Raw genomic sequence first — 123,804 nt, 5'->3', positions numbered from 1 at the left:
TGGCGGGTTAGGGTTGGCTAAAAGCCAACCCGCCTTCAAACAACGCTTTTCAACCCGACCTATATGGGTTGAACCCGCCACGGGCCAACCCGCAACCCGCGAGTTGGCCCGTATTACCACTCCTAGTGGTACATACATTGTTGTTGATGAGAGAACTCAAAATGCTTGATAGATAAATACTAATTTTCAAATTAAGAGTCCCAAATTGTAATTTTATATATTAAGAGTCTTTATTTGTCATTTTCTTAATAACACTTTGGAAATATGGAATCTCAATAACATGTCTAAAATGTCCTTTAACTAAATGACAAGTTAATTATAAGAAACAACAAGTTCCTTTTAGAGAATGATAATTTCAATAGACCAAATCATAATTTTACATATTGAGAGGCTTTTATTTGTCATTTTTCCTTTTATATATATATATATATTTTTTGGTATAGCTTTCTTTTATATGTATTAGAACACCGAAAGAAAATGTACACGATGATTTGAAGATTCGCCGTGTAAAAAAGAAGCCCTACGGGGGAAAAGCAAATTAGAGGAATGGAGGTGATGATGGCAATGATGCTCTGGCAGAATGATTACGCTGCATAATTCTACCACCCTTCTTCTTTAATACTCCCGTGTCCAGAATATACAAGTGGTTTTTAAAAAGAGGAGTAATTAATAATTATTTATCAATTTTATTTCTAAAAATAATACTTAAATATATTTCTTTATTTCTATTCATAAAACACTTCTAATATATTTCACACAGACAAATCTTCAAATATATTAACTGTTTATTAAAATATAAATTTTTTTTAAATTTTACTTATATTTAATATATACACCTTTTAAAGAGATAATTACCTACATTATAATAAATAAAGAATAAAATAATATATTCATACTGAAAATTTAATGAAGTAACTTATAAATATGACCACAAACTATTATATCTCTACCCCATAAATAAAACCAGGGGAGTAATCTCTTTAGATTTTTCTCTCTCTTTCGTGACCTCTTTTAATACGGGCAAAGTTGGAAAATTTTCAATTTGAAACAGTTAATGAATTAACTACCCCTTTTTGATATTAATAAATTGATTAAAATGGTTTGTATTGTGGACCAGAGGAAGTATAAAAGATTAATAACTAATTTAAGAATATTAAAAAAATTATTTAAGCTAGTTATTTATAATAAATAGATTTTTTTTAAAATATTTTGATTAATTATATATCTTCAAATTATCTGTTAATAACAACTTTTTAACATATGTAATTATTAAAAAAATTGTTTGAGGACAAAATTGATAATTATAAGAGGTAAGGTAGATCAGGATATTTTCATACGGAGGAACAGAGGAATTATCCCAAAATATTCCTTTCAATGTCGTTTACGACCTTTTTCTTTTGCCTTCGTGTTCTCTTCATTTTTTTTATTTCAATTCTCTTTTCTATTCATTTTCACACCAAAAAGACGATCACATAATTATTTAAATCCATCTGAAGGCGGAAGAGAGAGGGTATCAGTGTATCACGATTGGTTCCGTGAAAATAGCTATTAATAAAAAATCTTTTATCAATAAAGTAGTCTCCTTCAGTAATTGTCGACTTGACTTGAATCCACCATGCTTTGGGGAACCTTAAGTTTATTTTCTTTTCCATTTTAGAATATTATATTGAAAGATGTCTATTTTCATATTCAAATAAAAAAAGAATGCACTTTTTCAATAGGGATAAGATCTATTTTTACCCCATAAATATTCATTTAGGAACAGTGGCTATCCGGGAGTATCTTTCTTGGAGTAATATCGCTCCATAAGTAGCAAAATTATAGCAATGTCGTCCTAACAAAGCCAAACGGTTAACTGTTAGTTGATTAAATTATGCTGAGATTGCTCCACCATGTTAGAGATTACATCTGGTTCTATTAGGATAGCTCGGTATTGTTATAATTTTAACACTTCTGAGGTGACATTGTTTCAAAAAATATTTCTAGATAGCCACTACTTCTTCTGGGTGAATATTTTTGGGGCAAAAATGGATGTTATCCCTTTTTTGATTTACACTTTATCTCTTTTGCCCCTTTTATATCTTTTCTTTTATTTTAATTCTTTTTTCTTCTTGTCGTTTTCTACTTTTTTTAAATTTCAATTCTCTTTTTTTCTTGTCGTTTTCTACCTTTTTTTTTTTTTTGGGAAAATGATAAACGAATAAGTTAAAAAAATGTGATATTTCAAAGGGAGGATGACGCACATGTTCAAGAAGTAGACTATATTTATTTAAGATCTCACAAAATCTCAAAATTATTAATAGATCCTAAAAGATTTTAGAGTATTATATTCTAATTATAAAATAACATCACTATCCCTCAGATTTCCAACTCATGTTTTCTCTGTCATTGCAATTGACAGCCTCAGTAACGACTATTAACAACTCAATGAGAAGCCGTTGACATCCTAAGTAGTATCTGCTGACAAGTTACTTTATAGGATCACATAATATCTACATAAGAGTAAATTATAACCAAATAATATAATACAATAATTTTAACACTGAAATGCAAAATTTTTGAAGGCATTAAAAACTTTAGCTAAACTCAATAGGATTATACGAGAATTTTAATGCGGAGATCCATTGACAATCTCAACGGTGAATATTAACAACCTAAGGGGAGCTGTTGACAAACTAGACAATGTCTGTTGACAACGTACTTTATAAGATAATATAACATCTACATAAGATCAAATTATAACTAAACAATATAACATAACAATTATATAAGATCAACTTTAACACTGAAATTTAACAACTATAACTAAATTATAATTAAATAGTGTTAAATTTGTTATGTTATACTCCTTCAATCCTTAATATAAGACCCATTTAACTAACTTGATTAGATTAAGGAAGTTAGGTAAGTTAGTTAATTATAAAAAAAGTGACACATTTTTCCTAAAACACCATAATCATCTTTCTTAATACTCCTCTCCCTCTTCTATTTGATTATAATTGAAGGAGTATCCATATGGGTAATTTAGAGAAAATTGATAAATATGAGAAATGGGTCTTATATTTAGGACCAAAACCAACTCAAAAATTAGGTCATATATTAAGGACCGAAAGAGTACTATTTAGTTATAATTTGATCTTATATATGAGTTATATTATTCTATAAAGTCAGTTGTCAACAGACACTGCCTAGGTTGTCAACAGTTCCTCTTGGGTTGTTAATACTCACCGTTGAGGTTGTCAATAAATCTCCACATTAAAATTCTACTATAATCCTATTGGGTTTGCTTAAAGTATTTAATGCCTTCGAAAAGCTTCCCATTTCAGTGTTAAAGTTGTTGTATTATACTATTAGGTTATAATTTACTCTTATGTGAGGTTATGTGATCTTATAAAGTAAGCTGTCAGCATATAATTTACTCTCATTGGGTCGTTAATAGTCACCATTGAGGTTGTCAATCACAATGACAGAAAAAACATGAATTGGAAATCTGAGGGGTAGTGATGCTATTTTATAATTAGAATATAATACTCTAAGGTCTCTTGGAACCTGTTGGTAATCTTGACATTTTGTGGGACCTTGATAAATAAAGTCTACTCCTTAGGACCTGGGTATCATTTTCCCTATTTCAAACCAAACACCTAAGAGTTGAAAATGAAAGGAAAAAAAGTAGCACCTGATCTATTATTTTGTAAAAATAGTTAAATGACTAAACTGCTCTTATATTAAAAAGTTTTTTAATAAATTTTGAATTGACAATGATAAGTATTGAATAGCAAATGATAAGAAATATATTGACAATTATAAATTATTTATTGACAAATTGTGAACCAGCAATGATAAGTGTTAAATAACCAATGACAAGAAATATATTGACAGTGAAAAGTTTGATAGCTTTTTTTAACAATTAAAATATTAGTCCCTATCAGTATCATCCAACAAAAACTTGAATCATTTTACTTTTTAAGAGACCAAAACTTATAGTTTAAAACTTGATGGATCAAAACTAAAATGAGAACAAACTTGAAGAATTAAAGATTATATTAACTCTTAACAAAAATATTTTAATTAAAAAAATATAAATTTACAAAGCTAAGTAATTAAGATTTTACATTTAGTACAAAAATAAACTGGTGAACCGGTTAATGATATGGTTTGGTTTGGTTGTTGAACTAAGTATGAATTGGGTCGATATCAAGCCGATTAAATTGGGGGTAAATCGGTGAAAACCGGTATATGGGAAAGCAAACCGATTAAAAAAATCAGGATAGAGGTTATCAAGTACAAAAGTTTCACATCGGAATATGAGAAATTGAAGGCTTCTTCTGCACGTTTGCATCCATTGCGCCTCACATTTTTTCAATCACCAGGCCTAGGCATCTAATTTCCAGCACATTGCAAATAAAATTTAAATAAAATATTTAAATATTTATTATTTCGTAATTTTATGTTAAAATAGATATGGTTTTGGTAGGAGTACACATGAGTATGGCTGCACAGGACAGGCTCCCTGCCTGATACCCAGCTCGGAGTATGAGCAGGGTGCATTTTACAACGTGCTGCCCAGTCCTGTCTATAGGAGCCCTAATTATTTTGGGTTGGGCACTGCCCAGATAGTAATGATTTGCCGATATTACATGTAAAAAAACTTTCTTCCATACGTGAAAATTACATTTCATAATTTTACATTTTCACATATTGAAATTATCTAGAAATAATTCAAAAAAAGTCTTAGCAAATATCCAAATAAATAATATTCATAATCCATTTAGAACAAAACACAACTCTCATGATTGTAACTAAAACCCTGAAATTCAAACGGTCTGCATCAATCTCCAGAAAGTTGAGAAAAGAATAAAACATCTGAAAAAATTAAAGAGAGGTTGAAGCACATTGAGATATTCCATTGAGAGTCAGGGATGATGATGTAATAGAAACTTGATTATCCATTCAAGTGGCAAAAATTAAATGTTACCTAAAGGATTGCAAAAAGATATTAAAACTGAAGCAATGAACTAACAGGAATAATATAAACCATATGAAAATAGGGTGAAAATAATTATAAAAAGAAAAATAAAAAATCTTAAAATCTTATAATAATATAATATAACCACTTTTAATATGCAAACACATATTATGCGATACAATGCAGTTAGCAGTCCACACGACTAAAAGACTTTTTCCATCATATGACATTATGACTTGTTCATTAAAAATTAATACAAAATAACTAAATATAAATTAAATAAAAAATAAAACATGTAATTCAGATAATTAAACCCTAATTTTCTTTCCCTGCTTTTACCCTCGTTTTCTATCTTGTATAAATATTCAAAATTGTTGATTTATATAAATATGTAATGTATGAACTCTATTTTCTAACAAAGAAAGTTGTTAATGGCATAGAGGGAAAGACTGATTTATAAATAGCCAACATTACAACAGCAGCACACAATAGGATGTATCCAATAAAGCTCATGAAGAATAAGTTAAAAGTAAGATACTATTGCTTCTTTAGAAGAATTACATCTCCTGAAATGGAAAACTAACAGACATGTTACAATAATAAATTTAATTGCAAAGAGGAGGGAGATAACTTTTTTTTTTGGGTAAAGAAATATAATATATTAATATTATTTCATAAATTATAATATACATATATAATCCCAGCAAGGCCAAATGGGCAAGGCAGCATATTTTGCCTGATGCCCGGCCCATGAAATGCCCAGCCCAAAGATACCCATTCTTTTTCGGGCTGGGCAGGGCAATTTTTTTTGGACTCAGCGGGTATTTAGGTTTCATGCACACCTTTAGGTTTTGGGATGATATAATTAAAATAATATTAATTAACTAAAAGGATAAAGTATACTTTCAGTCCTTTAACTTTACACAATGTTTTATTTTGGTCATTTAATTTTAAAAAGTAAACTTTTAGTCATCTAACCCTAAAACTATTAACAAAAAATGATGATATTCAGCTCCTGAATACTGATAAAACATTACTAAATACCAACATATTAATTTTAATATTCAAAACAACTATAGTTGTTATAAAAAATATTATTTACGACTAACGATTTTGGGATTAAAGGACTAAAAGTATACATTTTAAAGTTAAAAAATTAAAATGAAATATTATGTAAAGTTAAAGGATTAAAAATATACTTTAGTTTTTGAATTAATTAATATTATTTTAATTATAACTGATTTAAAGTTAATTCGCCGCCTCAACGGACCCATCGTCCGGATTTTTATTTGTTGCTCAGGCGAGACTCGTTTTTTTTCCACCTACTGAGAGGTGCAAAGCTTCCATCTCACGAGATAATAATCCATATTAACGGATCCAATATAATGAAGCTTGAAGACATCTAACTAAAATCTCACCCAGTTAAATGCTTTTGCTGTCATGAAAAAGCCAGCAAAGAAAAATGCATGCAAAGCAAATTTAATCAATAGTTTACTTCTCAACTTATAATAATGACCATTTATTCTTTTTCAAAAAGTGCTTTATAAGAAAAATTGGATAGCATATCTCATAGCAAGACAGATTTAGAGGCTTGTTTGGATTAATATTGATAAAAGTGATTTTTATCCCAAATGTTTTTTGATACATTGAAGTTGAGGTAAAAATTAAATAGTGTCAAATATATAAAAAAATTAATTAGTGTCATGTTGATTTACGCATGAATAAATTTTTATAAAAAGAAAAAGAAAAATTGCAAAAAAAAACCTTAGAATTGTAAAAACGCAGATAGGGACCCTTGATAACTTCACTTTGGGTTTTGACAATAATAATATGCCATGAAGTTGTCAAAACCCAAAGTGAAGTTGTCAAGGATCCCTATCTGCGTTTTTTTAATTCTAATGTCTTTTTTTACAATTTTTCCTAAAAAAAACTCCCCCAGATTTTTTTGTGCTTCCGTATCCCTTGGCCCTTATCATCTATTTTATCCGCCCTTTTCTTTTATTATTTTCCATTTATATTTTTTTCGTTATTAATTGATTCTAAGAAAAACGCCCCTGGTTCTCTTCTCCTTAAAAGTAAATAATTTTATTTTGATGAACTATTTTATATTTATTTCCATCTCGTGTGGTACAAGACGTGATATAATAAAGAAAAAAAGAGAGGGTTAATGGACTTTTTGATCCTTGACACGCATGATATAATAGTGCGAGTGTCAAATACGATCTTTATTAATTACAATAAATTTTAATATTATATTAATTTTTATCCTTTAGGTATCCTTGTTAAATATGAGGATATATAATAAAAATATTTAATATTTGTTAAAACTATAAACGACGAAAAAATTCTTCCAATTGAAGAAAGTACTATTAACTTCAAAAGTGTTTATAAATGCCTTCACCTAGGTCGGGATATAACAACCTCCATATACCTGCCTCCTCGTATATTGTAAATTATTATTAAAAAAATGCTTTTGAAGTTTCTAATAACTATTTTAAATGAGCCTTATAACAAGTACCGAAGGTGTATTTAAATTCAATTAGTCCCTCGGGGTCTTTATTCGAAGGTATGCTCAAGACGTAATTTTTGGCCGTCTTTGTTCCAAGATAGGTTCAAGGTGTAAATTTTTCGCCCTAAATATAATCTACTCCCCTGATTTTATTTATAAGACAGAAATAAAAGACATTTTTTAATTCTATTTATAAGATACTAAGAAATTTTTTTTATATGAATATGTAATTTTACCCCTCATTTATTATTATGTTGACTTTATTTACATAAGATATAATATATATTAAATAGAAATAAATTTAAAAATTTATTAAATTTTAAATAAGGGTTAATTAGGTTTAAAATTTTTCTTAGTCTATATAAAATATTTTAGAAGTGCTTTATAAATAAAATCAGAGGAATATCAACTAACTCATTCACTGCTGCTTTCCGATTTTACCCTTGTTATTAATTAAGATTTAGGGGATGTTTGGGTAAGAACAAAATCATAGTTTTAGAAGTGCTTTTACAGTATATGAAGCAAATATATGGAGAAGTTTGTCTCGATTTAAAAAAAATGCTCCTAAAAAGTAATTATGAGGTTATCTAAAAACTCTTTTAATGTTATAAGCTCTTCCGACTATGTGTTTCTCTGTCTACACCGTTTAAGGGGGGGATAAACTTGGAAAAAAATCAATTTATGATAAATTTAATATTTAAACTATTATTTTTTCATGTGTGAGAATTGGTTGAAGTCAAGAGTAGAAACTTCTTTCCCATGCACAAGGTGCCATATTTGATTAGATTTCAATTTTATTAGACTGCTTTATTTTAAGTATTAATTTACCAACAAATATTAATATTCTAATTAATAGATATCATTACAAATTAAATTTTTAGCTATTTTTTTTAATAATAAGTGATCTCCTTGGTGGTTTTAATCCTTAAAAATATTTTTAACCTTACCTGACCCATTTTTAGGCACAAAACTGTAAGTATAAAATTAATTGATGATTGATTGATGGTAAGAGAGAGCATCATTTTGAAGATTTCATAATTAGGCTAAGTTCAGCTTCCTTGACAAATTAAAGATTTCCAACAAAGCAGGCAGCTTCATAGTACAAATTATAAGCGTGTTGGCGGGACCCTGTGAGGTGCAGGGAATCCAATGAAAGCACCACGACAAACTTCTATAAACAAGGCATTGATTCAGATCTGATTACGCCTGATATAATATCAATGAGCGTCAAATTATAAAGCAGTAGGTTGGGAAAGAAGCTGCTAAATTTTCCGACCAAAAAGGACTATGGATTTGAAAAATATGCCTTACAGTCCTCTTCTTATACTTTTAAGTTAATGTCATACATATAATATTGAAGATTGTGCGGTGGGCCAATCAATTGGATGAAGAGCATTCGTGTTCATGATCCCATTCATGTGGATACCGATTGTGTCGAGGAGCAGCATCTACGATCTAAATTATTTGATTTATTTCAAATCCAATCTGGTAAGTTATCCTTTGTCTATTTAAGACCCTTTTAGGGGGGTCTTGATGTGACTAAAAACCCAACACATAACCCTTTCAAGATTATTTTTGTTTACTATGTATTTCCACATATAGCTTAGAGTATGAAGAGACTAGTACAAATAAAGTTTAAGATAATTTACAATTGGTGGTTAGAACTTAGAAGTCAACTCAACTTCTTGCTTTGTGATTTGATGCTGATGACTATCATTGTTTCTTTTTTTGGGAGCAAGGTTACTATCATCTCATACGTATCAAGATTCAAGGATAAAAAAGTGGACTAACCCTTCCTTTTATCTTTATTATATCATTTCTTGCACCAAATCGACAGGAAGGAAATAAATAAAAATATAATTATTTTAGGGAGAGAAGAGGACAAGGGCATTTTTCTAAGATTCAATTAATAAAATTACTTTTAAAGAATTAATCCGAATATAGTACTGGCATCTTAATGTGAAAACTTCCCGTGACTCGAAGACCTTCCCAACGCTCTTGTCACACCAACCCAACCCGCAAAGCTACTTTTGTGTTGGAAAAAACAAAAAAGGATACTTTCCGATAGAGCATGACTGGGTGAGCCCTTTTTGTTTGGTGTTGTCAGCAGTGAACTACCTTCAATAACAGTGATTATAAGATTTTATTTATAATTTATAAACCAGATCTTATAAATAGAATAGGAAGTATTCCTACTTTCTTCTCCATTATAAAATAGCCTGCTGTAGTTAAATTAATAAATCTATTTAAAAAATTAATTTTATAAAATTAAATTTCTAAATTTAATGGACTCTTTTTGCCGTCCAAAATGCCAGACTTAAAAGAAACACTAAGTCAGTCAATTGTATTTTTTCTTGGGGCCAGAAGTCAGTCAATTATTATTATTATTTAGTTATAGTCCTACCGTATTATTCTCTTATGTGTTCAAGTCATGCGCGTTTTTTCGTGGAAGGGCCTCTACTTTCCCACCGAATATCTCAATTCGCCTTGTTCTTTTGTTAGAATGCTGCCTAGAAATATCTTGCTAGTTGATTCATACAGCGTAGGCCAGCCCTAGCTCCAACACTGAGATGAGGTCTATCAATATATTTCTTTGCTTGGAAAATTATTTCTAGTGGCATAAGATAGTGGGGCATCAGGGCTCCTTGTCCTATTTTTCACAATAAAAATTTTTCATTCTGAGAGAGAATGAAATTGCGCACAGATATTCATTTTTTTCAGAGTCGATTCTATTTGAAACAATGGTTACGATATTAATTGGAATAAAAAATGCATTAAATTTTTAGAACATAACAAAGCTTTTATACAAGACCAACTCTATGTGAATATATATATATATATAGTCGGAGTATTTTCTTTTTGGAAAAAAAGGAGTCAGAATATTTTCTTATTGTTTAAACATTTAATGTTAGCTCGTTTTTAATGAAAAGTCAAAATTTAGTTCACATTTTATGAATGATTGGCGATTTTGGTTAGAGCCTCTTTGGATGTTTCCATCTGGGGCTGGCTCCGTTCTCCTTGTTAATATTAAAGAAGCATTTGTCCAGTATGATCTCTTTCCTGGCATTACGACTTCTTTTGGTAGTTTCCTTTCCAATAAAATTATTTACCGCTTCGGATAGTGTAGGGCTAGGCCTATCTGAGCCTGGAAAGTAGAAATGTTCTGTTTTAATTTTTGAGTAGGCTGCCCAGTTTTGTAATACAAAATAAATTATATAGAACTTCTTCATTGTTAGGAAAAATCCAAAAAAATGATTATTGAATTTCAAAATTCTAAATCAGTATTGGTTATTATATTCATAAAAAGAATGACTACACTCAAAAAGTAAAAAGCAACCCATTTTTATAGTAATTCTTTATTTGAAATTTTAAAATTTAACAGTTATTTTTTTGGGATTTTTTCTTATTGATATGTATACTTAACGAGAGGAAATCCGTGCCAACAAAGCCCCATCAGCTCAGAGGAAATCCGTGCCATCAAAGCCATACTAGCTTATGGGAAAGGTGCCTCTAATCTCCTTCAACATTTACATAATCAAGTTAGAGCCATCTCAGCTTTTTCATTGCCTTGAATGCCTCATAATCCATCTCACATACTCTACGGGGCAACTTCAGAAAGACGTCTTTCAGAAAAATGACACATATTATTTAATCAATTGAGATTATATATATGTATACGATGCTCGGAAGAGTTATAACAGAAGACATATAAATACCTCTTACTATTAGCTCAATAAATTTGATAAAAACCCTGATCTAAATGATAAAGAGCTGTAAAACCAACAACATGGTTAGAGAAAGCAGTATGGGAAATCTTCTGACTGATGATTGGGCATAGTAATGGCAACTGTAATGTAACCGTCACCAGTAGGAAATCCTCAGAAAGTGAGTAGAGATTAGAATTAGGGTTACTCACTTTGGACTCAGTTTATTGTGTGTTATCTGTCGCCCACTATCAGGTAAATTTAATGCTTGAACTATTATTTTTCCATGTGTGAGAATTAGTTGAAGAGCATAAACTTCTCCCTCATGTGATGCACAAAATGGTATATTTGATAAGATTTAAAATTTTATTAGAATGCTTTATTTTAAGCATCAATGTACTAATGAATATTAGTAGTCTAATTGATAGATATAATTACATATTGAATTTTTAGCCTTTTTTTAATAATAAGTCACTACCTCAATAACATTAATCTTTGAAAATATTTTTAACCTTACCCGACCCATTTTTAAGCACGAAATTTTACTGCACAAAACTGATGGTAATAAGAGAGAGCATCATCTTAAAGATTTCATAATGAGGCCAAGCTCAGCTTCTCAGACAAGCTATTGTGTACCATTCTCCGACATCACAGCTATGTTGCGTTTGCTTGGAACCCATGTCAATGTGGGTTGGCATCTACGACGGAGTGGCCAGCTTTGTGGTACAAACCGTAAGCCTGAATGAGAAACAAGTCAGTGTCTTTTATGCAGCGTGTTGGCCCAGGACTCTGTGAGGTGCAGGGAATCCCATGAAAGCACCAGGACAAACTTCATTAAACATGGCATTCATTCAGATCTGATTTGATCCTTGATACGCCTGGTATAATAGTAATGAGCGTCAAATTATAAAGAAGGAAGTTGGGAAAGAAGCTGCTAAATTTTCCGACCAAAAAGGACTTTTGATTTGAAAAATATGCCTTACCAGTCCTCTTCTTATATTTTTAAGTAAATGTCAATAATGTAAAACACAAATTTTATAATAAATTATAGGTAAAATTCTACATAATCCTTTTGAACTTCACGTTATGTTATGTATGGATAATATTTCCAGGAGCCTATGTAAAACTGTAAAATGAAATCCTTGAACTCTCACATTTATACATATATTGTTGAAGATTGTGCATTGGGCCAATCAATTGGATGAAGAGCATTCGTGTTCACGATCCCATTCATGTGGATACCGACTGTGTCGAGGAGCAGCGTCTGCGATCTAAATTATCTCAAGTTCAATTCGGTGAATTACCCTTTCTCTATTTAAGACCCTCTTAGGGGGTCTTGGTATGCCTAGAAACCCAACATATATAACCCTTTTAAGATTGTTTTTGTTTACTATGTATTTCCACATTTAGCTTAAAGTATAAAAATAAAAAATAGGTAAAATAAAACAAAATAAAATAAGATCGAAACTCTTCTTTCATTAGAAAACTTTAAATTATTATTATTAATTTGTTTCCTAAACTAATTTGTCTCTCTATTTTAATTTAAAACTATTATATATATGATGAAAATCCCTAAATTAATGCTCAAAATTTATCTAATTATCTCATATAAATCATTTAAAATTGCAATCATAACTCTCCGAGCATACTCAAAGTGTTCTTTAAATATGCTAAGAATGGAGAGCTTTCACTATGTATTCACTTGAAATGTTGCTAATAACCATTGCTTAGCAATTAATAAGATTACTCATTCAAGTCATTCACAACTTTGCTTAACTATTCATTACATTTCATTTAACAATTAACCAAGCTACTCTTTTATTTTATTTGATAACTTTTGCTCACCTATTCCCTATATTTTACCAAAAGCAGTACTGAGGCGGAATCCCATCCATAAAGGGCCAAGGTCTTGTAGTTCCAGAGATGGGCTAACACACTCAATAAATTCTTGGGTCATCCTCAGCTACTAAGCTTTTTATTTTACATGAGAAATATAGGATATTAGGATTCCTGTCTGCTTGTTCAACCTGGTCCAGTTGGAGAAGCTATTCTGTTTTGTTTTGTTTTGTTTTTCTCTCCCCCTTATCCGTGATATGCTGCTTCATTTTCTTTCTTGTTTAATTGAATTATTTGACTTCTCTGAATCTCAGGTGAAGGATATTTCTCACTGGAAAACATGTGCTTTTTTTTTTTTGGTGATAAAAGGGGTAATCCCAAAATTACATTCTAATGGCACGTGGAGTCCCACGTCCTCCCCTGTCATCGCGAAGAATCTCCCTGATGCCGTTAGGAGGTTGCTCCCAAAGTCCATAGCTTCGCTTGAGATGCAAGCTCATATGTGCTAGCCGATCTGCGCAGCGATTACCTTCTCTGTATATCTGCTGAAATTCCACCCTCCAATCTCTGTTCACCCACTCCATTACTTTCCTCTGAAGGTGTGAGTACCCCACAATAGTGGTTTGCGTTCGCAGTGCTTCTACTATCTGTTTCACATCGCATTCTACTTTGATGAATTTTAAATCCATGCTCCAGCATAGCTGTAGTCCCTCTAGTATCCCAACCGGTTCTGCTTCCACTATATCCATTTCTCCCAGTTTCTTTGAAAATCCTCTTAACCATTCTCCACAATCGCCCCTTATCACTCCTCCGCATCCAGCGACACCCTCGCCTGAGACCGTCCCATCCGTGTTAAGTTTACACCAATTTCTTGGTGGCGGGGCCCAGGAAACCAATGTGATCTCCTCTCTGTTGTCTTGTAGTGCATCGTTCTTTCTTCCAAACTGGTAGTTCTTCAAGACCCTTCAAATTTCTCTAACTCCATTATTCGGTGGTTCATGGTCTGGGTCATGAATTGATGCGTTTCTCTGTCTCCAAATAAACCAGCACGTAACTGCGAAAATATCAGGCCATCTCCGATGTTCGTAGCTTTTCTTCCTGCTAGTCATGTTCATATACAGCCAAGAGTTCCAATCAGCACCGAAAAACTTAACTCGATAGTTAAAAGGCAGGATTTTCCTCCAGATTGCCATTGCATGAGGACAATCTCTTAGCGCATGGAGTATTGACTTGGGTTTATTTTGGAAAATTATGCACGTTCCACTGCTTCCATCCCATCGTTTGGTTACTTCTTTTGTGGCTAGTCTCTTATGCATAACTAACCACATGAAAATTCTAGTGCGTTCTGGTACTCTCAGTTGCTAGACATAATTCCACTGTCTCTGCAGCTGACTTGCTGTTCCCCTCAACCAGTTATACGCCGAGGCTATTGTGAATTCCCCGTCTTTCTCCAGTTTCCATCTTACCTTCTGTCCATCTTCGGATGATTGTTGTTGCACTTGCTCTATGTTCGAGTGGCATCTATCCCACAGTCTGGCCATCCCCTTCCAGAGTCTTGAGTCACTTTTCTTCTCAATTAATCTTCCCTGCTGTGTGTCTCTGTCGCCATATTTTCCTTTCAAGGCTTGAGCCCATAGGTCATTCAGGCTCTTACTGCGCCAAATTAGTTTGCAAAGAAACGCCTCATTCGTAGTCTGGAGAGCTTTTAATCCCAATCCTCTTGAATGCTTTGGATTACACATTTTATCCCATGATATAGCGTGCCATCCTCTTTTACTGTCTTTATCTCCCCATATAAATCGACGCTCCTTCTTCTCCAATTCCTCAAGGATTCCTTTCAGGACATTGAAACATGTGCCTTTTAAAATCTAGTGAAGTCTGTTGCTTTTTTTTTTAATAGATTTATTTCATAGAAAAATTTAATTTTTGATGAGAACAGATAAAAAAATATTAGCTTGAAAGAGCTTTCCAATTCTTTGTAAATTCGATACTCCTCTAAAGAAACTTTTTCTGAACAGTCTGACAGTTTTAGTTTACAAGAAAGCATTAAATTGGAGAACAAAGAACTAGTTTTAAATTGCAAAAACCAAAATCAAAATGAATTAAAGATTATATTAATGTTTTTTTTTAAAACATCACATAATGATGTATATTGGTGTTAAAAACCAAATTAATTATTGAATCAATTGAGATAATGATTCAAGAGTCATTAGGTCAGATCGAGATTAATTCAGATAAGACCAGTAATAATTAAAATAATTTAATTTAATTAAAATATATAGAAATATGCATATATTAATTATGAAAAATATAATACTTAATCTTTGAATGCATACCCAAGTTACAAAGTGTTTATATATGTGCGTTTTTTTTTTTTTTTGGGTCCAAGAGCTTGTAACTTAATTGGCACTGATGCCTCCTCTCACAGAGGAGGTCATGCGTTTTACAAGTGAAGAGTGGAGTTCAGCAATGTTGGATCAAACAAATAGCCATTTCTCAATTGCCAAAGCACCCAACTGCACACCGCAAATATCTGACTCCTTTCATTCCATCTGCCCTTTGACTTAGACAGATTCTGCAGAAACCATTCACAAAGATCAGCTCAAAAAAGTCTCCCCATTCCTGTCTTCCAAGCAACTCATTCCATACTTGCCTTGCTACCACATAATCACGCAACACATGATGAGTGTCTTCGACCTCTGCCCCGTAAACTAGACACCCTGGAGATCTCTTTAAGATTTTACATCTTTTAGCAGAAGTAAGCAAGCCACATTTGCAGCCAACCACAAAAAAACCTGTATACGCCTAGGACCCCTCCATTCCCAGGTCGATTTCACAATTTATCACCCCTCAACCCAATAAAACCTTTCAAAAGTTTATCCATTTTGGCAACAGAGAATTTACCATTCGAACTATTTATCCACTTTACCTCATCACAGCTATCATCTGTGGTTGGTGGCACTATAGCTTGAATTCTCTCCAGAGTCTCGTCTGGCAGTAGGTCCTTCAACATATCCAAGTTCCACTCTCCCCATTCATTCATAAAATCCCTTACTAACATTTCTCCCATCTCATCCCTCCATGCAGTCCTACATTTGTCCTTCGAGACCTTCTTATTCCCAGCCCATCTATCTTCCCAAAACCTGACTCTCTTTCCATTTCTAACTTCCCAACCAACATTTGCCACCATTCTGTCTCATAGTTTTCCCAGCCTCTTCCACACAACTGAATCACTCTGCTTGACACTACAAGACCTTGTTAATTTCGCTTTCCTCCCATACTTAGCATTCAACACTTTTGACACAAGCTTCTCTGGTTTCTCTATCATTTCCCATCCCACTTTGCACAACAATGCATCATTCATCACTGTCAAATCCCTTAGTCCACGTCCACCAACTTCCTTCAGCAAACACAATCTCTTCCAAGCCATCAGATGGATCTTCCGTCTACCATTCCCCCCCCCCCCAAAAAAAAAAAAAATTCCCTCTGCAATTTCTCTATTTGCCGACACACCCTCTACGTATATTTTCATGCAACATGTGGTACACCTGAATTTGGTGTGTGACCGATTGCACTAAGGTTAACCTACCAACCAAAGATAAACAATTTCTTTTCCAACCACTCAACTTCTTCTGCACTTTATCAATCAGAAAACTAAATTTCTGTTTTGAGTTCCTCCCTTCCACTACATTGGCTACCAAAATACCTCCCTATATTCCTAGTTTTTGGCGACCCACAGAAATTAATCAACTAAATAAGCTAGAATTTAGGCTTATAGGCTAGCCCTTATGAAAATAGGTGTCTTATTTATTTAAATAGAACTTGCTATAGACATGAACCCGACCCTATTCTATTTACCAAATAAGTTAGGTTAGACTCAAGTAGATCATGCCGTAGGCTTTTGATGAGAACTTAATCTACTTTCATTCCTATTTATTAGCCATGAGTCAGTGTTTTAAGTTCAACGAGTTAATATTTTTATTACTAAAGTTAACTTTTCAAGTTTAAGAAACTGAAATTGTAATTTTTAAATTTAAAGAATTAAACTGAAACTTGATATAAATTTAAATGATTAAATATATAATTATCCTATAAGCATCGTTGATGAAGAGACTTGAAAAACTTGATTAACAGAAGATACTCTTTTACCACACAGCTTGAAGTTCATAGAACTTACACACCAAGGAACTCATCATTCTGCCCACTTCTTTTTCTTTTTTCTTTTTTTTTTAATTAACAAAAAGACACCTTAACTGATAATCATGTACCTAGGGGGCCAACTAAACAGTCTTCCCTCAGAATGTTAATAAGCTCCACCAGCGGATCAAAGACCACATGAAAACCAGGCAGTGCTTTAAGACCCTTCTTACCAAGGAAGTCAGCGGCCTCATTATTGCAGCTACTATCAATATAGTTAATGTGAACATCCCATTCCTGCTCTAACAGAGACTTCACTTCCCCAATCACGCCACAATCTGCATGCTTATCCTCCTGGCAGCAAGTAATAATAAGCTCAATTACATGCGTCGAGTCCGACTCTATAGGATTAACTCGCCTATAACTTTCATCACAGGCAACCTTAACTGCGTAGGCAAGGCCAAATTTCAGCTGAGAAAGTGTCACCGTCGTTGATATGGTGGATGAAGCCTTTTATGAACTCCGCTTCAGGGTTCCGGATCAAGGCCCCACAAGCATTATTCTATCTGCCCGCTTCTTATCCCATTTTAAGCAGAACATGGTACAAGAAGTCCAAAAGTCTATCCTAGGCTTTGTTCATGAAAGCCAATTCTAGAAGACCACCCTTTTTATTACACAAATAATGGAAAGTCTCATGCACGATAATAATATTGTCTTGATTATGACTCATCACAAAGGTTCCCTGTTGTTCAGAAATGCAACTATCTAGCCGCGCTTTAGACTTATTCACCATAACTTTTGAAGCGATTTTATAAGAAAAATGCTTATGGGTCAAAACTCATTGACCGTGACTGGACTTTTTACTTTTGGAATTGGCACCACATCGATGAGTGTCATTAATTGAATTGAGCTTAAAACCATTTGAAAAGAAATTTTGAACCGACAGGTATGCCTGATCCCCTATTATCACCCAGCTATTTTCGTAGAAGCTCCCCATGAAGCCATCTGATCCAGGCGCTTTTGTTCCTCCCACTTCATAAACATTCATTGATGATTTCTGGAGTTATAGCTTCATCCACCCCCTCCAAAACTTCAGAAAAATCTGTGTGACTTGATGAGTAGAAAAGTCTTCCATAAAAATCTTCAAAAGCCCTTGCAATTTCCTCTTCTACTGTCTCCAACCATCATCAGTCCTCAACTTCACAATCTTATTTCTGATCTTCTCTGAATTGTCGCATATTTGGGGGCGGGGGTGCGTTTTCTGTCCGATAAAGTTCTTCCTACTGCCAAAGCTAATTGATTTTATTTTTCAGATCTGCCTCTTCCCTTGCGATGTTATCATTCCAAGCACCATTGATTAAGTCTTGCAACTTCCTCGTCAATTTACTAATCCATCAAAGCTGATGAATTACCGAATTCCTTTCTATGACAATTAAATCGTGCTCGCATGATATTACATGAGCAGAGACGTCATACAACAGAGAAAAATTCACTAGCTAGGAGGATGATATGATGGGTAGTGAGGCATTCACTTCAAATTTTTATTTTTATATTTTTTGTCTGAGTATACTAGGTCACTTGGACTTTGAGAATAATCCCTATCGGGTCAAAAATATTAAAGTTAAAAACCTCTTAACAAGTGTGTTTTTCAGAATTTCAACTTGTGTTCTCCTCTTTATAAGAATGAGACCACTTAACATCTCAACTAACAGCTTGTTGGTAATTTTTTGTTTACATTGCTGAAGGATATTAAGATACTTTCATTAATTTACATAAACTCATGCTACGATCCACATTTACATTTGAGCATACGGGACAAATAGAACAGCAGTACTTTAATTATACCCATGGCTGCCTTTGTGATCCATCAGAAACTGAAGCAGAGAGCAAACCCAATACATATCTATCCACCTATCTTTGTGATCCTTTCATGTATGGACCATTCCTAGGTCTAGTATTTTTTTAACACTATCCTTTTCAGTGTTCTGTGTAAATTTTTGCAGAACAAATATTGAAACAAAGTCAACATGTCGGAGGAGTAAAGTGAGATAAAAGGGAAATTTGAATGGAAACTAAACCATGGTTTCAAAAGTACCTTTATGGTTTACAAAGGGGGTGTTTGGCAATCTGAGTAAAAGCACTTCTGAGGCCCAAACCATGGTTTGGGTAAACTGATTGCCAAACACCCTGGTTTTTTGTAAAACCATGGGTTTAGGCAAAACCTTGGTTTTGCAAAGCCAAACCATGGTTTCACGGTAAGCTACCATTTTTTGCTTCTGAAGATAAAAAAATAATCGTTGCAGCAATAATGAGTGCTGTCAGAGGCTCCCAACGGTGAAGGAAAACATTTTTTTTCTTGTCATGTTCTCCCATTCTGCCTATTCTCAGCTTGCATCCACCGTCCCATATTCTGAAATTCAACTGAGCATTTGTGCCACCGGTGAGTTACGTTGCCCTTTCTGAAATTCGACCAAACTTGTTGCCACTAGTGAGTTGTCGTCGTCCCTTCCTAGATTCGACTGAAGTTGTTGCCACTAGTGCGTTGCCGTCAGCCCCTCTGAAACTCGAGTCAACTTGTTGCCACCGGTGAGTTGCGTTGCCCCTTCTAAAATTCCACCGCACTTGTTGCCACTGATGAGTTGTTGTCGTCCCTTCCAAGATTCAACCAAGGTTGTTGCCACCGGTGCGTTGCCATCGCCCCTTCTAAAACTCGAGTCGACTTGCTGCCATCGGTGAGGTCGTTGAGGTCATGAATTTCGACATTGGTAAGGAGTTGGCTTGCCAAAACAAGATCGCGCATTGGGTTGCCCGATCCATCCATCCATTTCCTTCTTCTTCGGTGTTCAGTTCGTTCGGTCATCGTTTGCTGAGGTCGCCGTGTCTAGTTTTGTCGATCAGATCCAGCGTTTTAGCTAAGCTCTCTCCTCTTCTTCGGTGTTCGCTTGCTTAGTTGACGCCGATTGAGTTGGTTTTTGTTGGCTTGATTTTGTTTCATGGTAATCGTGTGTGTGTATGTGTAGGAGTATGGGAAAAATCTTGGTTGTGACTGGTTGTGGCTTCGTGTGTGTGTGTGAGAGAGAGAGAGACAGAGCATTCGTGCGTGTTGATCAAATCCGAGTTTTGGACACAGCGCATTGGTTTTTGGTTGTGAATGCTTGTGCTGTTGAAGTCGTTCTTATTTTTTGATCTTATTTTCCTTTTGGTGGATTTGATTTCGAAGACAGAACACTTGAATTTTTCTCTTTTGTGCTTGATGGTTGCTTTTTCAATGTTCTAGTGGTTAACCAAAATATGTTTGGGATTTTGATTGTTGGTTGTAGTCAAATTTGGTCCATTAACCAAAAAGAATTCCCCTAAATGCTGGAAAAAAAAAGTCATTATTAATTTTGGGATTTCGATTATTAATGAGACCTGGTTTTTGTGAAAAAAAGAAAGTCATTATTTGTGGTTTATTGGAGACAGAGGATATGTTATTTTGACCTGAATGTTGTACTTCAATTAACTTGACATGAATGGTATAGAACATGTGGCTATACTTGTTAAATACCATACCTATTATATCATATCTCCGAACTGAATGGCATGCTTTATAGGTTGAACTTGTGATAACTGAAGTGTTGTAATTGGTCTATCTCATAATGAGTAAACAAAATAGAAAAGCTTCGTGGGATACAAGAACCACATAGGTCTTTATTGACCTATGCATTGAAGAAGTTGAAAAAGGAGGAAGAAAAGGAACTAGCTTGACAAAGCCTGCTTGGGCAAGTCTTGGGGACAACTTCACTGCAAAGACTGGGAGAATCTATATGAAAATCCAATTTAAGAACAAATTTGACTCTCTACAAAAGGAGTGGCAATTATGGGATAGGCTGCTCTGTGAGACAGGTCTGGGGTGGGATGCTAAAAGGAATACTGTTAGTGCCCCTGATAATTGGTGGGAGAAGAAAATAGTGATAATCATTTAACTTTATTTGGGCTTGCATTTTCTCTGATGTTAAAGTTTTTTGTATAATGTATAATATTTTTGGTGTTGAATGCGCAGGAAGTTCCAGGCTACGAGAAATTTAGAGAAAGAGGGCTTCAATTTCGAGCTAAATTGACTCAACTCTTTGGGTCTGTAGCTGCAATTGGACCACAGTCATAGGCACCTTCTTCCATGACACTTTCAAGCAAAGAAGTTCCTGAAAATGATATGGAAGAAGGGTCTGGAGATAGTGATGAAATTTTGGGGGCACCAACTAGCATAAGCAGGGAGTTTAATTTGGTCACATTCAATGACAATAGTGGAGGAAGTGGAGGCAACACTGGGATGAGATAGGAAACCATTCGTGGGGGTAGAAGCACAGGTGGCGGTCGACCTAGTAACTCATTAGAGGTTAGAAAAAAGGGTGAATCCATGAAGAAGAAACCCACAACTACTATGAAAATAGCGGATGCACTAAGCAGGATAGCTCAAGCAAATGAAAATGATTCTTAGCGTGAACATGAAGAGATTTCAGAAGCACTTGCTAGGAAGCTAGAAGAAGAAGCACATGCTTATGAGACATCAATTGCAGGAGTCATGGAGCACCTTAATGAAGTTGATGAAGTTGTTGATGATCCTGATCTGTTTGGCCGGTGCACAACACTCCTTATAGACAAGCCAGCTACAAGGGAGATGTATGTGGCTCTGAAGAACAAGAGGGAAAAACTCCTGATCTTCTTGAAGCATGCAACTAAGGATTGAGACTTCATTTGTGCTGCTTATTATAGTATTTGACTACTTTTTGTGTTGCTTAGAAGATGATTGTGATAATTTGTATATATTTTTAGGAATGATGTAACCAGCACTATTGTATTATGTGACTACTAAATTTCTGTAGGAATTAAACAACTTATTTTCTTGTTAAGTGTTTAGTAATTTCATATCAGGGTTTCTGAATTTTATGTCTATGTGCACAGGACAAGACAAAAAATGGCTAATGAAATTAAAATTGTGGAAAAAAGTATCATAAATGACGAAATAAACATGTTAATCAAGTTGCAGTAGCAGTTGGTGGATACACTTCTCTTCATTTGTGTAAAGAGCCCCAGCATAGAAGTATTTATACAAGCAAGGCATGGGTAAGGGATGTTTTACAAGGACATTCTATCCGTTGTTATAACATGTTTAGGATGGAAAGGGAAGTGTTCTTTAGTCTTTGCACAGAATTGCAACAACACGGTCTAAGGAAAACTAGAGATGTTGGGATACATGAAATGGTTGCAATGTTTGTAAATACCATTGGCCATGCGCTAAATAGTAGGATGCAACAAGAAAGATTTCAGCATTCAGGGAGACAATTAGTAGACATTTCCATAATGTCTTATTAGCATGCTATAGACTTGCTATGTCCAATATCAAACCAAAAGATCCAACATTTTAGCATTTGCATACAAAAATACGGCCCGGTGGTCGATACTGGCCCTTTTTCAAATATGCTATTGGAGCAATTGATGGAACACATATTTCATGCATTGTTGATGTAATTGAGCAAACAAAATTTATTAACCGAAAAGGAAGAGTGATGCAAAATGTAATGGTGGTTTGCGATTGGGACATGTGCTTCACTTTTGTATTGGTCGGATGGGAAGGTAGTGCGCATAATGCTCGTATATTTGACCATGCCCTCACAACTCCTTCTATGAACTTTCCCCATCCGCCTTAAGGTGTATTTTAAATTGCTACAATTTATTTATGCTTAACTGTTAGAAAACACAGTTTATTGACACCAATCATATATTTCATGTAGGCAAATGTTATTTGGTGGATGCTGGCTATCCGACACCCATGGGATACCTTGGTCCCTACAGACGTGAACGCTACCATCTCCCTGATTTGCGAAGGTTATCTGTACTTGAAAATGAGAATGAGGCGTTCAATTATTTGCACTTAAGTCTACGGAGCACTATTGAAAAAACTTTTGGAGTTTGGAAGAGTAAGTTTGCAATTTTAGGAAACATGCCGAGCTATGACTTTCCAACGTAGGTTCAAATTGTTTGTGCAACGATGGCCATACATAACTTCATTAGATCAACATCCATTTCTGATCCTGGTTTCATTCAGTTTGAACAAGAAGGTTCTTATGCAGAAGAAAATAATACTCCCTACGTTCCTTATTATAAGAGACATTTGATGCTTATGGCATGTTCCTATATATAAGAGACACTTAAAAGTTGTCTCTACTTTTTTGTATTGATTTTCTATTTTACTCATATTGATTGTCTCCAATTCACACTCTCTCTCCCTCCCACTTCTCTTTCTTTCAATAATTTAATTGTTCTCTCTCATGCTCTCTCTCCTTATTAATGAGGGCATTTTTGGAAAAAAGATTATATTTTTTACACATTGATTGTTCTTAACTAATTTTAACTACTTTTTTGATCAACGTAATTCGGTTATTCGTCTCTTATAATAAGGAACGGAGGGAGTAATGATGATGGAGTTGGATCTTCACATATAACTTCATCAATAGAATCTTCATCTCACATGGATCGGCTTCGTGACTCCACAAGAGATCAAATTGTTCACTATATACAAGAATAGTCATGTCCTTTTTATTTTCTTTTTTCTTTTCTGATAATGTAATGTGTTGTTAAAAAAAAAACTACTTGGACAAATATATTTCGTTGCAACCTCTATTATTAAGACAATTAATATGAAATTTTTTTGTGGTTATTTAATTTTGTGAAAAAAAATTATGGGATTTCATCTTTAAAATTTTTAAGAAATAATAATATTTCTTTTTGGAAAAATAAATCATTTTCCTAAAAACATATTTAATTATTTTATTAATATATATACACATTAATTTTTTATTATTTATATTATTTATGTCTTATTTATTATGTTGCCAAAATATATATTATTAACAAATTTATTACTTCAAATAAACATATATTATGAAATATATCTTACATGTAATTATCACTTAAACTTATGTCTTTTTTAGTAATTTCTACATATCAAAAGGTACTTCTGATAACAATTATCCAAACACTCTTATTTTATCAGAATAACTTTTTCAAAAAATCTATTCTTTTAAAATCTATTTTTTCCAGAATCTATTCTCTAAACTATGGTTTTGCCTTATCCAAACACCTCTGAAATAAATATATAGAGGAATTTGTCTCGTTTTGCAAAAAAGCACTTCTGAGAAGCATTTTTAAGGATTGCTAAACACGCCTAAGAACACGTTGAGGAAGTTATCTGATGCAGGAGTTATCTTGGAGGACCACAATGGAATTTTACTTACTGTTTGATTATAATCTTCAAAGATAAATTTAGGTTCCTTTTTTCACAACTAAATAAGGACACCTGCATCATTCGTTTACCGTCTTGACAGGGCCCCCACCATGTGCAGCCACCTCTTTCCTTCATCCATCAAACCTTCAACAGTGATTTTTGTACGACCTTATCAACCGGCATCACTAGGTGGAAATAATTTTTGTAAGCAGAAATTCCATAGTTGAATTTGTTATCTCCACAATTTAGTTTCTTTATATTCTTGTTGAATTTCAGAGATGACCATGTTCTGAGTTATGATTGAGTAAGGGAATTATTTGTCAATTTTCCTGACAGCAATCAAAATTCCTTGCATCTTAATGGATGCATTGCACGAGATCCTTAGTCCACACACAGTACATGCAGATTACAGAATCAATCTGACTGTTATTTATGATTGTTATTCTAGGAGGCTGTTTCACAAATGAGCATAAAAAGCCACATTTGCATTTAAACTGAAAATTATTTGGAACTTTGCTGCAAGGTCAAGGTTTCTTATTCTACTCTGTTCTGTGAAAAACCTGCTTTGAAGATGATAAGTCTTGTTCAGAAACATGTTTCTTGAGTTTTATGGCTTATCACTTGCAGTTTTAGGAAGCTGACCTTTCTTAAAGAATTACTCTTTTTTTATTTTCCATGTTTATGGTGAAACAAAGACTTCAAATTGGTTTCACTCAAAATTAAAGAATCTGGACTCCCAACATTTACATTGTAATTAATTAAGGAAAATGATCCTCAGATAACATCGTTGGAATGGAAAGCTTTTCATTGGGGAAAATTTTTTTTTTTAAAACAACAATAATCTTTTGATAGTCCAGCTCACCCAACCAAGACTCTTCGTACCAAACTGTCGGACACCCTCCATTGTCCAACATTAATGACAGATTTTAAAAGGCAAAATGAGAGTTAGGGTCAGGTTTTGCACAATAATGACAGATAATAACCCTAGAGCTTGAAAATGCCAATTAATTACCAAGGTTTAGGAAAATTCTATGAACCAAAAAGCTCTAGTTGACCTGTAAAAAGCTGGTTTTAAGTCTCTAGCAATTGGCAGCTTTAAATTTTACGTTCTCAAGTATCATTATCTTGTTTAAGAAGGTCGTAATTGTCATTTTTCCTATCTAAAAGTTGCCGCTACATCAGAAGTACTGAGGCCATATTACAAACCGAAATAAGTTCTGCTACAATTATTTCAATAACTTGTCACATAGAACCATCATAAATCAAGTATGCTACAATCTTCTTCACAGGGAATTGAGGCCCAATACTTAAAATAAGCTCCACTTGATCACCAGGTTGAATACTTGAAATGATACTTTGCCATTTCGCATCTTCATGGAAAGTTGCCGAGTCTCCCTTACATTGTTTAACATAAGCCTTCGTGTAGTTAATTATCAAAACATTTATGAAAAATTGAGGCCTTGTGTTATCCATAGAAGAAGAATACGCAACATTCAGAAGCATCGCTTTCAAGTGACACCCTATGACTTGAGGTGCCTTAAAAATTACTGAGCGTCCTTCGCCCTTGTAGATGAACCAGTCCGGATACTGATCACCAGGGAGGTTAGAATCATCCCACCCGCCGCAACTCGATCCCTATAGATGTGGCCCAGAAAAGGGAAAATAAAATACGACTCCCTTCTTATAACATGCTCATTAGACTTGTGGGAAGTAATATTGCATTCGTAAGGTAAGTACTGTTCGTTAATGAAACTATAGATTTCTCATGCATGCAATATTGATATGAGTTGGGTACTCCAGAAAACCAACATTTCCAAACATGATGGTGGTAGAAAAGAAAACAAAGACAAACCTGTAGTATTTTGTCTCTCAGCAAGTCTACCTTGTAGCTCTCTGCCATTTGAATTAAAAGAGAAGGGAGGAAATCTGCCGATGTTGCATTGTGAACTTGATCATGACCGTCAAATGATGTAGAAGCTTCCCCGGATCTGCTTGGTGCGGATTCCAAGTCCATGAAGTTTGTCCCATACAAGGCATCCATAAGTCTTGCCATTTCTCCATTGAATCGAGACTGTGATCGGCATTCCTCCCACATACCTTGAAGCTTGGCAAGATCGCCCAGAAATGGAGATAGGCCAAGAAATCTGCCATTCTGTATAACAGAAAAAACTAGAGATGACATGCTCAGCAAAAATTCTTCACTGCTGGACTGGGGAATATTGGTGGGTGACATCCAAGACCATATGAGAGAAGGAAATACATCTTGTGCTCTTCCTTCGCGGCCTGGGAAAGATACATATCCATGCTTAAGCGCTTCCAATCTTGCTAAGGCCTTGGGTATTACTGTTATGGCAGTATGATCCGCCTTTAGTACTGTCATCGATTCCATCTGCTCAATATCTTCTTCTAAATGGTCAATCAATGAACAACCAGAAAGAACGAGAGTTCTTAATGATTTCAACTTGTAGATGCTTCTAGGAAGAACCCTCAGGCATTTGCAGTCTTTTAGATTTACCAAAATAATTTTTTTCAAATCTCCAATGCTTTGGTGAATTAACACTAAGCTCGGACAATCTTTCAGCACTAGCTTTTCAAGGTTTGGTAGGTTTGTAAAATCAGGAGTTTGTCTCAAGTGAGGTGAATGGCTGAGAATAAGAATTGTCAAATATGGCAACAACTGCAAAAAATGAAGTTCAATGTGATAAATTAATCCAAATTATAATATTGATGGCTTAAAACATTTGAAAAGGGAGGAAAGACAAATTCATACTTGGGGCTTCTTCCAAACTAGCCTGAGGTTGCTGTATTTAAAGTCAACAACAACTAAGCTTTTCTGGTGCAAGCTGTCAGGTATGGATTTTAAAGGAAATCCATGCCAACAAAGCCACCTTAGCTTATTGGAAAGATGCCTATAATCTCCTTCAAGATTTACATATTCTAGTTGGAGCAATCTGAGTTTTCTCATTGCCTTGAATGCTTTAGAATCAATCTCACACACTTCATGGGGCTTCTTTAGGGATATGCCCTCAATAACTTTTGTTGCCTGTTAAAACATATGTAAAAATGTTACAGAAAGAAGTCCCTTTACCATAAAAATTTTAAGAAAAGGGGTATGAAACCTGCAAGTTGGAGCAGTAAAAAAGAAAAAAAGAAAAAAAGAAACTACCTAACTTTGCGAAAAAAACATATGTATATTCTTTGACATCAAAGCCTGCAAAAGAAAATAGGACATGAAAGAAATTCTTACCGTATTTTGCATTAACACTTCAGTTACGTCCTCTTGAAACCACAATCTACTACGATCCTCAGGGTCCTTTCGAGGGCTTCCGCAAATGATTTCTCTTCCCATATTACGTAATAAGTCATGCATTTCAAGCCTATTGTTGTTCCTATTAACATTTATCAGGCTTCGCTCAATCAGGGTTGTTATTCCTATTTTTGCATTAAATCCACATCCATTTAATATATGCATTCCATAGTTTCTATCCTTATTGATAAAAAAGCAACAAATATCAAGAAATATATTCTTCTCCATATCATCCTTTAAACCATCAAAACTTATTTTTAACTTTGCTTGTATCTTATCATTCGGAATCCTTTCTAATTTGAGCAACACATCCTCCCATTCTTCAATTTCTCTGTCAACCAAGTAAGAACCAAGCACTTCAAGAGCTAGAGGAAGTCCACCACAGTAAGCAACTACATTTTCAGAAAGTTCTATGAAGTTTTCAAGGGGAGCTTCTTGCTTAAAGGCATACCAACTGAAAAGCTCGAGCGACTCAATTTCATTCATTGTTCTCATTCTATACTTGTGGTCAGCTTTAATGACACTAAGTAGATGTAGATCTCTAGTTGTTATGACTATTATACTCCTTGGACAAAACCATTCAAGACTTCCACATAATGCATTCAGCTGATTGACACTATCCACATCATCAAATACAACAAATGCTTTTATGTTGGGAAATCGTTCCTGAATTATTCTTTTCCCTCTATCAATATTAGGTACTTTGAAAACTTCTGTATTAATGATATCAAAAATGAGTTGCTTTTGCAAATTAACTTGGCCATTAGCATGTTCTGAATTTTCTCTTATATTTGCAAGAAAACTTCTTGCTTTTCCAAACTCACGACCAATTATGTTGTAAAAGGCTTTGGCAACAGTAGTTTTACCAACGCCTCCCATCCCCCAGAGGCCGATGATAAGAGCTTTTCTAAATCTCTTTGTTGACAATTTACTAGCCAGTTGCTGAACTCGAGACTCTATTCCCACTGGATGCTTAGCAACAAACAATTGTCCAGCATCTACTTTCTCTAAAACATACTTCACAATGGTATCAACCAGCTGAACGTCAGACCTGTCAATAATAAATGTCCGTTAAACAATATAATCAGCCACATAAATAGCATCATTATCAGAAATAAAACCGACAAGACTTGCTTTTAAACAGGAAGAATTTTAGTGGGCCATTAAGAATAAGAGATAGACCAATCTAGCCATTAAATATGTATATGCATCGCAGGAAAACTTTCAAATGTTGGACCCGAACAGGAGAAGGCTTCAAAAGAAGGCCAATGGCACAAGGAGGCTATTGAGCTCCGTTAACACTCTTTTTTGACCAGCGAGCTCTGTTTACACTCAGTTTTTAAGTCTACATCTACTTTTAATCGAACCCTCGTCTGCTCATATTTAGCACAGAATTACAGGGTTATATTAGGATTAAATATTTCTCCGTGGCCTCAAGAGCAGAACAGAAAACACAAGTATAATAATTTCCCCAACATTTTCAACTGTGCGATGAATTTACAGCTATAACTTTTAAAACTCACATAAATTTACCCTAAAAATAAAAATAAATTTCACAAACTGCGTTTGATTTTTTTTTTTTTTAAATGCACAAATTTTACTTTTATTTTCTAGACATATATAGCCTATGTTTAACATATATAAAAAAATTATAAACGATTTCGAATTTTTACTAAATTATATAATTTTTTCCATTGAATTCCATTTTAATTTTAAAAATAAAATTATGCAGGCATTTTGAGTTTGACCCATCGTTATTTGACTCATGTCCTCCCTTTTTTTCGGCCTTAATCAGAGCGGGTTTGGAATACATTACCGATCTGCTGTGGAATCAAACCCAGAAAGATTGCTGATTTCCGTGAGTGCCTGCCTCCAGCGCAACACCCGGCGATCACCTTCCCCTCCCAACCTCTGCTCGTGTCGTTCCATCGCTTCACCATATGTGCCTCTCTGATGACGAACATCAGACGGATTTATGTTATAGAATATGGGAACAACCACCTGAGCTGCAGATCTTCGACACTCCATTATGTTCACCAGTTCATCCAGACACCATCTGGAAGATGCATAATCTGGAGACAAAATTACCAACGCAATTCGTGATCTTTCAATTGCTTGCAATAATGAGGGAGAGATCTCTTCTCCCCTTTCAAGCTCTTCATCGTCCCTGAAAACATGAATTCCTGACTGTTTTAGAGCGCTATAAAGATGACCAGTCAAATTGCGACGAGTGTCTTGGCCTCTAAAACTCAAGAACACGTCGTAAGTCTGGGAAGAACTAGAAGAAGAAGAAGCCATGGCTTATTGAGGGAATCAGAGAAGAGGGCAGCAAACGCTTCAACGGATTGATCACAATTCGTCACGAGATATAGAATATCGATATGGCATCCACGGCAGTGAGACACCAAGTCTGAATAAAAACAAGTCAGTCAATCATAATTTTTTTTTTTTTGGGTCGCCAAAAGTCGGTCATTTATAATTGGGTTAAGTTTTTGTTTAGGCTTTCTTTGGAAATCAAGCTACCGAAAACACTATTGTAATCAGCTATAGTTTTATGCTTTGTCGTCGAGGGATCCAAAGTTAACCACAATTACTTAATACTCCTCCGGTCCTAATTATAAGACCTAATTGACTTATTTGAGGAGATTAAGGAAGTAAGTTAAGTTGGTTATTTATAATAAATAAGTGTTGTCATTCCTAAAATATCCTTGCTAATTAAGTATATTGGCTAAAACTATCATTATTAGAAGGATTATCTTGAAAAAAATGCATAAATATAAGAGACAAAATGGATTGGGGTCTTATAATTAGGACCAAATAAAATGTCAAATGGGGTCTTATAATAAGGACCGGAAGAGTACTTCAATTCAATTAAATATATCATATTGTAGTGATCTCATAGTTAGGCTAGCTGTACAAATTATTTTATGCTATCCACTGGCATCGCAGTTGTGTTGCGCCAGCTCGGAGTCCACGTGCATGTGGGGCCTCTCACTCTCTCAATCAGCGACATGTTTATTTTCATTTTAACTTTCTTTTCATTATTTTAGGTTGTGAGAAAATACTTTGCTCAATATATTGATTTTAAAATAAAATACAAAAAATAATTTCATTTTGATTTTACTTTAATCCTTGATTTGATGGTGTCATTTTTTTAATATTGGAGTTCAATTTTTTATGAAATTAGTTTAAAAATTGACTAAAAATCAAATAAGATTGTCTTTGTAAATGTTATACATTTTCTCTCTCCTATCTTTTCAGCCCCACTATCTAAACACAATGAGGGATGATATTATCTATCTGCTTTCTAGTTTCTCCTCCCCAAATTTTCTCTCCGTCCGCCTAAACAAACTTAGTATTATTTTCTTGACATGGCTCCCAACATATGAAGCCACCTCATTCCTTCAATAACCTGCCACGCTTAGAATCATCATAAATCAAGTATTATCTTCTCCACAAGAAATTGAGGCCCAATATTAAAATAAGCTCCACTGATAGCCCACAGCAAATTGTAATTCTTCTTTCTTTTTTCAAGCAAAAAAAATAGAAAATTATATTGAAACACAAGTCCAGAGCATAAAGCAGTAATAGAAGTCAAAAGACAAACAAAAAAAAACACTAAATAAAACAGTACTAACAAAACAATCATACATTATCACAAACTCCTGCTCGATCTGAATTCTGAATCCAATAAAGTTCGAAAAAGGGATTTATCTAATATGAAGATTGTCTCATTTATTGATTCATTAATAGTAGAATCCAGAGCTGTACCCATAGTCAAACATTCATCATCAAAGCAGACTGACAGAGGAATTGAACCGCATATTTTATTAGCACATCTCTTCTTGCTTCAGATAGGAATTTCTTTTGCCATCCTTAATCCCCCCCCCCCCCAAAAAGAAGAACAAAAAAAAAAACAAAAACCTTATCAACAACAAAGTCCAAAGCTTGAGGCCATATAGCTTCCCAGAGCATCCACCAAATCTATCTGAAAGTTCTGTCCAATTTCTTCTTTTAACCCACAGGCATGCCTGATTTCTTATCATTTTTCAGCTGCTTTGGAAGAAGTTCCCTGTGAAGCCATAAGGTCCAGGCCCTTGAGTTCCTCCCATTTAATGAACAGAAGCCTTAACTTCATCAATAGACGCTCTATCCTCAACAATTCATTGATTTCTGGTCTGAAAAATCTCTGCTACGTGATGAGGTGTAAAGGCCTTCCATTAAAATCTTCAAAAACCATTGCAATTCCCCGTTCTGTCTCCAACCAGTTATCATCATCAGCCTTCATCAACTGCACAATATTATTTCTGCATCTTCTCCTAATTGTACTCATATGGGGGGAAAAAGAAAAAAAAAGAAGAAGGTATTTTCAGCCCAATGAAGTTCTTCCTGCTGCCGACGCTTATCGCTTTTATTTTTCAAATCAGCCACTTCCCTTGCAATGTTATCATTCCTAGGACCTCGTCAATTTACCAATCAAATCATGCTCGCATTACATTGCATGAGCAGAGACACCATAGAACAAAGAAAAATTTATTAAGGGGGATTATATGATGGGTAGTGAGGCATTTACTTGAAAATTTTAATTTACAATGCTGAAGGAGGATTATATGATGGGTAGTGAGGTATAATTAAGATACACTTTAATTAATTTATATAAACTCGTATCGTGATTCACGTTTATGCTTGAGCGGAAGGAACAGATAGAACAGCAGTGCTTTAATTATACCTATGGCCGCCTTTGTGATCCATCAGAACCTAAAACAGATAGCAAACTCTATCCATTTCTATCTATCTTTGTGATCCTTTTATGTACGGGCCATTCCAAGGTGTAATATTTGTTTTTGCATTATCCTTTCAGTGTTCTGTGTAAATTTTTGCAGAACAAATATTGAAATAAAGTCAACCTCTCAGAACAGTAAGGTGAAACAAGAAGTCGTTGAGGAGCTTATCTGATACAGGAGTTATCTTGGAGGACCAAAATGGAATTTTACTTATTGTTTGATCATAATCTTCAAATATAAATTTAGGTTCCTTTTTTCACAGCTAAATAAGGACGCCTGCATCATTCTTTTATCGTCATGATAGGGCCCCCCACATATGAAGCCACCTCTTTCTTTCATCGATCAAAGCTTCAACAGTATTTTTGTACGACCTTATCAACTGGCATCTTCAGGCAAAAATGATTTTTGTAGGCAGAAATGAAATAGTTGAATTTCTTATCTCCAAAATTTTATTTTCGTTATATGATTGTTGAATTTCAGAGATGGTGAAAGCCAAGTTCTCAGTTATGATTGAGATAGGGAATTATTTGTCAATTTTTCTGACAGCAATCAAAATTCTTTGTATCTTAATGGGGTAGTGCATGAGATCCTTAGTCCTCACACAAGAGATACAGATTACAGGATCAATCTGACTGTTAGTTGTGATTATTATTTTAAGAAGCTGTCTCACAAATTAGCATAAAAATTACATGTGCATTTAAATTATAGCTTATTTGGAATTTGTGGTGCAGGGTCACGGTTTCTTATTCTCCCCTGTTTCCTGAAAAACCTTTTGAAGATGAGAAGTCTTGTTCAGAAACATGTTTCCTGAGTATTATGGCTTGTCACATGCAGTTTTAGGAAGCTGACTTTTCTTAAAGAATTAGTTCCTTCTTAATTTCCGTTTTTATTTTCCATGTTTATGGTGAATACAAAAACTTCAAATAGGTTTCATCGAAAATTAAAGAATCTGGACTCCCAACGTTTCAAATTGTAAAAATCTTTGTTTGGGATCTGTGGCAATTGGCAACTTTAAATTTTGGGTCCTCAAGTATCATTATCTTGCTTAAGAAGGTCGCAATTGTCATTTTCCATATCTAAAAGTTGCCGCTGCATCAGAAATACTGAGGCTATATTACAGACCGAAATCAGTTTTTGCGACAATTAGGTCAATAACCTACGACGCTTAGAACCATCATAAATCAAGTATGCTGCAATCTTCTTCACAGGGAATTGAGGCCCAATATATAAAACAAGCTCCACCAGATCACCAGGTTGAACACTTGAAATGATACTTTGCCATTCCGTGTCTTCATGGAAAGTTGCCGAGTCTCCCTTGCAGTGTTTAACATAAGCCTTCGTGTAGTTAATGATCAGAACATTGATGATGAGAAATCGAGGGCTTCTGTTATCCATGAAAGAAGAATACACAACATTGAGAAGCATCGCTTTCAAGTGACAACCTATGACTTGAGGCACCTTAAAAATTACAGAATGTCCTTCACCTTTGTAGATGAACCAATCAGGATACTGATCACCAGGTAGGTGAGAACCACCCCACCCACCATTATTCCATCCCTATATATTGCATCAACACAGGAATCAAGAGCTTGTATTTAGGTACTTATACAATGATGTGGCCCAAAAAAGGGAAAATAAAATATCGACTCCCTTCATTTTCACATACTCATTAGGCTTGTGGGAAGTAATAATGCATCTGTCCGGTAATAGTGTTCGTTAATGAAACTATAGAATTTTCATGCATGTAAGAAATATTGATGTAAGTTAGGTTCTTCAGATAACTCATATTTCCAAACATGATTGGGGGTAGAAAAGAGAACAAAGACAAACCTGTAGTATTCTGTCTTTCAATATGTCTATTTTGCTGCTCTCTCTCATTTGAATTAAAAGAGAATAGAAGGAATCCGCTGGTCTTGCATTGTTAACTTGATCACGACCGACAGATGATGCAGAAGCTCCCACGTATGAGAACTGTGATGTGCTTGGCGTGGATTCCAATTCCACGAAGTTTGTCCCATACAGGGCATCCAAAAGTCTCGTCATTTCTCCATTGGATCGAGACTGTGATCGGCATTCCTCCCACATACCTCGAAGCTTGGCAAGATAGCCTAGAAATGGAGATAGGCCATGAAAGCCGTCATTCTGTACAACAGAAAAAACTAGAGATGACATCCTCAGCAAAAATGCTTCACTGCTGGACTGGGGAATATCGGTCGGTGACATCCAAGACCATATGAGAGAAGGAAATACATCTTGTGCTCTTCCTTTAAGGCCTGGGAAAGATACATATCCATGCTTAAGCGCTTCCAATCTTACTAATGACTTGGGTACTACTGTTATGGCAGTATTATCTGCCTCTAGTACCGTCATGGATTCCATCTGCTCAATATCTTCTTCCAAATGGTCAAGCAACGAACAACCAGAAAGAATGAGAGTTTTTACTGATTTCAACTTGTAGATGCTTCTAGGAAGAACCCTTAGGCACTTGCAGTCTTCTAGATTTACCAAAATGATTTTTTTTAGATCTCCAATGCTTTGGTGAACTATCTTCAAGCTCGGACAATCTTTCAGTACTAGCTTTTCAAGATTTGGCAGGTTTGTAAAATCAGGAGTTTGTCTCAAATAAGGTGAGTGACTGAGAATGAGGATTGTCAAACACTGCAACAACTGCAAAAAAATGAAGTTTCATGTGAAAAATTAATCAAATTATAATACTAACGTCTTAAAACATTTGGCAAGTGTGGGGAAAGACAAATTCATACTTGGGGCTTCTTCCAAACTAGCCTGAGGTTGCTGTATTTAAAGTCAATAGCAACTAAGTTTTTCTGATACAAGCTGTCAGGTATAGATTTTAAAGGAAATCCAGGCCAACAAAGCCACCTTAGCTTATTGGAAAGATGCCTATAATCTCCTTCAAGATTTACATACTCTAATTGGAGCAATCTGAGTTTTCTCATTGCCTTGAATGCCTTAGCATCAATCTCACATACTTCATGGGGCTTCTTTAAGGATATGCCCTCAATAACTTTTGTTCCCTGTTAAAACATACAACAAAAATTTTACAAGAAGAAGTATTCACCATTTGCTAAGAGAAAGACAATACATAAATTATACATGATGCTTATGACAAAGGGAATATGGAACTCGTAAATTGAAGCAACAAAAAAGAAGAAAGTACATAACTCTTGTTTTCTAGTGAAAAGACAACGCATGTTCTTTGACATTAGGGCTTGCAAAAGAAAATAAGACATGAAAGAAATTCTTACCGTGTTTTGCATTAACACTTCAGTTACATCCTCCTGAAACCACAATCTACTGCGATCCTCGAGGTCCTTTCGTGGGCTTCCACAAATGATTTCTCTTCCCATATCACGTAATAAGTCATGCATTTCAAGCTTGTTATTCTTCCTATTAAAATTTACTAGGCATCGCTCAATGAGGGTTGTTATTCCGATTTTTGCGTTAAATCCACATCCATTTAATATATGCGTCGCATAGTTTCTATCCTTATTGATAAAGAAGCAACATATGTCAAGAAATATATTCTTCTCCATATCATCCTTTAATCCATCAAAACTTATTTTTAACTTTGCTTGTATCTCATCATTTGGAATCCTTTCTAGTTTGGACAGCACATCCTCCCATTCTTCAATTTCTCTATCAAACAAATAAGACCCAAGGACTTCAAGAGCTAGAGGAAGTCCTCCGCAATAAGCAACTACATTTTTAGAAAGTTCTATGAAGTTTTCAAGGGGGGCTTTTTGTTTAAAGGCATGCCAACTGAAAAGCTCGAGTGACTCAATTTCATTCATTGTTTCCATTTTATACTTGTGATCAGCTCTAATGACACTAAGCAGATGCAGATCTCTAGTTGTTATGACTATTATACTCCCAGGACAAAACCATTCAAGACTTCCACATAAAGCGTTTAGCTGATTGACACTATCCACATCATCCAATACAATAAATGCTTTTATGTGGGGAAGTCTTTCTTGAAGTATCTTTATCCCTCTATCAATGTTAGGTATCTTGAAAACTTCTGTATTAATGATATCAGAAATGAGTTGCTCTTGCAAATTAACTAGGTCATTAGAATGCTTTGAGTTTTCTCTTATCTGCGCAAGAAAACTTCTTGCTCTTCTAAATGTACGACCAATTGTATTGTAAAAGGCTTTGGCAACAGTAGTTTTGCCAACGCCTCCCATCCCCCAGAGGCCAATGATAAGAGCCTTTGTTAATGTCTTTTTTGACAATTTACTTGTCAGTTTCCGAACTTGAGACTCTATTCCTACTGGACGCTCAGCAACAAACAATTGTCCAGCATCTACTTTCTCTAAAACATCCTTCACAATGGTATCAAGCAGCTCAACTTCAGACCTGTCAATAATAAATGTCCGTGAAACAATATGATCAGCCACATAAATAGCATCATTATCAGAAATAAAACCGATAAGACTTACTTTTAAACAAAAGAATTTTAGCGGACCATTAAGAATAAGAGATGGACCAATTTAGCTATTAAATATGTATATGCATCATAGGAAGAACTTTCAAGCGTTGGATAAATCGCTGGGCATTAATTTCTGGAACCGAACAGAAGGCTTCAAAAGGAGGCCGATGGCACAAGGAGGCTATTGGAGCTTTGTTATCACTCAGTTTTTAACTCGTCATATATTTTTAATTGGACCCTCGTCTGCTCATATTTAGCACAGAATTACAGTATTATATTAGAATTAGTTATTTGTCCAAAATATTAGAATTAAATATTTGTCCGTGGCTGCAAGAGCAAAACAGGCAACGTAATTATAATAAGTAGTCCAACATTTTCAAGTGCACGATGAATTTATAGCGATAACTTTTAAAACTCACATAAATTTATTGTAAAATAAGAATAAATTATACAAACTGCGTTTATTTTTTTTAAATGCATAAATTTTACTTTTATTTTCTAGACATATATAGCCTTTGTTTAACCTATGTAAGAAAAATATAAAAGACTTCTAATTTTACTAAGTTATATAATTTTTTTCTATTGAATTCTTTTTCCTTTTAAAAAATAAAATGGTTAATACAAACTTTTCCCTTCAAGTCTACCTATATGGTTTCTTTTCATTTAAAATATTGATATTTATAATTTAATAAAAATTCGGACTATAACTAAAATGTATGATTTGAAATTTGAAGAACTAGAAAGCAAAAATTATATTAACCTTAAAATAAAATTGTGAAAGCATTCTGAGTTTGACACATCGTAATTTCCTTTTCCTTCTTTCTTTTTTTTTTTTTTCCTTTTATGAGAGCTAGTTTGGAATTCGTTACCGAAATGTTCCGGAATCAAACCCGGAAAGGTTGCTGATTTCCGTGAGAGCCTGCCTCCACCGCAGTACCCGGCAACCACCGCCCCCTCCCAACCTTAGCTCGTGTCGTTTCATCGCTTCACCATATGTACCTGTCTGTTTACGAACTTGAGACGGATCTGTGTTATAGAATATGGGAATAACCACCTAAGCTGCGGATCTTCGACACTCCATTATGTTCACCAGTTCATCCAGACACCATCTGGAAGATGCATAATCTGGAGACAAAATTACCAACGCAATTCGTGATCGTTCAATTGCTTGCAATAGTGAGGCAGAGATCTCTTCTCCCCTCTCAACTCCTTCATCGTCCATGAAAGCATGGATCCCTGACCGCCCTAGAGCGCTATAAAGCTCAGAAGTAAAACCGGCACGAGTGTCTTCGCCTCTAAAACTCAAGAACAAGTCGTAAGTCCAGGAAGAACTAGAAGAAGAAGAAGAAGCCATGGCTTATTGAGGGAATCAGGCAGGAGGCCAATCAATAAAACGCTTCAACGGATCGATCACAATTCATCACAGGAGTTTGACTTCATGATTGATTCCTTTATTAGTCACCCACGTCTGAATATTTTTCGCACAAACAAGTCAGTCAATTATTACTGTTTTCGGTCCCCAGAAGTCAGGCTTACCGTATCGTATCTTTCCTATTTCGCTTTTGGGCTTATTCTCTCCCATTGATATTTTTAAAGGGCAGGGAATACGGGACCATTGACAATGATGGTGGCTTAAGATTAGGCAATACTGGTTTTTTTTTTTTTTAAAAAAAAAAGCTGTGATAATAATGAGTTTGACAGTACAGGTGAATTATCATAATGATTGAAAACATGATATAAGTTTTTTTTTGTCAAAATTTTATATAGGATATAAAATGTAGTAATATAATTATAATAATTGATAAAATTGGAAAAAAAAGAAAAAAAGAATATCAATTACCCGCAAGGTTATGATTTTGACAGTGCTGGGGTTTCAACCTGTATTATCACATCTACCTTTTTCACAGATAAGTGGGCTTCTGAAATATAAGTTACATTTTTTCCTTACATATTATTACATTTAATCATCTTTAACCAGCTTTTTGATTTATATAATTTAATTATTTGTATCTTATAAAAAAAAGGGAGTATAAATCAGTCTTAGCCTTTGTTTGCAAATCAACCACCCAAAATTAAACAGTAGTGTAATCATCTATAATTTTATGCTTGGTCGAGGTATCTAAACCACAAATGCTCAGAATTCGCTTGTCTATGACTGTACGTAGCTAGTCTGTTGCTTATCATAATCATTAGTCAATCACTCAGTAGTCCTGTTCGATATTTTATTTTTGGCCGCAGTGAAAGTTGAGAAATTCTTAGTTATATTATCACCAATTCATCTTAATTTAATCGTAATTCTCACCCTCTCTGAGCGGATCAGAGCAGTTTGTACTGAAAAAACTAATGTTAAAAAACATTTATTTTAAGTTAATCTAAGAGCTTGTTTGGGAATTATTGGGATAGTTCCGGACAGCCTCAAAAGCCACTTGGGATTAAAAAAGAAAAAAGGGTAGTCGAATCAAAAAATACTGTTTGATATGGAATTGAAGGCTGCTGATTTTTTTTGGTCAAAAGTCACTTTAAAAGTTAAAAATTTTTGAAAAAATTAATCTTTTATTCATTTAACTTTTAACTCGGTGGCTTAATCTTTTAATTACGACTCAGTATAACTTGATCTCTAAATTTTTAACTGGGTTAAAACTCATTCTTTAATTTCTATCTTGCTTAATACAGTACTCGTTCTTACACATGACTCATCCTACATGGCAGAAGGGGTTGTTGCTGACATTATGAAAAATATACTCACGTCGCTTCCAAGTAAGCTCATCATGGCTGGAATATGGTCCTCATTGTTCTGATTGGGACAAAATGGTCGGCGATGCCAACATTGATTGAAAATCAATGAAGTAGAAAATAAAATGGAATATGAAGAAATCCACCCACCTGCAATGAAAATTCAATATTGGTGGGGACGGCGTTTGAACTTTTGAAATGGAAGACGTGAGTGGAAAACTTTTTATGATGCGCAGATTTCCACATTCTCACGTTTTTTTTCTCCTCCATAAATTCTCCTTTGCCCTAGTCTTATCCTCTGTCTAGGGCTGCTTATGAGATAGATTGGGATTAGGACAAGTTCATCCCGATTTTTTCCTGATGAACAGTGACAGGATAGAAAAATTGTCATGTGTCCCATCCAATCCTGCTATTGTCCCGATTCTGGTCGGGACGGGACTGAGACACCGATATGATTTTGTTTTAATGTTTTTTGAGTTGTTAGACCTATTGCAATAAAATCTGATTTTCTTTTATTGTAATTTTTTGGGCTTAGCCCTCGTAGAAATATCTTTTTTTTTTAATTTTCTTTGGGCACCTTTGCACAAAAACCCAAAATATTGCATATAATAGTCATTAAAAACTCTAAATAAAAGCTTGGGTCAAGGTGCAAAAATACCCATAAATTTATACCAAAAGTGCAACCATCACCATAACTTTTTTTAAGTACAAAAATACCCATAAACTTATAAAATTAGAGCAAAAATGACATCACCGTTAAATTTGACTAATATTATCAAAGTACCAAAATCCCCCTAGATAAAAGGAAGAAAAAAAAGACGAGGTGCAAAAATATCTATAAATTTTTAGTCAAAGTACACTAAATACCATATGCTTTTTCACAAATGTAAAAGTACCAATGATAGTGAAAATAAATTAATTCTTTCAGTTTTAGCAACAAAAAAAAAAACTCTATTAAATTTTATCATACTATTATAATACTAATAATTTTATTGTTAACTTATACGTTTAGTTCTCTAAGTTTATCAAGTTTTAACTTAGTTTCTTAAATATATAAAGTATATTTTGAGTTACTAAATGTTAACACCATTACTCTCATTAATAGAAAATACTAACACAATGAATTTAAATGGTAACTTTGTTGAAGTACCCATGAACGTGTAAAAATTGATTATTTCATTTTTTGAAAAAAGTATTATACTATTATACTTTTGAACCTCTAAATTTGCATCAAGTTTTATTTTAACCTCTTAAAATTATAAATTTTATTTTTAGTCCATTAATATTTGTATATATTGAAAGATGGTTGTTGATGTTAAAAATCAGACTACATCTTTATTAGATTTTATTTTAAATATTTTTCAACTTACAAATTTTAAACTAAAGATTAATATTTCAATATTTAATTACAAAGTTACCATTTAAATTTGCTAGATCAACCTTGACTGTTAATGAAACCAACGGTGTTAGCACCAAAGGAATTAAAAATACACTTTATAAATTTAAGGAGCTAAATTAAAACTTGATGTGAATTGAAAAGACCAAAGATGTATATTAACCATAAAATTATTAGTATTACAATAATATAATAAAATTTAGTAGATTTTTTTTGGCTAAAACTAAAAGAATTAATTTATTTGCATGGTCATTGGTACTTTTATACCTGTGAAAAAATATATGGTATTTGGCGCATTTTTACTAAAAGTGTACAAGTATTTATGCACCTTCGTCCTTTTTTGTTTTCCTGTGGCAAGGGCATTTTGGTACTTTCATAACATTAGCATGGCCCCACTACAAAAAGTAATGGTCGTTTGCCAAATTTAACCCTAGTGCTATTTTTGCTTTGATTTCACAAGTTTATAAGTGCTTTTACACGTTTAAAAAAGTCATGATGGTGGGTGCACTTTTGGTATGAGGTTATAGGTATTTTTGTATCTTGACCCTAAAAGCTTTTAACACTATAAAAACTTGCTGAAAATTCTAATCATCAATAGTTTTAAATCATTAGCAAATATAAAAGTTCTAAATAAATGGATCTATTGTTCTATACAATAGCTTCAAATCTTTAAAAAATATTAAAAAAATGATAAAATGTATTATATAAATATGATTAAAAAATGAAAAAAAAATAAAAGGACCAAGATGGGACAATCCATCTCATGTCCTGTCCCGTCCTAGTAAAGCTTGGATTAGAACGGGCTAGGCTTGAACATCCCTACCACTATCATGGTAATCCAGAAGGGAGGTGCAGGACTCTTCTTTATTTGGGTGTTCGTACACTTCTTTGCCTTTTCTATTGACCATCGAGCCACTTCCCATCTTCCTCGCTAATGCCATAAAGAGCAATATCTCCTATTTTTAATATAATAATTAAAATAAGTAATAAATGTATTTTTATTTTTCTAAACTACTTTTATAATCATATGTATTAGAACTATTCTTTGATTAAGAACCCGTTGGTATATATAACTAATAGGCTTGGCTAAAACAAATGTAGTTCACAAACAGGTTAATACAATTTTTGGTTCATTAAATTTGTTCTCATTTTGGTTTTGGTCTCTTAAGTTTCAAATCATAGGTTTTGGTGCTCAAGCGTTTTTTATTTAAAATATTGGTTTCTATAATCCAATAAAAACTTGAATCATTTTGCTTTTTGAGGGATCAAAACCTATGATTTGAAACTTGAGAGGCCAAAATTAAAATAAGGATCAACTTAAAGGATCAAAGATTATACTGACTCTTAACAAAAATACTCTAGCTAAAAAAAATATAAATTTACAAAGCAAAGTAATTAAGATTTTACGTTTAAGACAAAAACAAACCGGTGAATCAGTTTAATCCGGTTTGATTTGGTTTGGTTGTTGAATTGGGCAAGAATTGAATCGGTATCAAACCGGTTAAACTAGGGTGCACCATTGAAAACTGGTATGAATCGATGATGAACCGATTTGGATGATTATGTTACTATTGATTCTTTTTTTTTAAAATCTCATTTAGCTCCTAATATCTCAGTCACTATTAATTTGAATAAATTTTAGTGATGATTTTCCTATTAATGATTATTAATTTTAGTTATAAATGAATAATAAAGATCAAAATTATCAATGTTGTCGATTTTGTTATTGTTAAAATCAAACAATTATGTATTTTCTTGTATTTTATTATTAGTAATTATTAATGCTGTTATATTTTGTTATTTTTAATTAAATTATATTATTTTAATATGACATGTTTGATCTCTAATTGATCCTGGTTTGACCAACTAACTTTTGAATTATTATCTCAATTGGTTTAGTTCTCAGTCCAGTTTTTTTTTTCTTTTTTTCTTTTTTTGGCTACAAGTTATCTCAACTTCTTCCTTTATAATTTGACACTGTTTATATTATATCATTCATATCAAGGATTAAAAAGCTGATTAACCCTTCCTTTTATCTTAATTATATATCATTCCTTGTATCAGGCAGGATGGAAATAAATATAAAATAGTTCAACAAATTAGAATAATTTTAGGGAGAAGAGGACTACGATCTAGGGACATTTTACTAAGAATCAATTAATAACAAAAAAAAAATAGAAAGGAAAAGGGGAGAAAAAGATGATGAGAGGTGTGGAGGCATAAAAAATCTGGGGAATTGGAGTGCCTGGGCCAGCCAGTGTTAAGTATTAGATCTGTATTGCTAAAATATAAGCGTTCGTTCCGCTAATCATTCCATTTTTTTTCTTTTATAGAAAAAATAAATGTTCACATGAAAGGCAAATCATTCGTGCATGGAACAATTTCTGGTGCAGGATTATTGTAATAAACACTCCCTCCATCTCTATCTATGAGCTTTAAATTTAGGAAGTAGTGTTATAAGCTTTAGTTTAGATTTGTCCCAATATTTAATATATGTTTTCTATTTTTATCCTTAATTATTGTTTTCTCTTTTTTGTCACATTCTTTTATTACATTTTCTCAACCATCATATATTCTCTTTTATTATTTTTCTCATTTATTACTTATAACTATTTTTAACTCAGAAAGATATCTTAAAAAGATATTTAAATGACCCAAATTCTTATTTGGGTTGTTGCATTTGTTAAAGCCTTAATGAAGTCACACGACCTAAAAAGAAATTTTAAAATTTTATGAAACGACTCTAATATCTCTTTTATTAGAAGCTTAGAGAGATCAGAATTTTTTTATCATTTTCATATTGCGTAAGTGCTCTTATTGAGTAAAACTTGGCATCTATATTGCAAAGTCGGAAAATCAATCAAGGAGGCAACGGTGGGTTAGTTTTTATATTTAATATTCCTACCTTAATCTTGTAAATGTGTTATAGAAACAGAAAATTATTAATTTAAAATTGAGATGTGTTAACTATGAAATAGAATAATCTAATTTTGAAGGTTTATGATAAAATTTTATTCAGAGACTTAATGTAAGTGTGTTATAGAGATATAAAATTGTTAATTTAAAATTGAAACATTTTAATTGTGAAATGGAACATGTTAATTGTCAAGGCTATATTGTGATCAAGTTTTATTCAAAGACTTATTGTAAGTGTTGCAGACAGAAAGTTGTTAATTTAAAATTGAGATGTGTTAACTACAAAATGGAACATCTTAATTTTAAAAGTTATATTGTGATCAAATTTTATTCAAAGGCTTATTACAGGTGTATTATATGGAGACATAACGTTATTAAGTTATAATTAAAGGTTCAGCTGTGTCCAGCACCCTAAAATATTTTGTTAGGTGTGTGCAGTAACTTGAAGTATTTTGTGACGTACTTAACATCCTGAAATATTTTTTTAGACGCGTCCAACACTCTAAAAATATTTTAAAAAATACTTTATACTTTATAGTGCTTGATATATATTTATTTAACGGACCTTCTGAGGAGTTAATGATGAAATTAAAACTCTTCATGAAACAGTACTTTAACAACACAACTTCATTTCTGAAAAAAATTAATACTTTAAGAATAAAATTATACCACAAAATATTTTCGGATATTAGATGTACCTGAAAAAAAAATACTTCAAAGTGCTGAGCGCACCACAAAATACTTTAGGATGTTGGGCACACCTGACAAAATACTTTAGGGTGCTGAACTTACCTTAATCCTGGAATTAAAACGTGTGAACTATAAAATGGAATATGTTAACTGAGAATTCTCTTTTGGTTTCTAATAAAAAAAGACATAATTATTATTTCCTAAAATTTTAAAATCCCTCTTTGAATTATGTGACTTAATTAGAAATTTGGTAAATTTAATGACCCAAAGTGTTTTTTTAGAAAATTTTAGTTATTTCAAGTTTATAATAAAAATAGTAAGGAGTACTAGTTTTACCGATCATACGGGCTACTGATAAGAAAAGTCAGTTTTAGATTTTGTAGCAGTACGTTTTATCCTCCTTTTTAAATACTTTCTTAGTTGATTGACACTGTCTTCTTTGTCCAGAAGTGAAGGGAATGCAAGTAATATAAGACCCTGCATACAAGTAACCATATGGAGCATGTGCTTTATTTCACAGGCTAATCCTCATAATGCATTAATAAAAATAATAAAACCAATAAACAAATACTACTAGCTTGAAAGAGCTTTCCAATTCTTCAAAAAATCCATAAGGGATACTCCTCTAATAAAAACTTTTTGCTGAACGGTCTGATAGGGTTTTAGTTTATATTACCCTTAAAAAGGAGAGTTGACGTTAGTCATGGGATTGTAAGTGTCATGTGCGGGAAAATTAGGATGGAGGAAGTCTAATATGGAAAGAAGAAACCGATATTTTGGAGAATAAAGAATCGTTCGACTGTGCCGCATTAGCATGCATGGCCTAATTGGTATTCTTTATGTAGCTTATGGCTATGGCTGCCTTTATGATCCATCAGAAACTAAAACAGAGCAAACCCTACACATAGCTATCCATCTTTGTGATCCTTGAATGCATGGGCCATTCTTGAGTGTAATATCTGTTATAACATTATCCTTCCAATGTTCTGGATAGTTTTTGCAGAATAAATATTGAAATAAAGCCAACCTATCGGATTGGTAAAGTGAACCACGAAGTCGTTCAAGAAGTTGTTTGATACAGGAGTATCTTGGAGAACCTAATGGAATTTGAGTTATTGCTTGACTGTGAACTTTAAATATAAATTCTTTTATAGCTCTAATCTTCAAATATAAATTCTTTTATAACTAAATGATGAAGCCTGCATCATTCTTTTATATTCTTGACAGGGCCCCCAAGATATGAAGCCACCTCAAATGGCATCTTTTAGGCAGAAATGGTTTTTTTTTGTAAGCAGAAATAATTCAGTAGTTGAATTTATTATCACCTCAATTTTATTTTCGTTATATGCTTGTTGAATTTCAAAGATAGTGAAAGCCATGTTCTCAGTTATGATTCAGCTAGGGAATTATTTGTCCTTTTTTATTTTCACAGCAATCAATATTTTTCTTTGGATCTTAATGGATGTAGTGCGTGAGATTCTTAGTCCTAACACAGTACGCACAGATTACTGAACCAATCTGATTGTCATTTGTGATTGTTATTCAAGGAAGTTGTTTCACAGAGTATTATAAAAAATTACAATTGCATTTAAATTGAAACTTATTTGGAATTTGTGTCTTGTGGTGCAAGTCAAGGTTTCTTATTCTACTCTGTTTTGTGAATTTGAAGATGGTATGTCTTGTCACATGCAGATTTGGGAAGCTGACTTTTCTTAAAGAATTACTTCTTTTTTTTTTTTTAATCTCTGTTTTTTCCTGAGGTAAAAATTCTTAATCTCTGCTTTTATTGTTCTTGCTTTTGGTGAAAAGAGACTTCAAATTGGTTTCTCCGAAGATTGAAAAATCTGGACTTCAACATCCACATTGTATTAAGAGAGTTGATCTCCAGATATCATTGTTGGAATGGAAAGCTTATATCAGTCAATCCGAAGATATCTTAGAAACAACAATAAACTTTTGAATGTCCACTTCACCCATGCATCCAAGACTACTCAGAGACAAGCACCCATGCATCCAACATATGCGACAAATTTTAAAAGGGAAAATGACGAGATCAATTTTAGCAGGATAATGACAGTTAATGACCCTAAAATTTGAAAATACCAACGAAACACCAAGGTCATGTACAGATTAGGAAAATTTTATGAATCAAAATGTTCTAGCTGGCTAGCAAAATTCTTGGTTGGCATCTGTGCCAATCGGCAGTTTTAAATTTTCTGGTCTTGAAGTATTCATTATCTTTAATGAAAAGTTCCATGATTGTTCTCTCGCCTTTCTAAAGGTGACAGTCAGTTCTTTTGACAATGATTTCAATAATCTGAGATAGTTAGAACTGTCATAAATCAGGTATGCCGCAATCTTCGTCATAGGTAATTGAGACCCAATACTTAAAACAAGCTCAACCACATCACCAGGTTGGACACTTGAAATAATGCTCTTCCTTTCTTCATCTTCATGGAAAGTTGCCGGGTCTCCCTTAAGCTATTTAACAGTAGCCTTCATGTGGTTAATGATCATAACATTTATGAGAAATGCATTGTGCTATCGTGGAAGGAGAATACACAACATTGACAAGCATCGCCTTCCAGTGACAACCTACGACTACAGGCACCTTAAAGATTACTGAGCATCCTTCACCCTTGTAGATGAACCAATCGGGATACTAATCACCAGGTAGGTGAGAATCATCCCACCCACCATTATTTCATCCCTATATATTGCATCAACACAGGAATCAAAAGCTTGTATTTAAGTACTTATATACAACGATATGGCCGAAGAAAGGGAAAATAAAATATCGATTCCCTTCATTTTCACATACTCATTAGACTTGTGGGAAGTAATAGTGCATCTATGAGGTAATACTATTTGTTAATGAAACTATAGATTTTTCATGCATGTAAGAAATATTGATGTGAGATAGGTTCTTCAGATAACTCATATTTCCAAACATGATGGGGCCAGAAAAGAGAACAGAGACAAACATGTAGTATTTTGTCTTTCAATATGTCCACTTTGCTGCTCTCTCCCATTTGAATTAAAAGAGAATTGAAGGAATCTGCTGGTCTTGCATTGTTAACTGGATCATGACCGACAGATGATGCCGAAGCTTCCACGTATGAGAATTGTGATGTGCTTGGCGTGGATTCCAATTTCATGAAGTTTGTCCCATACAAGGCATCCGAAAGTCTTGCCATTTCTCCATTGAATTGAGACTGTGATCGGCATTCCTCCCACATACCTCGAAGCTTAGCAAGATCGCCGAGAAATGGAGATAGGCCATGAAAGCTGCCATTCTGTACAACAGATAAAACTAGGGAAGAAAGAAAGTACGTAACTTTTGTTTTTTGGCCTAAAAGCCAATGCATATTCCTTGACATCAAAGCCTCCAAAAGAAAATAGGACATGAAAGAAATTCTTACCATATTTTGCATTAACACTTCAGCTACATCCTTCTGAAACCACAATCTATTGCGATCCTTAGGGTCTTTTTGTGGGCTTCCCCAAATTATTTCTCTTCCTATATCACGTAATAAGTCATGCATTTCAAGCTTGTTATTTTTCCTATTAGCATTTATCAGGCTTCGCTCAATGAGAGTTGTTATTCCGATTTTTGCATTAAATCCACATCCATTCAATATATGTGCCGTATAGTTTCTATCCTTGTCGATAAAGAAGCAATATATGTCAAGAAATATATTCTTCTTCATATCATCTTTTAAACCATCAAAACTTATTTTTAACTTTGCTTGTATCTCATCATTCAGAATCCCTTGTAGTTTGGACAACCCATCCTCCCATTCTTCAATTTTTCCAATAAGAACCAAGCACTTTAAGAGCTAGAGGAAGTCCACCACAGTAAGCAACTACATTTTTAGTAAGTTCTATGAAGCAGCTTTCAAGGGGAGCTTCTTGCTTAAAGGCATGCCAACTGAAAAGCGCAAGAAACTCAATTTCATTCACTGTTCTCATTCTACACTTGTGATCAGCTTTAATGGCACTAAGCAGATACAGATCTCTAATTGTTATGACTATTATACTCCCAAGACAAAACCATTCAAAACTTCTACATAAATCGTTCAACTAATTAATGCTATCCACATCATCCAATACGACAAATGCATTTATGTTGGGAAATCTTTCATGAATTATTCTTTTCCCTTTGTCAATGTTAGATATCTTGAAAACTTCTATTTTAACAATATCATAAATGAGTTGCTTTTGCAAATTAATTAGGTTATTAGAATGTTTTGAATTTTCTCTTATACTTGCAAGAAAACTTCTTGCTTTCCTAAACTTATGACCAATTGTATTTGTAAAAGGCTTTGACAACCGTAATTTTGCCAACGCCTCCCATCACCCAAAGGCTTATGATTAGAGCTTTTTGGAATCTCTTTTTGGCTGATTTAGGATGTGTTTGGGATCACATTTTGTAGCTTAAACATACGTTTCCACTGACAAAAACTACCTTTTGGATTTTGAAATTGTTTGGATTGACTTTTTTTTGTGATGGACTTCTTGGGTTTGATAAGCTTTTGAGCAGAAGCTTGTTTTTTGGGTTTTTGGGGCGAGGCACGGTGGGGTATGTAGGAGAAAAGGAGCGAAGAAAAAGAAGACATCAGACATGACATCGTACATGAATAGTTTTGTTTTTTAGACATTCACACGTTGTAAAAGTTGAACAATAAATAGAGGATAATATTTTTTAGTAAATACTGAACATAAATTATAGAAAAAAGTAAATACTGAACGTAAAATTGGAAAAAAAAAAGCACCATGCCATTTTTTCATTTATTTACTTAATGTTTAGATTTTCTTTTTGTTAATAAAAGATATCTTTTTGTTTTTATTTTACCGCTTGGAACTTACTATATAATTATATAATATTATTTAGCTAACATTTTATTTTTAATATTTTTTTATGATTGTCACATTATAATATTACTTAATAAAATTTATGTGCTTTCAGTCATTTTGTGTCTAAACTTACTTTTCTATTATTCATTCAAACAAGTTTTAGCTTTTCAAACTGATTTTTTTGCAAAAGTTAATACAAACATAAATGGCATCACCCTACCTGACTTTTAGCCAATCTGATTTTTGCAAAAATCATATTGAAAAAAAGTAACTTCTCCTACTGTTTATCCAAACACACCCTTATTTGCCAGTTTCTGAACTCGAGACTTTATTCCCACTGGATGCTCAGTAACAAACAATGGTCCAATGTCTACTTTCTCTAAAACATCCTTTACAGTGGTATCAACCAGCTCACCTTCAGACATGTCAATAATAAATGTCCGTGAAACAATATAATCAGCCACATAAATAGCATTATTATCATAAATAAAACCAACAAGACTTAATTTTAAACAAAAGAATTTTAGTGCACCATTAAGAATAAGAGATGGACCAATTTAGCTATTAAATATGTATATGCATCACAGGAAAACTTTCGAGTGTTGGATAAATGAGTGGGCATTAATTGCTGGAACGGGACAGGAGAAGGCTTCAAAAGAAGGCCTATGGCACAAGAGAGCTATTGGAGCTCTGTTAACACTCAGTTTTTAGCTCTACATATATTTTTAATTGGACCATCGTCTGCTCATATTTAGCACATACTTACAGAATTACATTAGAATTAGTTATTTGTCCAAAAATTGTTTCCACCTTCTCAAAAAAAAAAGGTTATTTGTCCGTGGCTGCAAGAGCAAAACAGGCAACGCAATTGTAATAATTACTCCAACATTTTCAAGTGCGCGATGAATTTATAGCGATAAAGAATGATGAGAACATTATGGCGTGAATGCGGGAAAGGTGACTGGGTGAGTGTGAGAAAATAATGGCAGATCTTGACCTACATGATTTTAAGCATGGTATTTGGGTGAATAATTTTTACTTTATAAGACTTGGGTATGCTGGTCAACAACAACAACAAAAAAGACTTGGGTAGTTTTTTTTTTTTTTACTGTTTTTAGTGTACAGGTAGATTTGCCTACTTGGACTCTTATACATGAGTCGTACTCCCTTCACCATCATAGAGCAGCCGGCTATAGTTAAATTAATAAATTTATTTAAAAAAATAAATTAAATTTCTAAATTTTTGCAAATTAAAAAAAAATTATATCACATTAATAATAAAAAAAGGCTTACAATGTAAAACGTACAGCATTAGAATACAAATGAGAACATAAAGTAGCAAAATATTTGTAAGTGATTATGCCGGTAGTGAAAGAAAGCTAGTAGACTAATACTACCTCCCGTCTTAATTATAAAAATTAGTTGACTAATTTGAGAAAATTAAGAAAATAAGTTAAGTTAGTTATTTGTAATAAATAGGTATTGTCTTTTTTAAAATATCCTTGTTAATCAAGTGTGTTAACTAAAATTACAATTATTAGAAGGACTATCTTAGAAAAAATTACATAAATATGAGAGACAAAGTGAATTGAGGTCCTATATTTAGGACTAAAATAAAAGTCAAACGAGGTCTTATATTAAAGATCAGAGGTAGTATCCTGTTGTCTCTTGAGGGAAAGTCTTTTCTTTCCAGCTATTGAAAGGTGCAAATATTTAATTTCAGGGGATAAGAATCCATATTAATAGATCCAATATAATAAAGCTCGAAGACATCCAAGTGAAAAATCTCATCCTGTTAAATCGTAGAGACATATATATGCCAAACAAATTTAATTAATAGTTTACTTGCTGATCACTTATGAAAAATAGGATGCAGGAAAGTCTGATATGGGAATAAGAAATTATGTTGGAGAATAAAGAACCATTTGACTTTGCCGCATTAGTATGTATGGCGTTATATTGGTATTCTTTATGTAGCTTACTAATTTGCAGGGGACTCTGACCACACTTATGTTTAAACAAACAGTACAGCAGTACTTTAATTATGCCTATGGCTGCCTTAGTGATCCATCAGAAAACTAATTAAAACAGAGCAAACTATCCATATCTATCTTTGTGATCCTTTTATACATGGGCCATTCCTAGGTGTAATATTTTTTTTAACATTATCCTTTCAATATCCTGTGTAAATTTTTGCAGAACAAAGGTTGAAAAACAGTCAACCTGCTGGAGTGGTAAAACAAAACAAGAAGTCATTGATGAAGTTATTTGATACAGGAGTTATCTCGAAGGACCAAAATGGAATTTTACTTGTTGTTTGATTACGATATTCAAATATAAATTCAGGTTCCCTTGTTATAACATAATAACAAAATAAAAACGCCTGCATTATTCTTTTATCTTCTTGACAGGGCCCCCAACATGTGAAGCCACCTCATTACATTTGCATTTAAACTGCAACTTATTTGAAATTTGTTGTGCAAGGTCAAGTTTTCTGATTCTACTGTGCTTTTCTTTTAAAAAAACTGTTTAAAGGACGACAAATGCTGTTCAGAAATATGTTTCTTGAAATTTATGGATTGATCTCTGATTTTATATTCCATGTTTTTGGTAGACTTCAAATTGGTTACTCTGAAAATTTAAAAATCTGAGCTTCCAACATTCATATTGTATTAAGAGAGATGATCTTCAAATCGCGATGTTGGAATGGAAAGCTTCTATCAGTCAATAGATAACTTAAAAACAACAATAATCTTTTCAAAGTCCAATTCACCCATCTGAGTCTTCACACACAAGCAGTCAAACACACTACATTGTCGAACATATCACGACGGATTTTAAAAGGGAAAATGACAGTTAGGGTCAGCTTTAGCAGGATAACGACAGTTAATGACCCTAAAACTTGAAAATTCCAATTGAAGATCAAGGTCATTTACTGATTAGGAAAATTCTAAGAACCAAAGCGCTCTAGCTGACCTGTAAAACTCTTGGCTGAAATCTGTAGCAATTGGCAGTTTCAAATTTTGGGCTCCTCAGTTGTCATTATCTTGCTTAAAAAGGCCCGTAATCGTTATTTTCCCTTTCTAAAAATTACAGCCTGCAACAGAAGTACCGAGGCTATATTACAAACCGGGATCAATTTGTGCGACAATTATTTCAATAACCTGCGACGCTTAGAACCGTCATAAATCAGGTATGCTGCAATCTTCTTCACATGAAATTGAGGCCCAATACTTATAATAAGCTGCACGATATCACCAAGTTGAAAACTTGAAATGATACTCTGCCATTCTGCATCTTCAGGGAAAGTTGCTGGGTCCCCCTTCAGTAGTTTAATCGTATCCTTTGTGTGGTTAATGATGAGAACATTTATGAGAAATTGAGGCCTCGTGTCATCCATACAAGAAGAATACCCAACATTGAGAAGCACCGCTTTCAGCTGACAACCTATGACTTGTGGCACCTTCAAAATTACTGAGCACCCTTCACCCTTAAAGATGAACCAATCAGAATCCTGATCACCAGGTAGGTGAGAATCATCCCACCCACCATACTTCCATCCCTATATTGCATCAACACAGTAACCAAATAATAATGTGCCCAAAAACGAAGAGAAAGGAGCAGAAATATTTATTAGAGCATGAGGGAAGTAATTGTTCACGTTTCTGTTTATTAAACGAAATTGAAGCCTTTTCATCCTTCTATCAACACATAAAACACACACATGCTAAGTATAGCTGAAAAAAGAAAAAGAAAAAGAAAAAGAGACAAACCTGCGAAATTTTCTCTTTTAGCAACTCTGCTTTGTCGCACACTCCCAGTTGAAGTAAAGGAGAATTGACGGAATCTGCTGACCTTGCACTGTGAACTTGGTCATCATGGCCCTTAGATGACGCAGAAGCTTCCATTATTAAGATCTCGGGTGTATCTTGAGTTGATTTAAATTCCATAAAATTTTTCTCATACAATGCATCGAAAAGTTTTGCCATTCTCTTATTAAATCGAAACTGTGATCGACATTGCTCCCACGTACATGGAAGCTTCACAAGATCGCCCAGAAATTGACATAGACCACGCAAGCCACTATTCCATCCAATTGAGGCAACCATAGATGATACGCCTTGCACAGATTCTTCAATACGGGATTGAGGAAAATCACGAGGTGACATCCACGACCATATGAGAGAAGGAAATATATCTTGCCCTTTTCCTTCATGACCAGCGAAAGATACATATCCATACTTAAGCCCTTTCAATCTTGCTAATGACTTGGGTAGTTGTGTTATGGAAATGTTATCTGCCATAAGAGTCGTCAAGGACTCCATTTGCTCAATATCTTCTTCTAAATGGTCAATCAATGAACACCCAGAAATAATGAAAGTCTTCAATGATTTCAACTTGTAGATGCTTCTAGGAAGATCTTTGAGGCTCTTGCAACCTTTTAGATTAAGATGAAGGAGAGTTTTTAGATCCCCAATGCTCTCGTGAATTAAAATCAAGCTCTCACAATCTTTCATCATAAGCTTTTCAAGGTTTGGTAGATATGTAATCAGGAGTTTGTCTCAAGGAAGTTGAATGACTGAGATTGAGTGTCTTCAACATTGGCAACTTCTACAAAACATGCATGTGAAGAATTAGAAACTTTAGACAAGAAGAATTATATTGTGAGTGCTGTTGATTATCTTCATAGATCGTAACAACAAACATATATACCTTGGACTCTTTCCAAACTACTTTGAGCTTGCTATATTTGAAGTCAATAGCAACTAGTTTTTCTTGGTAAAAGTTGTTTGGAGTGTATTTTGATGGAAATCCATGCCAACGAACCCACCTCAGCTTTTTGGAAAGATGTTTATAATCTCCTTTAAGATTCACATAGTCTAGTTGGAGTAATCTGAGTTTCTTCATCTTCTTAAATGCCTTAGAATCGATGGGATCTCTATGCTTTTTTGGTACCTTTAGAGATATACCCTCAACAGCTTTGGTTCCCTGTAAATACATAGGAGAAAAAAATGTTGTAAGCAAGGAAAAACATATGATAAATGTTGAGAGAAAGCCATCAATAGCCAACATATATAGATATATATCTGTTGATCTTGCTTCTTATGTACAAGATTGCTATGATAAAGGCTATGAAACACATATAATGTAGCAATGAAAAACGAAGGTGATAATTGTATTTTAGAAAAAGATAATGCATCCCTTGACATCAAAACTTGGAAAATAAATCAGTATATTAAGAAAATTCTTACTGCATGATCTGTTAACACATTGCTCCCCTTTTTTTTAAATTATTTTTTTAATTAAATTTTTTTCTTTTTTTTTTCCTTTAATTTTCATTTTTATTTTTAAATCTTCTAAAAACCTGCAAACAAAATTTAAGGATAAGGTAGCATTAATTGTCCTCAAAAATCAATTAGTCACAATTAAACCAAAATATGACAATTTTACCCCTATAAAATAATAATTCAAAATAAAATAAAATAAATCAAAGAACAATCAATTAAGGCAAAAAGGGACCAATTAAGTTGACAAAACCCATATAAAAGATACCAAAATATATAAAAATAATTGAGTTTGTCACACATCAAGCACATCTTCTTGAGACCATAGTCTGCTACGTTTCTGAGGATCTTTAGGTGGGCTTCCACAGATGATTTCCTTTCCCATTTTTTGCAATAAATCATGCATTTCAAGCTTATTATTTCTACCTACTTTCACCAGGCTCCGCTCTATGAGGATTTGTAATCCATTTTCTGCATGAAGTTCACAACCATCTAATATCTGTGTAACATAGTTCCTGTCCTTGTTGATAAAGAAGCAACATATGTCAAGGAAAATATCCTTCTCTGTATCATCATCCAATCCATCATAGCTTATTTTTAACTTTTCGTGTATACTTTTAGTAAGAATCCTCTGTAATTTGGACAACACATCCTCCCATTGTTTTATTGTTCTCCCACGCAAATAGGAGCCAAGGATTTCAAGAGCCAGTGGAAGTCCATCACAATATGCAACTACCATTTTAGACAATTCTTTGAAGTCTTCATTGGGATCTGCTTGCTTAAAGGCATGCCAACTAAAAAGCATAAGAGACTCCCTTCGATTCATTTTTTCTATTTCATATTTATGGTCAGCATTAATGGCATCAAGTAAATGGCTATTTCTAGTTGTTATGACCACTATACTTCCAGGACAAAACCATTCAAGACTACCACAAAATGTGCTCAGTTGATTGACACTATCCAAATCATCCAATACAATAAATGATTTTATGTTGGGAAATCTTTCTTCAATTATTTTTTTGCCTCTATCAATGTTAGGTATCTTGGAAACTTTTTCTTTAAGTATATCAAAAATGAGTTGCTTTTGCAAATTGACTTGGCCATTAACATGCTTTGAAGTTTCTCTCATATTTAGAAGAAAACTTCTTGCTCTTCTAAACTGACGGCCAATTGTATTGTAGATAGCTTTGGCAACAGTTGTTTTGCCAATGCCTCCCATTCCCCAGAGGCCTATGATAAGAGGTTTTTGGATTTCTTTATTTGACCATTCAATTGTCAATTCATCAACTTGAGACTCTATTCCCACTGGATGCTCAGCTACAACCAATTGTCCAGTGTCTACTCTTTTTGAAACAGACGCAATAATAGTTTGAATCATATCACTTTCATTCCTGTAAATATTAATTATTAGTGAAAAACTATAATCAGCCACATAAACAGCATCATTATCAGAAATAAAACCAACAAAACTTATTTTTAAACAGAAGACTTTGACATTACCGATGTAGTGATGAAGCAAAGCCGGAAAGGTTGCTGATTTCTGTGAGTGCCTGCCTCCACCGCAACACCCGGCGATCACCGCCCCCTCCCAACCTTAGCTCGTGTCGTTTCATCGCTTCACCATATGTACCTGTCTGTTTACGAACATGAGACGGATCTGTGTTATAGAATATGGGAATAACCACCTGAGCTGCAGATCTTCGACACTCTACTATGTTCACCAGTTCATCCAGACACCATCTAGAAGATGCATAATCTGGAGACAAAATTACCAGCGCAATTCGGGACCTTTCAATTGCTTGCAATAAGGAGACGGAGATCTCTTCTCCCCTTTCAAGCCTTGTATCGTCCATGAAAGCATGGATTCCTGACTGCCTTAGAGCTTTATAAAGATGAGAAGTGAAACCGCGACGAGTGTCCTCGCCTCTGAAACTCAAGAAGACGTCATAATTCAACCATTTATCAACTTTTGGTTTATGAACTAGTGATTGTATTCTCATTGGATGGTCAGCAGTAGACGGTAATTCTCTTGAAACTTGCTCAACAATTTTCTCAACCAGCTCACTTTCAGCACTGTCAACATTAAATTAAACATACGTGAAACAATAATCAGCATCATTATTAGAAATAAACCAGCAGGACTTATTTTTAAGCAGAAGGATTTTATTAGACCATTAAGAGTGAGAGATGGAATAATTTACGTACTAAATATGTATATTATTTTTTGACTAAGGGGCAAGCATTAATAAGCCTAATATTATAAGCGAGATCAAATTGTCTAGGAAAGCATTTCATGCGTGAGCTACAACACGCTAGGCTACTAAGTAATTATGTACATCTATCAAAGGAAAACTGAAATAGAATAGGAGAAGGATTCAAAAAGTCAAGGGCAAACTGCGTTTGAATTTTTTTTCTTAAATGCATAAATTTTACTTTTATTTTCTGGACATATATAGTCAGCGTTGAACATATATAAAAAAATTATAAAAGATATCAAATTTTTACTAAATTATATAATTTTTCTATTACATTCTGTTTTAATTTTAAAAATAAAATTATGAAGGCATTTTGAGTTTGACCCATCGGCATTTGACTCCCCCTCCCCCCAAGAAAAAAACAAAAATGAGAGTTAGTTTGGAATTCATTACTGAAATTGTCTGGAATCAAACCCGGAAAGGTTCCTGATTTCCGTGAGTGCCTGCCTCCACCGCAACACCCAGCGATCACCGCCCCCTCCCAACCTTAGCTCGTGTCGTTTCATCGCTTCACCATATGTACCTATCTGTTTACGAACATGAGACGGATCTGTGTTATAGAATATGGGAATAACCACCTGAGCTGCAGATCTTCGACACTCCATTATGTTCACCAGTTCATCCAGACACCATCTGGAAGATGCATAATCTGGAGACAAAATTACCAACGCAATTCGTGATCGTTCAATTGCTTGCAATAGTGAGGCAGAGATCTCTTCTCCCCTCTCAACGTTTTCATAGGCCATGAAAGCATGGATCCCTGACCGCCCTAGAGCGCTATAAAGCTCAGAAGTAAAACCGTCACGAGTGTCTTCGCCTCTAAAACTCAAGAACAAGTCGTAAGTCCAGGAAGAACTAGAAGAAGAAGAAGCCATGCCTTATTGAGGGAATCAGGCAGGAGGCCAATCAATAAAACGCTTCAATGGATCGATCACAACTCATCACAGGATAGAGAATATCGATATGGCATCCACAGAAGGGTGACTTTATAATTGATTCCTTTATTAGTCACCCAAGTCTGAATACTAATTACAACTGTTTTTGGTCCCCGGAGGTCAGGTTTACTGTATCGTATCTTTCCTATTTCGCTTTTGGGCTTATTCTCTCCCATTGATCTTTTTAAAGGGTTCGGAATACGGGACCATTGACAATGATGGTGGCTTAGGATGAGGCAATACTGGTTAAAAAAAAAAACTGTGATAATAATGAGTGTGACAGTACAGGTTAATTATCACAATGAGTTTCCTTCAAATAATTGATTGAAAACATGATATAAGTCTTTTCAAAATTTTATATAGGATATAAAATGTAGTAATATAATTATGATAATTGATAAAATTAAAAAAAATAAATGCCAATTACCCACAAGGTTGTGAGTTTGACACTACAGGTTGAAAAGACTTATTTACTAGTAGTTTCAATATATATTGCCACCTCTACCTTTTTCACAGATAAATGTGCTTTTGAAAATTAAGTTACATTTTTTTAACATATTATTGCATATAATCATTTTTAACTGATTTTTTAATTTACATAATTTAATTATTTGTATCTTATAAAAAAGAACAGAGAGAGTATAAATCAGTCTTTGTTTAGCCTTTCTTTGCAAATCAACTACCCAAAAGTAAACTGTAGTGTAATCATCTATAATTTTATGCTTGGTGAAGATATCTAAACCACAAATACTCAGAATTCGCTTGTCTATGACTGTACGTAGCTAGTCTCTTGCTTATTATAATCATTAGTCAATCACTCAGTAGCCCTGTTGGATATTTTATTTTGGCCGCCGTGAAAGTTGAGAAATTCTTAATTGTATTATCACCATCACTGCGCACCAATTCATCTTAATTTAATTGTAATTCTCACCCTGTCTGCGCGGATCAGAGCAGTTTGTACTGCAAAAAATGTTAAAAAAACATTTATTTTAAGTAAGCTCATCATGGCTAGAATATGGTCCTCATAGTTCTGATTGGGACAACATGGCAGGCGATGCCAACATTTCTGGGATTGGAGACGCAAAAGCTGATGTTAGAGTGAAAGGGACCGTGCAGCAATGTCAACCAAAAATTGATTGGAAATCAATGAAGTAGAAAATAAAATGGAATATGAATAAATCCACCCACCTGCAATGAAAATTCAATATTGGTGGGGACAGTGTTTGAACTTCTGAAATTGAAGACGTGAATGGAAAAAATTTTATAATGCGCTAATTTCCGCATTCTCACGTTTTTTATCTCCTCCACAAATTCTCCTTTCTCCTAGTCTTATCCTCTGTCATAGTAATCCAGAAGGGAGCGTGCAAGACTCTTCTTTATTTAGGTATTCGTACACTTCTTTGCTTTTTTTTTTTAATTAATAATATCTCCTGTTTTTGATGTAATAATTAAAATAAGTAATTTATGAATATTAAAAAATTAATTAAGAAAATTCTTTGTAATAAATGTGCTTTTGATTTTTCTAAACTGCTTTGATAATCATATATATATATATATATTAGAACTACTCTTTGATTAGGAGCCTGTTAGTATACATAACTAATAGGTTTGGCTAACCAAAATGTAGTTCATAGACAGGTTAATACAGTTTTTGGTTCATTAAATTTGTCCTCACAATTCATATTTGAAACTTGAAGGACCAAAATTAAAATGAGGATCAACTTGAAGGATCAAAGACTCTTAATAGAAATACTTTACCTAAAAAAATATAAATTTACAAAGCAAAGTAATTAAGATTTTACGTTGAGAACAAAAATAAACTGATGAATCTATCAATGGTCTGGTTTGGTTGTCGAACCGATATGAAATTGGTTAAACTAGGGTGCACTGGTGAAAACCGATATGAACCAGTGATGAACCGACTTAGATGATTATGTTGCTATTGGTTCTTGTTTTTTATCTCATTCAGTGCCTAATATCTCAGTCACTACTAATTTGAATCAATTTTAATGATGGTTTTTCTATCAATGATTATTAATTTTAGTTGTAGATGAATAATAACGATCAAAATTATTAATGTCGTTGTACTTTGTTATTGTTACAGTCAAACAATTATTATACTCCTCTTTGGTCTTATTTATAGGGTAGAGAGAAAAGATATTTTTTTGATCCTATCTATAGGGTACTGAGAGAAATTTTTTATATAGATGTATAATTTTACCCTTCATTTATTATTGTGTTGACTTTATTTATATAAGATATAATATATATTAAATAGGGATAAAGTTGGAAAGTTATTGAATTTTAAATGAGAGTTAATGAAGTTTAAAGTTTTTCTTGGTCTATGTAAAACATTTCGGAAGTGACTTATAAATAGGACTAAAGGAGTATTTCCTTATAAATAGGAAGCGAAAGCAACTGTAGAGTGCTGGCAGAAATTCTTAAAGACTATTGTATGGCCTTTAGACAGCAAGCAAACTTGTCAAAATCTGGTATTTTCTTCTCCAAGAATAGACCTGAGAACATCAGAGGAAGGGTGTGTGCTACCTTGGGTGTTAATGATCTGGTGGAACCAAAGAAATATTTAGGGAAAACAAAGCGTCAAGCTTTGGCTAATATCAGAGAGAGGGTGGGGAAGAAAGTGCAAGGTTGGAGTGGAAAATTGCTTACTCATGCTAGTAGAGAGGTCATGATCAAGGCTATTGTTAGTGCTATACTAGTTTTCCCTATGAATGTGTTTAAATTCCCAAGGAAGACTTGTAAAGAATTGGATAGCATTGTATCAAAATTCTAGTGGAATGGGGGCGGTGGGGAAAGGAAGGTACACTGGAAGGCTTGGAATGTTTTGACTAAGTCTAAAAGTGTAGGAGGTATGGGATTCAGGGACTTTGAAGTCATGAATGATGCTTTGTTGGCTAAGACTGCTTGGAGAGTACTGAACTGTCCTGATAGTCTTTGGGTACAGGTTTTGAAGGGAGTTTATTTTCCTAACTCCACCTTCTCAGAAGCAAAAAGAGGAAGCAGAGCCTCTTGGGCCTGGAGCAGTATTTTAGAAGGAAGGGAGTGCTTGAAGAAACATTTATGGTGGAAAGTTGGAAATGGTGCTGATATTAACATTTGGAATGACAGATGGGTGGAAGGTTTAGAGAGTAGCTTGGCTCAAGTTAGCAGTGTTCCAGAGGAGATGAAAAATTTTCAGGTAGCTAATTTGATTTCAAATGGTTATTGGATTGTTGAAAAATTGAGAGGAATCCTTCCTGATGAAATTTTAAGGTTAGTTGAACAAACACCTCTGAATGATTGTAACAGGAAAGATGAGGTGGTGTGGGAGGCAGCAAAAAATGGAGTATATACAGTGAAGAAGAGCTATCATTGCACTAAGAGTGAGAGGAATGTAGTGAGCAATAAGGCGAGCTCTTCACGTTTTATACCTGAAGAGATGTGGAAAAAGGTTTGGAGACTAAAGACACTGCCAAAAATTCATCATTTTGTTTGGAGGTGCATTGTTCAAGCTATTCCTGTTTCTGCTTCTTTATATAAAAGGAAGTGTAGTAAAACTGATTTATGTTCAGTGTGTGGTAAAGAGCCAAAAACTGTAGAACATACGCTGTTTTTCTGCTCTTAGACTAGATATGTGTGGTTTGGGTGTAATCTAGCCTTTAAAGTTGATGAGAGCAATATTCGCAGAATTGAAGATTGGTGGGCTGAGATTTTGATTGGTGATAGAAGGCTGGATGATTATCAATTAGCTTATAATGCTTGGTTAACCTGGTTAATATGTAAAGAAAGGAACAAATTTATTTTTGAGCAGAAGGAACTAGAACCTCTAATGGTTATAAATGAAGCAGGTAAGACTGTGAATGAATTCTGGTTGGCTAGAAGATAGGGCGAAAAGAAGGAGGCTAGAGTAGAAAACTTTAAAGGATGGTCCCCTCCGAGTTCTGGTTCTGTGAAAATTAACTGTGATGGTGCCTTCAATGGTACTGATACCGCATTGGGTATTGTTTGTAGAAATGAAGTTGGGGAATTTCTGTGGGGCTTTTGTGATAACATTAAACCTGTTATTGCTGAAGTCTCTGAGATCCTAGCTGTAAAAAAAAAAAAAGCAATCTCCTTAATTAAGGAGCTTGGTATCCTAAAAGCTCAGATTGAGATTGATTGCAGTAACTTGTTCTGGTGCTGTAAGAACAATTCTGCAGATAGCTCAGATTGGAGAGGTAAATGGGACCTCTCGAAAATGTTAGTGACTCTATCATATATGAAGGGTGTTAAAATTTCCCTGGTTCCTAGAAAGGGGAATATGACAGCTGATTGGTTAGTTGTGTCATGTTGCAAGGGTGTGTGTCCTATTGGATGGGTGTTTTCACCATCACTCCCTTTATTGAGCATTCTAAAGGAAGATGCTCGAGCTGGTACTAAAAGATCTGAGTCTGGCTTTAAGAATCTGGCAGCTGAAAAAGATAGGAGCGGTGTCGGTTGACTAGCTGGTAGTTTTAGCTTGTTCTTTTATTGTTTTTGATTGGTGGCTGTATTTTTTTGTTTTGGTGAGGTTTGTTTTTAGGTTGTATGTTTAGGTTGTTTCGAGTGTTCTTTTCCTTTTTGGGCTTCGGCTATTAGTGTGTGTATCTCTATTTATTTGGTTATTATTAAATGGGCTCTCTTTTTGGTCAAAAAAAAAAAAAAAGCTTGACCAATAAGCATTTCTTTTTTTTCTTTTTTCTTTTTAATGAGACTTGGTTAATTACAGTATTATTGATATTCTGAAGAACTAAAGCCAGAAATATTGGCAGCTGCTATGAGTGCCTTCCTCCACTGCATCACCCCATTATTCTCCCTTCCCAACCTTTCTTCATGTCGTTCCATTGCTTCACCATATGTGCCTGTCTGACGACCAATAACAGACGGATCTACTTCATAGAATATGGGGATAGCCACCTGAACTAGACTTCTTTGACACTCCATTATCTTCACCAGTTCATCCAGACACCACCTGGAAGCAGCATACTTTGGAGAAAATATTACCAACGCAATTTGTGATCTTTCAATTGCTTGCATTAATGAGGCAGAGACCTCTTCTCCCCTTTCAAGCCCTGAATCGTCCATGAAAGCGTGGATTCTTGACTGTCTTAAAGCTCCATAAAGATAAGAAGTGAAACTGTGACGAGTACCAACTCTAAAACTCAAGAACACATCATAATTGAACCATTCATCAACTTTTGGTTCATGAACTTGTGACTCTATTCTCATTGGATACTCCTCGACCAACGATAAATTTCTTAAAACTTGCTCAACAATTTGCTCAAGCAGCTCGCTTTCAGACCAGCTGTCATCATTAAACTAAACATCCGGGAAACCATAATTAGCACCCATCATCATTACTAGATTGGACCATTAAATATAAATATCGGATCAAGACTCAAATTATTATTTGACCTATATTATTATATACAATTTTTTTTATTATTTTAAATCCTAACTAGTTCAAAATTTTTCAGTGCCCGCACCCTTGCCCTGGTTGTACACTGCTAATTGCAAACAAAAATTAAAAAAAAAAGTAATTGGATCGGATGGGCTCCTGTTTTAATATAATAAATAGCTTTCAGTGAAAATTAAATGTCAACTCGTAAATTTCATCCCAGAACAGTGTAGTAGAATATATATGCCATGGTATTCTTGTGGGGAGAACGTCCAAATGCAAATTTTCAAAATCTTAAACTTGTCCCTTTTGTCTGTTCTTTTAAAAAATAAATTTCATATAAAGATGCTGGGTTTTTTTTTCCAATAATTCTTATGCATACTAAGTAATGCGTGTCTATTTACTTTAACTGCACAAATTTTCACCTAAAATTATTATAAATCTTCGAAAACCTGTGGGATTTTGGAATTTCAAAAGTGGCTGGTTAGTGATATAAAAGCTAAGGAAAATTTAAAGATACCCAAGCATAAGCATGAAGGACGGAAGCTGAATTAAGATGAACCCAAAGAAGACCGCATGTCCCGAGAAACATGTCTCTAAAGAGTTACAAAAATGAAGAATTTACGCGAAGTAAACATGTCCCAAGTAGTTCCAAAAAGTACAGAATTATTTATGAAATAGAAAGGGGTGAATCCAACAACCTGTCGTATCCGTGATACCAGCCGGGAAGGTTGGCAATGCGCAGCAGTGCTTCCCTCCACCGCAAAACCTGATCACTCCCGCTTCCAAACCTTTGCTTGTGTGCTTCCATTGCTTCCCCATATTTGCCCTTCTGATGAAAAACATCTGATGGATGTACTTGATAGAATATGGGCATAACCACCTGACCTTGACTTCTTTGACACTCCATTATTTTCACCAGTTCATCCAGACAATGTCGCCAACAAGCATAATCTGGAGAAAAAATTACTAAAACAATTTGTGATGCTTCAATTGATTGCACTAATGATTCCTCGGAGATATCATCTCCCTTCTGAATCTCTATTTCGTCCAGGAAAACATGGATTCCTCTCTGTTTCAGAGCCTTATCAAGATGAGAAATGAAACCGCGACGCATATCTGCACCTCCAAAGCTCAAGTACACATGGTAAGTCCGGGAAGAACTAGAAGAAGAAGCAGAAGCAGCCATGGCTTATTGACGGAACCAGACAGCAGCGCAATAACACGCTTCAACGGATCACAATTTTCACATTATATATGGATGCCAGTAAGAGAAAGCGACTTCATATAATACTTTAATTCAAAAGGCCACACTTTTTTCTTTTTGCAGTCCAAAAAGCCAGACTTAAAAGAAACATTAAGTCAGTCAATTTTTTTTTTTTGGGGCCGGAAGTCAGTCAATTATTATTATTTACCGGTGGAGAAGTCAGTTTGGTGGCCTTTGATCCCAAACACACCCTTAGTCAAAGTCCTACCATATTATTCTCTTGTGCCTTCAAGTCATACGCGTTTTTCCGTGGAAGGGCCTCAGCAACCCGTTCAAATATCTCAATTCGCCTTATTCTTTTGTTTGAATACTGCCTAGAAAAATCTTGCTCGTTGATTTATATACCGTACGCTGGAGAGGCTAGCCCTAACTCCAACATTGAGATGAGGTCTATCAATATATTTCTTTGCTTGGAAAATTATTTCTAGTGGATAAGATAGTGGGGCATTAGAGCCCCTTGCCCTATTTTCACAATAAAAAATTTTCATTCTGAGATAATGAAATTGTGCACAGATATTTCTTTTTTCAGAGTCAATTCTATTTGAAACAATGGTCAAGATATTAATTGGAATAAAATAAAAAATGCCATTAAATTTTTACAGCAAATAAAGTTTTCATATAAGACCAATTCTATGTGAAAAACAAAAGTTATATATATATGGAGTCGGAGTATTTTCTTGTGGGGGGAAAAAAAAGGAGTTAGAGTATTTTCTTATTGGTTAAACATTTAATGTTAGCACGTTTTTCAATGAAAATTCAAAACTTAATTCACATCTTATAAATGATTAAACATTACAGCGTGTATGCAGGAAAGTTGACTGGGTGAGCCCTCTTTGTTTGTTGTAGTCAGTAGTGTGGCTCTTGGACTCTTATAAATGGGTCCTACTTCCTTCTCCATTATAGAGTAGCCGGCTGTAGTTAAATTAATAAATTTATTTAAAAAATTAAATTTAATTCCTAAGTGTAACGGACCCTTATAAAATTAAATTACTTTTAAAAAATTAAATTAAATTTCTAAATTTAATGGACTCTTATAAAATTAATAAATTTATTTAAAAAATAAATTAAATTTCTTAATTTAGTGGACTCTTTTTGCCGTCCAAATGCCAGACTTAAAAGAAACACTAAGTCAGTCACGTGGTTTTTTTGGTCAGAAGTCAGTCAATTATTATTGGGAAAACTTTGTTTAAGGACTGCAGTACACAATTAATTTCAAATAGCCTCCAAAACTTTCTAAAACCTCACTGCAGGACCAAGGGGCTAGTTTGATATTAATTCCACAAATGAAATGACGTTGTTGCTCCTCATAATACTTCCCTTGAAATTTGAAAATAAGGGCAAAAAAACGATGGTCAGAAAGTCCTACCTCTCTCTCTCTCTATGCGAACGTGATCCCACTGTGTGAAAACTCTTCCCTCTCCTGCACTGTGAATGTGCAACCACTCTGGGAAAACTGTTGCCTCTCTTGGTCTGCCAACATGCTACCACTCTGCGAAAAATCTGCCGTATCCCGCTTGCGAACGTGCTACCACTATGGGAAGATTCTTGTCTCTCGCAATCTGCGAAAAGTGTTCGACGTGCCCCCCAAAAATTCCATTACCTTTATTCTGCGAGTTCATGGTAGTCACTACAACCAAAAGGAGAACAAGATGAGGCCGACAAACAAGGAAACTTGCAAGGCTATCAACAAAGAAGGAAGAAGCAGGACGAGAAGAAGTCACTGATTTCCTTTGGTAAGCTTCGCAGTCCACATTAAATGCAGTAGATTTGTTCGATTCTGTTTTCATGGTAGGTTAAGGAAGAATGACCCACTGAAAGGTGGGTGTGTTTGGTAATGACGTTTGGGTTCTAACTGAGGAATGGTTACCAATGTGTCACATAGTGTTCGGCCGTCACCCCTTTTGCCCTTTAGCAAATCCTCCTAATTGAGTGAGAGAAGGCTTGTGAGTGTAGCTGATGTGTAACGGTTTCATGTTTGTTGAAATTTGTCAAGTTAGGCAATTTACATGAAGAATCAGTAAATTACCCACTATGTTTGTGGGAATCTAGTCTGTAGTGGCCTCACAGGGAAAATTAGACAATTGACACGAGCGATTAGTTGAATTTCCACTTAGCTTCTATGTGGCTTGTGATGTGTCTTGGACTCTAAAAGTTAGGAAATTTATATGAAGAGTCAGTAAATTAACCACTTGTATTACAAAATTTCATGTTTGTGGGAGTCTGGTCTACAGTGGCCTTATAGGAAAAATTAGGCAATTGACAAGAGCAATTAGCTAAATTTCCACTTAGCTTCTGTGTAACTGTTTAATGTGTCTTGGACTTTGAAAGTTAGGAAATTTACATAAAGAATCACTAAATTAACCACCTCTATTGCATAATTTCATGTTTATTAGAATCTGATCTTTTGTGGCCTTAAATTTAGCCAATTTACAGGAAGAATGGTGTCATTATCCACTTAACTTGCATGTAACAATTTGATGTCTTGTCGTCTGACAAGTAAAGTTAAGGATTTAACAATAACAATTAGTGTACATACAATTTTGGGTTTGATGTAAGAAGAAATGTTGGATGGTATGAATTTTGAAGTGTTGTTTAATTTACTAATTACTGACTTTGTGATTATTAGATAAAGGGTTAAGAAGATGGGAAAAAACTATGTACAAGTTACTGGTTGGAAAGTATTCAAGGGAGAATTTTGGGAGCAAAAGAAGGAGGAGATGCATAGAATGGAAGCAATCACATATGCAGCTTTAGTAATTTGGAAGGAGATGAGTGATGCTGACAGGGAGCCGTACAGGAAGAAGGAGCTACAGCTGATAAAGGAGAAGAAGAAGGAGGAGAAATATGTGCCTCCATTTTCTACCTACTGCTCCCCTACGAAATTCAAGGAAGTGGCAAACTTTATAAATGGGAAAGAAAATTTAAAGCGTAAGGTAGAAGAAATGGGATTTGGTCATCTTCTTAGTACTACTTTGAATAAGCTGTCCAGAGATTTATGTTTAAAGTTGATTCATGCATATGATCCCCAAAGTAAATAAATCATCATAAGGGAGAAGACAAAGAAGGTAACTGCTATAGATGTTAGGAGGGTGCTTGGGTTACCAGATAAGGGCTCCAAAGTGAAGTTGGATGGCTTCAAGGATGAAGTAAATGAGCTGAAGGACTATACTCCACTAACATATTCTCAAATTGCGGAGAAGATAATGAGTGAGGAAGAAGATGGAAACTTTGAATTCTATTTTGTTCTTTTCACAGTGGGAACTCTTCTTTGTCCCACGAGAAGTGTAAGTGTGAGTGAGAATATGCTAAAGGTAATGGCCTGCACAGAAAATAACTAGCAAAATTTTGATTGGGCGTCGTTTGTGCTTCACGAACTTAGTAAAGAAATAAAATGGTACAATAGGAGCAGTAAGGAAGGACAGACAAAGGGCACCAGAGTTGTGGAGGGTGCGTCTATTTTTTATTGGTACTTGCATATTTGTTTACAAAATACTACAATGATATCGGATATGGTTTGACAATTAAACTATTGATGTATTGTGTAATTTGATTTTTGAGTAATGTTTTTTTTTGTCTGTAGCTGTACTTCCTGCAAAGGTTCCCTTTGTAGGGAGCTGAACCAAAAGACAAAGATGCCATCAAACATTGGGATGATAAGGCTGTAAAGACTAGAATTGATGTGGAAAAGGAGAGTCAACATGGCATTTTCTACAGTCCACCCTCTACTGAAGTGAATGAGTCAACACAGCTAGGGAGTAGTAGAAGTTTCCATCATCCAGTGAGTAATACCAACATGGTAATGTCTGTTGGTCACAGTTAATATCTGTTTGATGACATACATTTCTAATGTGCAGGACATTAAGGAGTTTTGGGTCAATTTCAACAACACATTGAACAATGAAATGGCCAACCTTCAAAACTTTTTTTGTGATGAATTGGTTAAGTTGGAAAACAAAATTCTTAACTGGGGAGGCAGTGAAGAAGTCAATGATGAGCAGCCAGAAGAAAGTGACAAAGATGGGCATGAGCAAGAAGGAAAAGAATACCACACTAATGAGGATAAAGATGAGCAGCCACAAGATGATAAGTTATGACTGTAGAGGGTGGGGAAATACATCAAAGTGGTGAGAAATCACATGATGATGAACAACAAGAAGAAGAAGAGGAAGATGAAGATGAGGATGACTATGTTAGAGAAAATAAAGCTGCAGAAAAGGATGCTAAAGGTAAACAGGAGGCTGAAACTGAAGAAGGGAATAAAGAAGGAAAAATGGTGGGGAACGCAGTACTACTACCCACAAGGATGGAGTTCAATTCACCATGCCTTATTATACAGCAGTAACTGTTGAATTATATGTTAACGACTTCATGCATCTGTGTGAACTTACTGAGAAAACTTATTGTTGTCCCATAGGATCAATACACATCTCTATGGTGTGAGCCGTTATGGTGGCTCGTGACTCATAAGAGAAACATCAAGTCAGATGTTGTTGCCAAACACCTTGACTAGATTAACACACAACGCAAGAGAAAGTGATGACATTGCAAATTCTGCCATTGAACATGTAGTTTTCGCTGATAAGCACTGTAATTCATATTGTGAACACTTGATGTGGAATCAAATATTGTGCATACAAAAGATGTTAGGGAAGTCTGTTTTGATGGAATTCATATTATCAGTACTTGTTTACTTTGATTAGATATACGGTTGACAACAGAAATTAAGAAATTTGTAACAAGGATACAAAAATTAACACCAAATGTTCATTTATTTCAAAGTTAATGACCTATATTAATGATTAGCTTTTTGCACGAAAGACTAGACAATTTGCAAGAGAGACAACTATGTTAACAATAACAATTAGACCATTCACAAGTGTCGTTCTTCACCTGAAAATATGTTCTCTTACATATGCAAGTGTCCTCCTTGACCTGAACAAGGTGTCCATTTGTAAGCGGGACTAGGGAATTTGCAACACCTATACATATATTCATAACTGGAATCAGTTCATATACATGTGCCCTCCTTGACCTAAATAGGGTACCTATTTGTAAAGGGGACTAGCCAATTTACAAAAGACATACCTGGATTCACATATGGAATAGTCCATTTACATGTGGACTGATTCACCTAAAGAATGTGTCAGTGAGTGAACAAGTATGGGAGGACCCATTTGCAAAGAGGACTAGCCAATTTGCAAAAGACATACCTAGATTCACATCTGGAATAAGTCCATTTACATATGGACTGATTCACCTGAAGAATGTGTTCGTGAGTGAATAAGTGTGGGAGAGCTCATTTGCAAGTAAGACTAGACCATTTGCAACATAGATACATTTATTTACAACTACAAACAGTCCATTTGTATGTGGACTGATTTACCTGAAGAATATGTCTAAGTTAAGTGTGAGAGAGCCTATTTACAAGTGGGACTAGACAATTTGCAACATAGATACATTTATTGACAACTACAAACGGTCCATTTACATGTGGATTGATTCACCTGAAGAATGTCTTTGAGTTAAGTGTAGGAGAGCCCATTTGCAAGTGGGACTAGACAATTTGCAACATAGATACATTTATTGACAACTACAAATAGTCTATTTGTATGTGACCTACTTATATTGAAGGAGGTGTTTGTGAGTGAACGAGTATGCGAGGGCCTACTTGCAAGTGGGACTCGACAATTTGTGAGACATATACAGGGATTCACAGCTATAAATAATCCATTCACATGTGCCCTCCTTGACCTGAACAACGTGTCTGTTTACAAGTGAGACAAGAGAATTTGCAAAAGACATACCTGGATTCACATAAGGAATTAGTCCATTTACATGTTGACTGGTTCACCTGAAGAATATGTCTGTGAACGAACAAGTGTGGGAGAGGACTAGACAATTTGCAACATAGATACATTTATTGATAACTACAAATAGTCTATTTGCATGTGACCTACTCGCACTGAAGGAGGTGTCCGTGAGTGAACAGGTATGCGAGGGCCCATTTGCAAGTGAGAATAGACAATTTGTGAGACATATACAGAGATTCACACCTATAAATAGTCCATTCACATGTGCCCTCCTTAACCTGAACAACGTGTCTATTTGCAAGTGGGACTAGACAATTTGCAACATACATACATATGTTCACAACTGGAATCAGTCTATTTACATGTGACGTCCTTTACCTGAAGAAGGTGTCCATGAGTGAACAGGTGTGGGAGAGCCCATTTGTAAGTGAGATTAGAAAATTTGCAATATACATACATATATTTATAACTACAAATAGTCCATTTGCATGTGGACAGATTACAGCCTAACATAACCTAGGACAGCTATAGTCACCTACTGTCATGAAATATTTCAACTATTCACAGCACTATACAAAATATATTCCAACCTACGGCAAAAAAAATCAAAATGGGTTGTGATAGCTACTTTCCCAACAACTCAAGAAATACATAGTGGGGCTCATTTATGTACAAAAGTAGCTGTGTATTGAACCAAAAAATAAAAGACTAGTTTCAGTAATAAAGTCACCCAGGGTTCGGGTTACTACAAGTCTTTCTAGTGTGACCAGCTTCAACACATCTTGAGCAATGATACAGTTCCTTCTACTAGAATTGGGAATCAATCCTCCTAACTTTGGGTCTTCTAGCACGATGAGTTCACACTGGTGGTTGTAGGAAGATAGTGGACGAGTAATCTTCATATCGAAGCGAATCTGGCGTAGGGATGTCATGGGTCTCAACTGGAATCATGAGTTTGCCATAAATTTTTTTTTGGGCTGAGAGTAAAAAGCAATCCTCGACGTATGCATATATATTACCATATACCTTCTTGATTGCAGCACATGCATATGGGCAAGGTAGTCCTGACATTTGCCAACCTTTGCAGGTGTATTCACGTAACACAAGATTTACCCGCACATCTAAGTTTTCCTATCTGACCCTGGAATTGTTTATTCTATAATCTTGCACATCCATTCTTTCTGATCTCGCCACATGATCTATTAAATTTTCCTCTATGTTAGGTCCCACACCATTAGTCTAATTCCTCATGGCCTGCTTGCTGTTATACATCTTTTTTGCAAATTTTTCCCTATGCTCATGTATCAAGATAGCTATGTTATGCTTCCTCTCACCAACAAGCCAAGCATTAAAGGATTCAGCTAGATTTGTTGTGATATTGTCCCACCTCTTATAGGGAAATTTTCTTTATGCCTAATGCTCAATGTCTCCATTTATTTGAAGCCATTGTCCCGATTCTGGAAAAAAATCCCATTAGCTTTTCCATATTATGATCAAAGTCTCTATCAAGTCTTGCGTACATAATAGAATCAAGTAATTTTAGTGCAACTTCCTTTGTCTGTCTGCTGATCTTCCTCTTTCCCCTGGTTATCTTCAAGAACTCAGCACTGTAATTCTCTTTCACATGGCGGTAGCAAAAAGCATGTCGATCTCCTCCAAACATGGCTTGTACTACACCTTTTATTGAGTTGTGCCTATCCGATACTATTGTCACTTCTAATGATCCCGTAATATCCTTTTTGTTACCAAGAAACTATGCCCACTCATCGAGTGTCTCACCTCTAACAAATGCATATGCAAGTGGGAATAATTCATTGTCCGCGTCATATGCTTGCACCACTAATAACGTACCTTTGTATGAACCACTCAAGTGGCATCTATCTACATATACTATAGGTCTACCACCTTCCAAAAACCCTTCTGCACAGCAATCATATGCAATAAATACAGCTTGAAATCTATTACCTGACGATGCAACCCACTTTGCTACTGTTTCTGAATCACTTTTCTTTAGCCTTTCACATATCCAAGGGATTAACATATAAGACTCCTCTGGACAACCATGAATTTGTGCCAATGCTTTCTCTTTCACCTTATATGCCTGTTGGTAGTTGAGGTTCAACCCATACTTTCTTTCCAAATCCCGTCTAATATCATTTGGAGATTTGTGTATGCAAGAAATCAACTCATCTACTATGACTGCTGAAGTAAGTTTGTACCTCTTTTTGCAGGGACAACTAAGTTGTCTTGTGCATAATGCAAGTGTTCACTATTAAATCTTCTCACAAATAGGAATCCATTCTTGTAATCTACACTATATGCTAAAATTTCCCAGGGACAACCATCTATACAGCACTTCACAATCATCTTATGCTTATCATTTTTAACATATCGGTATCCAAAGTTTTGTGCAAGGCTATACTTATATAATAACTCTCTAAAATGTTCAACATTAACAAAGGTTTGCCCTTTTGACATCAACAAATCTACCCACTTTGATGAATTCATCACTGTTATTGGGGTTGGCAACATTTCCATACCTAGACTTCCTATTGGTGTTGGCACACCTTGCATAGGAGATATGTTTATATTGTCTGTGTCTAGATCCAATTCAATTGGAGATATTGACCTTCCACAAGGGCCAGCCAAATCATCTAACCTGCATAAACAAATACAACTATTGAGTCTTACAATTCAATTTATCAAAATTGGGCAGATTTCTTATCCTATACACATAATCTCAATAAAACCAATTGAAAACAACTTACTCTTGTGCACTGTCCAACTGTGACACTTGTGTAAAGTCTTTCTCATTCTGACAAACATAAACATGGCCATTGCTATTGTTGTACTCAATTACTTGTCCAACACCAATATCGTCAACAAGATCCAAGAATGTGTCCCGGCCAAAGCTGACTATGTACTTTATTTTATATTCCCAAGTCCCTGGCCACACATCATGAGCTACCATGCATTGTAGTTCTTCATATGCCATCCCTTCTCTAATCAATCTTCCAGTAATGATGCCCCCTTCATAAATGAATTTTCCTTTTGAGGTCTTTACAAAGTGCTCTCTAACATGAAAGATGCAAAATAATTGTTTCCCACTATTGCTAGCCATTTATCATCTACCGCTGCACATCATTCAAGTATGACTTTCAATCAACTTTTACTAATTAAAGACAATGTATGTTTACATCAACAACTTGAAAATTGACAACAAAAATTAGTATTTTCACAACACTAAATTGCCTTTTCTGGTACACAACTAGAATTAGCAAATTTACAATCGTAATGCATATTTTCTCTATTCCTCTGCACATCTACCTGTCATATAACCCATTCCAGCCCACACACCCATTCCCCTTTCATTTCGGCCTACCTAAGTTCCTTTAGCAGCGCATTATACTCAATGTGCACCCACTTTTCAAAAATCACAAACACCACATCTTTAACAACTTAAAACAGCATGAGCATAAATTTCTTAAACCAAAAACACTGTCAGATTTGCAAGTCACTCCTAACCTGCATACCCATGCACTTAAATACTCATTTCTTCCTTATTCACCCATCACAACCCACCTGTGCTCACCAAATCACACGAACAAAACCAAAATTTTGAAAACAAAATCTGATCTCCCAAGCCAAACTGACGCCACTTCCAGAGAAGACGCAACACCGTATGGCAGACTTGCGATTTCTCTTTCTTGGACCAACTCTAGCTACGACTTCGACAGATGGCGGAGGGATGGACCTCAAAAGTGAAGCTCCACCACTGCGTTTTCTCATCTCATGGTTGTCAGCTATCTCCCTTCATCATTGGTGCGCTGCATGGGAGAGGTAGGAAATGGCGCCAACTCCTCCCTTTCAATTTTTCTTCTCTCTTTTACACCACTGATAATATGTCTCATTTTTGGAGGGGAATAAGTATTTACCAGGGGCAGTAGCGTCATTTTGTTTGTGGAATTAATATCAGATTAGCTCCTTGGTCTTGCAGTGAGGTTTCAAAATGTTTTGGGAGCTGTTTAAAATAATTGTGCATTGCGGTCCTTAAACGAAATTTTCCCATTGTTATTATTATTTAGTTATAATCCTGCCATATTATTCTCTTATGCCGTTCAAGTCATACGCGCTTTTTCTTGGACGGGCCTCTATCGCCCCATTGAATATCTCAACTCCCCTTATTCTTTTGTTGGAATGCTGCCTAGAGAGATCTTGCTAGTTGATTTATACACCGTAGGCCAGCCCTAGCTCCAAAATTGAGATGAGCTCTATCAATATATTTCTTTGCTTGGAAAATTATTTCTAGGGGCATAAGATAGTGGGGTATTAGAGCTCCTTGTCCTATTTTTCACAATAAAAAATTTTCATTATGAGAGGAAGTGAAATTGGCACAGATATTCATTTTTTTCAGAGTCAATTCTATTTTAAACAATGGTGAAGATATTAATTGGAATAAAATAAAAGTTGCATTAAATTTTTAGAACATAACGAAGTTTTTATACAAGACAAATTCTATGTAAAAAAATGTTTTATATATATATATATATGTAGAGTCGGAGTATTTTTCTTGTTGGGGGGGGGGGAGGGAGTCAGAATATTTTCTTATTGATTCACGTTTTTCCATGAAAATTCAAAACTGAGCTCACATCTTATTCATGATTGGCGCTTTTGGTTACTTATACTCATTGTTAATATTAAAGAAGCATTTGTCTAGTACGATCTCTTTCCTGGCACTATGACTTCTTTTGGTAGCATCCCTTTTGCCCAGTTTTGTAATAAAAAATAAAGTATATGCCACTTCTTTATTGATATGTACACTTAACAAGAGGAAATTCGTTGCCAACAAAGCTACCTTAGCTTATGGGAAAGGTGCCTCTGATCTCCTTCAATATTTATAATAAAGTTAGAGCCATCTCAGCTTTTTCATTGCCTTGAATACCTCATAATTAATCTCACATACTCTGCGGGGCAACTTCAGGGATAGATACGCCAGCCGGAAAAACAACACATATATTATTTAATCAATTCAGATTATATATATATATATATGTTTATGTATATAATACTCAAAAGAGTTAAAACAGAAGACTTATAAATACCTTTTGTCATTGACTCAATAGATTTGATGAAGACCTTGATTTGAATGATAAAGAGCTGTAAAGCCAACAACACCATTAGAGAAAACAGTATCGGATATCTTTCAACTGGTGATTAGACATAGTAATGGCAACTATAATGTAGCCTTCACTAGTGAGAAACCCTCAGAAAGTGAGAAGACATTAGAATTAGAGTTACTCTCGCTCTGGATTTAGTTTACTGTATATTATCTATTACCCATTATCAGATAAATTTAATGCTTGAACTATTATTTTTTTATGTGTGAGAATTAGTTAAAGAGTAGAAACTTCTCCTTTGTGCAATGCACAAGGTGGTATATTTGATTAGATTTAATATTTTACTCCCTCCAGTCTTATATATAAGTTTCACTTTTAGAGAGAGGTTTGGTCCAAAATATCAATTTCATTTTTGAGTTTGTCTGAACATTTATTACTTTTTTTTTTCTATTTTGCTTTTAGTTAATTATATTTAGTACTTCCTCTCTTTCATTAATATTACTCCCATATATTCTTTCTCATCATTTTTTTTATTGCCTCTCCCATTTATTCTCTTAATAGATAAGGGCAAATTTTTTTAAAAAAAAAACATTTCTAACCTATTTATTTATTTTTAACTAATTTTAACTGTTAGTTTGTTAAATGTGATTTGATTATTTGAAGCTTATGTATAGGACCGGAGGGAGTAATATCCTAATTAATAGATATTATTACATATTGAATTTTAGGCATTTTTTTAATAATAAGTGACGATCTCAATGGCATTAATCCTTGAAAATATTAACTTTACCCTATCCATTTTTAAGCACAATATTTTAAGCCACAAAATTGTAAGTACAAAGTTAATTGATGATTGATTATGGTAAGAGAGAGCATCATTTTAAAGACTTCATAATCAGGCTAAGCTCAGCTTCTTAGACAAACTATTGTGTACAATCCTCCGACATCACAGCTATGTTGCATCAGCTTGGAGCGCATGTCAATGTGGGTTGGTATCTGCGACAAAGTGGCCAGCTTTCTGGTACAAATCGTAAGCCTGAATAAGAAACAAGTCAGTATCTCCGTTTTAATTTAATTTAATTTTGTTTGTTTGTTTCTCCATTGGAAATTTAGAATCAGACGCACCCTTTTGGGGGACTCGGAATATAGAGCTGAAAGCCTAGGAGCACCGGTTCAGTGCGGAGGATTTGCGCTTTGGCAGCAGGAGACGACAGCGTTTTGGGTGTATGAAAGCGGGAAATCCAAGATAGAGACAAGTGTTCCACGGGCTGTGAAAGAGAGGGCGAGGAGCTGTCGGGCGCTGTGCAGAGAAGAGAGGGTTGTTTGGACCCAGACGGCTAGACCCCCGCTCCTCATTCGGGCCAAGGCTTTGTTTTTAACCCTATCCGTGATATTCTGCTTCATTTTCTTTCTTGTTTAATTGAATTATTTGACTTCTCTCAATCTCCGGGGAATGATATTTCTCACTGGAAAACATGTGCCTTTTAAAATCAAGTGAGGTCTGTCGTTGTCTTTCTTTTTTTTTAAGATTCATTTCATAGCAAAAAAAATTATTTTTGATGAGAACAGATAAACAAATATTAGATTCAAAGACCTTTCCAATTCTTCGTAAATTCATAAGGGATACTCCTCTAAAGGAACTTTTGCTGAAGAGTCTGACGGAGTTTTAGTTTACAAGAAAGCATTATGTTGGAGAATGAAGAACCATTCGCATTGGCCTAATTGGTACTCTTTATGTAGCTTAGTGATTTGCAAGGGATTCTGACCACATTTATGTTTGACCGGAAGAAACAAATCGAACAGCAGTACTTTAATTATGCCTATGGCTCCCTTTGTGATCCATCAGAAAACTAAAACAGAGAGCAAATCCTGTACCTACCTCTATCTTTTGTGATCCTTTTATGCATGGGCCATTCCTAAGTGTAATATTTGTTTTAACATTATCCTTTCAGTGTTTTGGGTGAGTTTTTGCAGAACAAATAAATTCATGTTGTGTTAGAGAATTGATCTTCTTTTAAAAAAACAAAATAGAGAGAGTTGGTCCTTAGGTCACATTGTTGGAAAGGACAGCTTTTATCATTCAAATGATATCTGAAAAACGATAATAATCTTATGAAAGTCCTATTAAAGACCAAGGAGATTTATTGATTAGGAAAATTCTATGAACCAACAGAATGCTCTAGCTGACTTGTAATAATCTAAAATTGAAATGTCTATCAATTGGCAGTTTTAAATTTTGGGATCCTTAACTATCATTATCTTGCTTAAAAAGGTTTTAATTATCGTTTCCCCTTTCTATAAACTGTAGCACATATCAGAAGTATAGGGGCTATATGACAAACCCAAATCAGTTTTTGCGATAATGATGATTTTAATAACCTGCAAGGCCTAGAAGGCTAGAAGCATCATAAATCAAGTATGCTGCAATCATCTTCACAGGGAATTGAAGCCCAATACTTAAAACAAGCTCCACCAGATCGCCAGGTTGAAAACTTGAAATGATACTCTGCCATTCTGCATCTTCATGGAAAGTTGTCGAGTCTCCCTTAAGATGTTTGACAGTAACCCTCGTGTGGTTAATGATCAGGACATTTATGAGAAACTGTGGCATTGTGTTATCCATGCGAGAAGAATACCCAACATTGAGAAGCACCGCTTTCAACTGAAAACCTATGACTTGAGGTACCTTAAATATTACTGAGCGTCCTTCACACCTAAACATGAACCAATCGGGATGCTGATCACCAAGTAGGTTGGAATCATCCCACCCACCATACTTCCATCCCTATATTGCATCAACAATAGGAATCAAATAAATGTGCCCGAAAAAGGAAACAAAGTCAGGATCAGAAACATTTATTATAGCTTAAAAACTGAAGCCTTTGCATCCTTGTATCAACACATAAAACACACACACACACAGAGTATAGCTCAAAAACAAGAAAAAGAGAAAAACCTGCGAAATCTTCTCTTTCAACGACTCTGCTTTGTCACACTCTCCTAGTTGAAGTAAAAGAGAATTGATGGAATCTGCTAACCTTCCACTGTGAACTTGGTCATCATGGCCCTCAAATGACGCAGAAGCTTCCATATATGAGATCTGGGGTGTATCTCCAGTTGATTCCAATCCCACAAATTCTGTCTCATACAAGGCATCCAAGAGTCTTACCATTCTTTCATTAAATCGAAACTGTGATCGACATTCCTCCCACGTTCCTTGGAGCTTCACAAGGTCGCCCAAAAATGGAGATAGGCCATGGTAGCCACTATTTCGTCTAATTGAGATATCTATAGAAAATATGCTCTGCACAAATTTTTCAATACAGGATTGGGGAATATTATTGTTAGGTGACATCCAAGACCATATGAGAGAAGGAAACATATCTTGTCCTCTTCCTTCATGACCAGGGAAAGATACATATCCATGCTTAAGTCGTTCCAACCTTGCTAATGAAAAGGGTACTTGTGTTATGGCAATATTATCTGCCATAAGAGTTGTCAAGGACTCCATTTACTCAATATCTTCTTCTAAATGGTCAATCAATGAACAACCAGACAGAATGAGAGTTTTTACATATTTCAACTTGTAGATGCTTCTAGGAAGATCTCTAAGGCTCTTGCAATCTTTTAGATTTACATGAAGAAGATTTTTTAGATCTCCAATGCTCTTGTGAATATAAATCAAGCTTGGACAATCTTTCATTAATAGCCTTTCAAGGTTTGGAAGTTTTGTAAAATCAGGAGTTTGTGTCAAATATGATGAATAACTGAGATTGAGTGTCTTCAACATCTCTAGCAGCTGCAAAAACATGCAATTTTCAAATAAAAAATTAGAAACTTCATACTAGTAGAATTACATTATCAGCAATATGGAATATCTTCATACACAGTAATAATATAAATATATATACCTGGGGCTTTTTCCAAACAACTTTGAGGTTGCTATATTTGAAGTCAATAGCAACTAATTTTTGTTGGTATAAACTTTGTGGAATGTATTTTAACGGAAATCTATGCCAACAAAGCCAGGTGAGCTCTTTGGAAATATGTTGATAATCTCCTTTAAGATTCACATAATCTAGTTGGAGCAATCTAAGTTTCTTCATCTCCTTAAATGCCTCAGAATTAATGACATATTCTCTATGTGTTTCTGGTACCTTCAAAGTAAGACCCGTAATAGCTTCGGTTCCCTGTAAATAAGTAGGAGAAAAAATGTTGAGTAAGGGAAACATTTATATATCTCTTGATCGTGCTTCTCATGTAAAAAATTGCTATAACAAAGGCTATGAAACTTGTAATGTAGCAACGCAAAAGGAAGATCATAATTGTATTTTAGAAAAAGATAATGCATCCCTTGGAAAAGTAAACAATATATCAAGAAAATCCTTACTGTATGTTTTGTTAACACATCAAATGCATCTTTGTGAAACCATAGTCTGCTACGTTCCTTAGGATCTTTAGGTGGGTTTCCGCGAATTATTTCTTTCCCCATTTCTTGTAATAAATCATGCATTTCAAGCTTATTATTCCGACCAACTTTTACTAGGCTTCGCTCTATGAGGATTTGTAGTCCACTTTCTGCATAAAGTTCACAACCATCTAATATTTGTGTAACATAGTTCCTATCCTTGTTGATGAAAAAGCAGCATATGTCAAGGAAAATATCCTTCTCTGTATGATCATCCAATCCGTCATAACTTATTTTTAACTTTTCATGTACGTCTTTATTAGGAATCCTCTGTAGTTTGGACAATACACCCTTCCATCGTTCAATTGTTCTCCCACGCAAACAAGAACCAAGGAGTTCAAGTGCCAGTGGAAGTCCATCACAGTAAGCAACTACCTCTTTAGATAATTCTATGAAGGTTTTAGGGGGATCTGCTTGGTTAAAGGCATGCCAACTGAAAAGCACAAAGGGCTCTATTCCATCCATTTCTCTCATTCTATACTTATGGTCAGCATTAATGACATCAAGTAAATGTTCATCTCTAGTTGTTATGAATATTATACTTCCAGGACAAAACCATTCAAGACTCCCACAAAATGCATTTATCTGATTGATATTATCCACATCATCCAACATAACAAATGTTTTTATGGAGGGAAATCTTTCCTGAATAATTTTTTTCCCTCTATCAATGTTAGGCATCTTGAAAACTTCCATTTTAATGATATCAGAAATGAGTTGCTTTTGCAAATTAACTAGACCATTAGCATGCTTTGAATTTTCTCTTATATTTGCAAGAAAACTTCTTGCTCTTTTGAAATTGCGACCAATTGTATTATAAATGCCCTTCGCAATAGTTGTTTTGCCGATGCCTCCCATTCCCCAGAGGCCTATGATAAGGGGTCTTTGGGATCTCTTTTCTGACCATTCAATTGTCACTTCATGAACTCTTGACTCTATTCCCACTGGATGCTTAGCAACAAACAATTGTCCAATATCTACTTTTTCTGAAACAGTCTCAACAATAGTCTCAATCAACTCACTTTCAAGCCTGTCAATATTAAATATGAGTGAAACAATATCATCAGCCATACAAATATCATAATGATCAGAAATAAAACCAACAAGACTTACTTTTAAATAGAACAACTTTTAGTGGAACATTAAGAATAAGAGATGGACCAATTTAGCTACTAAATATTTATATGCATCATAGGAGAACTTTCAAGTATTGGATAAATGAATGGGATTATTTGCTGGAACCGAATAGGAGAAGGCCAATGGCACAATAACAGTGTGACATTAATTAATATTGACCGGCGGAGAGTATAGGGAGACCTCACATGTTTATTATTTAATTTAATATTTTCTTCTTACAATTGGTGAGATCTACTTCTTTAATATGATATCAGGTAACGCTGGCCAACAAAAAATATAATATCAGATAACATTGTAACATTCATTCATGAACCTATGTATAAATCTTTAAACGTTGGATCTTGAAACATATTTACAACAATCAATCAATCAATGGATATTTATCCATTATATTATTAATTTTTTTGCCCCATTTATATTATCAACACTGCACTGGTATATCCATCCCATGAGATTATGATATGAGTAATATTATTTATAATTTATGTTTCATAAATAAACGGTATGATTGTTAGAGCTTTATATTATGTCTCCATTATTTATGCAGGCAAAACATGTCAAAGCACAGAATTATTTATGAAATAGAAAGGGGTTAATCCAATTATTTTGTAATAAGCACTTGACGCCGTATGGGAAACTACTTTGAGTCTGATCAATAATCATTTCCTTTTCTTTCTTCTTTTAAATGAGAGTTAGTCTGATTAGATTATTAAGATTATTACCGATATGCTGAAGAAGTAAAGCCGGCAAGTTTGGTAGCTGCCGTGAGTGCCCGCCTCCACCGCAGAACCTGATCACTCCCCCTTCCCAACCTTTGCTCGTGTCCTTCCATTGCTTCACCATATGTGCCTCTCTGATTACGAACATTTGATGGATCTACTTCATAGAATATGGGCATAACCACCTGAGCTAGACTTCTTTTACACTCCATTATCTTCACCAGTTCATCTAGACACCACCAGGAAGAAGCATAATCTGGAGAAAAAATTACCAACGCAATTTGTGATCTTTCAATTGCTTGCCCTAATGAGCCAGAAACCTCTTTTCCCCTTTCAATCCCTGGATTGTCCATGAAAGCATGGATTCCTCTCTGTTTTAGTGAGGTATAAAGATGAGAAGTGAAACCACGACGAGTGTCTTCACCTCTGAAACTTAAGAACACATCGTAATGGAACCACTCATCAACTTGTGACTCTATTCTCATTGGATGCTCAGCCACAAATGGTAATTCTTCAATGCCTAATTCTCTTGAAACAAACTCAACAATTTTCTCAATCAGCTCACTTTCAGACAAGCTGTCAACATTAAATTGAGACATTGGTGAAACAATAATTAGCATCATTATTTATTAGAAATAAAACAACAAGAAAAATTTTAATGGACCATTAAGAATAAGTGATGGACTAATTTGCCTACTAAATATGTACATTATTTTTTGACTAAAGGCAAGTATTAACAAACTGATGTTACAAGCCGTGCTGAATTCATGACTTGCCACTTTCAAGAAAGCATTTAATGCACTCATGAGCTACAACAAGCTTGCTACTGATTAATTATGTACATGTGCATCAAAGGAAAAAAGAAACCAAAGAAGTCTCCAAAAGGCCAAGGGCAAATGTAGGTTGTTAATATATTTTTAATTTTATATGGACCGTTGTCTGCTCATATTTTAATATTATAAACAATCGTAAGTGACAATTAAACCTGTAAAATTAAATGTCAACTCTTTCATCCCAGAATAGTGTAGTAGAATGTATGCGATAATATTCTTGTTAGAAGATCGTCCAAATGCAAATTTTCAACATATTTTTCAAAATCTTCAACTTGTCCATTTTGTCTTTTCCTTTTTAAAAATAAATTTGATATGAAGATTCCTGGTGTTTTTATTTTATTTTTGTGCATACTAATTAAGTAATGCATATCTATTAACTTCAATTTAACAGAATTTCAACCGAAGCTATGAATATCTTTGAAAACCTGTCGGATTTTGAAATTTCAAAAGTGATCTAAAAGGAAAATTTAAAGATACGCAAGCATAAGCATGACGGACGAAGCTGAATTAAGATGAAATCATATAGATCCTAATTTTTGGAAAGTCAGGCAATTCGGTTCTGCTTCATTTGAATCTAAAACTGAATGAAACGAACATAATTCATCGAAAGGAATGTACAATTTAATTTCTTCAATATCTTTAATTGAAAATAAAGCAGAAAGATCATAAAGGAGAATCAGCCAAATTAGCAACAACAACAATAACAACAACATCATCATCATCATCTAAGTGACAAATTAGTGAAGTGTAATTTTTACTTTTAATTCTTAATAAAAAAAATGTATAGATAATTTCATATTTATTAACTTCAAAAATTTGGAAGCATGCATGGAGGATAGGTTTTCATTCAATCCTCATCATCAGGGAGATGAGTACCGTGTTCCAAGTAAACATGCCTCTAAAGAGTTACGAAGAAGATGAATTATTCATGCAAGCAAACATGTCCAAATAATTCCAAAAAGTATAGAATTATTTATGAAATAGAAATGGTTTAATCCAACAACCTGCTGTCCTGAGTAAAGCTGGAAATGTTCGTTAACTCTGAGAGTGCCTGCCTCCACTGCACCACCCCATCACTCTCCCTTGTTCCCAACCTTTGTTGGTGTAGCTCCATTGCCTCACCATATGTGCCTCTCTGACCACGAACATCAGACGGATCTACGTTATAGAATATGGGCATAACCACCTTACCTCCACTTTTTTGACACTCCATTATCATCACAAGTTCTTCCAGACACCATCTGGAATAAGCATAATTTGGAGATAAAATTACTAATACAATTCGTGATTCAACAATATCTTGAAATACTTTTTCAGAGATATCTTCTCCCTTTTCAGTCTTTGCATCGTCCCTGCAAGCATGGATTCCTCTCCGGTTTAGAGCGTTATAAAGATGACAAGTGAAACTGCGACGAGTGTCTGTGCCTTTGAAACTCAAGTACACATCGTAAGTCCAGGAAGAACTGGAAGAAGAAGAAGACGAAGGAGCAGCCATGGATAATTGCGCAATACAACGCTTCAACGGATCACAATTTTCTCAAGATATATCGACGCTAGCTATCTACGAGATATTGTTGACGAGGGAAAAATATATAATTGATATATATATATATATATATATATATCAGCATCTTTGTTTAGGCTCCTATGTATGTTACATTGTACTTGGGCAAGCTAGAAGGTTGATAACTTAATGTATGTTTTTGTTTTTTAAATAACCGTAAGTTGATCAATTCAAACATGATTGGATTAGTTGAACAAATTGAAAGATAATACACACGTAATCAGAAGTAATAATAGGTCAAGTGTTCTTTTCTAATGGTATATTAACGTGTTATTAACTGGTTCTGAATAGATCAAACTTGCATTGAATTGATTAAAGTTACATGCCCTCATCTTATTACGACCTCTAATCCTTAATATAAAATTTAAAATATTAAATTTGATTTTTAATATAAGACCTCAATTTGTTTTGTCTTCCATTTTCTCCAAAATATCCCTATTAATTAATTGTAAGAGGTTCCCATTGAAAAGTATTTCAATGCACATGATTAAAAATTCAATATGATAGTGTAGGAAGGTCAACACATGTTTGTGATAAATAACCAACCTAACTAATTTTTTAATATCTTCAAATTAATCATTTAGCTTTTATATTAAAGGTGCGATGAGGTAGCACTTTGTTAGTTGCACTCCATATGAACTGAGCATACACAAGACATGCCGCAACTTGTGCCAGAAGTCAGTCAATCATAATTTAGTTTTGATTTATTAGTGATGCAAAAGGGAACTAGAGATAGACATTTGAAGCCCCCCTTTAACTTATTTTCTTTAATTTTCCCCTAAAATTTATTGGGAACAAAATCACAAAAGTATACCTTAAAAGCCTGAAAATGAACTGATTAGTGTCACGAACGTCTCATATCAGATCTCACAATGGAAGTAAAAAGCCAGAAGATGCCGTAAATCAGAACAGTTCACCTCCATATGACAATCTGGTTGCCTACTTTTTCATATTTATAAATTAGTTGTAATCATCACTGTATATAATTTCGAATGTAAAATTAGTGAAACGATCTCTTTGCAAATTAAAAATCAACTACCCAAAGCACTGGTATAATAATTTATTATTCTATACTTGCCTGTCATAATTACTTACTACTTCAATTATATTATATCATTTTGGTGATCTCATAATTAGGTTAAGTTCAGCTTCTTAAGCAAATTGTTTGTATAATCCTCTGACATCAGTTCGCCAAGCTGCGTTCTTTAACCCAGTGGGCTGGGTTGGAATCTCTGAGAAAGTGGCTTTATAATTAATTCATTTATTAGCCACCCAAGTTTAAATACGAATTCTATACAAAAAGTCTCAATTAAAACAAAAAAGATAGTAGTAGTCGATAATAATTTTCTTCTCTTGGGCCTGAAGTCAGTCAATTATAATTCAGTTATGATTCTTTCTTTTATGTCTAGTTCTATGATATCATTCTCTTACCTGCCGTTTCATTATTATACATACATCGTTGACGACGAAAAATAATTTCATTCTATATACTATGTCTGTTCCCATATAAATATAATATAAGAAAAGAGATAATGAAAATTTTGATCTTTTAATATAGTTTTGCCCCTGAAGTTTACTCTTTATCAATCAAATCTCTTCAAGCATAGTGAGTCAGGTTAGAAAGACCCACTTTTTGATAGGTTGGCGTTCAACAAACTCGAAATCTTGAACCCATTGTGAGTGAGTTGGCAGGCCAATACATTTTTTTTAGAATTTTTTTATTTTAAAAATATATGCCTTTAAATTCTCAAATTAAAATATAAAATTTTATACAATAAATACTAATTATTTTTATATTTTTATAAAATCACATAACTAACCTTAAAACTTAAAAATATAAACATGTAATCTATTTTTAATAAATTTGCAATTTCAACATTGACCAACCCTTACCGGAGAAATTCCCAAGCCATCGGTGTTGAAGCTCTGGTTGTTGGCACGCTGGAGGAGCCGCCGGCGACCAACGATAGAGAGGGCTTTTTTTTTATGAGGATAATTAGGTCATTTTACAAAAAAACCCTAATCTTAAAAAAGTCTATACAACTTTATAGGAATTAAGCCATTTTGAAGGAGCATTTTGGGAGTCTCTAATTCTGATGATCCTTAATATATGTCTTTCTCACTATTATTTGTCCGTCGTTCTTATAATTTTTTATTGATGTTCTGTTAACTGGTCAAGAAAACAGTATATCAATGAAAAATTCTTACAATATGTTCTGTTAACAAATCAAGAGAAGTTTTGCTAAAGTATGAATTTTATTTTTAGTTCTTAATAAAAAATATATATCGATCATTTCACTTTTACTAACTTTAAAAATTTGCAAGCATGCATGGACCAAGAATTTTGCAAACATATCTCTAAGAGTTAAAGAAATGAAGAATTTACGCAAGCAAACCCGTCCAAAAAGGTATAGATTAATTTATGAAATATAAAGGGGCTAGTCTCCAATAACAATAAGTATGCAATGATTTTCTAGCAAGTGAGGGAAATTTCTGATAACAGTAGAGGCCATATATTCCTTTGGTTCTATTTATAAGTCACTTCCAATATAAAAAACTTTAAACTTCATTAACTCTCATTTAAAATTCAATAACTTTTTAACTTTATCCCTATTTAATATTCATTATACTTTATATCAATAAAGTCAACATAATATTAAATGAAAGGTAAAACTGTACATCCATATAAAAAATTTCTTTTAATACACTATAAATAGGATCGGAAAATATTTGTTCTCTCTACTCTGTAAATAGGACAATAAGAGTATATATGAAAGCATTTTGAGTGTGAGCAATCATCATCATTTCCTTCTTTTTTTTTTCCCCCTAATGAGTGCTGGTTTCGAATGTTACCGATTTGGCGAGGAATTAAAGCCGGAAATGTTGGCAGCTTGGGTAAGTGCCTGACTCCACTGCATCACCCGATCACTGCCCCGTCCCAACCTTTGCTCGCGTCGTTCCATTGCTTCGCCGTATCTGCCTCTCTGATTACGAACATCTGACGGCTCCACGTCATGGAATACGGGGATGACCACCTGAGCTTGAGTTCTTTGACACTCCATTATTTTCACTAGTTCATCCAGGCAATAACGGGAAGAAGCATAATCTGGAGTGAAAATTGGCAACGCAATTCCTGATCTTTCAATTGCTTGCAATATCGAGCCAAAGATCTTCTCTCCCCTCTCAATCCCTGGATCATCCATGAAAGAATGGATTCCTGACCGTCTTAGAGCGTCATAAAGACGAGAAGTGAAACCATGACGGGTGTCTTGGCCTCTGAAACTCAAGAACACGTCGTAAGTCCAGGAAGAACTTGAAAAAGAAGAAGACGAAGCCATCGCCGCTTATGGACGGAATCAGGCAGCAGGGGCAATAACACGCTTCTATGGGTCGCAATTTACAAGACATAGAGTATCGATGGTAACTACGAGAAAGTGGCTTTATAATTAATTCATTCTTTAGCCACCCAAGTTTGAATGTTTTAGTGCCAAAAGCCTGACTTCAAGGAAACAAATCAATTTCATCTTTTTGGGGGCCCGGAAGTCAGTTAATTATAATTTAACGTCATGTCTTCTAAGTAATTTCTAATTCTAATGTATCACTTTCTCTTTCCTTTGAAAACCGTTTCTTCTCTGCCATACTCCCTCCATCTTCCTCTCATAAAAAACAACTGTATATTATCCCCATCTTACCTCTATTTATGAGAAAAACTTGCAAAATGTCTCAAATTTTATTGGTTAGTTTTCTGTTTTTCTCCCCATTAATTGCTTCTTTTAATACTCACTATATTTATTATCTCATTTATGAAATCATCATTCTTTTATGTCCTTATCCTCTCTCTTACATACTCCTCCCGCAAATAAGATTATTTTTGAGAAAAAACTTGCAGTTTTTATATGTTTATTATATTTAACCGATTTTAACTAATTTTTTTCTTAAAAAAAAAGGAAGGAGTGCTTATCTACTCTTCTTGCCTATATACTCTCTTTCGCTCAAAGTATGAGCCTTTCTTAAATTTACGTGTACCAATAAAAATAATTAAATAAAGCATTAAATTTGTATGTCATGAAATTCAAGTGGTTTCAAACATTACATTACTGAAGACACTAAATTTGTACCCCCCAATGCTAGGAGTATTTATGAAACAGGACGTCTTTTATTTCTTATTTCAAAACTAAATGTACTTGGAGCATAAGATTTCATGGTAAAATTGTATAGAGAAAATTGATAAAAAAATGACAGTAATAAAAAATAAAAACATTCCATTTGAAAAAAAGAAAATATATAAACTCAAAATATGCACTAAAAACATCTCATCACTCATACATAAAAACTTGTAAAATTAAAAAAGGATAGTAATATACTTGGATAGGCTCGGGACAGAACATCCTATGTCAAAAAACGCGGACCGGAATGGTACATTTCTATCCTTATATTGATAAAGAAGCAACAAACTCTATATGTCAAGAAACGTATTCTTCCCCATGTTCTAAACCTTCAAAACTTACTTTTAACTTTGCTTGTCTCTCATCATTTGGAATCCTTTCTAGCTTGGACAACACATACTCCCATTCTTCAATTTCTCTATCAAACAAATGAGAACCAAGGACTTCAAGAGCCAATGGAAGTCCACCACAGTAAGTGACTGCATTTTTAGAGAGTTCTGTGAAGTTTTCAAAGGGGGCTGCTTGCTTAAAGGCATGCCAACTGAAAAGGTTGAGAGACTCAGTTTCATTCAATCCTCTCATCCCATACTTATGGTCAGCTTTAAGCACATTAAGCATATGCAAATCTCTAGTTGTTATGATTATTATGCTCCCTGAACAAAACCATTTAAGACTCCCACATAATGTGTTTAGTTGATTGACACTATCCACATCATCCAGCACAACAAATGCTTTTATGTCAGGAAATCTTTCCTGAATTATCTTTTTTCCTCTATCAGTGTTAGCTATCTTGAAAACTTGTGTCTTAGTGATATCAGAAATGAGTTGCTTTTGCAAATTAACTTGGTCATTAGCATGCTTTGAGTTCTCTCTTATATTTGCCAGGAAACTTCTGGCTTCAAACTGACGACCCATTTTATTATAAATGGCTTTGGCAACAGTTGTCTTGCCAATGCCTCTCATCCCCCAGAGGCCTATGATAAGAGCTTTTTGGGATATATTTTGTGACCATTCAATTGTTAGTTCATGAACTCGTGATTCCATTCCCACTGAATTCTCGGCCACAAATAATTGTCCAATGTCTAATTTGTCTGAAACATGCTTAACAATAGTCTTAATCAGCGTACTTTCTTGCCTGTATACAATATTAAATATCCGTGAAACTATAATCAACATCATTGTCAGAAATAGCAATAAGACTTATTTTTAAACAAAAAAATTAGCTGATCATGAAGAATAATAGATGGACTAATTTAGCTAGCCGCATGCATCATGAGCATTTGCTGGAACCGAATAGGAGAAGGCTTCCAAAGGCCAAGGGCACATGGAGGCTGTAATTTATTTTTTTGGCCAAGCATGGAGGCTGCAATTGGAACTACGTTAACTTTTGCTCGATTTTTACTTTACATAATAATTGGGCCATTGTCTGCTAATATTTAGCTCAATATAACAGGACACTATTAAAATTAAGTATTTGTCCAAAATATAGTGATCTAAAATTATAAATGAGTCGTTGAAATGTTGTTGGATTTTGAAATTTCAAAAGTGACAATTTAGTGATCTAAAATGTTATGCGAAAATTCTTTATATATATATATACATATAATTATATGTGTGTGTATGTATGGGCAAATTCATAGTCACATTTCAGGCAAAAAAAATTCAAATTAAAGTTACACAAGCGTAAGCATGAACAGATTTGAATTAAGATGTGAAACCAAACTGAGATAAAAGGTCAAATAGATCCCACTTTTTGGAAAATCCGGCAATTCGGTTCAGTGTCATTTGAATCTAAAACTGAATCAAATGAATATAATTCATCGAAGAACGCACAATTTCTTCAATTCCTTTTATTGAAAATAACGCAAAAAGATAGGAAAGGAAAATCGGCCAAAAAAAAATAATGAGGACACATAATACTCTTAGTGACGTTATTAAACTTCATTTTTAATTCTTAATAAAAAATGATATAGATGATTTCATTTTGATTACCTCACAAAGTCCGCAAGCATGCGTGGCGGGATCACTAAATTTTATATACAAGATGTCTCTGAGAGTCCCAAAAAGAAGAATTTATGCAAGCAAACATGTCCAAGTATAGAATAATATATTTAAAATAGAAAGTGGGAAGAAAATTTGTCACAGCACCTATAGGGCCATACAATATAATAATAGTATTTTGGGTTTGAGCAATCATAATTTCCTCTTCTTTTTTTCAAAATCAGAATAGGTTTCGAATATTACCGATTTTCTGAATTATAGCCGGCGATGTTGGCAGCAGCCGTTGGTGCCTTCCTCCACCGCAACAATCAAACTGAACTGACCTGGTTGGCCTAGAAACACAGAAACTAACCAACAACCCAGACCACTTGTCCTATCCAATTGATTGGCAATTCCTGGGAAAAATTGACTCAGGATAACCTAGTATAAATTTGGGTAACCCGGTAGAAACTTAGGAAACCCGGCCATTGTGTTGAGCGTGTTACTTTTTTGAAACTCAAACGCGTAAAATGATGGAGGTTGAATAAAAAGAAAAGAAGGAACAGTGTAAATCGCGATGGCCATTGAGAGAAAAGGTTGAGGGAAACTGCAGGTCACTTTTCTTTTCTTTGCCTTTATTTTTTTTTTTCGGCGACCAAAAAAGACAAGTTCAAAGCTGATAGACTCATTTCCTAGTCCTTAATAAAAGAATTAGTCTGACTTTTAATTTGGTTCTAAATATAAGACCTCAATCCACTTTATTTCTCATATTTATCCATCTTTTTTAGAAAAGTCCTTTCAGTAGTTGCACTTATTAAATATTTTATCAAATAGTGATTCTAATTAATACACATGATTAGTAACAGTATTTTAAGGAAAATAACATTTATTTATTGCAAATAGCTGATTTAACAAATTTTCTTAATTATAAGATTTAATTGGGGGAGTTGATGTTGATGTTAGTCTTATACATAAGACCTATTTAATATGTTTATTAATTTTTCCAAATTAACCTTAGTGATATTTTCTCAATAATAATTAAGTAGGAAAGGGAGGGAGAAAATTAAGAAAGATGTTTAGAGTGTTTTAGAAAATCATATTATATTAACTAATTTAACTAACATTTTTAATCTACTTGAATTAGTTTATTAGGTCTCATATTAAAAACCAGAGGAGTACCATGTTTCAATTTGATTAAGAGTGAGGTCATTCTTCATTTTATTGATGTCATATGGGTGGCTCAATAATGTGATTTACACTCTAATTATATATATACTCTTCTGGTTCTATTTCTATGGTAGAAAGAAAAGATATTTTTTAATTTTATTTATAGGGCACCGTGAGATATTTTTTTTGTATGGATGTATAATTTTACCTTTTATTTATTATTGTGTTGACTTTATTTACATGAGATATAATGTATATTAAATAAAGATAAAATTAAAAAGTTGTTAAATTTTAAATGTGAGTTATAATGAAGTTTAAAAATTTTCTTAGTCTGTGTGAAATATGTTGAATGTAACTTATAATTAGGACCCAAAGAGTATATAAGAACATACTTTAAATTTTAGGACAAGAGTATATGTGGCTATTTAAGAACATGCTTTAACTTTCCAATAAATTACGTCAATAAATTACGTCAATGACGCTAAAATGAAGGCCGAAATTTTATTTGACTACCAAAATTTTAAAACTATCAGACGAACAATCATATTAGGGCACTTGGAGGAATGTAGCCGATGCATTTTCAGTGTTTTCTATTTCTCATTCTATAACATAACCCCGCGAAGGAGTGACTGGATAACTGCTTCAATTTTCGGTCCTACGGACAGTACACGACCTAGGTGCTACGTTTTTCAACACCAAATTTATCTGCAGCTTGATCTGGGATTGGCTTTGGGTCTTTGCTGCGCAGCTTTTTCTTGTTTGTACGACAAGCTGTTTTATTATTATTATTATTTTTGGCCTGAATACAAGCTGTTTTATTTTGACCTACTAAATATCTTTTAATATTGAAGGTTTCAAAGTTTACCCTCTGCTTCTACTGTTCAATTCTTCACATCTTTATTTTTACAGAAATTGGAATATAATTTTATATAAGTCTGTTATAAAGGTGACACAAGTTGCATTGTAGATGAACAACATTTCATTTTCTCTTACCCAATGCTATACACAACTCAAAGTTCATTAGTTGCTTCGTTTTTTGTGTGTAAGGTAGTTTTGATGGTAAATCCATGCAAGTGGCCAAGTTCCTGTTTAAGAATGGGTTCAAGGAGGTGTATGCAATTAGAGGAGGAGTCAGAGGCGAGCAAAGGTGGATGGCATGTGTGTTTTTAATTTTTCCCAATTCTGCCTGATGTTCTTCACCACATAAAATTCATAAGAAATTTGATGTAAGTTGGCAAATAATCAAATTCTTCATCCTTTACTGCAACATTTATCTAATACTCTTTTGAATATGAAAAATCCTAAATGGCGGATTCATTATTATATTGTGATAATTCAAGGCCTACTCTTTTATTTGATGACAACTTTAAATGGAGGTTTCTGGTTACAGAAAGTCTGTTGGAAAGATGGTTTAGAGGAAGGAATTTTATGCCTTTATATTTGCAGGAAATACAGGATACCCTTTTACCTCCTTCTGTACATATTTACCCAAGGAAAAAGAAACAAGCTTCAGAACAACCTGGTACAAATGGGGCCATTCAGCTAAATGAAGATAATGGTAACTCCTTGTCCCTAAAACCGGAAGATCAAAGTTCAGACACTGGACCTGCGAGAAAGTCTGCAGAATCCTTTCCAGATGTGAAAATTGATTCTAAAGCTTCCTCCTCTCCCTACCCAAATGTACATTAACTGAAACCATCTTTTTTCTCCCCAGTTACCATCTATTTAAGTACTATCAAATCACTTTTGGATATTTTAGCCGGGAAAAAATGTTTTAGTGAGATCAATAATATTCTGTTTGCTTATTGGTGAAAGGTTCAACTCCTTCCTCATTTTAATTATTGAGCAAATACGTATGAGCATGAAAGTTAGCATTTCAGTAGGACCATGGTTGGGCCCACACTTGTATCCTATAGTATGTTAGTTTACTGGCGTTCTAAATCACATTGTTTAGAAAATAGGGTAATTCTGCGGAAAGCACTACCTTGGCTTATGAGTAGTTTCATTGTAATATCTAAAATTTCATGCTTTAATTCTACAAGTAAATAAGGACCCTTGTGTGATTGTTTTTATGTTTTTGACAGTACCCAGATATGAAGCCACCATCCTCCCCAACTCCATCAAAGCCACAATAGCGACATTGTTGGTATGCAATTCCCATTCTTGCCTAATATTTGAATGTTTTGTCTTGACGATAATATCTTCTTTGTGTTTGTTAAACTTCAGAGATAATGAAAGCAGTGTTTTTAGTTATGAATGAGCTAGGGAATTATTTGTCAACTTTTCTTTTACCAGCAAAGAAAATTTCTGTTACAATAATGAATATATCGCACGTGATCCTAAGTCCTCACCGTTTACGAGCAAAACCAATCCGGATGTCTTCTGTGAAGTTAAAATAGCACAAAACCGAGTTACTCTCAAGAAAAAGGTGCGCCATCTATCATGTAGAAATAGCATACCAGTCCTGAATTATGGAGTTGCAGTACATTGGCTCACTAAAGGCTTGGATTTTACAGTATGATTGGATTGAGAAGAATAGACAGGAAGGGAAGAGATCTAGAATTTTGATTTGACAAATTTTCCTGTTTAGATTTAAAGTTATCATTTTTATGCATTAATATTCATTGCTAACATTAAACAGTACCATGAGATCTCTCTATTGCGGTTTACTTTGAGACAGTCTGTGATAGAGCCAGCAGCTAGAAACTATATGACTGGGAAAATATTGCCGTGTATCCTCTTCACTGATTGAAAATAAGAGAATACAAACACTAATTATTGATGCAAAAAGCTAACACACCTGGAAATACGCTAAGAAAATAGCTAGAAAATGAAGGAAAACAATCATGATCTGATATTCGAGAGATCAGACACGCCTCTCCTATCTAACACACCAATTGCCTACCTCACTACTACGCCTTTCCCTCCTAAAACGTACTCCCACTACCTGACAATGTCAGAAAATCGCTACCCCTGTTGCATATTATCATTCCCGCTTCTACCCTTTCTTCGTAGCAAATTCTGATCAGACATGGGCCCTGGGCCATCTTTGGTTCTTCTCTTGTACTTTCTGTCCCAATACTTGTTGGGCCCATCAGTCTGAAGAAAATCCTGACCCATATATTATACAAACAGCAGCAGCAATAGAGTGGCTGGCTAGATATGATCGCAGACACATAACATAGCATGAGAAGAGACATCATAGGTCATGATGGGTAGTGAGCATTTACTGCAAATTTTTAATTTACGTTGCTGAAAGATACACTTTAATTAATGTACATAAACTCATACTGTGAACCACATTTATGTTTGAGCAGAAGAAACAAATAGAACAGCAGTACTTTTGGCTGCCTTTATGATCCTTCAAAAACCAATACAGAAGCGAGCCCTGTATATATCTATCCTTCTTTCTAGGTTTGTCTTGTCAATGTCTAGGCTCACGATTGTTGAGAGTGGCTAGCTGCTAGGCTTTCCCTCGTAATCGTTTTATGGATGAAATTTATGATACAGCAGGTATCATGGAGGACCATAATGGAATTTTACTTATTGTTTGATTAATCTTCAAATATAAATTTAGGTTCCATTTCATGACTAAATAAGGACACCTGAATTATTCTTTTATCTTCTTGACAGGGCCTCCAGCATATGAAGCCACCTCTTTCTTTCATCCATTAAAGCTTCAACAGTGATTTTACATGACATTCTCAATTGGCATCTTTAGGCAGAAATGATTTTTGTAGGCAGAAATTCCATAGTTGAATTTCTCATCCCCACAATTTTATTTTCTTCATATTATGTGCTTGTTGAATTTCAGGGATAGTGGAAACTCTGTTCTCAGTTATGATTGGGTTAGGGAATTATTTGTCAATTTTTCTGACAGCAATCAAAATTCCTTGTATCTTTGATGGATGTATTGCACGAGATCCTTAGTCCTCACACAGGAATTACAGATTACAGAATCAATCTGACTGTTATTTGTGATTGTTATGCTAGGAGGCTGTGTCACAAATTAGCATAAGAAATTACATTTGCATTTGAATTCATACTGACTTGGAATTTGTGGTGCAAGGTCAAGGTTTCTTATTCTACTCTGTTTTCTGAAAATCCTGTTTTGAAGGCGACAAGTCTTGTTTAGAAACGTGTACTTCATAGCTACTCACATGCAATTTTAGGAAGCTGACTTTTCTTAGAGAATTTCTTCCTTCTTAATCTCTGCTTTTATTTTCCATGTTTATGGTGGAAAAGGGAAAAAGACTTCAAATTGGTTTCTCTGAAAATTAAAAATTCTGGACTTCCAACTTTCACATTGTATTAAGAGAGTTGATCTTTAGACAACATTGTTGGAATGGAAAGCTTTTATATAAAAATTAAAAAAAAAAAAGTTCTTGAAAACAACAATAATGTTTTGAAAGTCCGATCCACCCATCCAAGACTCTCCTCTAACACAAACAGGTGAACACATTGCCATGTCCAACATATCACGACAGATTTCAAAAGGGAAAATGACAGATAGTGTCAATTTTCGCAAGATAATGACAGTTGATCATAAAGCTTGAAAATGTCTATTAAATACCAAAGTCGTTGATTGATTATCTAAAATTGAAATGGCTATCAATTGGAAGACTTAAACTTTAGGATCCTTAACTATCATTATCTTGCTTAAGGTTTTACTTGTCATTTTCCCTTTCTAAAAATTGCAGCACATATCAGAAGTACCGGCGCTATACGACAAACCCAAATCAGCTTTTGCGATAATGATGATTTCAAAAACCTGCGAGGCTTAGAACCGTCATAAATCAGGTATGCTGCAATCTTCTTCACAGGATATTGAGGTCCAATACTTAAAACAAGCTCCACCAGATCACCAGGTTGAAAACTTGAAATGATATTCTGCCACTCGGCATCTTCATGAAAAGTTGACGAGTCTCCCTTAAGATGTTTTACTGTTGCTTTTGTGAGGTTAATGATTAGAACATCCATGAGAAATTGAGGCGTTGTGGTGTCCGTGCAAGAAGAATACCTGACGTTGAGAAGCATCGCTTTCAAGCGATAACCTATGACTTGAGGTACCTTAAAAATTACTGAGCGTCCTTCACCCTTAAAGATGAACCAATCGCGATACTGATCACCAGGTAGGTGAAAATCATCCCACCCACCATAATTCCATCCCTATTTTGCATCAACATATGAATCAAATAATAATGTGGCCAGAAAAGGAAAGAAAGCAAGGATCAGATAATAATTGTTCATGTTTCTGTTAAATATTGTTGAAAAACAACACCGAAGCCTTTTCATCGTTATATTAACACATAAAACACACGCACTAACAAGATTTGGTTATTTCACAAAGCTCATCAGGTTTAAAATCAAAAAAGAGACGAACCTGAGAAATTTCCTCTCTGAACAAGTCTATCTTGTCTAACACTCCAAGTTGAAGTAAAAGAGATTTCAAGGAATCTGCTGGCCTTGAAATCTGAAGTTGGTCATGGGCCTCAGATGATGCAGAAGCTTCCGCATATGAGATCTGGGGTATATCTTGAGTTGCTTCCAATCCCACAAAATTTGTCTCATACAAGGCATCCAAAAGTCTTGCCATTCTTTCATAAAATCGAAACTGAGGTCGACATTCCTCCCACATATGTCGCAGCTTCACAAGATCGCCCAGAAATGGAGATAGGCCACAAAAGCTACTATTCCGTCTAACTGAGATATCGATGGCTGATATGCTTTGCACAAATTCTTCAATAGGAGAGTGGGCAATATTGTTAGGTGACATCCAAGTCCATATGAGAGAAGGAAATATGTCTTTTGCTCTTCCTTCATGACCAAGGAAAGATATGTATCCGTGCTTAAGCCCTTCCAGTCTTGCTAATGAAAAGGGTACTTGTGTTATGGCAGTTTTATCTGCCATCAGAGTTGTCAAGGACTCCATCTGCTCAATATCTTCTTCTAAATGGTCAATCAATGAACAACCAGAAAGAATAAGAGTTTTGACAGATTTCAACTTGTAGATGTTTCTAGGAAGATATCTGAGACTTTTGCAATCTTTTAGATTTACATGAAGAAGATTTTTTGGGTGCCCAATGCTCTCATGAATATAAATCAAGCTTGGACAATCTTTCATCAGTAGTCTTTCAAGGTTTGGTAGTTTTGTAAAATCAGGAGTTTGTGTCAAATAAGACGAATGACTGAGATTGAGTGTCTTCAACATATCCAGGAGCTGCAAAAACATGCAAGTTTCAATTAAAATAATTAGAAACTTCATACTAGTAGAATTATATGATCAAAAATATTGATTATCTTCATAAATAGTAATAATATAAATATATACACCTGGGGCTTCTTCCAAACAACTTTGAGGCTGCTATATTTGAAGTCAATAGCAACTAAATTTTGTTGGTAAAAGTTTTTTGGAATGCATTTTAATGGAAATCTATGCCAACAAAGCCACCTGAGCTCTTTAGAAAGATGTTGATAATCTCCTTTAAGATTTACATAATCTAGTTGAAGCAATCTAAGTTTCTTCATCTCCTTAAACGCCTCAGAATCAATGACACGCTCTCTATGGGTTTCTGGTGCTTTCAGAGATATACCCTTAATAGCTTCAGTTCCCTACAAATATGTGGGAGAAAAAATGTTGAGTGAGGGAAACATTTATGATAAATGTTGAGAGAAAGCCAATTAACAAATAACATTTATATATCTCTTGATCTTGCTTTTCATGTACAGGATTGCTATAACAAACTTGTTGGAAAAAGATAACGCATCCCTTGGAAAAGAAAAAAATATGCCGAGAAAATCCTTACCGAATGTTTTGTTAACACATCAAGCACATCTTTGTGAAACCATAGCCTGCTACGTTCCTTAGGATGTTTCGGTGGGCTTCCACGAATGATTTCTTTCCCCATTTCTTGTAATAAATCGTGCATTTCAAGTTTATTATTCCTACCAACTTTTACTAGGCTCCGCTCTATGAGGATTTGTAGTCCATCTTCTGCATAAAATTCACAACCATCTAATATTTGTGTGACATAGTTCCTATCCTTGTTGATAAAAAAGCAACATATGTCAAGGAAAATGTCCTTCTCTGTATGGTCATCCAATCCGTCATAACTTATTTTTAACCTTTCGTATACATCTTTATTAGGAATCCTCTGTAGTTTGGACAATACACCCTTCCATTGTTTAATTGTTCTCCCACGCAAACAAGAACCAAGGACTTCAAGAGCAAGTGGAAGTCCATCACAATAAGCAACTACCTCTTTAGATAATTCTATGAAGTTTTCAGAGGGTTGTGCTTGCTTAAAGGCATGCCAACTGAAAAGCACAAGGGGCTCCATTCCATTCATTTCTCTCATTCTATACTTATGATCAGCATTAATGACATCAAGCAAATGTTGATCTCTAGTTGTTATGAATATTATACTCCCAGGACAAAACCATTCAATACTCCCACAGAATGTGTTTAGTTGATTAACACTATCCACATCATCCAATACAACAAGCACTTTTATGGTGGGAAATCTTTCCTGAATTATTTTTTTTCCTCTATCAATATTAGGTATTTTGAAAAAATCTATCTTTATGATATCAGAAATTAATTGCTTTTGCAAATTAACTAACCCAGTAGCATGTTTTGAATTTTCTCTTATATTTGCAAGAAAACTTCTTGCTCTTCTAAACTTACGACCAATTGTATTGTAGACGGCTTTGGCAACAGTTGTTTTGCCGATGCCTCCCATCCCCCAGAGGCCTATGATAAGAGGCTTTTGGGATCTCTTTCCTGACCATTCAATTGTCAATTCATGAATCCGTGATTCTATTCCCACTGGATGCTTGGCAACAAATAATTGTCCATTGTCTACTTTTTTAGAAACACTCTCAACAATGGTCTCAATCAACTCACTTTCAAACCTGTCAATATTAAATATCGGTGAAACAATATAATCAACAACATATATACCATTATTATCAAAAATAAAACCCACAAGACTTATTTTTAAATAGAAAGATGTTAGAGGACCTTTGAGATTAAGACTTAAGAGATGGACCAATTTTGCTACTAAATATTTATATGCATCATAGGAAAACTTCCAATATTGGATAAATGAGTGGGCATTAATTGATGGAACCGAATAAGAGAGGGCTTCAAAAGAAGGCCAATGGCACTCATTTTTTTTTTTTTTTTTGGTCACGCCCAAACTTACAACAGCTCGATCAGCACAAAGTATAGGGTAACCTCACTTTATAAGTTGATTTAATTTAATATTTTCAACTTACAATTAGTAAGATCTACATTATTAATAAAATATCATATGAATACATTTATTCATTCACGAACTTATGTATAAATACTCAACATAGATCTCTTTATACATTTGACTTCTTAAACATATCTGCAACAATCAATCAACAAATTCTCTTTTTAACAAGATATGAGACCCTTTCCCTTAATTTAGGCATATATAAATAAACAAACAAGGAAGGGGGCATCATATCTATAAATTTTGTTGTAGCAACTTTTATACACAGCAAAAGAATAAATCAGAATTATCATAAAATCAACTTTATGGTAAGCAATAATACAATTATCCAACAAGAAGGTGATGTTTATACTATCTGGACTACAATTAACTAGGCAAGTAAATGGAGTCTCAATGCACAATTTATTACTAAAATAATCTAAGAGCCTGTGAATAAATATTGAATCACAATGAATTGAGAGCCGTACTTTGATAATTCAAATCTATTAAACACTAGAAATAAATATGTGTGAATGCAAGTTTGTTATTGATGCAAATTTCAAATGAAAGAGATAATCTTTTTTTAATTATTGCATGTATAAACCTTGTTTTCAAACTTTTTATAACTAAGCTTATATTAAACAAAATTAGGAACCAAAGAAAATAATCACAAGTACAATTCAAATAATAAAAAATTTAATAAAAGAATTTATTTTCAATGATACAAAATAACATTGAAAACATTTTTCCTCTAAAAATTTGTTTCATTAGAGGAACCAAGACAGAACAAGTAACAAATGCAACTCAAAAGCCACAAGTAACAAATGCAGTGTGGAGGCCATGAATAACAAGCACAACACATACAGAGGCCATGAATAATAAAATAGCAAGGGCTGCATAGAGACCACGAATAACAAGCATGGCACAGAAGTCATGAAGAACAAGCATAGCATGTACGCTATGAATAACAAGGACTTTGTGTCGAATTCCTCTGATAAAAGGGTTCACAATCTTATAAGAAATCATTTATCTCAATAGATGAAAATTACTCATGTATATTATGAAAATTCAATCTTATAAGAGATTTGCAAAATATTCATAATCCATATCTCATTAATATAATAATAATCTTAATGACAAATTATTATGAGAAAATTAGCTGGAAAGACTTGCGAAGGATAATATTTATTTATTGAGGAAGGGGATTGTAAGAATTGTAATTATTTAGCAGAAACAGATATCAAAATATAAATTTTAAAAGATTAAATTGTCTCTAACCAGACATACTACATTCTCTCCTACATTCAGAATTCTTATTAAAAATAAAACTAAAATTTCTCATCACCCACGTGATTGTATTATTTATGCAAGCAAAATGTCGGAGAACAGAATTATTTATGAAATAAAAAAGGGTTAATCTAACTACTTTGCAGTCCTTAATACAAAAGCTAGATAAATATCTGTGAATACTAAGAAAATTAGTTATTTGTAATAAATAATAATTATTTTTTTCTAAAATATTCTTATTAATTATATTTATTAGACTAACTTTTGATGGAGACTCCTAAACATGCACTATAAGTATTAATTGTAGATCGATGAATATGGAAGATAAAGTGAATTAAAGTGGACTAAGTTAATTATTGAGTGGGGTATCATTTTGCAGCAATTGGGGAAATTTTCACACGACACCTGAGGCCGCATGGGAATGTATTTTGAGTTTGACCAATAATCATTTCTTTTGTTTCTTAAATGAGAGGTGGTTTGATTAGAGTATTACCGATAAGCTGAAGAACTAAAGCCGGAAATGTTGGCAGCTGCCTTGAGTGCCTCCCTCCACCGCATCACCCCATCATTCTCACTTCCCAACGTTTGCTCATGTCGTTTCATTGCTTCACCATAGGTGCCTCTCTGGTGACGGACTTCAGAGGGATCTACATCATAAAATATGGGAATAGCCACCTGAGCTAGACTTGTTCGACACTCCATTATCTTCACCAGTTCATCCAGACACCACGTGGAAGCAGCATAATCTGGAGAAAATATTACCAATGCAGTTTGTGACCTTTCAATTGCTTGCAGTAATGAGGCGGAGACCTGTTCTCCCCATTCAAGCCCTGAATCATCCATGAAAGTGTGGATTCCTGACTGTCTTAGAGCCCTACAAAGATGAGAAGTGAAACCGTGGCGAGTGTCTTCACCTCTAAAACTCAAGAAAACGTCAAAATTGAACCATTCATCAACTTTTGCTTCATGAACTTGTGGCTCTATTCTCATTGAATGCTCCTCAGCCAATGATAATACTCTTGAAACTTCCTCAACTATTTTCTTAAGCAGCTCACTTTCAGACCAGCTGTCAAAATTAAATTAAACATCCGGGAAACCATAATTAGCACGCATCATTACTAGAAATAAACCAGCAATACAGACTTACTCCCTCCAGTCTTGTATATAGATTTCAAATAACTGAATCACGTTTAATGAATTAACAATTAAAATTAGTTAAAAATAATAAACATGTCAAACATGTATCTTTTTTTCCCAAATTTACTGTTATTTATTAAGAGAACAAATAAGAATCAATAAATGGAAGAATGATGAAAGAGAATATATGAAAATAATATTAATGTGAGAGGGTGATTGCAGGCCAAAAAAGTTTCCTCATGGCGCCTGGGTGACTGCAGGCCAGCCACCAAACCCCTAAGAAAAAGTCATAGGAGGACTCCCCCAAAACAGCACACTAGCTATGTGCATCTTCCATCTTCCCTAGACTCATATCAAACAAGAGATTCAGCCCATTCATCTTCAAAATTTTCAGAGAAAAGAACCCAGCCAAACCCATATCTTCCATCAGCAGCTTTGAAATCTCAACTTCCTTCTCCTTCCTATTTCAGATCCACAGAGTCGAAGCCCCAAGCACAGAGGAAAGACAGCACTCACTTCCTATTTCAGATCCTCGAACAACACGTCACAAATCCCTAAATCACCATCGCCGAACACCCTCCTTCCTTCATCCATCGTTACCTGATGCAAAGAGCAACAGAAGCCCCTTTCTCCCATCACAAAACGATTTGCCATGAAAACGACCCAAAGAAGAAGACGCTTCAACACCCCTAGGAGAAACCCCAGACCTAACGCACAGAGGAGACGTTACTTTCTCGCTCGACCGCAATTCTAAGAATACCCGAGTACAAATAAGCATGAACGATGAAGCTGAATTAAGATGGAACCAAAAAGACCATCTCAAAGCGACATTAAGTACGGCGTCCCAAGTAAAAAGTCAACCAAAAAAATGAAGAATTTATGCAAGCAAACATGTCCCAAGTAGTTCCAAAAAGCAGAGAATTACTATGAAATAGAAAGGGGTTAGTCCAACAACCTATATATGGCTATATCCAATTTCTCATGGCACTTGAGGCCGTATGGCAAAGTATTTTGATTTGAGTTCGACCCATCATCATTTCCTTCTATTTTTTTTTTCCTTTTTTAAACGAGAGCTGATTTAAATTAGAATATATTACCGATGTGTTGTTAAATGAAAGCCGGAAACGCTGGCAATTTCCCGGAGTGCCTCGCTCCACCGCAACGCCTTGTCATTCCCCGATTCCAACCTTAGCTCGTGTCGTTTCATTGCTTCACCATATGTGCCTTGCAGATAACGAACATCAAACGGATCTACTTTATAGAATATGGGCACAACCACCTGAGCTAGCCTTCTTTGACACTCCATTATCTTTACCAGTTCATCCAGACAATTTCGCGAATAAGCATAATTTGGAGAGAAAATTACTAACACAATTTGTGATGCTTCAATTGCCTGCAAAAATGATTCAGCAGAGATATCATCTCCCTTCTCAACCTCCGCATCGTCCACGTAAACATGGATTCCTCTCTGTTTCAGAGCGTTATAAAGATGAGTAGTGAAACCGTGACGAGTGTCTTGGCCTCTAAAACTCAAGTACACATCGTAAGTCCAGGAAGAACTGGAAGAAGAAGAAGCAGCCATGGCTCATGGACGGAATCAGACGACAGCGCAATAATAACACGCTTCAACGGATCACACTTTCCACGACGTACGCACATACGTACATATATATATATGTATATGTATCGATGCCAGCTATGAGAGAAAGCCACTTCATAATAAACTAGAATAATTTAGTTATTGTTCTACCATATTATTTTCTTATCCTGTTTTAGGAAATGTTTAGATAAAAATCAAATCAGAATTTTTAAAGTAATTTTACAGAATTTAATATAATATATGAGAATAGCTTTCTTTCAACTTACACGTGAAAGTACCGTTGAGCTCCCAAATACCCTTTGAAGTCATACGCAGTTATTATTCATTTTCAGACCCCAAAAATGATAAAATATTTATTTAAAGCAATCTGAACAGGAAAGAGAAAGAGTATGACTGTCTTTATCACTTAAATAGTAGTAATTTTTACCAATAAAGTAGCTGTTTCTCGGAATTGTTGACTTGAATATCATTGAAAGAAATACAAGAAAGTGGAAAAAAAGTCCAGCGCATATAAAAAGAACTATTAAAAAAACAAAAGACAAAAATAAAATAAAAATAAAGTAGTACTAAGAAAACTGAAAAAACAATCATCCGTTGTCACAAACTCATGCTCGATTTGAAATTCAGAATCCAATAACGTTTGCAAAACGATTTATCTAATACGAAGATTAGTAAAATCCATAGTCAAACATTAATCTCCCATCTAAGCAGATTTTGCTTCGAAATTTTCAGCTGCTACAAATGAATAATTTGTATTAATTTTAACCAAAACGCGCGGAAGGAAAAGATGATCAAGAGTTTCAGCATTGTTATTGCAAACAAAACACATCTGTGACGTCATTTCCTCTTTTCTTGAGAAATTAGCATGTTGGAATTGCATTTGTAAGACTTCTGTGGAGGAAAAACTCAGTGTTCTGAGGCACCTTTAACTTTCATATTAGACTTCAAATCTCTTCAGAAACTCCATTGAAAGGTACGGTCCAGGTCTGGGCACTCACAATAGAAGCAAAAAGCCAGAAAATCGCGCAAACCACCGTCTTTCACCCCCCGTATTAATATCTGATCGATTACTCACCCTAGTTTTCATATTTGTAAATTATTTATTATAAAATCATCATTTTATATAATTTCGAATGAAAAATTAATGAAATTCTCCTGCAAATCAACTATCCAAAACACTGGTATAATATACGATTCTATACGTTGATTGTACATGATATGGATCCATGCTTCTTAACGACAATAACTCAATCCTTGAATTCATAATTTTAATGATCTCATAATTAGGGCAAGGTCAGTTTCTTAAACAAATAATGATACAAATATAAAAAGCCAAGAGTTGGGCTGCTTTGGAAGCTACGCGGAAGTGGCTTTATAATTAATTCATTTATTAGTCACCCAAGTTTGAATCGCTTTGTATATCGAGCCAAGAGTTAATTAAAATAAGCACGGTAGGTGGTGTTTGGTTATCTTTAGAAAAAATATTTTCATGCAAATCGAGATAAAATTTTTCTCACATACTTCTTTCAAATTCCGTAAAATCATTTTCAAAAAGTTACAGCTTAAGTTTAACATTTTTGCGTTTGAACTAGATAAAATCGTGTCATCAATTCATTCTTAAACTAGTACTAACTATAAACTCAGCTAAACTAGCCAATTAACTCTCCAAATTTACTATTTTATCAAGTTGAGCCAGTCAAACAAGTACTGGGTAGAACTTAATTTATATAATGTTTAGGAATGTCCAATTCAAGGGAAAATACAAATTAAAAAACAAGAACTAATATTATTAGTACAACTTTTGAATGCAATATAAATTGCTATGTTGAGTATAATAATTATTAATATTGATGGATTTAATTTCAATCATTTAATATTTTTCCATAGTATTTTTTAATTATTAAAAGGAATCTTTCCATGGGACTCTTCTATTATACTTTCATTATGAATATTTTATTTTTCTAGTTTATAATATGATTGACTTTTATTAAAAAATATTTCAATGAATTAAATTTGAAATATATTTAAGCTAAATTGTTGCCACTTTTTATTTTAATAATTTAATCATATACTTTTAATAACTATTTATTGATAAAACTACACTAATAAACTCTTACAAGTCTACGATACAAGTTTATATTCTTGCTATGAGTTCGTAAGTTTTAATCCCAATTATAATTTAGTCATATTTAATATGGGATAGGAGATTCAAGGAACTAATGAAAACCTCCTCATGTGACCTATGTCTCCTTTTCTTCCCGTACACTGCCCTGTGTCTCTCCTTATACTTCTTACAGATAAAAACAGATCATCTCTAAATAATTTCCTTATTTATAAAAAACAGAAGGCGTATTATCCTCTTACCTTTCTTTTAATTGATATATATATATATTTATTGTTGTTGATGAGAATGAAAAGCCAAACATCAGACTAGCCTAAAGGGCTCGTTTTAGAATGTGGATCGCATATAGTTTGGAGCCAAGTCCAAGTATTATCTCACAATAATGAAGACCGAAGGCGAGAGACCAGGGCACTGCGACTGGAATGCAATGACCAAGGAGGGAGGAGATGGACTGACGACTGACGGCCAAGCTGCGTGTGAGTTGTGACGGATTGACCGCGAAGAAGGAGAAAGGAGAAGGAAGCCGTGAGATTAAGGGCTTCAGAGAGGGGAATAAAAAGAAAATAGGGAGAAAAATGAAAAAGACAAAAAAATAATTTTCTCCCAGTAATTTTTAGTTATTCGATTATAATCAAAATATTTTAGGAGACATCACCAAACACCGAACTAACTAAAACAAACGAATTAATGCTTTTGGCCCAAAAAAGAAATGCATTTTTATGGTGAATTCTCAAATTAATTGATACTGTCACAAAAATGGAAAAAATAATTGTTGAAGAGCGAAGACAAGCGGCCGGATACTCCAACTGCGACGGTCAACAGTAATACTCCATGGAGATTAAGCGGCGTTGACCCAACATACAAAAGTCGAGTTTTATCCTTTCTCTGTTGCTCTCTTCTTCATTTTTCATCTCTTCATGGATATACGCTTTCTATTTCTATGCTTCTCCATTCTTTTCCACTTCAAAAACCACCCTAAAAACCAGAAAAATCTTCCTGCCCTCAAACCCTTCAATCTTTTCTCATACCCGAAACCTCCTGATTCTTCATTCCAGTCTTCATATTCCACTAAGAAAACTTCTGTTTTAATGATATCAGAAATGAGTTGCTTTCGCAAATTAACTTGGTCATTAGCATATTCTGAATTTTCTCTTACATTTGCAAGAAAACTTCTTGCTTTTCCAAACTTACAACCAATTGTATTGTAAATGGCTTTGGCAACAGTTGTTTTACTGATACCTCCCATCCCCCAGAGGCTTATGATAAGAGGTTTTGGGGATCTCTTTTCTGCCCATTCAATTGTCAATGCAAGAACTCGTGATTCTACGCCAACGGGATGCTTAGCAACAGACAATTGTCCAGTGTCTACTTTTTCTGAAGCATTCTCAACAATAGCCTCAATCAACTGATCACTTTCAATCTTGTCAATATTAAATATCAGTGAAGCAATATATTCAGCCACATATAATTATCAGAAATAAGACCAACATGACTGTATTTTTAAACGGAAGAATTTTAGCGGGGCCATCAAGAATAAGAGATGGACCAATTTAGCTACTAAATATGTATATGCATCATAAGAAAACTTTCAAGTATGAGCGAGCATTAATTTCTGGAACCGATTAGGAGAAGCTTCAAAAGATGGCCAACGGCACATGGAGGCTATTGGCGCTGTATGTTAACATTGCCCAGTTTTTCGTCATGTCCAAACATACAATATCGAATGGGAATGTGTTATGCGTTTGACCAATACTCATGTCCTTTTCTTTGTTTTTTTTTTTATTTAAATGAGAGTTGATTTAATTAGAATATTATCGATATGCTGAAGAAATTAGAATAATACCGATATGCTGAAGAACTAGAGCCGGAAATGTTGGTAGCCTCTGCGAGTGCCATCCTCCACCGCATCACCCCATCATTCTCCCTTCTCAACCTTTCTTCATGTCGTTCAATTGCTTCACCATATGTGGCTCTCTGATGAAGAAAATGAGACGAATTTACTTCATAGGATAAGGGCATAACCACCTGAGCTTGACTTCTTTGACACTCCATTATCTTCACCAGTTCATTCAGACACCATTTGGAAGAAGCATAATGCGGAGACAAAATTACCAAAGCAATTTGTGATCTTTCAATTGCTTGCACTAATGAGCCAGAGACATCTTCTCCCCTTTCAATCCCCGGTTCGTCCATGAAAGAACGGATTCCTCTCTGTTTTAGTGCATTGTAAAGATGAGAAGCGAAACCGCGACGAGTGTCTTTGCCGTTGAAACTCAAGAACACATCATAAGGGAACCATTTATCAACTTGTGACTCTATTCTCCTTCTCTAACGCCTAATTCTCTTGAAACTTCCTCAACAATTTTCTCAACCAGCTCACTTTCAGAGCAGCTGTCAACATTAAATTCAACATCCGCGAAACAATAATTAGCATCATTATTAGAAATAAACTAACAATACCTGTTTTTACGCAAAGAATTTTATGGAACCATTAAGAATAAGAGATAATGGAAGAATTTAGCTATTAAATATGTACTCCTCCAATCCCAAATATAAGTCCCATTTTGTAGTTTAATTTTATTGAACCTATAATTATTTTTTGCTCATGCCAAAGTGCAAGAATAGGAAACACAATTATAATTTTTTTGGAGTTATAAATATAGGATTAAGACTCAATTTATTGTTTGTCCTATATTATTATACTCCTCTGATTCTTAAAATAGGACCTATTTAACTAATTTGATTAGATTAAAAAGATTAGGTAAGTTAGTTAATTATAAGAAATATGACATGTTTTTCTTAAAATACCATAATCATCTTCTTTAATATCCTTTCCTCCTCTTTTACTTGATTATAATGGAGGAAGATTCATAGGGGTAATTTAGAAAAAATAATAAATGTGAGAAATAGATTTTATATTTAGAATTAAAATTAATTAATAATTAGATTCTATTTTAAGGACCAGAGGAGTATATAATTTTTTATTATTTTTAATCATAATTACTTCAACATATTTCGGTGCCTAAGCATAGGTATGAAGGACGCAGCTGAATTAAGATGAAACCACAAAGACCATATAAATCCTAATTTTTGGAAAGGCCGGCCATTCGGTTCTGTTTCATTTGAAAGGAATGTAAAATAAAGCAGAAAGGTAATAAACAGAATCAGTCAAATGAATAATCAATGACAACAATCATCTTCATCATCATCAATCTTAGTGAGTGACAAATTATTGAAGCGTAAACTTTACTGAAACAAAAAGGGGTTAATCCAACAACCTGCGTTCCTGATATTTATGAAATATTACCTATATTCCGAATCTGAAAAGCTAAAGCCGGCAAGGTTGGCGGCTGCCGTGAGTGCCTCGCTCTAAGGTTTTAAGAACCGGACCGGACCGGACGGTCCGACCGGTCCGACCGTCGCCCGGTCCACACAACGGCTCGGACAGAGGGTTTGGGCTGCCTGAGTGGTTAATCCGTGTTGGACCGCCTTTTATCCGCTGTTGGGCCGGAAGCCATTCCGGATTTGTAAAAACCGGACGGGCTGAATGTCATCATAATAAAATAAAAAAAAGGCCCAAAAACTGCCAAAAGTCCATATATTACATTAAAAAAAAAATTTTAAAAAACGACCCCTGTTTGGCTCTTTCTGACTTTTTGCTTGGCCTTTCCGTTGAACGTGAGAGTGGCGGGACCGACTTTGTGAGTTTGAGTGCCCTAGGTCCCCACTGTGCTCCGTCGTCCTCCACCGTGCTCCGTCGTGCTATGTTCATACGCGCCGTCGTCCACCAGCATTCACGATCAGGTTATTTCTGATTCAGCGTCCGCACGTTCTCGCTTTGAAGGAGCTGGACCGAAAAACCGAAGTCAAAGAAGTGGAGGCTTGAAGGCAGAGGTGATCATAAATTTGAAGTCATCACAATTCAAATCTCTTGGATTCTAAACAGGTAAATCATTCTCTGCTCATTGGATTCTAAACAGGTAAGTCATCTGCTCATTGTATCGGTAATCGGCTGTTTCAAATTTCAATGAACCTATGCTCTGTTTATTTTGCCAAAACCAGAGCCGACTACCAGTAGTGCTGATGGAGAAGATAGCGTTTGATGCTTATATATATATTGAATAAGCTGTAAGCCTATAACTATTTGATTTTGACCGATGTATAAGCTTATATATATGTGTGTTGAGTGAGCTCTGAGCTGTGACCGAGGAATCCATGTTAGGATCCATTTTTCTTCGCAGCGAGCTGACGAACTTGTGTTTACTTCAGCTACATCGTGATCTGTCTCCTAAATATGCGTTTAATACAGGTCGAATGTACTGAAGAATATGATAAAACAATTCAGAAGTGTAACTGTCATATACGTATATATGTTTCCATTTGCATGTAACCAGGAGGATTTTGTTGAGTTTGGAACGAAGTTAGAAAGAAATATAAAAATAAACCAACTGTCACAGATGGCAGATATATGATGCTCACCGCCCTCTCCTTGTGTACGTTCGTGCTTGCTGCATGTATCCAAATTATATGTCTAATTTTGCCACTTATTTACTAGTCAATAGTTCTGGATTGATGCTGCAGAAATTTTTTCAACAGTCAATTGTAATTTCTTTTTGTACTAATCAACAGTTTTGAGCATCATTACTCATTAGTAGAAAATAGTTTTGATTGCTTTTAAGTCTGATTTTGCCTTCTGGCACTCGCCGTGGATTGTTTTATGAGTTCTTCCACATCTAAAATACAAGTTTCTTGTATTTTCTTGCTTTGTCCAAGAAAAACGCTTATAGCTGCGTTAAAGTCGGTAGGGTACTGAGAGTAGCCATAATGATTGGTAGCAAATTTGAATCACCTATTAATATGTGTTCATGATCATAATTCATTATTTGGCAACCATCTTTGGAAATTTCTGTTTGTTTTGTAGCTTGGTATCATGGGCGAATCAGAAGGTACATATAGTAGACATCAGTTCCTCTTTCAATTCTTTTTTTTTTTTTTAATAAAGTAGAAAGTATTTTCCCCTTCAATGATTATCTGATTGAATCAAGGGCGTAATAATGTGCTCATGTAGGAAGTTCAGAAACATAGAAAACATTCAATGAGGAATTATTTTGGAAAAAATAAGTTTACTGTTACTTAGGAGTATATTTAGTTGGGTACACAATGCTTATGATATGTTATTTTTATTATTATCTATGAACACCTATCTTCTTAAATTATAAATAGTGTCAGCATAATTGCCATGCAGTAGTTACTTGTTACAAGCTGCCTCTTCTTGGCATAGAATTGCTCTTGTACTTACATCAAGATAGTCCATCTCACTAGGTTATAGTAAAAGAAGTGGATTGATGAGCTTTGCTCATTGCATTACGCGGTTCTTGTTAAATTTTAATAAATCGACTTTCTTTATGCCTCCTGCTAAAGGTTTACTGGTTCTTTGTACCTAGACTCCTACATGATCCATAAATTATAATTATATTTCCATGAACTATAATTAATTGTTTAAATAATTGAGTGCTTAAATTCAAAATCCTTTTCTTAATTAACATGCTCTCTAGATATGTTTACTAGTTATAATTAATTGATACTATTGTGTATTTTTTGTATTGTAGAAATTAGAAGATGTCATCCCAACCACAAGAAGTATCTGGTAATGCTCCATCTACACAATCTGTGAGATCGAAGGCTGATCCTGCATGGGAACATTGTGTTCAAGTAGCTAGCAAAAACTCAAGTGGCAAACCTCGCTTGAGATGTTTGTATTGTGCAAAGGAATTTGGAGGTGGAGGGATACATAGAATGAAACAGCATCTTGCGGGAATAAAAGGAGATATAATAAGTTGTAAAAAAGTTCCGGGTGATGTTCGCTTTCGGTTGGGAGAAAATTTGAAAGAAATTGAAGAGAAGAAAGGTAAGAAACAAGATATATATGAGGAGGACAATCCCTATGGTCCTAGTGTCACACCATTTGAAGGGGATGCTCCAAATTTGCAAGAGGTTCCTCCGACACAGATTCAAACTCCTACTCCAACTTCTTCTCAGCAAAATATTCAAACTTCTGCCTTAAGACCATCTCAAGCTATGAAAAGAAAGCCATCTGCACCAATAGACAAATTCTTTGCCCAAGGACAAGTCCAGGTGCACAACCGGGAATTAGAAGTGCGTTTGCAGGTAAGGAAGCTGTGCATAGAGCAGACTTAGCTATGGCTAGGTGGCTCTATGATTGTTGTATTCCAATTAATGCTGTTAATTCTCCTTACTTCCAGCCTATGATAGATGCTATTGCAGCTATTGGACCTGGTTATAAAGGGCCATCTTATCATGCTTTTAGAACCAAATTACTACAAGATATGAAAAAGGAGGTTCAATTGTTAGTTGATGAGTGTAGAGGCTTTTGGGCAGAAACTGGTTGCACAATAATGGCTGATGGTTGGCAAGATCAAAGAAATAGGCAATTGATTAATTTTCTTGTTTACTGTCCTAGAGGGATTGTGTTCATTAAGTCTGTTGATGCCTCAGATATTGTGAAGGATGCTCAAACTCTTTGTAACTTATTCTTGGAAATGGTTACATTTGTTGGTGTGGATAATGTGGTTCATTTGGTAACCGATAATGCAGCTAATTATAAAGCTGCTGGGAGGTTATTAACTGACAAGCATCCTTCTATATATTGGTCTCCATGTGCTGCCCATTGCTTAAATTTGATTTTAGCGGACATTGGCAAAATGGCTCTTGTTACTAGTTTGGCATCAAGAGCTTCAAAGGTTTCAAAATTCATTTACAATCATGCATTTTTGCTTGCCTGGCTGAGAAAAAGAGAAGGTTGGAAAGAAATCATCCGTCCAGGACCTACACGGTTTGCTACCACATTTATTGCATTAAAAAGTCTTCTTGATCACAAGCATGATTTACAAGCCCTGGTAACTAGCAAGGCATTTTTAGATTCCAGATACTGTAGAGATCAGAGAGCCAAAGATGTAACATTGATTATATTAGATAACAAGTTCTGGAATGATTGTAAGATTATTGTTGAAGTTGTGAAACCACTTGTTCGGTTGTTGAGAATAGTTGATTCTGATGATAGGCCTTCACTTGGATATATCTATGAGGGTATGTATAGGGCAAGGAAAGCTATCAAGAGTACTTTCATGAACAAAAAAACTTTATACAAGCCTTATACAAGAATTATTAAGAGAAGGTGGGATACACAGCTTCGTCAAGATCTTCACACAGCAGCTTATGTCTTAAATCCTGCTTTTCTTTATGACCAGGCTAACTTTTCTCAAAAGCCAGAGGTTATGAATGGATATCTTACAGTTATAAATAGAAAAGTAGCTTCCAATAAGACCAAGTTCTTGCAAGAAGGCACACAGTACCAAAATAGAAGTGGTAGCTTTAGTCATCCTTTGGCCCTTGAATCTGCAAAATCAATGCGACCTGGTAAAGTTTTATATTTTAATGTTTGATGATAGTTTGATGAGTCATGATTCTTGATTCTTAGGTATTAAGCCTGTGACTTAATCATTTGATGATGTTTTATTTTTGATATGACAGATGAATGGTGGCGATATTTTGGAGGTAGTTGTCCAAATGTGAAAAAGTTGGCTATTCAATTGTTAAGCCAAACTGCATCTTCATCAGGTTGTGAAAGGAATTGGAGTGTCTTTGAAAGAATACACTCTAAGAAAAGGAACAGGTTGGAGCATAAAAGGCTGAATGATCTTGTCTTTGTTCATTACAATTTTCGTTTGAGGAATAGGTATATTTTTCTAACTTTTAGACTCTACTTGAATTTATATTTTCCAAACAATTGATTAAATTAATGCTAATACTATGTTATTGTCATTTGTTTTTCAGAGTTGTTAACAAGAACAAAACTTTTGATCCTATTGATTATGAAAGTATTGATAAGATTGAATACTGGATAACTGAAGAAGTTGATTCTCCTCCACTTTCAACATTTCGTGCTGATGAGATCGAAGAAGACATCATTTATGATGATACAACACTACCAATGCCAAATGTTTTCATCAATGAAGAAGGTTAGATGTTTTTTAATCTTTCTATTTTTTAATTTATATTTTACATTTGACTAATTTCAATAATATGATTGTTGCAAACTATTTTATAAAGATAATTATGAAGAGAGAGGCAATGAGGCTCAAGTTGAGGATAGATGCTTTGACATTGGAGTTGGAGCAGGTGTTGATTTGGGATCATTTTCTCAACAAGACATTGATAGTCACAGTGCAGAGGCTGCAGACCCAGATGCCTTTTTGGAGACTCATGCTTGGCTTAATCAAGATCCTCTAATATTTGACAAGTCATGAAGTCATTTGTCTTAGTGCATTATATTGAGTACTTAGGAGTCATGTAGTGTTAGATTGCTAAGGACTTAAGGAATTTTATTTTGTTAAAACATATATAGTAAACATAATTTTACTATAAATTATGCTAATTATATTTATCATATTATATATATACTATATAACTATTTTTAATTTAATTATTATCTTACCAGTTCGACCGAACGGTCCAACCGTTTAAACCGGTTGAACCATGACCCGCTGCTCTTTCCGGCTCGACTTCCGGTCCGGCTTTTAAAACATTGCCTCGCTCCATCGCAAGACCCGATCACTTCCCTTTCCCAACCTTTGCTCGTGTCGTAGTATTGCCTCACCATATGTGCCTTTTTGATGACGAACATGAGACGGATCTACCTGATAGAATATGGGAATGACCATCTGAGCTTGACTTCTCTTACACTCCATTATCTTCACCAGTTCATCCAGACAGAAAGTGGAAAAAGCATAATTTGGGGACAAAATTACTAATGCAATTCGTGATTCTTCAATTGCTTGAAATAACGTTTCAGAGATATTTCCTCCCAACCCGGTCCCTGGATTGTCCGCGAAAGCATGGATTCGTCTCTGTTTTAGAGCGTTATAAAGATGAGAAGCAAAACCGCGACGAGTGTCTTGACCTCTGAAACTCAAGAACACATCGTAAGTCTAGGAAGAACTTGAAGAAGGAGAAGAACCCATGGCTTATTGGCGAAATCAGACAGCAGCGCAAAATAAAACGCTTTAACGGATCACAATTTTCACAAGAAAGTGACTTCAATAAGCCAGACTTTATTTTAAAAGAAACAACAGTCGGTCAATTACAATTTTTTGCTATTGGCGGCCAGAAGCAGTCAATTACTGTAATTTAGTTATAGTTCTGCCATCTCATTCTCTTCCCTGCCGTTTAATTCATGGGCAAAATTTTCATTCTAAGAGATAATGAAATTGGACCCCGCTATTCTTTTCTCACAGTTAATTCGTTTTTAGACACAGTCAAGATATTAATTAGGGATTAAAATACAAAAAAAAGGCGCTAATTTTTAGAAGGATTAATGCAATATTTAATCCCTAAAGTCAAGGATATTATATTTATGCTAGATTAGTAATATTTAACATCTTTTGAATCCTATTGTTAATATGAAGATCTTGTTGATCGGTAATCTATAAATATCACTATATGTACTCTCTGAACTTGAAGGTATGCCTTGACAATAATGTGTTAACATGATACTAGTTTTAAATTGCAAAAACCAAAATCAAAATGAATTGAAGATTATATTAACCATTTTTAGAACATCACATAGTGATGCTTATTAGTACTAAAAACCAGAATGGTCATTGAACCAATTGAAATAGTGATTCAAGAGTTATTGGGTCAGACCGAGATTAACTTGAATAAGACTAGTAATAATTAAAATAATTTAATTTAATTAAAATGTATAGAAATAGTCATATATTAATTATGAAAAATATAATATTTAATCTTTGAATACATACCCAGATTACAAAGTGTTTATATATGTTTTTTATTTTTTGGGTCCAAGAGCTTGTAACTTAATTGACGCCGATGTCTCCTCTTACAGAGGAGGTCATGTGTTCTACAAGAGTGGAGCTTAGCAATGTTTGATAAAAAAAAAAAAAAAAAAAAAAAGCCATTTCTCCATTGCCAAAGCACCAAACCGCACACTGCAAATATCTGATTCCATTCATTCCATCTGCCCTTTGACTTACAGATTCTGCAGAGACCATTCATAAAGATTCAGCTCAAAAAAGTCTCCCCATTCCTGTCTTCCCAGCAACTCATTCCATACTTGCCTTGCTATTACATAACCACGCAACACATGATGAGTGCCTTCGACCTCTGCCCCATAAACTAGACACCCTGGAGATGTCTCTTAAGATTTTACATCTTTTAGGAGAAGCAAGCAAGCCACCATTTGCAGCGAACCACAAAAAAACCTGCATACGCCTAAGGACCCCCCCCCCCCCCAATTTCCAGATCGCTTTCACAATTTATCACCCCTCAACCCAATAAAACCTTTCAAAAGTTTATCCATTTTGGCAACAGAGAACTTACCATTCGAACTATTTATCCACTTCACCTTATCACAGCTATCATCTGTGGTTGGTGGCACTATAGCTTGAACTCTCTCCACGGTCTCGTTTGGCAGTAGCTCCTTCAACGTGTCCAAGTTCCACTCTCCCCATTCATTCAAAAAATCCCTTACTAACATTTCTCCCATCTCCTCCCTCCACGTAGTCCTACATTTCTCCTTCGACACCTTCTTATTCCCAATCCATCTATCTTCCCAAAACCTGACTCTCCTTCCATTTGTAACTTCCCAACCAACATTTGCCACCATTCTGTCTCATAGTTTTCCCAGCCTCTTCCACACAACTGAATCACTCTGCTTGACACTACAAGACCTTTTTAATTTCGCTTTCCTCCCATACTTAGCATTCAACACTTTTGACACAAGCTTCTCTGGTTTCTCTATCATTTCCCATCCCACTTTGCACAACAATGCATCATTCATCACTGTCAAATCCCTTAGTCCTCATCCACCAACTTCCTTCAGCAAACACAATCTCTTCTAACCCTTCAGATGGATCTTCCGTCTACCATTCTCCTCCCCCCAAATAAATTCCCTCTGCAATTTCTCTATTTGCTGACACACCCCTCTATGTATATTTTCATGCAACATGTGGTACACCTGAGTTTGGTGTGTGACCGATTGCACTAAGGTTAACCTGCCAACCAAAGATAACCAATTTCTTTTCCAACCACTCAACTTCTTCTGCACTTTATCAATCAGAAAACTAAATTTCTGTTTTGAGTTCCTCCCTTCCACTACATTGGCTACCAAAATACCTTCCTATATTCCTAGTTTTTGGCGACCCACATAAATTAATCAACTAAATAAGCTAGAATTTAGGCTTATAGGCTAGCCCTTATGAAAATAGGTGTCTTATTTATTTAAATAGAACTTGCTATAGACATGAACCCGACCCTATTCTATTTACCAAATAAGTTAGGTTAGACTCAAGTAGGTTATGCCGTAGGCTTTTGATAAGAACTTAATCTACTTTCATTCCTATTTATTAGCCATGAGTCAGTGTTTTAAGTTCAACGAGTTAATATTTTTATTACTAAAGTTAAGTTTTTCAAGTTTAAGAAACTGAAATTGTAATTTTTAAATTTAAAGAATTAAACTGAAACTTGATATAAATTTAAATGATTAAATATATAATTATCCTATAAGCATCGTTGATGAAGAGACTTGAAAAACTTGATTAACAGAAGATACTCTTTTACCACACAGCTTGAAGTTCATAGAACTTACACACCAAGGAACTCATCATTCTGGCCACTTCTTTTTCTTTTTTTTTTTTTTTTTAATTAACAAAAAGACACCTTAACTGATAATCATGTACCTAGGGGGCCAACTAAACAGTCTTCCCTCAGAATGTTATAAACTCCTCCAGCGGATCAAAGACCCACATGAAAACCAGGCAGTGCTTTAAGACCCTTCTTACCAAGGAAGTCAGCGGCCTCATTATTGCAGCTACTATCAATATAGTTAATGTGAACATCCCATTCCTGCTCTAACAGAGACTTCACTTCTCTAATCACGCCACAATCTGCATGCTTATCCTCCTGGCAGCAAGTAATAATAAGCTCAATTACATTCGTCGAGTCCGACTCTATAGGATTAACTCGCTTATACCTTTCATCACAGGCAACCTTAACTGCGTAGGCAAGGCCAAATTTCAGCTGAGAGAGTGTCACCGTCGTTGATATGGTGGATGAAGCCTTTTATGAACTCCTCTTCAGGGTTCCGGATCAAGGCCCCACAAGCATTATTCTATCTGCCCGCTTCTTATCCCATTTTAAGCAGAACATGGTACAAGAAGTCCAAAAGTCTATCCTAGGCTTTGTTCATGAAAGCCAATTCTAGAAGACCACACGCTTTTTATGACACAAATAATGGAAAGTCTCATGCACGATAACATAATTGTCTTGATTATGACTCATCACAAAGGTTCCCTGTTGTTCAGAAATGCAACTATCTAGCCGCGGTTTAGACTTATTCACCATAACTTTTGAAGCGATTTTATAAGAAAAATGCTTATGGGTCAAAACTCATTGACCGTGACTGGACTTTTTACTTTTGGAATTGGCACCACATCGATCAGTGTCATTAATTGAATTGAGCTTAAAACCATTTGAAAAGAAATTTTAGCCGACAGGTATGCCTGATCCCCTATTATCACCCAGCTATTTTCGTAGAAGCTCCCGTGAAGCCATCTGATCCAGGCGCTTTTGTTCCTCCCACTTCAGCACTTAACTTCACCAATAGACACCTCTCATAAACATTCATTGATGATTTCTGGAGTTATAGCTTCATCCACCCCCTCCAAAACTTCAGAAAAATCTGTGTGACTTGATGAGTTGGAAAGTCTTCCATAAAAATCTTCAAAAGCCCTTGCAATTTCCTCTTCTGCTGTCTCCAACCATCATCAGTCCTCAACTTCACAATCTTATTTCTGATCTTCTCTGAATTGTAGCATATTTGGGGGGGGGGGCGTTTTCTGTCCGATAAAGTTCTTCCTACTGCCAAAGCTAATTGATTTTATTTTTCAGATCTGCCTCTTCCCTTGCGATGTTATCATTCCAAGCACCATTGATTAAGTCTTGCAACTTCCTCGTCAATTTACTAATCCATCAAAGCTGATGAATTACCGAATTCCTTTCTACGACAATTAAATCGTGCCTGCATGACATTGCATGAGCAGAGACGTCATACAACAGAGAAAAATTCACTAGCTAGAAGGATGATATGATGGGTAGTGAGGCATTCACTTCAAATTTTTATTTTTATATTTTTTGTCTGAGTGTACTAAGTCACTTGGACTTTGAGAATAATCCATATCGGGTCAAAAATATTAAAGTTAAAAACCTCCTACCAAGTGTGTTTTTCAGAATTTCAACTTGTGTTCTTCTCTTTATAAGAATGAGACCACTTAACATCTCAACTAACAGCTTGTTGGTAATTTTTTATTTACATTGCTGAAGGATATTAAGATACTTTCATTAATTTACATAAACTCATGCTACGATCCACATTTACATTTGAGCAGACGGGACAAATAGAACAGCAGTACTTTAATTATACCCATGGCTGCCTTTGTGATCCATCAGAAACTGAAGCAGAGAGCAAACCCAATACATATCTATCCACCTATCTTTGTGATCCTTTCATGTATGGACCATTCCTAGGTCTAGTATTTTTTTTAACACTATCCTTTTCAGTGTTCTGTGTAAATTTTTGCAGAACAAATATTGAAACAAAGTCAACCTGTCGGAGGAGTAAAGTGAGATAAAGGGGTATTTTAGATGGAAACCAAACCATGGTTTTAAAAGTATTTTTACGGTTTACGAAGGGAGTGTTTGGCAATCTCAGTAAAAGCGCTTCTGAGGCCCAAACCATGGTTTGGGTAAACTGATTGCCAAACACTCTGGTTTTTTGTAAAACCATGGGTTTAGGCAAAACCTTGGTTTTGCAAATCCAAACCATGGTTTCACTGTAAGCTACAATTTTTCGCTTCTGAAGATAAAAAAAATAGTCATTGCAGCAATAATGAGTGCTGTCAGAGGCTCCCAAAGGTGAAGGAAAACATTTTTTTCTTGTCATATTCTCCCATTCTGCCTATTCTCAGCTTGCATCCACCGTCACCTATTCTAAAATTCGACCGAGCAATTTGTGCCACCGGTGAGTTACGTTGCCCTTCTAAATTCGACCAAACTTGTAGCCACCAGTGAGTTGTCGTCGTCCCTTCCGAGATTCGACTGAAGTTGTTGCCACTAGTGCGTTGCCGTCGCCCCCTCTGAAAATCGAGTCAACTTGTTGCCACCGGTGAGTTGCGTTGCCCCTTCTGAAATTCCACCACAAACTTGTTGCCACTGATGAGTTGCTGTCGTCCCTTTGAGATTCGACCGAAGGTTGTTGCCACCGGTGCGTTGCCGTCGCCCCTTCTAAAACTCGAGTCGACTTATTGCCACCAGTGAGGTCGTTGAGGTCATGAATTTCGACATTGGTAAGAAGTTGGCTTGCCAAAACAAGATCACGCATTGGGTTGCCCAATCCATCCATCCATTTCCTTCTTCTTCGGTGTTCAGTTCGTTCAGTCATTGTTTGCTGAGGTCGTCGTGTCTGGTTTCGTCGATTAGATCCAGTGTTTTAGCTAAGCTCTCTCCTCTTCTTCGGTGTTCGCTTGCTTAGTTGACGCCGATTGAGTTGGTTTTTGTTGGCTTGATTTTGTTTCATGGTAATCGTGTGTGTGTGTACGAGTGTGGGAAAAATCTTGGTTGTGACTGGTTGTGGCTTCCTGTGTGTGTATGAGAGACAGAGCATTCGTGCGTGTTGATCAAATCCGAGTTTTGGACACAGAGCATTAGTTTTTGGTTGTGAATGCTTGTGCTGCTGAAGTTGTTCTTATTTTTTGATCTTATTTTCCTTTTGGTGGATTTGATTTTGGAGACAGAACACTAGAATTTTTCTCTTTTGTGCTTGATGGTTGCTTTTTCAATGTTCTAGTGGTTAACCAAAATATGTTTGGGATTTTGATTGTTGGTTGTAGTCAAATTTGGTCAATTAACCAAAAAGAATTCCCCTGAATGCTGGAAAAAAAAGGTCATTATTAATTTTGGGATTTCGATTATTAATGAGACCTGGTTTTGGTGGAAAAAAGAAAGTCATTATTTGTGGTTTATTGGAGACAGAGGATCTGTTATTTTGACCTAAATGTTGTACTTCAATTAACTTGACATGAATGGTATAGAACATGTGGCTATACGTGTTAAATACCATACCTATTATATCATATCTCCAAACTGAATGGCATGCTTTATGGGTTGAACTTGTGATAACTGAAGTGTTGTAATTAGTCTATCTCATAATGAGTAAACAAAATGGAAAAGCTTCGTGGGATACAAGAACCACAAAGGTCTTTATTGACCTGTGCATTGAAGAAGTTAAAAAAGGGGGAAGAAAAGGAACTAGCTTGACAAAGCCTGCTTGGGTAAGTCTTGGGACAACTTCACTGCAAAGACTGGGAGAGTCTATATGAAAATCCAATTTAAGAACAAATTTGACTCTCTACAAAGGAGTGGCAATTATGGGATAGGCTGCTCCGTGAGACAGGTCTGGGGTGGGATGCCAAAAGGAATATTGTTAGTGCCCCTGATGATTGGCTGGGAGAAGAAAATAGTGATAATCATTTAACTTTATTTGGCTTGCATTTTCTCTGATGTTAAAGTTTTTTTATAATGTATAATATTTTTGGTGTTGAATGCGCAGGAAGTTCCAGGCTACGAGAAAGTTAGAGAAAGAGGGCTTCAATTTTGAGCTGAATTGACTCAACTTTGTGGGTCTGTAGCTGCAAGTGGACCACAGTCATAGGCACCTTCTTCCATGACACTTCTAAGCGAAGAAGTTCCTGAAGATGATATGGAAGAAGGGTCTGGAGATAGTGATGAAATTTTGGGGGCACCAACTGGCATAAGTGGGGAGTTTAATTCGGTCACATTCAATGACAATAGTGGAGGAAGTGGAAGCAACACTGGGATGAGATAGGAAACCATTCGTGGGGGTAGAAGCACAGGTGGCGATCTACCTAGTAGCTCATTAGAGGTTAGAAAAATGGGTGAATCCATGAAGAAGAAACCCACAACCACTATGAAAATAGTAGATGCACTAAGTAGGATACCTCAAGCAAATGAAAATGATTCTCAGCGTGAACATGAAGAGATTTCAGAAGCACATGCTAGGAAGCTAGAAGAAGAAGCATGTGCTTATGAGACGTCAATTGCAAGAGTCATAGAGCACCTTAATGAAGTTGATGAAGTTGTTGATGATCCTGATTTGTTTGGCCGGTGCACAACACTCCTTATGGACAAGCCAGCTACAAGGGAGATGTATGTGGCTCTGAAGAACAAGAGGGAAAAACTCCTGATCTTCTTGAAGCATGCAACTAAGGATTGAAACTTCATTTGTGTTGCTTATTATAGTATTTGACTACTTTTTGTGTTGCTTAGAAGATGATTGTGATAATTTGTATATATTTTTAGGAATGATGTAACCAGCACTATTGTATTATGTGACTACTAAATTTCTGTAGGAATTAAACAACTTATTTTCTTATTAAATGTTTAGTAATTTCATATCAGGGTTTCTGAATTTTATGTCTATGTGCACAGGACAAGACAAAGAATGGCTAATGAAATTAAAACTCAGAAAAAAGTATCATAAACGACGAAACAAACGGGTTAATCACGTTGCAGTAGCAGTTGGTGGATACGCTTCTCTTCATTTGTGTAAAGAGCCCCAGCATACAAGTATTTATACAAGCAAGGCATGGGTAAGGGATGTTTTACAAGGCCATTCTATCCATTGTTATAACATGTTTAGGATGGAAAAGGAAGTGTTCTTCAGTCTTTGTACAGAATTGCAACAACACGGTCTAAGAAAAACTAGAAATGTTGGGATACATGAAATGATTGCAATGTTTTTAAATACCATTGGCCATGTGCTTAATAGTAGGATGCAACAAGAAAGATTTCAGCATTCAGGGGAGACAATTAGTAGACATTTCCATAATGTCTTATTAGCATGTTATAGACTTGATATGTCCAATATCAAACCAAAAGATCTAACATTTTAGCATTTGCATACAAAATACGCCCAGTGGTCAATATTGGCCCTTTTTCAAATATGCTATTGGAGCAATTGATGGAACACATATTTCATGCATTGTTGATGCAATTGAGCAAACAAAATTTATTAACCGAAAAGGAAGAGTGACGCAAAATGTAATGGCTGTTTGCGATTGGGACATGTGCTTCACTTTTGTATTGGCCGGATGGGAAGGTAGTGCGCATGATGCTCGTATATTTGACCATGCCCTCACAACTCCTTCCATGAACTTTCCCTATCCGCCTCAAGGTATATTTTAAATTGCTACAACTTATTTATGCTTAACTGTTAGAAAACAAAGTTTATTGACACCAATCATATATTTCATGTAGGCAAATATTATTTGGTGGATGCTGGCTATCTGACACCTATGGGATACATTGGTCCCTACAGATGAAGGTCATCTGTGAACACTACCATCTCCCTGATTTGTGAAGGTCATCTGCACTTGAAAATGAGAATGAGGCGTTCAATTATTTGCACTCAAGTCTACAGAGCACTATTGAAAGAACGTTTAGAGTTTGGAAGAGTAAGTTTGCAATTTTAGGAAACATGCCGAGCTATGACTTTCCAACACAGGTTCAAATTGTTTGTGCAACGATGGCCATACATAACTTCATTATATCAACATCCATTTCTGATCCTGGTT

The 123,804-nt window shown here is 34.8% G+C and overlaps 11 protein-coding genes, 1 long non-coding RNA gene and 1 pseudogene across 12 annotated transcripts; 2 read left to right on the top strand and 11 right to left on the bottom strand.

The window, feature by feature from the left end:
- Positions 1-25,614: 25,614 nt before the first annotated feature.
- Positions 25,615-30,042, bottom strand: LOC114723364 (TMV resistance protein N-like). The gene is made up of 6 exons (XM_028909559.1): positions 29,540-30,042; positions 28,590-28,774; positions 27,664-27,848; positions 27,187-27,459; positions 26,269-27,093; positions 25,615-26,051 (listed from the first exon to the last, which is right to left on the bottom strand). The coding sequence occupies exons 1-6, from the start codon at positions 30,019-30,021 to the stop codon at positions 25,659-25,661; spliced, it is 2,343 nt and encodes a 780-aa protein (XP_028765392.1). The 5' UTR covers positions 30,022-30,042; the 3' UTR covers positions 25,615-25,658.
- A 4,395-nt stretch (positions 30,043-34,437) lies between these two features.
- On the bottom strand, positions 34,438-38,311 carry LOC114723356 (TMV resistance protein N-like). The gene is made up of 6 exons (XM_028909552.1): positions 38,048-38,311; positions 37,827-37,960; positions 35,774-36,884; positions 35,270-35,542; positions 34,738-35,174; positions 34,438-34,615 (listed from the first exon to the last, which is right to left on the bottom strand). The coding sequence occupies exons 1-6, from the start codon at positions 38,309-38,311 to the stop codon at positions 34,438-34,440; spliced, it is 2,397 nt and encodes a 798-aa protein (XP_028765385.1).
- A 14,389-nt stretch (positions 38,312-52,700) lies between these two features.
- LOC114723355 (uncharacterized) lies at positions 52,701-54,066 on the bottom strand. The gene is made up of 2 exons (XM_028909551.1): positions 53,323-54,066; positions 52,701-53,111 (listed from the first exon to the last, which is right to left on the bottom strand). The coding sequence occupies exons 1-2, from the start codon at positions 54,064-54,066 to the stop codon at positions 52,701-52,703; spliced, it is 1,155 nt and encodes a 384-aa protein (XP_028765384.1).
- A 10-nt stretch (positions 54,067-54,076) lies between these two features.
- On the bottom strand, positions 54,077-57,964 carry LOC114723354 (TMV resistance protein N-like). The gene is made up of 5 exons (XM_028909550.1): positions 57,483-57,964; positions 56,335-56,907; positions 55,136-56,225; positions 54,263-54,538; positions 54,077-54,160 (listed from the first exon to the last, which is right to left on the bottom strand). The coding sequence occupies exons 1-5, from the start codon at positions 57,962-57,964 to the stop codon at positions 54,077-54,079; spliced, it is 2,505 nt and encodes an 834-aa protein (XP_028765383.1).
- A 4,809-nt stretch (positions 57,965-62,773) lies between these two features.
- LOC114723353 (TMV resistance protein N-like) lies at positions 62,774-63,271 on the bottom strand. The gene has a single exon (XM_028909549.1). The coding sequence runs from the start codon at positions 63,269-63,271 to the stop codon at positions 62,774-62,776; it is 498 nt and encodes a 165-aa protein (XP_028765382.1).
- Positions 63,272-63,967: 696 nt separating this feature from the next.
- LOC114723365 (TMV resistance protein N-like) lies at positions 63,968-64,683 on the bottom strand. The gene has a single exon (XM_028909560.1). It carries the CDS (start codon positions 64,627-64,629, stop codon positions 64,111-64,113), a length of 519 nt encoding a protein of 172 aa, XP_028765393.1. The 5' UTR covers positions 64,630-64,683; the 3' UTR covers positions 63,968-64,110.
- Positions 64,684-77,791: 13,108 nt separating this feature from the next.
- LOC114723363 (TMV resistance protein N-like) lies at positions 77,792-84,363 on the bottom strand (annotated as a pseudogene).
- Positions 84,364-87,204: 2,841 nt separating this feature from the next.
- LOC114723351 (TMV resistance protein N-like) lies at positions 87,205-87,693 on the bottom strand. The gene has a single exon (XM_028909548.1). It carries the CDS (start codon positions 87,691-87,693, stop codon positions 87,205-87,207), a length of 489 nt encoding a protein of 162 aa, XP_028765381.1.
- A 1,125-nt stretch (positions 87,694-88,818) lies between these two features.
- LOC114723350 (TMV resistance protein N-like) lies at positions 88,819-89,700 on the bottom strand. The gene has a single exon (XM_028909547.1). It carries the CDS (start codon positions 89,698-89,700, stop codon positions 88,819-88,821), a length of 882 nt encoding a protein of 293 aa, XP_028765380.1.
- A 3,516-nt stretch (positions 89,701-93,216) lies between these two features.
- Positions 93,217-95,384, top strand: LOC114723366 (uncharacterized). Its single transcript, XR_003738229.1, has 3 exons — positions 93,217-93,348; positions 93,753-93,814; positions 95,302-95,384. It is a non-coding gene; the product is annotated as an uncharacterized LOC114723366 (long non-coding RNA).
- A 958-nt stretch (positions 95,385-96,342) lies between these two features.
- LOC114723349 (TMV resistance protein N-like) lies at positions 96,343-103,917 on the bottom strand. The gene is made up of 7 exons (XM_028909546.1): positions 103,433-103,917; positions 102,653-102,796; positions 101,692-102,264; positions 98,475-99,582; positions 98,002-98,280; positions 97,052-97,888; positions 96,343-96,837 (listed from the first exon to the last, which is right to left on the bottom strand). Exons 1-7 carry the CDS (start codon positions 103,915-103,917, stop codon positions 96,343-96,345), a joined length of 3,921 nt encoding a protein of 1,306 aa, XP_028765379.1.
- Positions 103,918-106,964: 3,047 nt separating this feature from the next.
- On the bottom strand, positions 106,965-108,250 carry LOC114723348 (TMV resistance protein N-like). Its single transcript, XM_028909545.1, has 2 exons — positions 107,901-108,250; positions 106,965-107,469 (listed from the first exon to the last, which is right to left on the bottom strand). Exons 1-2 carry the CDS (start codon positions 108,248-108,250, stop codon positions 106,965-106,967), a joined length of 855 nt encoding a protein of 284 aa, XP_028765378.1.
- A 3,426-nt stretch (positions 108,251-111,676) lies between these two features.
- LOC114723347 (uncharacterized) lies at positions 111,677-114,384 on the top strand. The gene is made up of 5 exons (XM_028909544.1): positions 111,677-112,225; positions 112,321-113,494; positions 113,609-113,813; positions 113,912-114,096; positions 114,188-114,384. Exons 1-5 carry the CDS (start codon positions 111,677-111,679, stop codon positions 114,382-114,384), a joined length of 2,310 nt encoding a protein of 769 aa, XP_028765377.1.
- The last annotated feature ends 9,420 nt before the right edge of the window (positions 114,385-123,804 follow it).

This window comes from Neltuma alba, unplaced genomic scaffold, assembly GCF_004799145.2.
Source record: "Neltuma alba isolate B1F8T4 unplaced genomic scaffold, ASM479914v2 tig00012135_pilon, whole genome shotgun sequence".
NCBI classification, from domain to species: Eukaryota; Viridiplantae; Streptophyta; class Magnoliopsida; order Fabales; family Fabaceae; genus Neltuma; species Neltuma alba.
Note: the sequence above shows the minus strand (reverse complement) of the source record. Positions and strands in the feature narration are given on the sequence as shown.

Bases quoted from the DNA above. Each gene is read 5' to 3' on its own strand.
- LOC114723364 (XM_028909559.1), bottom strand. From the start codon at position 30,021: ATGGCTTCTTCTTCTTCTAGTTCTTCCCAGACTTACGACGTGTTCTTG. The intron at 27,849-28,589 runs GTAAAACTACTG...ATGCAAAAATAG, and splicing joins CTGGGGGATGGGAGGCGTTG to GAATAACAACCCTGATTGAG. The intron at 26,052-26,268 runs GTTTGTCTTTGT...CCACATCTATAG, and splicing joins TGAGAGACAAAATACTACAG to GGATCGAGTTGCGGCGGGTG.
- LOC114723356 (XM_028909552.1), bottom strand. From the start codon at position 38,311: ATGGCTTCTTCTTCTTCTTCTAGTTCTTCCTGGACTTACGACTTGTTC. The intron at 37,961-38,047 runs GTGAACATAATG...GTTCGTAAACAG, and splicing joins GATGGTGTCTGGATGAACTG to ACAGGTACATATGGTGAAGC. The intron at 35,543-35,773 runs GTAAGAATTTCT...ATGTTTTAACAG, and splicing joins AAGTGTTAATGCAAAACACG to GGAACAAAAGTTATTGAGGG.
- LOC114723355 (XM_028909551.1), bottom strand. From the start codon at position 54,066: ATGAAAGATTGTGAGAGCTTGATTTTAATTCACGAGAGCATTGGGGAT. The intron at 53,112-53,322 runs GTTTGTCTCTTT...GATGCAATATAG, and splicing joins TAAAAGAGAAAATTTCGCAG to GGATGGAAGTATGGTGGGTG.
- LOC114723354 (XM_028909550.1), bottom strand. From the start codon at position 57,964: ATGGCTTCTTCTTCTTCTAGTTCTTCCTGGACTTACGACTTGTTCTTG. The intron at 54,539-55,135 runs GTGTGACAAACT...ATGTATTTACAG, and splicing joins CTCAAGAAGATGTGCTTGAT to GGAACCAAAGCTGTTGAGGG. The intron at 54,161-54,262 runs GTATATATGTTT...CATGTTTTGTAG, and splicing joins TAGTTTGGAAAGAGTCCAAG to AAGTTGCCAATGTTGAAGAC.
- LOC114723353 (XM_028909549.1), bottom strand. From the start codon at position 63,271: ATGAGAATAGAGTCACAAGTTCATGAACCAAAAGTTGATGAATGGTTC.
- LOC114723365 (XM_028909560.1), bottom strand. From the start codon at position 64,629: ATGGCTGCTTCTGCTTCTTCTTCTAGTTCTTCCCGGACTTACCATGTG.
- LOC114723351 (XM_028909548.1), bottom strand. From the start codon at position 87,693: ATGGCTTCGTCTTCTTCTTTTTCAAGTTCTTCCTGGACTTACGACGTG.
- LOC114723350 (XM_028909547.1), bottom strand. From the start codon at position 89,700: ATGATGTTGATTATAGTTTCACGGATATTTAATATTGTATACAGGCAA.
- LOC114723349 (XM_028909546.1), bottom strand. From the start codon at position 103,917: ATGGCTGCTTCTTCTTCTTCCAGTTCTTCCTGGACTTACGATGTGTAC. The intron at 102,797-103,432 runs GTAATATATTCT...GATCTGAAATAG, and splicing joins TTTCATTTAACAACACATCG to GAAGGAGAAGGAAGTTGAGA. The intron at 98,281-98,474 runs GTAAGGATTTTC...ACATATTTGTAG, and splicing joins ATGTGTTAACAAAACATTCG to GGAACTGAAGCTATTAAGGG.
- LOC114723348 (XM_028909545.1), bottom strand. From the start codon at position 108,250: ATGGACGAACCGGGGATTGAAAGGGGAGAAGATGTCTCTGGCTCATTA. The intron at 107,470-107,900 runs GTATTATTCTAA...CAAGATTGAAAG, and splicing joins TCTAGTTCTTCAGCATATCG to TGATCAGTTGATTGAGGCTA.
- LOC114723347 (XM_028909544.1), top strand. From the start codon at position 111,677: ATGTCATCCCAACCACAAGAAGTATCTGGTAATGCTCCATCTACACAA. The intron at 112,226-112,320 runs GTAAGGAAGCTG...CCTTACTTCCAG, and splicing joins AATTAGAAGTGCGTTTGCAG to CCTATGATAGATGCTATTGC. The intron at 114,097-114,187 runs GTTAGATGTTTT...TATTTTATAAAG, and splicing joins TGTTTTCATCAATGAAGAAG to ATAATTATGAAGAGAGAGGC.